Source organism: Anolis carolinensis, unplaced genomic scaffold, assembly GCF_035594765.1.
Source record: "Anolis carolinensis isolate JA03-04 unplaced genomic scaffold, rAnoCar3.1.pri scaffold_13, whole genome shotgun sequence".
NCBI classification, from domain to species: Eukaryota; Metazoa; Chordata; class Lepidosauria; order Squamata; family Dactyloidae; genus Anolis; species Anolis carolinensis.
The window spans coordinates 14,691,192-14,834,338 of NW_026943824.1; the positions used below are offsets into that span (position 1 = coordinate 14,691,192).

Sequence of the window (143,147 nt, forward strand, 5' to 3'; positions counted from 1 at the left end):
ATAATAATAATAATAATAATAATAATAATAATAATAAAGAGGGTTGGAAGAGACCTCTTGAGCCATTTTGTCCAACCCCCTTCTGCCTCTGCGGACCAAAAGCACAAGCAAAGCACCCCTGACAAATGGCCACCCAGCCTTAATAATAATAATAATAATAATAATAATAATGGTTGTAAGAGAAGAAGAGAACCCTTGGGTCATTTAGTCAAACCCCCTTCTGCCCTTGGGCCATGGGGGCCGGATAAATGGCTTCGGTTGGCCGCATCCGGCCCCCGGACCTTAGTTTGGGGACCCCTGATCTAGATGCTATACCCCTATTGATGCCAGAATCCCATTGGCTTTCTTAGCAGCCGCAACACATTGTTGGCTCATGTTTAACTTGTTGTCCACGAGGACTCCAAGGTCTTTTTCGCACACACTGCTGTCGAGCCAGGCATCACCCCCCATTCTGTATCTTTGATTTCCATTGTGGAATATCTTGCATTTGTCCCTGTTGAACTTCATTTTGTGAGTTTTGGCCAATCATCTCTCTAGTCTGTCAAGATCGTTTTGGATTCTGCTCCTGTCTTCTGGAGTGTTGGCTCTCCCTCCCAGTTTGGTGTCGTCTGCAAACTTGATGATCGTGCCTTCTAACCCTTCGTCTAAGTCGTTAATGAAGTTGTTGAACAGAACCGGGCCCAGGACGGAGCACTGCGGCACTCCACTCGTGACTTCTTTCCAAGATGAAGACGACGCATTGGTGAGCAGTCTCTGGATATCTCGCTCCTGTGCCTCGCCTCCTCCTCCTCCTTCCTTTGAGACCAAAACCGCCGCTCCTCTCCTTAGGAGTTCCTCCCGGTGCCTCAGGTTTGGCAAGTTTGGGCACCAGGAGGAAGCCGCGGAGAGGTTTGCGTTGGAGAGGTGACGCCGGTGACGAAGGAGAGCCAGGACGAGCCGGCTCTTCCCAAAGCCTGTGGCAACCCTGGGTTTTTCGGGCCCAAACGCAGGCAGCTTTTCGGTCCAACTGGGCCACCTTGGGCAACCTCAGGGCAAAGGAGTGTGAGGCCTCCGTCACACATGACTCAATTTTTACTCTCGAGATTTCAGGTGAAGGCATAGCAAGGTGAGGCCCAGCTGGCCCAAGGAGGTCGATGGAGGGCCAGGAAATGGGTCAGAAGGGTTACTTGGGTGCTTGCAGTGAGCTCCGTCACCGAATCCTGCTTGAGGCATGCCTTTGTTTTGCTAGGGTAAAGGTAAAGTTTTCCCCTGATGTTAAGTCTAGTCGTGTCCGACTCTGGGGGTTGGTGCTCATCTCCATTTCTACGCCGAAGAGACAGCATTGTCAGTAGACACCTCCAAGGTCATGTGGCCATAGGCATGACTGCACAATCAAAGAACTAAAGAACATTGTCAGCCAACTTGAATACCATTGAATAGCCTTCCAGCATCAAAGGCTGGCTGCTTCATACTTAGGCGACTCCATTGTCGGCCAACTTGAATACCATTGAATAGCCTTGCAGCATCAAAGGCTGGCTGCTTCATACCTAGGGGACTCCATTGTCAACCAACTTGAATACCATTGAATAGCCTTCCAGCATCAAAGGCTGGCTGCTTCATACTTAGGCAACTCCATTGTCGGCCAACTTGAATACCATTGAATAGCCTTGCAGCATCAAAGGCTGGCTGCTTCATACCTAGGGGACTCCATTGTCAACCAAATTGAATACCATTAAATAGCCTTGCAGCATCAAAGCCTGGCTGCTTCATACCTAGGGGACTCCATTGTCGGCTCACTTGAATCCCATTGAATAGCCTTGCAGCATCAAAGCCTGGCTGCTTCATACCTAGGGGACTCCATTGTCGGCAAACTTGAATACCATTGAATAGCCTTGCAGCATCAAAACGTGGCTGCTTCATACTTAGGGGACTCCATTGTCGGCCAACTTGAATACCATTGAATAGCCTTGCAGCATCAAAACGTGGCTGCTTCATACTTAGGGGACTCCATTGTCAACCAAATTGAATACCATTGAATACCCTTGCAGCGTCAAAGGCTGGCTGCTTCATACCTAGGGGACTCCATTGTCAACCAAATTGAATACCATTGAATACCCTTGCAGCGTCAAAGGCTGGCTGCTTCATACCTAGGGGACTCCATTGTCAACCAAATTGAATACCATTGAATAGCCTTGCAGCATCAAAACGTGGCTGCTTCATACTTAGGGGACTCCATTGTTGGCCAACTTGAATACCATTAAATAGCCTTGCAGCATCAAACCCTGGCTGCTTCATACCTAAGGGACTCCATTGTTGGCCAACTTGAATACCATTAAATACCCTTGCAGCGTCAAAGGCTGGCTGCTTCATACCTAGGGGACTCCATTGTCGGCCAACTTGAATACCATTAAATACCCTTGCAGCGTCAAAGGCTGGCTGCTTCATACCTAGGGGACTCCATTGTCAACCAAATTGAATACCATTAAATAGCCTTGCAGCATCAAAGCCTGGCTGCTTCATACCTAGGGGACTCCATTGTTGGCCAACTTGAATACCCTTGCAGCATCAAACACAGCTGCAGGGCTTGTTTGTCCCCAAACATTTGTGGTCATTGAAATTTTAGAACTTGTGTTGTGGAAACAGCATTGTTCTTCCCTTTGACGGAAACATGTTTATCAGGTTTACTGATAGCATTTAAAGAACAATTACTTTCTCGGCTGCTGCGGGATCTCCCCCGCCAACTCCGCTTGAGCTGCTGTGTTTGCTGAAAATATTTGCGCTCCACTTTTACAACACAAAGAACATCCGGGTAAGGACAACATAAACACAGTTGAAACAATTTAAAAACAAATCCGATTAACAAACAACATGAAATGGATACTCTCAATAACATAGCAGGGAAGCATTGCCATAACAGAAGTATTTGGGAACAGAAAGTCAGAGATATTTATCTATTGCCATGCAAATAAAATCCTTGAGGGCACCCATCCAGCCCCACAAAAGAGGAATTCACTGGGGCAAAGGCATGGCTACCGTTCCTTTGTTGCAGCCATTGTCTGGAATTGAAAAGTAGCCTCCAGCTCCAGGGTGGCCATTGAGTTTCTATTGAGGGTGGAGCACAATTCTGGATCCTGCAAAGTCCATTCTATTTGAGTTGCTGTGAGATTTCCAGGCTGTATGGTCATGTTCCAGAAACATTCTCTCCTGATGTTTCACCCGCATCTATGGCAGGCAGCCTCACATCGATACCAGGCAAGATTCTGGAAAAGATCATTAAGGAAGTGGTCTGCAAACACTTAGAAACAAATGCGGTCATTGCTAATAGTCAACACGGATTTACCAAAAACAAGTCATGCCAGACTCATCTGATCTCTTTTTTCGATAGAGTTACGAATTGGGTCGATACAGGGAATGCTGTGGATGTAGCGTACCTGGATTTCAGGAAGGCCTTCGACAAAGTCCCCCACAACCTTCTGTCAAACAAACTAGTAAAATGTGGGCTAGACAAAACTACGGTTAGGTGGATCTGCAATTGGCTAAGCGAACGAACCCAAAGGGTGATTCTCACCAATGCGTCGTCTTCATCATGGAAAGAAGTCACGAGTGGAGTGCCACAAGCAGGGTTCCGTCCTGGGCCCGGTTCTGTTCAACATCTTTATTAACGACTTAGACGAAGGGTCAGAAGGCACGATCATCAAGTTTGCAGACGGGACCAAACTGGGAGGGATAGCTAACACTCCAGAAGACAGGAGCAGAATTCAAAACGATCTTGACAGACTAGAGAGATGGGCCGAAACTGACAAAATGAAGTTCAACAGGGACAAATGCAAGATACTTCACTTCGGCAGAAAAAAATGGACATCAAAGATACAGAATGGGGGACGATGCCTGGCTAGACAGCAGTGTGTGCGAAAAAGACCTTGGAGTCCTTGTGGACAACAAGTTAAACATGAGCCAACAATGTGATGCGGCTGCTAAAAAAGCCAATGGGATTCTGGCCTCATCAATAGGGGAATAGCATCTAGATCCAGGGAAGTCCTGCTCCCCTCTATTCTGCCTTGGTCAGACCACACTTGGAATCACACTGGGTCCAGTTTTGGGCACCACAGTTGAAGGGAGATGGTGACAAGCTGGAAAGCGTCCAGAGGAGGGTGACTAAAATGATCAAAGGTCTGGAGAACAAGCCCTATGAGGAGCGGCTTAAAGAGCTGGGCATGTTTAGCCTGTAAAAGAGAAGGCTAAGAGGAGACATGATAGCTATGTACAAATACGTGAGGGAAAGTCATAGGGAGGAAGGAGCAAGCTTGTTTTCTGCTGCCCTGCAGACTAGGACACGGAACAATGGCTTCAAACTACAGGGAAGGAGATTCCAACTGAACATCAGGAAGAACTTCCTCACTGTGAGAAGGGCTGTTCAGCAGTGGAACTCTCTGCCCCGGACTGTGGTGGAGGCTCCTTCTTTGGAGGCTTTTAAGCAGAGGCTGGATGGCCATCTGTCGGGGGTGCTTTGAATGCGATTTCCTGCTTCTTGGCAGGGGGTTGGACTGGATGGCCCATGAGGTCTCTTCCAACTCTAGGATTCCATGATTAGGCATCCTCAGAGCTATCTGGAGCCCCTGGTGGCGCAGTGCTGGCAGGACTGCTGACTTGAGGGTTGGATTGCTGACCTGAAAGTTGCCGGTTCGCCAACTCGGGGAGAGCGCAGATGAGCTCCCTCTACCAGCTCCAGCTCCCTGTAGGGACATGAGAGAAGCCTCCCACAAGGATGGAAAAAACACCAAAACATCGGGGCGTCTCCTGGGCATTGTCCTTGCAGATAGCCAATTCTCTCATACCAGAAGCGACTTGCAGTTTCTCAAGTCAATCCTGAGATTTAAAAAAAAATCCTCAAAGGTTGTTGAGGTCTGTTGGAGGTTTATATATGAGGTTTATATATCTGTGGAAAGTCCAGGGTGGAAGAAAGAACTCTTTGTGTTGTCGAAGGCTTTCATGGCCAGAACCACATGGTTGTTGTGTGTTTTCTGGGCTGTATGGCCATGTTCCAGAAGCATTCTCTCCTGATGTTTCACCCACATCTATGGTAGGCATCCTCAGAGGTTGTGAGGAACATGGCCATACAGCCCGGAAACACACAACAACTCTTTGTCTGTTGGAGGCAAGTGCGAATGTTTCAATTAATCACCTTGATTAGCATTGAAAAGCCTGGCTGCTTCATGCCTGGGGGAATCGTTTGTTGGGAGGTGTTAGCTGGCCCTGATTATTTCATGTCTGGAATTCTCCTCTTTTCAGAGTGTTGTTCTTTATTGACTGTTCTGATTTTAGAGGGTTTTTTTTAATACAGTAGAGTCTCACTTATCCAACATTCGCTTATCCAATGTTCTGGATTATCCAATGCATTTTTGTAGTCAATGTTTTCAATACATCGTGATATTTTGGTGCTAAATTTGTAAATACAGTAATTACTACGTAGCATTACTGCGTATGGAACTACTTTTTCTGTCAAATTTGTTGTATAACATGATGTTTGGGTGCTTAATTTGTAAAATCATAACCTAATTTGATTTTAATAGGCTTTTCCTTAATCCCTCCTTATTATCCAACATATTTGCTTATCCAACATTCTGCCAGGCCGTTTATGTTGGATAAGTGAGACTCTGCTGTACTTGTAACCACTTGCCTCAGACCAAAATATCCCCATACAACCCTTTGCATGGAGTCCCTTGGCAATTGCAGTTTGTGGGTTATTGGTACGGGAGAAAGGCTGTTTTTCCCATGTTTTCAACTTGGGCTTTTCCAAGAGAGATCCGGTTTGCATTTTGACTTCAGTACTAAGCATTTTTTTCCAGAAACTAAAAGTTATATGGGAATATTAAACAATCAAATGCTTGCTCCAATTGGTGATCCCTGGACAGGTGCCAGTTGGCAGGCTGTTGGGTGACAATTTGCAGCAACTTTCCAAGAATCAAGCTGGCCAATTGCAACATTCATGCCTCAAACAGTCTTTCTCCCACCTGGACATTATTCCACAGATATATAAACCCCACTTGCCTAGTTTCCAACTCAGAACCTCTGAGGATGCCTGCCATAGATGCAGGTGAAATGTCAGGGGAGAATGCTTCTGGAACATGGCCATACAGCTCGGAAAACTCACAGCAACCTAGTGTTGTTATTTTCAATAAAGAGTTATAGCCAATGGGCACAAATATAGTACAGTAGAGTCTCACTTATCCAACATAAACAGGCCAGCAGAATGTTGGATAAGCGAATATGTTGGATAATAAGAAGGGATTAAGGAAAAGCCTATTGAACATCAAATTAGGTTATGATTTTACAAATGAAGCACCAAAACATCATGTTAGACAACAAATTTGGCAGAAATAGAAGTTCAATACGCAGTAATGCTATGTAGTAATTACTGTATTTATGAATTTAGCACCAAAATATCACGATATATTGAATACATTGACTACAAAAATGTGTTGGATAATCCAGAACGTTGGATAAGCAAGTGTTTGGATAAGTGAGACTCTACTGTACATATTTTGGGGGTGGAGCAGGGATGAGATAGCCACAAAGCCGGGATTTCAGCAGGGCTAGTGTAGCCAACCTAGCAGTTCGAAAATATGCAAATGCGAGTAGGTCAATAGGTACCGCTCTGGCGGGAAGGTAAAGGCACTCCGTGCAGTCATGCCAATGGCCACATGACCTTGGAGACGTCTACGGACAATGCCAGCTCTTTGGCTTAGAAATGGAGATGAGCACCAGAGTCGGAAAACCTTTTCCTTTACCTCTCGGGACACCTTCCATCTTCTCCATACCTTCCTTGAATTGTGCCCAGAACTGGACACAGGGATATTATTCCACATGAGGTCTGATCAAAGCAGAAGAGAGCGGGCCATGACTTCCCTCAATCGTGACACTAGACTCCTCTTAATACATAAAAACATCATTTCCACACGTGCCCTACACATTTCGTACACGTGGCCCTAGTTTTGCCTTCCTCCGCCCCTCTGTTGTAAAAACAGTGGCCCAGGGAAGGATGACTGCAGGTGTCCTTTTTGTTCCTGCTGCCCTGAAGCTGGTTCTGGGCGGCCTCTTTCCTTCTTTGTTGTCTTTGGAGGCAGGAGGGACCTCGCCTTGACTCACCCCAACGTGACCCTGTTTGTCGTGTTTTCTAGGTTGCTCTTTCTGGCAAGAGAGCAGGAGATCTTGGACAAAACTGGAGCTTCCCCTCCCAGGAACCCATTTCGAAATCCTGGAAGGTCCCAGATATATTCCCAGTTCTGGCTCTGGTAAGGATGGGCATTGCTTTCCCTCCAGTTGTCTTCTGACCTGGGAATGCTAGCCTGGCTGGAAGTGTCTGGGCAGCATGTTGACCCGGTTAACGCAAGGATTGAGGCGGGAAACCACCTCCTGAGGTCATCGCCCTTGACATCAGCAGCTGGTAGAACTTGCTCCGCATCTTCCTCCATCTCTCGTACTAGGAAAATGAAAAACAGGACTGCTTCCGCCTCCGAAAGCCAAGGAGAGGCTCTGGGACTCCTTCCATCTCCTCATTCTTTGCAAGTGACAAAGAAGGAGGAACAAATGGTGGCTCTATTGGGTCAGAAGGACTCACTCAACTCCTTCCCAACCATTTTTAGGAAGGCATTCCAGAAAAGAGATTGGGAGCCCAGTCCTTGCGTCTGGAGGAACGACATGGTGAGGAGTTAGAAGCCAGTGTTAGAGGAGTTAGAAGACAGCTGAGGCTTGCGTCTGTTTGAGCGCAGAAGCCAGTGTTAGAAGACAACCGAGGCTTGAGTCCGTTTGCGTACAGAAGCCAGTGTTAGGAGTTAGAAGACAGTTGAGGCTTGCGTCTGTTTGAGCGCAAAAGCCAGTGTTAGGAGTAGAAGACAGTTGAGGCTTGCGTCTGTTTGAGCGCAGAAGCCAGTGTTAGAAGACAGCCAAGGCTTGAGTCTGAGTACAGAAGCCAGTGTTAGGAGCTAGAAGACAGTTGAGGCTTGCGTCTGTTTGAGTACAGAAGCCAGTGTTAGGAGCTAGAAAACAGTTGAGGCTTGCGTCTGTTTGAGTACAGAAGCCAGTGTTAGGAGTTAGAAGACAGTTGAGGCTAGAGTCTGTTTGAGTGCAGAAGCCAGTGTTAGGAGCTAGAAGACAGTTGAGGCTTGAGTCTGTTTGAGTGCAGAAGCCAGTGTTAGGAGTTAGAAGACAGTTGAGGTGTGAGTCTGTTTGAGTACAGAAGCCAGTGTTAGGAGTTAGAAGACAGTCGAGGCTTGCGTCTGTTTGAGTACAGAAGCCAGTGTTAGGAGCTAGAAGACAGTTGAGGCTTGAGTCTGTTTGAGTACAGAAGCCAGTTAGGAGTTAGAAGAGAGTTGAGGCTTGAGTCTGTTTGAGTGCAAAAGCCAGTGTTAGGAGCTAGAAGACAGTCGAGGCTTGCGTCTGTTTGTGTACAGAAGCCAGTTAGGAGACAGTCGAGGCTTGCGTCTGTTTGAGTACAGAAGCCAGTATTAGGAGCTAGAAGACAGTCGAGGCTTGCGTCTGTTTGTGTACAGAAGCCAGTGTTAGGAGTTAGGAGACAGTTGAGACTTGAGTCTGTTTGGGTGCAGAAGCCAGTGTTAGGAGCTAGAAGACAGTCGAAGCTTGCGTCTGTTTGAGTACAGAAGCCAGTGTTAGGAGCTAGAAGACAGTCGAGGCTTGCGTCTGTTTGAGTGCAGAAGCCAGTGTTAGGAGCTAGAAGACAGTCGAGGCTTGTGTCTGTTTGAGTGCAAAAGCCAGTGTTAGGAGCTAGAAGACAGTCGAGGCTTGAGTCTGTTTGAGTGCAGAAGCCAGTGAGAGGAGTTAGAAGACAGTTGAGGCTTTAGTCTGTTGGAGTACAGAAGGCAGTGTTAGGAGTTAGAAGACAGTTGAGGCTTGAGTCTGTTTGTGTACAGAAGCCAGTGTTAGGAGTTAGGAGACAGTTGAGGCTTGAGTCTGTTTGAGTGCAGAAGCCAGTGTTAGGAGTTAGGAGACAGTTGAGGCTTGAGTCTGTTTGAGTGCAGAAGGCAGTGTCAGGAGTTAGAAGAGAGTTGAGGATCAGCTTTGAGCATGAGGGAGCCGCCCACCACCCCACCACAGCCCCTCAATGAAGAAGGCGGAAAGTTTCCTGAGAAATGTTTATTCAGTACACCTCTTCACCCCACCTTGGACTTAAGACATTATTTCAGTTATTCCACCTAGAAATAGCAACAACAATGACAAGAAGAAAGGACAGCATGGCTGTTTTGGAAGGAAACAGAGCCTTCTTACTCCACTTGGGTGGGAGTCACAGCAGGGCGGCAAAGAGCCATTCCTCTTACGTGGGAATTTCGAAGTCAAGAAGCGTTCCCTTTCGCTTTCATCCCCCAATTCCCTCCAGAACATCACAGAGACTTTTGAAAGGCAGTGAACGCCCATTTGAGTCCGACTGAAAGGTTCCCGAGAGAGTGATGCTATTTCCTCTACTGGCTGCAAGTCAGGGCAACCCAAGGAGATGCCCATACTCCCTGAGGTCAGCAATGGGATCACTGGGTCCTGACCTCCAAGTTCTCGGCGTAGGCGCCAGAGTGCCGGAGGGTGCTGTAGTTCGGTGGGGGGGTCCGTGGGGCCGGGTTTTCCGGCGGGAGGGGCAGACGCACGGCCGTGTTGAAGGTGGGCAGGTCACCGTCCTCCTCGTTGTCCTCTTCTCGGACGTTGCAGGCCGGGTTGTCGTGGCCCTGGACCCTTGAGCTCCGTCCGGAGACAACTCCTCCCCCCCTCTGCTGCCCTTCCTCCTCCTCCTCTTCCTCATCTTCACCCTTCCGGCCCCGCCACCACTTCTTGGCCTTCTGCCAGTGGCGGCGCAGGATGATGCAGAAGGTGTCGATGAAGAAGACCTCCACAATCTCGATCACGCAGACCACCGAGCAGCTCATCCAGAGGCCCAGCTGGCCACCGAAGTTGGACAGGAGGAGGACCACCTGGCAGGGAAAAGGGCATTTAGTGCGGAGAGGGCATATTGAGACTCAGACCACAGAGATCAGGCAATCCCCTACATTATCCAATTTCCGTAAGGAACGGAAGACCTGGTGGTGTCGGCAGGTTTTTGAGTAATTACATTGGACTACCACCGATTTCTGGGCCTGAATATATTGCACAAGATTTCCCTAGCCTAAAATGATACATTTTAATATATTGGATTTATGGTTCCCGTCCCCTTGATCTGGTCATGTAAGTGTGATTTATTTTTATAATTGTATTATTTTACTTTGTTTAATAATGTGTATTATGTTGTTATGTAATGTTTGTGTTTGCTTTCATGACTGTAAACCGCCATGAGTCCCATCCAGGAGATAGGGTGGTATATAAATAAAGTATTATTATTATTATTACTAGCTGTGCCCGGCCACGCGTTGCTGTGGAGAAGTCTGGTGGTATGGGAAATAAAGTATTGAGGAATTGGTGGTAGTTAAGGTAAAGGGTAAAGGTTTCCCCCTGACATTAAGTCCAGTCATGTCTGACTCTGGGGGTTGGGGCTCATCTCCATTTCTAAGCCGAAGAGCCGGCGAGCAGTACCTATTGATGCACTCACATTTGCATGTTTTTGAACTTCTGGGTTGGCAGAAGCTGGGGCTAACAGTGGGGGCTCTCTCCGCTCCCCCAATTCAAACCTGCGGCCTTTCAGTCCAGAAGTTCTGCAGCTCAGCGCTTTAACACGCTGCGCCACCAGGGGATATTATTTCCTAAAGGTTGTGAATATACAATATTTCTGATTGGTTTTTTTTGTCTGTTGGAGGCAAGTATGAATGCTACAATTAGGCAAAATAATTAGAATGTAATGGCCTTGCTGGATTATATGAGGCCCCTTCTTCACAGCTGGATAAAATGCACACTAAAGTGGATTATATGGCAGTGTGGAGTCAAGATAATCCAGTGCAAAGCAGATAATATAAGATTATAAATGGGTTATATAGCTGTGTGGAAGGGCCTTGAGTCTACACTGCCATATAATCCAGTGCAAATTAGATAATCTGTGGAAGAGGCCTAACTGAGACCTAAGTCTTCCTGTCCCCTGGGCTGAGTCAGTTGCTAGGAGACCAAGTGGGCAGAGATTAGCCCTCTAACTGGCAGCAATTGGATAAAAACAATTATTCCTTTCCCTCTAATTAGGACTTTATTTTTATTTTATTTTTCTTGTATCAATCTAGAGGCGTGATTGATGGGTTGTGTTGTCAAACTTCAAGGTTGGGGGTCCTGTAGTTTTGTTGTTTTGTCAGTCGCCGTGATGCTATCACTCATTTATATATACAGATGATGATGATGATGATGATGATGATGATGATGATGATGATGATGATTATGTGAATATGACCTCTCCAAGGAACAAAGGATTTCAACTCTCCTCCTCGCCCTCCTGCAAGACCAAGAATGGGAGCCAATGTGTCCCTCTCCACTCAGAACTCACATTGTTTGTCGGGTTCTCCTTGATGAACCTCTCATTCAGGTCCTTGTAGAAAACAATAAGGTTTGCCAAGTCCGTCCTGGGGGCGAAACAAAGAATATGGTCAAGGAGAAAGAATGCGGGCAGGGAAACTGAGAAAGAGAGCCCACCTGCCTTTCTTGTGTGGGACTCACTTGTTTAAGGTCTTGTTCTTCATCCTTTGGTCCCAAGAGAGAACGCGGAGCATCCACTCCTTGGGATGAAATAAAATCAGGGTCAGAATGGTCACACTTACTTCGCAAGGCTCCTAATGGTTTATGCGCCAGAAATGCTAAGTATTATGGCTGGGACGCTCACCTCGGAGGCGGTTGAGGGCCACTGGGCCAGGCTGGTGGTGAGTGTCCATTCCTTCAGGCTGCGGAGAGAGGATGCCATTATTTATTTATTTACAGTATTTATATTCCGCCCTTCTTTCTCACCCCGAAGGGGACTCAGGGCGGATTACAATGAACACATATATGGCAACCAACAGACAAACAACATAGAGTATAGACAGACACAGAGGCATTTAACATTTTTCCAGCTTTACGATTACAATGAACACATATATGGCAAACATTCAATGCCAACAGACAAACAACATATATAGACAGACACAGAGGCATTTAACATTTTTTTCCAGCTTCACGATTCCGGCCATAGGGGGAGCTGTTGCTTCACTGTCCACTAGTGCCTGTACTTCCTCATTCCTTTCCTCGTGTTTTGCTGGCAGTTTTAGGATGTTGTAAATTAGTTAAATTAGCCCCCCTGCATAAAGCGTACCTAAATTTCCCTACTTGACAGATGCAACTGTCTTTCAGGGCTGCATAGGTCAACAGCAAGCCAGGCTATTTAATGGTCAGGGGCTTAACCCGACCTGGGCTTCGAACTCATGACCTCTCAGTCAGTAGTGATTTATTGCAGCTGGTTACTAGCCAGCTGCGCCACAGCCCGGCCCCATTAAACAAGGACTAGAGGCTGGAGATCCCGCTGATAAAAGCTGGGATCGGGCCTTACCTGCAGGCTTCCTTGCAGGTCTCCTGGCATCCTAGTTGCTCCTTTACAAACTTCTCATGGAGCTTGTAGTAGCAATACACTGCAGAAGGCAAGGATGGAGGGAGAAGGGTTAAGAAGAGCCGAGGAGAAGTAGACTCCCAGATCATAGAATGGGAGCTAACAGGGACTCACTCCAGTCTGGGTTTTTCTTGTAGTTGCAGAACTGGGCTCCGGCCGGAAGAGGCTGGGCGTATTGGGCACAGCCACAGGTCTTGACCATCAGCTTCTGGAAGCAGGAATGCAGGCAGATCTACAGAGAGAAAGCTGTATAATGTACATTTTTGCTAACCTGTATTCTATGTTATAACGAACACCACACTACTCTACACTCTCACACACGCAAGCACACGTATGTAAGAGGCGAGGGAACACAGTTTGATTTTAGATTTTTAGCTGTCACCAGCCTAAAATGTTTTTAGGATTTTTGTTGTTAAATGTATTTCCCATTCCCTGCCCACACTGTTTCCAACCCTGGCTCTCAAACTGATGTATACTATGAAGCTTTTCCGTGGTATTTAATTGTTGTATTGCTGGAACTACTATGAAGGCTTATTGATAGTAAGATATACTGTAGAGGCTTTTGAAAGTTGAAAAATAGAATAAAAATTATTTTCTGAAAACAGGCAAATGATTACTTCAGAGAGGTACATAAGCGTAAACGGGTACAGAAGTTCTTCAGCTAAACGTAGTTGTATGTTTCAGATTACTTCACTTAGTTTCAATGACTTCCAAACAAACCAGTCTATCTATTGGTCACAAAAACCCTCGCTCTATTTGCTAAGAATAGTCACGAGTTTGACTAACCTAATCTAGGTAGTCCCCTGGGTAGTCTAATCTAGAGTCCTTCTATTAACCAGCCTCTTGAGTTATCTCCCCCAAGAGGTCCAAACTGCCTGACCTATCCTGACCTATCCTCTCCTCTCCAAAACCCAAAACCAAACTCCACTAGAGCTTTTTCCCCCTGCTCTCTAAGACTTGGCTCCTCCCATCTGCTCTGGCCAATCCTAGGAGTCTCTCTAAGCTCCTCCCCTTTTCTAACCACACTCAAGATGACTGCCTGGCATTCCTCTAAAAAATGGAGGACTGCCTCACTCACTGTTGCCCAGGCTTCATTCCTGGCCTAATAGATAAGGTTCACTACATATGTGTATGTTGATTTGCAAGTTTGACAGTACCACTTTGGTGTGGGAGGGGTTATAGACATGTGATTGTACTGAGCATGTTCAGACTCAGGACTCCATTTTGTATTCAGTCTCTGCTATCCACTTCAGTGGAGGTGGATGTGTGTCTGCTTTATACCTCAGTGGAGGTGGAATGCTTATGAATGTCACTTGTTCAAAGAGTTGACTTCTAACAAGGTCATACTTTTCTTGACTAGTGGTTTTCAAAAAGGTAGTCTCCACCTATTCATGGAGATTCACATTTGCCAAATAGATATGACATAATTTCCCCTTTTCTATAAGATTATGATTGTCATTCATTTCCAAAGGGATATGTTCCCAGAGACTGGGCACAGTTATTTCCAAAAGGGAGTCAATAGGTTGCCGGCCACCAAATCTGTAACACCAGTTCGGCCCCTATAGTGACTGGTGCGGCAAGGATCAGGGCCTCTGACCCACCTGCAAAGAGTAGTTCTTGTTGTAGAGGTTATCCACAGGGATGTCTGAGCCGTCCTCCGTGCAGTTGCTGTAGGGCTTGCTGAGCCGCTGAGAGGTGGTCTGGGGGCAGAAGGGTAGAGATCAGCAGGGCGAGGGGTGGACCAGCGTTCTCGTGCCCTCCAACCCAAGGAGAAAACTCAAGGTAACTCACGAAGTGCATCCCGATAGAGGTGGCAGTGCCCGTCTCAATCTCAGTGCCAATGTCCTCGATGAAGGGGTATTCATCCTGGCCGTGGATACCCACCTTTGCCCCCGTGGAGGTCACCAGGAAGGGGTTGTAGTCAGCCTCCTCGATGTGCAGGACTACCTGCAGTCCTGGAGACAGGAGAGAGGAACCGGACAATGGAGGTAAACCAATCAAGCTCTTGCAACATTGGCTTCATCAAAATGCTTATGTGCCACTCTTCTCTGCTATTTAACAGATACACAGACATGGATATTTGTTGTGACTCAGCCTTTGCCTTTGTGTGACTCTGATGAGGATTCTGGAATGCAGTTTCAAGATGATAGGATTCAGGTTCAGGATGAGTTTCAGGATGGGAATTATAGGATTCAGGTGCAGAGTGGTCCTGCTGTGGGAGATGAGGAGCAGGGAGGCTTTCCCATGGGAAGAAATGATGTTGTTAATGATGATGGTTTTCAGGTGCAACATCAGAAATGACGTTAATGATGACGGTTTTCAGGTGCAAGAAGCAGAAAGGGAGAGCAGTTCCCAGCTTGTTTGATAACACTAACGAGCCCTGTGGCCTTGAAAGCGAAAGCAACGAAGCCACATCTTTAGATCGGGCTAGTTGTCTGGAATTTTGGGGGTTGCACAGAAGTCTCAGAATAGCAAATAAAAGGGAGGGCAAAGAGCAAAGAAATGCCTTCATGTTATGCTATTAAAACAGTTTGCTGAGAGAGAAATCTTCGTCAATGCAGTTTCATCAACTTGAATCAAGAACCAAGTCTGCTTTCCTGTATTGTCTTGTAGCCTGGATGTATAGTTTCTGGGACTTTGGCTTTGTTTTAACATTGTTTCATACCTAATGTTTCCAGCCTTGTTTTTGTAACTATCTTTTGGAACCGAACTTGTGCCTTTTATGAACTATCTTCTCCCTATTTCCTAATAAACTACAAAAGACTACTTTTGGTATACAGTCTGGTGTCTTTAGCAAGGTGAAGCTAACCTGAGGTGCGACAATATTCTGCAGGAGTAAACGAAGGGACAGTGATCATTCCCCAGGCCAGGAGTAGAGAGAAAACTGTAGTGTCTCAGAGACCCTCGAGTCATGACCCCGTCGCCATTATGGATCAGACTGAAGAAGATATGGGGTTGGTGCCAATTCTGCCCCCTTCCAGATGTCCCCTGTTGACAGTTTTAGCCCACAGTTAATTACAAAGGCTCTTGAGCCAGAGCCCGGTTCTCCAGAGAGCACTCCTTTTGACCGAAGATTGTTTTGGGAAACATCTCGATCGGAGAAGCAGAATCAGAGAAAAAGCACTAGATTAGCGGAGAGAGCAAGCACTAATTAAGCCAGTTCCCTTGAGAGTTTCCTGGGAGGGTTGTATCTGGCAAGTTGTTGACTTTAGTCCACTTTCCCTTGGGAAAGAGTGTTCAGACCCCTGGCTTGAGGGGAGATTGTAGTCCCATAAAAGTTCTAGGCGCAGACTGACCTTTGCGGTGTTCAACGTGTCAGTTGAGCAATTCACATCGACTCTAGTTTCTGCAGCGCGCTACTCTCGAGTAGACAGGGCGTTGCATCTCGTCTCCCTGCCAAGCCTGGACAGCAATTCAGCTCTATCACGACTAACTTTGCCTTGCCTTATATCCTAGCCTCGGAACTGAAACCTGGAACTCTGTGACAGACCTTGCTATAATCCCCACTCAAACAGCCTAGAAGTTTGAGTGTGTTTCGGTTATCGGATTTAAAACTTTGAACTCTAATACTGGACATCTACTTTCACATTACTGGACTATATTTGACCTTTTCTGAAAGGACTATTGCTGGACTCTATACTCTGCTTATTTTTGTTAGTCTCCTTTATTTCTTTAATCAAGATATTAGATTGTTTATTGGCCTCCGTGTCTGATTCCAGTGCTCACGCTGCCCTGAAGTGTCACAAAAACTAGCATTTGAATACCATCATCTTGTGAAATGCCAGCCATCCAAGCAACCATTTGTCTTTCTGGTGGTGCTCCCCAGCTCCCAGCTTCCTGAGCATGTAAAGAGCGAGCATTTGTCCTGCCCATTGATCCAGTTGGCCCTTACCATTTTCGCTTCCTGCAGTTGACGTTTTGAGGATCACCCCGTCCTTTCCGCTGTTGAAGGTGTAGCAGTTCCCATGCAGCGGGTGATGGAAGGAGGTGAAGTTCCTGCGGAGAAGGAGCCGAGGTTGAATTGGAAGCAAAGCATTGCACTGGGGAAGAGACGTCACAAAGAACTAAACGTATGGACATGTGCTCAGAGACTGGGTACAGTTATTTTCCAAATACACGACCCCATAGTTTCCGATCTAATTGAGGACTGACCTGGCATCGCAAGAAACGCCGTCAAAGGAGCAGCTTAGCAGAAGCTCCTCGGCCGAGTAGCTCATCCTCTCCTTCTCCTCCGGATCAATCTGCGCCATGATGTTCATATAGTGCAGCTTGTACCACTCCTGGATGGCATTGACCCCGGAGCTGAACTTGTAGACGGCACAGTCGGTGTTGTTTTTGGAGTCACACTGGAAAGGAAGGAAGGAAGGAAGGAAGAAAAGATGTCCATCCAGCCTGGGTTAAACACCCTAAATCAGGGGTCCTCAAACATTTTAAGTGGAGAGCCAATTCACAACCCCTCAGGCTGTTAGGGGACCGGACTAGGATGAAATAGTAAAAAATTAGGATTGTACTTGTGTTCCTTCAAGTCATTTCAGACTTAGGCAAACCCTAACATAAGACCATAGGCAAGGAAGGTGACCTCCAGAAGCCATCTAGATGGTCTCATAAGGCCATAGCTAAGAAAAGAGACCTTCAGAGACCATCTAGATAGTCTCATAAGACCATAGGTAAGGAAAGGGACCCCCAAAGGCCATCTAGACGGTCTCATAGGACCATAGGCAAGGAAAGTGACCTCCAAAAGCCATCTAGATGGTCTCATAAGGCCATAGCCAAGAAAAGAGACCTTCAAAGACCATCTAGACGATCTCATAAAACCATAGGTAAGGAAAGGGACCCTCAAAGGCCATCTACACGGTTTCATAAGACCATAGGCAAGGAAAGTGACCTCCAAAAGCCATCTAGGTGGTCTCATAAGGCCATAAGTAAGCAAAGAGACCTCCAAAGACTATCTAGATGATCTCATAAGACCATAGATAGGCAAAGACACCTCCAAAGACCAGGTAGACTTAGGTCAACTCTAAGTCTTAAGTTTAGGACAGGGGCCAGCTCAATGACCTTGGAGGGCCGCATCCGGCCCCCGGACCTTAGTTTGGGGACCCCTGCCCTAAATCATAGAATCATGGAATGTTAGAGCCCTCTAGTCCAACCCTATTCATGTCAAGGAGGAAAAGCTAAATCCAATCCCTCCGACAGATAGCCTGAAAAGTGCCCAAGGAAGTGCCACTGTTGAACATCTCTTCTACTCCTAATGAAAGGAGCTCCTCTTCAGCCACAGCTTCCCTTTCCAGAGCAATGCTGAGCCAAAGAGCAGCAGAAGTAGAACTCAAGCTAAAACTACAAATGCCAATCCGTTCCAGGCTGGGCAGCTTTCTGTGGCCAACTCCCTCTCGACTCAATGTGCCCAACTTTTTCAAACCCAGGACCCCTTGGGCTAGCTATAAAGTATCCAATTGATATTGCTCCTTACCAGCTGGAAGCCCACTTCAGGGTTGTTGACATTCACGATACTGGAGCTCCCCGGGAAGATGCTGGCATCGGCCCGACGCTTGTAGCCGGAGGAAGAGGAGGAGCGGTTTCTGGGCCTGGCCTCGAACTCGTTGGCCATCAGGAGAGGAAAGAGCTTGAGAAAGCCTCCCTTTGCGCTTTCTTCACTTTCTTCGGGGCCCAAGTCGCGCCGCTCCCGGATTGGGCTCCCCGAGAAGTTGTAGAGCAGCTCCAGCGCCATCTCCGTCTCCCTGTCCAGCTCTGACAGGTGCTCTTTGATGGCGCTGTACCTGCGGGAAGGGAAACATAGTGATAACGGACCAGTCTCCACCCAAGACCCAAATGTTTAGGTCGGTCTTCTTCTGAGATGGACAGCTGTTGCCTCCCAGGTGGCTCTGGCTTTTAGCCCAAAACTTAAAGGATCCTCCCAAGATGAGGAGGGGGATAAGAGGTGGAAGGGACCCCAAGGGCCATCCAGTCCAACCCTTTACCAAATAATAATAATAATAATAATAATAATAATAATAATAAATGTTAAAAAACAAAGTATGGATTGTCGGTGTAGCAATCCCAGGTGACAGCAGGACTGAGGAGAAACAACTGGAAAAGCTGACATGATATGAGGATTTAAAGATCGAATTACAAGGACTCTGGCACAAGCCAGTCAAGTTGGCCCCAGTGGTGATCGGCACACTGGGTGCAGTGCCTAAAGACCTTGGCCTCCACTTAAACACAATCGGCGCTGACAAAATCCCCACCTGCCAGCTGCAGAAGGCCACCTTACTGGGATCTGCTCAATTTGCCAATACATCACACAGTCCTAGACTCTTGGGAAGTGTCCGACGTGTGATTCAATACAACAGCCAGCAGAGTGTCTGCTGTGGACTCATCTTGTTGTGTTTCAAATAATAATAATAGGGAACACAACACACCAGACATCACAGTTGTGGAAAAGAAAAAGGTTTGGATCATTGATGTTGCCATCCCAGGTGACAGTCGCATTGACGAAAAACAATAGGAAAAACTCAGCCGCTATCAGGACCTCAAGATTGAACTTCAAAGACTCTGGCAGAAACCAGTGCAGGTGGTCCCGGTGGTGATGGACACACTGGGTGCCGTGCCAAAAGATCTCAGCCGGCATTTGGAAACAATAGACATTGACAAAATTACGATCTGTCAACTGCAAAAGGCCACCCTACTGGGATCTGCATGCATCATCTGAAAGTACATCACACAGTCCTAGACACTTGGGAAGTGTTCGACTTTTGATTTTGTGAAACAAAATCCAGCATATCTATCTTGTTTGCTGTGTCATACAATAATAATAATAATAATAATAATAATAATAATAATAATAATAATAATGATGAACTTTCCATGCAATGCTTTGTTGTGCCAGCTGTCAACTCTAGTTTGCAGTGCGGTTTTCTTGTACTGATTTATTGTCTGCTGTGCTTTGAGGAGTTTCTGATTTTTGACTTCAATCAAAGCATTTGGAAACAATAGACACTGACAAAATTACGACCTTCCAACTGCAAAAGGCCACCTGACTGGATTCTGCATGCATCATCCGAAAATACATCACACAGTCCTAAACGCTTGAGAAGTGTTCGACTTGTGATTTTGTGATACGAAACCCAGCAAATAGATCTTGTTTGCTGTGTCATACTATGTTGTTGTGTCAACAACAACAATAACCCCAGAGGCTATCCAGTCTAATAACAATAACAATGGGTTGCTGTGAGTTTTCCAGGCTGCAGGACAATGTTCCAGAAGTATTTGCTCCTGATGTTTCGCCTGCATCTACGGCAGGCATCCTCAGAGGTTGTGAGGTATGGATCTGCTTTGCCCAGAACGGGACGCATTGCTCCTTGGCTAGAATTTCCTTAAAATTCAGAATAAGGGGTGTGAATCAGGTGCCACTCACTTGTAAGGGTTGATGTTGCAGATGGTGACGGCCGGGAAGGGCAGCTTGTGGAACTGGACGGTGACGGAGACGGAGGCCACGTAGTAGTTCATGACCAACTGGGCGCAGTACCAGAGGATGAGACCTACGGCCACCAGCGTCAGAAGGATCCACAAGGCACGGCGCAGGCGGCCCCGCGAGACCACGATGCGCCGGCAGCCGTGCGTGTTGGTGTTCATGCAGTACCACTGCATCAGCTCCCGCAGCGTGGGTGCTTGGGGCCCCGTCATTGGGAGCGCTTGCTTGATGGTGGCCTTCAGCTTCTCCGCCGGAGCCATGGTCACCGGTGCACAAGAGTCTCTGCTCTTCTGCAGGCGGATCTCTATTCAGGAGCAGAGGGGAAAACAAAGGCATTACAATAGGCGCTTAGTGAACCCCCGCTGGGATGGCTAGGTGACTTGAGAGTCACTATGGAAAACAAGCCTCACACTATGACCCAGGCATGGGACACTGAAGAAGGAGACAGAAGGCCTGATCCAGACAGCTGGCACAACAAAACATTGCATGGAAAGTTCCTTGACAAAATTGAAGGAAAAGCTGATAAGGAGAAGACCTGGCTCTGGCTCACGAATGGGACCCTGAAGAAGGAGACAGAAGGCCTGATCCTTGCAGCCCAGGAGCAAGACATCAGAACAAACGCAATTCAGGCCAAGATCGAAAAATCAGCTGATGACCCAAAATGCAGACTGTGCAAGGAAACCGACGAAACCATTGATCATATCCTCAGCTGCTGTAAGAAAATCGCACATACAGACTACAAACAGAGGCATAACCATGTGGCCCAAATGATTCATTGGAACTTATGCCTCAAGTACCACCTCCCAGCAGCAAAGAACTGGTGGGATCACAAACCTGCAAAAGTCTTGGAAAATGAGCACGCAAAAATACTGTGGGACTTCCGAATCCAGACTGACAAAGTTCTGGAACACAACACACCAGACATCACAGTTGTGGAAAAGAAAAAGGTTTGGATCATTGATGTTGCCATCCCAGGTGACAGTCGCATTGACGAAAAACAACAGGAAAAACTCAGCCGCTATCAGGACCTCAAGATTGAACTTCAAAGACTCTGGCAGAAACCAGTGCAGGTGGTCCCAGTGGTGATGGGCACACTGGGTGCCGTGCCAAAAGATCTCAGCCGGCATTTGGAAACAATAGACGTTGACAAAATCACGATCTGCCAACTGCAAAAGGCCACCCGACTGGGATCTGGAAGCATCATCCGAAAATACATCACACAGTCCTAGACACTTGGGAAGTGTTCGACTTGTGATTTTGTGATATAAAATCCGGCATATCTATCTTGTTTGCTGTGTCATAATAATAATAATAATAATAATAATAATAATAATAATAATAATAATAATAATAATTGTTATCTTTTCCTTAAACCATGACCACACTGGGGATCGGTCAATGCCAGATAAATGTCACTCCTGGTTATTTGAGCGTCACTATCAAACTATACCCCTGACCATATCGTTGTTGTTGTTGTTGTTATTGACTCTCGCTTAAACCATGCTCCCCCCTCCAGACTGTTAAGTAATGATGGATAAATGTTGCTCCTGGTTGTTGTTTGAGAGTACTGGAATCAAAGGGTCCTTCCAGACAAGCCCTATATCCCAGGATCTGATCCCAGGTTTTCTGTTTATCCCAGATTATTAGGCAGTGTGGACTCATATAATCCAGTTTAAAGTAGAAAACCTGGGATCTGATCCTGGGATATAGAGCCTGTCTGGAAGGGCCCATGGAGTTAGAAGAGACCCAAAGGCCCCAGTCTAACCCCCTTCCAGGGAAAGTACAGTCAAAGCCCTCCAGACAGATGCCCATCCAGTCTAGCCTCATAGATGTTAGCAGTCTCATGTAGAAATAGGGCTATATAACTCAGAAGCTCCTAGAATTGGAAAAGAGCCCAAAATGTCATCCAGGAGACTCCCTTTTGCTGGGCAGGAAAAGCACAATCAAAGCCCTCCCAACAGATGGCCATCCAATCCACAACAACAATATCAACAATGAGAAGGCAGCAAAGAAGATTTCCGCCTTCTTCCTTCCGACTCAGGCCATGTAAGCCGCCTGAGTCCCTTTTTGGGAGATGGTGGCAGGATATAAATGAAGTTATTATTGTCCAAGGCTTTCATGTCTGGAATCACTGGGTTGCTGTGAGTTTTCCAGGATGTCTGGCCATGTTCCAGAAGCATTCTCTCCTGACGTTTCGCCCACATCTATGGCAGGCATCCTCAGAAGTTGTGAGGTCTGTTGGAAATTAGGCAAGTGGGGTTTATATAACTGTGGAATAATGTCCAGGGCCGGCCCAAGGTAATTTTCAAGTGTAAGCGAACAGAATTTTGCCCCCCCCCAAAAACCAACCACTGAAAAATAAAAGCGTTGGATAAGCGAAAATGTTGGATAATAAGGAGGGATTAAGGAAAAGCCTAAATAAAGAACAACACTCTGAAAACAGGGGAAATCCAGACAGCAAACAATCAGGGCCAGCTAACACTTCCCAATCAAGGATGCCCCCAGGGAGGAAGCAGCCAGGCTTTGAATCTGCAAGGCCATTAAATGCTAACCAAGCTGGCCAACTGCAACGTCCAATGTGGGAGAGAGAACCCATGCCTGTTGGAGGCAATGTTGCCATTGGCCAGCTTGATTAGCATTGAATGGCCTTGCAGCTTCAAAGCCTGCCTGCTTCCTTCCTGGGGGAAAATCCTTTGTTGGGAGGTGTTAACTGGCCCTGATTGTTTCATGCTGGACCACCCTAACAACCACCGTGTCAGACTTACAAAGAGAAGCCATTGAAACCTACAAGCATGTGGACAATTTCAACAGAAAGGAAGAAAACATGAAAATGAACACAATCTGGCTCCCAGTATTTAAAAACTCTAAAATCGGGACAGTAAGTAAAGAACACCACTCAGAAAACAAGAGAATTCCAGACAGTAAACAATTAGGGCCAATTAACACCTCCCAACAAAGGATTCCCCCAGGCAGAAAGCAGCTAGGCTTTGAAGCTGCAATGCCATTCAATGCTAATCAAGCTGGCCAATGGCCTCAAGCAGATAAGAGTTCTTCTCCCACCCTGGACCAGGGCTGTAGCCAAGGGGGGTGGGGTGGATTAGGGGTTCAACCCCCCTTGAAAAAATTGAAGTTTTTTAAAAAATGGTTTATTCATGAATTTAAACTGATTAACCAAATTCCCATGAGTGTCCACTGAAGTTTATCGATGGGGCCTGATTTCTACATTATTTTGCATTATAGAACTAAAAAAAAAAAAGTTTCCCCCCCCCCCCCCCCCAAAAAAAAAAATCTTTCTGGCTATGGCCCTGCCCTGGACAGATATATAAACCCCACTTGCCAAGTTTCCAACAGATCTCACAACCTCTGAGGATGCCTTCCATAGATGCGAGCGAAACGTCAGGGGAGAATGCTTCTGGAACATGGCCATACAGCCCGGAAAACTCACAGCAACCCTGTGATTCCAGCCATGAAAGCCATTGACAACACAAAGTTGTTACAGTAGAGTAACAACATTCACACTTGCATCCAATAGACAAGAGTTCTTTCTCCCACCCTGAGCATTATTCCACAGATATATAAACCCCACTTGCCAAGTTTCCAACAGACCTCACAACCTCTGAGGATGCCTGCCATAGATGTGGGTGAAACGTCAGGAGAGAATGCTTCTGGAACATGGTTAGACAGCGCAGAAAATTCACAGCCCACAGTTATTATTTATTACAGTAGAGTCTCACTTATCCAAGCTAAACGGGCCAGCAGAAGCTTGGATAAGCCAATATCTTGGATAATTAGGAAAGATTAAGGAAAAGCCTATTAAACATCAAATTAGGTTATGGTTTTACAAATTAAGCACCAAAACATCATGTTATACAACAAATTTGACAGAAAAAGCAGTTCAATGTGCAGTAATGTTGTTATGTTGTACAAATTTAGCACCAAAATATCATGATACAGTAGAGTCTCACTTATCCAAGCCTCGCTTATCCAAGTTTCTGGATTATCCAAGCCATTTTTGTAGTCAATGTTTTCAATACATCGTGATATTTTGGTGCTAAATTCGTAAATAAAGTAATTACAACATAGCATTACTGCGTATTAAACTACTTTTTCTGTCAAATTTGTTGTATAACATGATGTTTTGGTTCTTAATTTGTAAAATCATAGCCTAATTTGATGTTTAATAGGAGTTTCCTTAATCCCTCCTTATTATCCAAGATATTTGCTTATCCAACATTCTGCTGGCCCGTTTATGTTGGATAAGTGAGACTCTACTGTAGTTACAGTAGAGTAACAACATTCACACTTGCATCCAATAGACAAGAGTTCTTTCTCCCACCCTGGGCATTATTCCATAGATACAGTAGAGTCTCACTTATCCAACATAAACGGGCCGGCAGAATGTTGGATAAGCGAATATGTTGGATAATAAGGAGGCATTAAGGAAAAGCCTATTAAACATCAAATTAGGTTATGATTTTACAAATGAAGCACCAAAACATCATGTTAGACAACAAATTTGGCAGAAAACGTAGTTCAATACACAGTAATGCTATGTAATAATTACTGTATTTATGAATTTAGCACCAAAATATCACGCTATATTGAAAACATTGACTCCAAAAATGCGTTGGATAATCCAGAACGTTGGATAAGCGAGTGTTGGATAAGTGAGACTCTACTGTATATAAACCCCACTTGCCAAGTTTCCAACAGACCTCACAACCTCTGAGGATGCCTTCCATAGATGTGGGCGAAACGTCAGGAGAGAATGCTTCTGGAACATGGGGTTGTTGTATGTCTTTCGGGCTGTGTGGCCATGTTCCAGAAGCATTCTCTCCTGACGTTTCGCCCACATCTATGGCAGGCATCCTCAGAGGTTGTGAGGTATATACCTCACAACCTCTGAGGATGCCTGCCATAGATGTGGGCGAAACGTCAGGAGAGAATGCTTCTGGAACATGGCCACACAGCCCGAAAGACATACAACAACCCTGTGATCCCGGCCATGAAAGCCTTCGACAACACTTCTGGAACATGGTTAGACAGCGCAGAAAATTCATAGCCCACAAAGTTATTATTTATTATAATTATTCCTTCTATCTTTCCTAACTTCCTTCTATCTTTCCCTTCCTCCTTCTGCCTTTCCCCCTTCTTTTCTTTCTACCTTCCCTGCTATGTTTCTTCTCCTTCTTGCCTTCCTTCTAGCTATCCTTCTATCCTTCCCTTTCGCCTTCTCTTCTACTTCTCATTCTATCTTTCCTCTCCTTCCTTCAGCATTTCCTTCTATTTTTTTCCATCCCATTCTTCTCGCCCAAGTAAAGGCAGCCTCGACGGGGCTCCCATCCACCTCTTACCTGGCCGAGCTCTGGACTGAAAGAAGAGACAGAGGAGGAGCGAGCAAGGCGGATGCCGCCCCTGCAGATGCGCCGCCTGAGCCCGCCCTGGCCTTGCTCTTCCCTCCGCTTTGGGCTGCGGTCTTGGGCGCCCTCTGCCGCACCTTGTACATGCAATGCGTAGTCCAGGGGTCCTCAAACTTTTTAAGCCGAGGGCCGGTCCACAATCCTTCAGACTGTTGAGGGGCCGGATTATCATTTGAAAAAAAATATACAAACAAATTCCGATGCACACTGCACATGGCTTATTTGTAGTGCAAAAACAACAACAACAACAACAACAACAACAACAACAACAAGAAGAACAATGAAAGAACAATACATTATTTAAAAATAAAAACAATTTTATCCAACATACATTTATCAGGATTTCAATGGGAAGTGTGGTCCTGCTTCTGGCCAATGAGATAGTCAAGTTAATTAGGGTTGTTGTTGTGTGCCTTCAAGTCATTTCAGACTTTGGGCGAGCCTAAGTCTAAAATTAATTAATTTATTATTTATTTATTTACTGCATTTATTTACTACATTTGTATCACACCCTTCTCACCCCAAAGGGGATTCAGAGTGGCTTACAAATTATATGTACATACAATATATTATAGTATTAGCATAGCACAATGTTAGCATTATATATTACTATATTGAACTATACCACTATACTGTAATATTATTAGTAATATTATATGTAATATAGAATATATAATTAATATTTTATATTATATATAAATATTATTATTATTAGTGTTATATTGTATTACATTATAATATTATCAATATTATATGTATATACAATATATTATAAAACTGAGGGCGTGGGCCAGGTAAATGACCTCGGAGGGCCACATCCGGCCCCCGGGCCTTAGTTTGGGGACCCCTGGCGTAGTCCAACCTGGGAAGTCGGCTGAACCATTTGGGTTGAACCTGAGCCAACCATGTCATGCAGCAGCTTAAAAACCCAATGAGATTTTGGCCTGGATCAAAACGAGTCTAGTGTCTAGATCAGGGGTCCCCAAACTAAGGCCCGGGGGCCGGTTGCAGCCCTCCAAGGTCATTTACCTGGCCCCCACCCTCAGTTTTATAATATAATCTTTTTATATCATTTTTAATAATCTATATATATAAAAGAGTGATGGCGTCACGGCAGCGGACAAAACAACAAAAGTAAACACCCCACAACCTCGAAAATTGACATCACAACCCCTCATCCATGCCTCTAGGTTGATACAACAAAAAGAAAAGAAAAATAAAGTCCTAATTAGAGGGAGAGGAATAATTGTTTTTATCCAATTGCTGCCAGTTAGAAGGCTAAGCTCCGCCCACTTGGTCTCCTAGCAACCCACTCAGCCCAGTGTTAATAAAATAATGATAAAAAATAAATACAAATAATACAATAAAAAATTATAAAAAACACTAAAATAATTAATACAATAAAATACTATAACAAAATGACTAAAATAATACAACAAAATAATAAAATATAATAAATAAAAAAGATAAGTGACAATAAAATTAATTTTAAAAAATACAAATAACGTCAAATAAAAATTCCACAACAAGTTTTAACCGATACCACCACCACTTTGCCACAGCAATGCGTGGCCGGGCACAGCTAGTATAATATATTGTACAGTAGAGTCTCGCTTATCCAACGTAAACGGGCCGGCAGAATGTTGGATAAGCAAATATGTTGGATAATAAGGAGGCACTAAAGAAAAGCCTATTAAAATCAAATTAGGTTATGATTTTACAAATTAAACACCAAAACATCATGTTATACAACAAATTTGACAGAAAAAGTAGTTCAATAGGCAGTAATGCTACGTAGTAATTACTGTATTTACGAATTTAGCACCAAAATATCACGATGTATTGAAAACATTGACTACAAAAATGCGTTGGATAATCCAGAACGTTGGATAAGCGAGTGTTGGATAAGTGAGACTCTACTGTATTTACATATAATACTGATAATAATATTATAATGTTATACAATATAATACAAATAATAATACCATATAATAATATTAATTATATATTATATATTACATATAATATTACAGTATAGTAGTATAGTTCAATATAGTAATATATAATGCTAATATTGTGCAATGCTAATAAAATAATATATTCTATGTACATACAGCTGCTCTGAGTCCCCTTCAGGTGAGAAGGGTGGGATATAAATGTAATAAATAAATGTAGTAGATGAAGAAATAAATAATTTTAGACTTAGGCTCGCCCAAAGTCTGAAATGACTTGAAGGCACACAACAACAACAATCCTACTTAACTTGACTATCTTATTGGCCAGAAGCAGCCCCACGCTTCCCATTGAAATCCTGATAGGTTTATGTTGGTTACAGTTGTTTTCATTTTTAAATATAGTATTGTTCTTTCATTGTGTTGTTGTTTTGCACTACAAATAAGACATGTGCAGTGTGCATAGGAATTTGTTCGGTTTTTCCCCCCCAAATGATAATTTGGCCCCTCTACAGTCTGAAAGATTGTGGACCGGCCCTCTGCTTTAAAAGTTTGGGGACCCCTGGTCTAGATCCAGGGAAGTCATTCCGCCTTGGTCAGACCACAACTGGAATCACACAGTATCTTTGCGTGCTCATTCTCCAATACTTTTGCAGGTTTATTTTATTTATTTATTTATTTATTTATTTATTTTTCAAACTTATATGCCGCCACTCCCCTAGGGCTCGGAGCGGCTTACAAGAACCGGCTAAAATCAACAATTTAAAAACATCTTTAAAAACATCCTAAAAGCACCTTTTAAAACATCAACAACAGAACTCAAAAGCCTGTCGAAACAGGTGTGTCTTACATGCCCTGCGGAAGGCCAACAAGTCCCGCAAGGCGGCAAGCTGTTCCACAGAGATGGTGCCACTACTGAAAAGGCTCTGTGTCTAGTTGCAGTTAGGTGCAAAGTCTTAAAACTGGGGACTTCCAGTAGGTCTTGGTCCTCAGAACGGAGGGATCTCTGGGGTTTGTAGGGAGTGAGGCGGTCCCTCAGGTACATCAGCCCTAGACCATGCAAGGCCTTGAAGGTAAGCACCATCACTTTGAAAGTGATCCGGTGCTCAATTGGTAACCAGTGCAGCTGCCGTAAGATTGGTGTTATGTGGCATCTTATCAGGACTCCCGCAAGGAGCCGGGCAGCTGCATTTTGCACCAATTTGAGCTTCCGGATCACCGACACAGGAAGGCCAATGTAAAGGGCGTTACAGTAGTCCAGTCTCGAGATGACCGTAGCCTGGATCACCATAGCCAGGTTGTCCCTAGACAGAGAGGGGCCCAGCCGTCTAGCCTGCCGAAGATGAAAAAAGGCAGTTTTGGTAATGGCGGAGACCTGGGCCTCCATCGTCAATGAAGGGTCCAAGAGGACTCCCAGACTCTTTACTAGTGAAGACGGGCATAGCACTTCGCCATCCAGGGTTGGCAACTGGATATCCCCACTGCCCGGTCGGCCCAGCCATAGGATCTCCGTCTTTGCTGGATTCACCCTCAACCTACTGGAACGTAACCATCCAATAATGGCCTCGAGGCATTGATGAAAACTTTCGGGTACAGACTCCGATCGGCCTTCCATCTTTAACACAAGCTGAGTGTCATCAGCGTATTGATAACACTCGAGCCCGAAATCTCGGACCAGCTGAGCAAGTGGTCGCATATAGATGTTAAACAACAGAGGGGAGAGAATGGCCCCCTGAGGAACCCCACAAAGTAGAGGGGACCTTTCAGAGACCAGGCCTCCCTTCTCCACTCACTGTGGAGGTTTGTGATCCCACCAGTTCTTTACAGCTGGGAGGTGTTACTTGAGGCATAAGTTCCAATGAATCATTTGGGCCACATAGTTGTGCCTCTGTTTGTAGTCTGTCTGTGCAATTTTCTTACAGCAGCTGAGGATATGATCAATGGTTTCGTCAGTTTCCTCGCACAGTCTGCATTTTGGGTCATCAGCTGATTTTTCGATCTTGGCCTTAATTGCCTTTGTCCTGATGTCTTGCTCCTGGGCTGCAAGGATCAGGCCTTCTGTCTCCTTCTTCAGGGTCCCATTCGTGAGCCAGAGCCAGGTCTTCTCCTTATCAGGTTTTCCTTCAACTTTCCATGCAATGTTTTGTTGGGCAGCTGGCCAGCTATAGTTTGTAGTGTGGTTTTCTTGTACTGGTTTTTTGTCTGCTGTACTTTGAGGAGTTTCTGATTTTTGACTTCAATCAAAGCAGGTTCTTCACTTTGCTTGACATCTTCTGCCAGGGCATGTTCTTCTTCTTTGACTGCTTGTTTTACTTGTAAGAGTCCTCTGCCCCCGATCTTCTAGGCAGATATAGCCGGTCAACATCACTGCGAGGGTGCAGGGAATGATGAATGGTCATGAGTTTTCTTGTTTTTCTGTCCAAATTGTCCAGTTCCGCCTGTGTCCAGTTTATATCCTACAATCATGGAATCCTAGAGTTGGAAGAGACCCCAAAGGCCATCCAGTCGAACCCTCTCCATAACTCTTCAACTGGTCTGCGGCAGGTCTTGGCTTGTTCAGTAGACTCTCCCCTACACTTCCATTTGGCGGGAAGACTTAGCATTGAACGGTTGTCTTGTTAAAGTGCGAAGTATGGAACCCTGCGCAGCCCGGGAAGCCTTAGCATTGAACTGTTGTGTTGTTAAAGCCCCAAGTATGGAACCCTGCGCAGACGGGGAAGCCTTAACATTGAACAATTGTGTTGTTAAAGCGCCAAGTATGGAACCCTGCGCAGACGGAGAAGCCTTAGTATTGAACGGTTGTGTTGTTAAAGTGTGAAGTATGGAACCCTGCGCAGACAGGGAAGTCTTAGCATTGAACGGTTGTGTTGTTAAAGCCCCAAGTATGGAACCCTGCGCAGACGGTGGAAGAGTAATAATGAGCACTCGGGGGACTAAATCTAGAACTTTAACTAGTTCTAGGACACAAACACCGTTACTCAACTTGTAGACATGGGAGATATCTATTATCGCGAAACTATAATTTGGAACTTGATGTTATTGCGGATTCAAATTTTGTAATGCTGTAATTTGTAATTACATGTTATAGTGTTGTAATTGATTCCAACTTGACTTCAGCCGAAGGTTTATTGACCGAAATAAAGGCTAATGACTGAATAGTTTAGCAACCAATGCACCAAGCTTCTGATGGCCACCTTTACCCCCAACGTCTCTTCCAAACGCCACAACGTACTTACACAGCGCTCTTTGTACATACAATGAGTAGGCCAACTAGGGAAATCTGCTGAACCATTTGGGTTGAAATCTTAGCTGCCTCATCCCAACCGGTTTACCCTCTGTTAGAATTTCTGGGAGTTGAAGGCCACAACATCCGGGGACCCACAGGTTGAGAACCACTGTTCTAGATGGAACTATGGCAGTTGAATCATGTATCTGTCTTGGCACAAAAAGGCTAGAAAAGGGCAGGAGAAGACCTGTGAGTCTCCAGGTATAGTTGGATTATTGTCTGCTCCAGCAAGGCTAGCCAACAGTGAAGAATGCTGAGAGAGGGGTGTTATTTACTAGACATGTCCAAAAAATCGTTTTGAATCGTATATCGGAATTATTTCGGATTGTTCTCGCTTTTTGATGCGCATTCCGAGACATTGTCTCACAGCACAACCAGCAATGTAATTCGAACCATTGTTGGCCCATTCTCTAATTGTCTCTTAATGTTTCGTCAATTTTTCCTCCCCCCAAATTTTAAAAAAATATATTTTTAAAAATATTTTAAAAATTATTTTGTTTCTGCAACCTACCTTGAATGGGAGCTTATTTGCAAATTTGATGAGGATAGCTCAAGAAATGAGGGCGGGAGAGCCTGTAAAAGTCCCCCCCTCGAGTTCCCCCCCTTTTTTTTTTTGGCAATTGCGCATGCACGTCCGCCATTTTAGAAACATTTAGAATCATTACGAATTTTCGGAAATATCAGAAATTTTTGGGTGAAAAAATCGGAAATACTTTCTATATCGAAGCGCCAGCGCCCCCTACTTTAGAAACGGGAATTGAAATACTTTTTCCATCGATCGGACAAGCCTATTATTGACCCCTCTGGCTGCATGTCAGGGAAATGGCCTGGCACCCAAGGGGAGGCCCTTACTCCTGTCAGTGTGGTTTGTTTATTATAGAGGGAAATGTTAGATCAAATGTTTGCTGTTGGATTGTGCTTCTGTGTTCTGGCAAGCTTTCCAGCAGCAGAGGAGTTAATTGCATGCCAGCCCTGATTGATAGCTTGCAGGGCCAATGGGTCAAGACTTCTGTTTCAACTGCATGGAAGGAACATTCGTCACAGACTGTGGAATGTTGGGAGGATTGTTCTGATAACAGACTCCAGATGTGCTGTGCTTTTCCCTTTGCTGGGAACATGTGTCTGGAGAGTTATGGTGATTGGAGTTGTAAATAGTCTTGTATATAAATAAAGACTAGTACCGCTGGGATCAGCAGATAATTAACGGCTGAGGTGTGGTTTGTCAGTGTTACTGTGCAGAAGTACAAGTGGTCTGACTGATGAGTGGAAGATGAGACTCATCAACAAGTCAGGGCAAAGGTCGGATCTCATCTCTCCCACTGCTCCCGCCCTGACAACTCCTTCCCTCCCAGCAATGGGGATCACTGGGTCCTGACCTCGTAGGCGCCAGAGTGTCGGAAGATGCTGTAGTTCGGTGGAGGGGTCCGCGGGGCCGGGTTTTCTGGCGGGAGGGACAGGCGTATGGACATGTTGAAGGTGGGCAGGTCACTGTCCTCCTCGTTGTTCTCATGGACGTCGAAGGTGGGGTTGTCGTGGCCCTGGACCCTTGAGGTCCGTCCGGAGGCCTCCCCATCATCCTCTCTCTGCTGCCCTTCCTCCTCCTCCTCTTCCTCATCTTCACCCTTCCGGCCCCGCCACCACTTCTTGGCCTTCTGCCAGTGGCGGCGCAGGATGATGCAGAAGGTGTCGATGAAGAAGACCTCCACAATCTCGATGATGCAGACCACTGAGCAGCTCATCCAGAAGCCCAGCTCGCCACCCAAGTTGGATTGGAGGCCGAACACCTGGCAGGGAAAAGGGCATTTATGTTAGCGAGTGTGTATAGCGGAACCAGCAGCGTCCAGTTAACACCATGCGCAAAAGACTCAGACCAGGCAGAGGAATTGAAAGAACAAAGGAACTTTACTTGTTGAGTTGAAGTTAAGTAAACAGTTCAGCAATCGTACAATGTCCTTGTAGTTGCATAGGATCAATAACTAATCAATCAGCATTCAATATATCCAGCATAACATATTTAAACTGCTACTTGATTGTAGCTAGAAAGCCTGTTTTTTCTGTGCTCTCCCTGCAAGCTCAGATTCCCAACTGACAAACCCAGCCATCTGCCAGCAAACCGATACATTGTTTGAGGCGTGGCTCAGCTCCCTTTTTTGCAGAGATCTTTTGCAAGCAACTTTGCAAGGATTTCTTTACACACACACACACATAGCAATTTGGCGCAATAATTTAGTGCGGAGAGGGCATATTGTGACTCAGACCACATGGGAAGATGACCTCTCCAAGAGACAGAAGAATGGTCACCTGCACCTCAACCTTCCTCCTTGTCCTCCTGCCAGGCCAATGTGTCCCCCTCCACTCAGAACTCACATTGTTTTTCAGTTTCTCCGTGATGAACCTCTCATTCAGGTCCTTGTAGAAGACAATGAGGTTTGCCAAGTCCATCCTGGGGACGAAACGGAGAATATGGTCAAGGAGGAAGGAAGGGAAGCCAGATGCGGTCAGGGAAACTGGGAAAGTGAGCCCACCTGCCTTTCTTGTGCGAGACTCACTTGTTTAACGTCTTGTTCTTCATCCTTTGGTCCCAAGAGAGAACGCGGAGCATCCACTCCTTGAGAGGAAATAAAATCACGGTCAGGATGGCTACACTTACTTCGCAAGGCTCCTATTGGTTTATACGCCAGAAATGCCAAGGCGGCTAAGTATTATGGCTGGAACGCTCACCTCGGAGGCGGTCGAGGGCCACTGGGCCAGGCTGGTGGTGAGCGTCCATTCCTTCAGGCTGCGGAGAGAGGACGCCATTATTTATTTATTTACAGTATTTATATTCCGCCCTTCTTTCTCACCCCGAAGGGGACTCAGGGCGGATTACAATGAACACATATATGGCAACCAACATACAGTATAGACAGACACAGAGGCATTTAACATTTTTCCAGCTTTACGATTACAATGAACACATATATGGCAAACATTCAATGCCAACAGACAAACAACATATATAGACAGACACAGAGGCATTTAACATTTTTTTCCAGCTTCACGATTCCGGCCACAGGGGGAGCTGTTGCTTCACCGTCCACTAGTGGCTGTACTTCCTCATTCCTTTCCTCGTGTTTTGCTGGCAGTTTTATGATGTTGTAAATTAGTTAAATGAGCCTCCCGCATAAAGCGTACCTAAATTTCCCTACTTGACAGATGCAACTGTCTTTCGGGGTTGCATAGGTCAACAGCAAGTCGGGCTATTTAATGGTCGGGGGCTTAACCCGACCCAGGCTTCGAACTCATGACCTCTCGGTCAGTAGTGATTTATTGCAGCTGGTTACTAGCCAGCTGCGCCACAGCCCGGCTCCATTAAACAAGGACTAGAGGCTGGAGATCCCGCTGATAAAAGCCTGGGATCGAGCCTTACCTGCAGGCTTCCTTGCAGGTCTCCTGGCATCCTAGTTGCTCCTTCACAAACTTCTCATGGAGCTTGAAGTAGCAATACACTGCAGAAGGCAAGGAGGGAGGGAGAAGGGTTAAGAAGAGTCGAAGCGAAGGAGACCCCCATCATGAAGGCCCAGATCATAGAACGGGAGATAACAGGGACTCACTCCAGTCTGGGTTTTTCTTGTCGTTGCAGAACTGGGCTTCGGCTGGTAGAGGCTGGGCGTATAGGGCACAGCCACAGGTCTTGACCATCAGCTTCTGGAAGCAGGAATGCAGGCAGATCTGCAGAGAGAAAGCAATGGGAGTTTCGGAAATAGCAACCTCTCAAGCCTTTCACTATTTGTTAATGTATATTTTTGCTAAACTACATTCTATGTGTATGTTGATTTGCCAGTTTGACTGTACCTCTTTGGTTTGGGAGGGATTATAGCTATGTGATTGTACTGAGCATGTTCAGACTCAGGACTCCATTTTGTATTCAGTGTTTGTTATCCATTTCAGAGCGCCCAGATGGCGTAATGGACTAAGTGACTTGAAGGTTGGGTTGCTGACCTGAAAGTTGCCAATTTCGAATCCCATCCAGGTGAGGATGAGTTCCATCTATCAGCTCCAGCTCCATGCGGGAACATGAGAGAAGCCTCCCACAAGGATGGTAAAAACATCAAAAACGTTCGGGCGTCCCCTGGGCAACGTCCTTGCAGACGGCCAATTCTCTCACTCCAGAAACAACTCAAGTTGCTCCTGACATGAAAAAAAAATCCACTTCAGGGGAGGTGGATGTGTGTTTGCATAAGACCTCAGTGGAGGTGGATGCATATTGCTATTTAGGGAAATATGACTTATCGACTTCAGTGAGTACAACTATGCCTAAAAACTATGGGCAATTGATTAAGAATAATACCCTGTGTACTCAATACACAGAAGAACTACATCCTATCGTTAACTGAACTTTATTAAGAAATGTGTCTGTATGGTGAATTAATTTGTGAGCAAATAAGATATGTTATTTTTCAAGACTTTATTTTTTATTTCTGAGTGCATATTTTAAACTAAGAGATTCCAAGGCCGTGTATATCTTTTGGGCAATTACAATTACAACTTCAATTGCAACTTTAAAGAAACAACCATCCTCTGCTAACCAAATATATTTTTGTAGTGCCATGTCTTTGTCCTTGCCAGTTCAAAAACATGGTTCTTCAGTTACTTGTGCACCATTACACCAATGGTTCTCAACCTGGGCTCCCCAGATGTTTTTGGAATTCAACTCCCAGAAACCCTAACAACTGGTAAACTGGTCGGGATTTCTGGGAGGTGTAGGCTAAAAACATCTGGGGATCCCAGGCTGAGAACTACCGCATTACATGAATGCTTATGAATATCACTTGTTCAAAGGGTTGACATCTAACAAGGTCATGCTTTTCAAAAAGGTGATCTCCACATGTTCATGGAGAATCACATTTGCCAAATGGATGTGACATCATTTTCCCTTTTCAATAAGATTATGATTGTGTCATGATCTCCAATCTTTGGCATCTCCGGTCGGCTGACAAAGAACAAATGCCAGCCATAAAACGGGCCAGCCATATAATCTCAATTACCCTTTGGTATGTGAGAGCCCCTATATAAATGGGCCAAAGAGAAGGTTCTGGTATTCTGTACAATAAAACCTGTTGGAATCTACCAGCGTGTGTCTTGGTGCTTTTTTCTGGTGGAAGACTGACCCACAGCACAACTGGGAGAAGAGAACCCGACAGATTGCCATTTATTTTCAAAGGGATATGTGCCCAGAGACTGGGTGCAGTTATTTCCAAAAGGGAGTCAATAGGTTGCCAGCCACCAAACCCGCAGCACCAGTTTGGCCTCTATAGAGATGGCCTTGGGAGTGATATGGGGGGGGGGGGGGAATCAGGGCCTCTGTCCCACCTGCAAAGAGTAGCTCTTGTTGTAGAGGTTATCCACTTGGATGTCCGAGCCATCCATGCAATTGCTGTCGGGTTTGCTGAGCCGCTGGGAGGTGGTCTGTGGGCAGAAGGGTAGAGATCAACAGGGCGAGGGTAGGCGCAGTGTTCGTGTGCCCTCCAACCTAAGAAGGAAACTCTACTATCCAGCAATGAGCTCAAAAAATGAGCTCAATTTGACTCTTTCTTCTTGGCAGAGAGGCCCATGGTGTTTGCCACTAGAAGGGGACAGAAAATCAAGGTGACTCACCAAGTGCATCCCGATGGAGGTGGCAGTGCCCGTCTCGATCTCAGTGCCAATGTCCTCGATGAAGGGGTATTCATCTTGGCCATGAATGACCACCTTTGCTCCCGTGGAAGTCACCAGGAAGGGGTTGTAGTCGGCCTCCTCAATGTGTAGGACTACCTGCAGTCCTTGGGACAGGAGAGAGGAACCAGACAATGGAGGTTGCAACTCTGGCTTCATCAAAATGCTTTAATAATAACAATACTTTATTTTTCTATCTTGCCACCATCTCCCTGAAAGGACTCGGGGCCGCTAACACGGGGTGCAGCCCAAACAGAAACAAAGTATAGTAATTTAGAACAATAAACTAAAAACAAAGATACAACAATCAAATAAAATAATCAATTAAAACATAGCATACGATAAAACTCAAGTGCATAGCAGACACTGAATACAAAATGGAGTCCTGAGTCTGAGCATGCTCAATAATAATAATAGTAATAATAATAATAATAATAATAATAATAATAATAATAATAATAAATAAAGCAAGAAAAACAAGAAAACTCATGACCATTCATCATTCACGGCACCCTCGCAGTGATGTTGACCGGCTATATCTGCCTAGAAGATCAGGGGGCAGAGGACTCTTACAAGTAAAACAAGCAGTCAAAGAGGAAGAACATGCCCTGGCAGAATATGGAAAGCAAAGTGAAGAACCTGCTTTGATTGAAGTCAAAAATCAGAAACTCCTCAAAACACAGTAGACAAAGAATCAGTACAAGAAATCAGTACACTACAAACTAGCGCTGACAGCTGGCACAACAAAACATTGCATGGAAAGTTCGTTGACAAAATTGAAGGAAAAGCTGATAAGGAGAAGACCTGGCTCTGGCTCACGAATGGGACCCTGAAGAAGGAGACAGAAGGCCTGATCCTTGCAGCCCAGGAGCAAGACATCAGGACAAAGGCAATTAAGGCCAAGATCAAAAAATCAGCTAATGACCCAAAATGCAGACGGCAAGGAAACTGATGAAACCATTGATCACATCCTCAGCTGCTGTAAGAAAATCGCACAGACAGACTACAAACAGAAGCACAACTATGTGGCCCAAACGATTCATTGGAACTTATGCCTCAAGTACCACCTCCCAGCAGCAAAGAACTGGTAGGATCACAAACCTGCAAAAGTATTGGAAAATGAGCACGCAAAGATACTGTGGGACTTCCGAATCCAGACTGACAAAGTTCTGGAACACAACACACCAGACATCACAGTTGTGGAAAAGGAAAAGGTTTGGATCATTGATGTTGCCGTCCCAGGTGACAGTCGCATTGACGAAAAACAACAGGAAAAACTCAGCCGCTATCAGGACCTCAAGATTGAACTGCAAAGACTCTGGCAGAAACCAGTGCAGGTGGTCCCGGTGGTGACCTTGTTTCATGCCTAATGTTTCCATGGATTTGTTCTTACAGCCTTGTTTTTGCAACTATCATTTGGAACTGAACTTTTGCCTTTTATGAACTATCTTTTCCCTATCTCCTAATAAACTACAAAAGACTACTTTTGGTATACAGTCTGGTGTGTTTAGCAAGGTGAAGCTAACCTGAGGTGCGACAATATTCTGCAGGAATAAACGAAGGAACAATGATCATTTCCCAGGCCAGGAGTAGAGAGAAAACTGGCATCTGAATACCATCATTTTGTGAAATGCCAGCCATCCAAGCAAGCATTTGTCTTTCTGCTGGTGCTCCCCAGCTCCCAGGTTCCTGAGCATGTAAAGAGTGAGCATTTGTCCTGCCCATTGATCCAGTTGGCCCTTACCGTTTTCGCTTCCTGCAGTTGACGTTTTGAGGATCACCCCGTCCTTTCCGCTGTTGAAGGTGTAGCAGTTCCCATGCAGCGGGTGATGGAAGGAGGTGAAGTTCCTGCGGAGAAGGAAGCGAGGTTGACTTCACAAAGTTGAGGTTGAGTCACAAAGCCTCAAGAACTGAACATATTCTTTTGGATCCCTTCTCCAGGAAAGAAAAATAAAGGACTTGGAACACCATTTTCAAAGAGCCATGGAACAAAATGGCAGGATGAGACGCTACAAAATGCTTAGCGTTATGTTGCTATTTATGTGTCGGGGGGGGATTTTTTTTATCCAGCATTGCTGAATAAAAGAAGACTTTTTTCCACTCTGAGTGCATATTTTAATCTAAGAGGTCTTAAGGGAGTGTATATCTTTTGGGCATTTACAACTGCAAAGAAAAAAACCTCCACTGCTAAACAAATATATTTTTTATAGTGACATGTCTTTCTCCTTGGCAGTTCATAGACATGGTTCTTCAGTCTAACAGCTGAGTTACCTGTGTGCCATTACATGTATATTTGTCAATATCACTTCTTCAAAGGGTTGACTTCTAACGAGATCATGCTTTTCCTGACTGGTCATTTTCAAAAGGTGGTCTCCACATATTCATGGAGATTCACATTGGCCAAATGGCAAATTTTCAACAAGGTTACGATTGCCGTTTATTTCCAGAAGGATATGTGTTCAGAGACTGGGTACACCACCCCATGGAGACGAGAGCCGTCTACTAGCCTTTTACGCCTTCCGATCAAATGCAGGACTGACCTGGCGTCACAGGAGTTGCCATCGAAGGAGCAGCTCAGGAGAAGCTCCTCAGCCGAGTAGCTCATCTTCTCCTTCTTTTCCAGGTCGATCTGAGCCATGATGTTCATGAAGTGCAGCTTGTACCACTCCTGGATGGCGTTGACCCCATTGCTGAACGTGTAAACGGAACAGTTGGTGTTGTTTTGGGAGCCACACTGGAAAGGAAGGAAGAAAGAAAGAAAGAAAGAAAGGAAGGGAATGAGGGAAACAAAGAAAGAACTCACCCTGCAGGGATCAGACCACGGGTTCATGGTTTGCCAGAAGGAAGACCCTTGGACCACCAAGAGCAAAAATGGGCAACCCAGACTCTTGGGTGAGGAATCATGGAATGCTAGATTTGGAAGGGACACCCCAAGTCCAACTCCAGTCCAAATCCTTTCTGCTATAAAGGAAAAATACAATCTAAGCCCTCCAGATAGAGGTCCGTCCAGCCTCGGTTAAAAACTCTAAACCAGGGGTCCCCAAACTTTTTAAACAGGGGGCCAGTTCATGATCTTTCGGACCGTTGGAAGGCCGGACTATAGTGGGCCAAGCAATAATAATAATAATGAATAATAATAACAATAATAACAACAATAAAAAGAGGATTGGAAGAGACCCTTTGGGCCATTGAGTCCAATCCCCTTCTGCCTTTGTGCACAAGCAAAGCACCCCTGACAGATGGCCACCCAGCCTCAATGTTAATAATAATAATAATAATAATAATAATAATAATAATAATAATAATAATAATTCTCAATTAAAAGACAAAGTATGGATTGTCGATATTGCAATCCCAGGGTATAGCAAGATTGAAGAGAAACAACTGGAAAAGCTGACACAATATGAGGATTTAAAGATCGAACTGCAAAGACTCTGGCACAAGCCAATCAAGGAAGGTGGTCCCAGTGGTGATGGGCACACTGGCTGCAGTGCCTAAAGACCTTGGCCTGCACTTAAACACAATCGGCACTGACAAAATTGCTATCTGTCAGCTGCAGAAGGCCACCTTACTTGGATCTGCCCGCATTATTCACTGATACATTACATAGTCCTAGACACTTGGGAAGTGTCCGACGTGTGATCCAATACAACAGCCAGCAGAATGTCTGCTGTGGAATCATCTTGTTGCGTTTCAAATAATAATAATAATAATTGACAAAATTACGATCTGCCAACTGCAAAAGGTCACCCGACTGGGATCTGCACACATCATCCGAAAATACATCACACAGTCCTAGACACTTGGGAAGTGTTCGACTTTTGATTTTGTGATACGAAATCCAGCATATCTCTCTTGTTTGCTGTGTCATAATAAAATAAAATAATAATAATAATAATGATAATAATAAGGGTTGTAAGAGAAGAAGAGACCCCTTAGGTCATTTAGCCCAACCCCCTTCTGCCCTTGTGCCGTGGGGCTTCGATGGCTTCGTGGGGATAAATGGCTTCGATGGGCCGCATCCGGCCCCCGGGCCTTAGTTTGGGGACCCTGCTCTAAACCATAGAATCATGGAATTTTAGAGCCCTCTAGTCCAACCCTTTTCATGTCAAGGAGGAAAAGCACAATCCAACAGATAGCCATCCAGCCTCTACTTAAAAGTGCCACTGTTGAACATCTCTTCTACTCCTAATGAAAGGAGCTCCTCTTGAGCCACAGCTTCCCTTTCCAGAGAAATCCTGAGCCAAAGAGCAGCAGAAGTAGAACTCAAGCTAAAACTACAAATGCCAACGCGTTCCAGGCTGGGCAGCTTTCTGTGGCCAGAGCTGCATGAACTCCCTCTCAACTCAATGCTTCCAACTTTTCCAAACTCAGGCCCCCTTGGGCCGGCTATAGGGCGTCCAGATGATATTTCTCCTTACCAGCCGGAAGCCCACTTCGGAGTTGTCGACATTCACAATGCTGGAGCTCCTTGAGAAGTTGCTGGCATCAGCCCGACGCTTGTAACCGGAGGAAGTGGAGGAGTGGTTTCTGGGCCTGGCCTCGAACTCGTTGGCCATCAGGAGGGGAAAGAGCTTGAGAAAGCCTCCCTTCGCGCCTTCTTCACTTTCTTCGGGGCCCAAGTCACGGCGATCCCGGATTGGGCTCCCTGAGATGTTGTACAGCAGCTCCAGCGCCATCTTGGTCTCCCTGTCCAGCTCTGACAGGTGCTCTTTGATGGTGCTGTACCTGCGGGAAGAAGAAGAACATGCCCTGGCAGAATATGTAAAGCAAAGTGAAGAACCTGCTTTGACTGAAGTCAAAAACTCCTCAAAGCACAGCAGACAAAAAGTCAGTACAAGAAAACCGCACTACAAACTAGAACTGACAGCTGGCACAACAAAACATTGCATGGAAAGTTCCTTGACAAAATTGAAGGAAAAGCTGATAAGGAGAAGACCTGGCTCTGGCTCACGAATGGGACCCTGAAGAAAGAGACAGAAGGCCTGATTCTTGCAGCCCAGGAGCAAGACATCAGGACAAAGGCAATTCAGGCCAAGATCAAAAAATCTGCTGATGACCCAAAATGCAGACTGTGCAAGGAAACCGATGAAACCATTGATCATCTCCTCAGCTGCTGTAAGAAAATCGCACAGACAGACTACAAACAGAGGCACAACTATGTGGCCCAAATGATCCATTGGAACTTATGCCTCAAGTACCACCTGCTAGCAGCAAAGAATTGGTGGGATCACAAACCTGCAAAAGTATTGGAAAATGAGCACGCAAAGATACTGTGGGACTTCCGAATCCAGACTGACAAAGTTCTGGAACACAACACACCAGACATCACAGTTGTGGAAAAGAAAAAGGTTTGGATCATTGATGTTGCCATCCCAGGTGACAGTCGCATTGACGAAAAACAACAGGAAAAACTCAGCCGCTATCAGGACCTCAAGATTGAACTTCAAAGACTCTGGCAGAAACCAGTGCAGGTGGTCCCGGTGGTGATGGGCACATTGGGTGCCGTGCCAAAAGATCTCAGCCGGCATTTGGAAACAATAGGCATTGACAAAATTACAATCTGCCAACTGCAAAAGGCCACCCTGCTGGGATCTGCGCTCATCATCCGAAAATACATCACACAGTCCTAGACACTTGGGAAATGTTTGACTTGTGATTTTGTGATATGAAATCCAGCATATCTATCTTGTTTGCTGTGTCATAATAAAATAAAATAAAATAATAATAATAATAATAATAATAATGAGTTGGAAAAGACCCCAAATGCTATTCAGTCTAATAATAATAATAATAATAATAATAATAATAATAATAATAATAATAATAATGAGTTGGAAGAGACCCCAAACTATCTAGTCCAAATCCTTGCCATGTAATAATAATAATAATAATAATAATAATAATAATAATAATAACAACAACAACAACAACAACAACAACAACAACTTGGGAAGTGTTCGACTTGTCATTTTGTGATATGAAATCCAGCATATCTATCTTGTTTGCTGTGTCATAATAAAATAATAATAATAATAATAATAATAATAATAATAATAATAATAGCAACAGCCAGCAGAATATCTGCTGTGGACTCATCTTGTTGTCTTTGAAATAATAGTAATAGTAATAATAATAATAATAATAATAATAATCATCATCATCATCATCATCATATAGAGTTGGAAGAAACTCCAAGGCCAACTAGTCTAACCCGCTTCCGTCAAACAAGAAGACAACAACCAAGCCTTCCTGGCAGATGGCCATCCAGCTCCTGCTTTCAAAACCTTCCTAGAAGAAGACTCCACCAGACTCTCAGGCATTCCATATTCCACAAGAGTTGGAAGAGACCCCCAAAGGCCAGCCAGACTAACAAGGCACAATCAACGCCCTCCTGGCAGATAGCCATCCAGCCTCTGCTCAAAAGACTTCCAGAGAAAGAGATGACACCAGACTTCCAGGGAACAGCTCTTATCATCAAGGAATTTCTTCCTAAGGTTTAGGTGGAATCTCTTTTCCTGGAATCTGAACTCATTGCTCCTTTGTGTCAGTTTCTGGAGCAGAAGGAAACAACTCTGCTCCCTCTTCCTTATGACCATCTTTCTGGTGTTTAAACACGGCTTTCATGTCCCTTTCTCTGGATCATTTCGGTGGCTCTTCTTTGGAAATGACTAGGACGTATCCGTCTCCTTCTGGACCTGCTTTGCCCAGTGTCGGGTTCTTTTCTCCCAGTTGTGCTGTGGGTCAGTCTTCCACCGGAAAAAGCATCTACGCTGGTAGATTCCAACAGATTTCATTGTACCGAATACCAGAACCTTCTCTTTGGCCCACTTATATAGGGGCTGTTGCATACCAGAGGGTAATTGAGGTTTTATGGTTGGAGATCATGACACCCAGAACAGGACACATTGCTCCTTGGCTAGAATCTCCTTAAAGCTCAGAATAAAGGGTGCGAATCAGGTGCCACTCACTTGTAAGGGTTGATGTTGCAGATGGTGACGGCCGGGAAGGGCAGCTTGTGGAACTGGACGGTGACGGAGACGGAGGCCACGTAGTAGTTCATGACCAGCTGGGCGCAGAAGTAGAGGAGGCAGCCCACGGCCACCAGCGTCAGAAGGGTCCACAGAGCGCGGCGCAGATGGCCCCGCGAGACCACCATGCGCCGGAAGCCGTGCATGTTGGTGTTCATGCAGTACCACTGCATCAGCTCCCACAGCGTGGGTGCTTGGGGCCCTGTCATTGGGAGTGCCCGCTTGATGGTGGCCTTCAGCTTCTCCGCCGGAGCCATGGTCACCGGTGCTCAAGGGTCTCTGCTCTTCTGCAGGCGGAGCAGAGGGGGAAACAAAGGCATTACAGTAGGCTAGGTGTCACTCCCGGTGGCTCAAGCAAACAAGAGTTCTATCTCCCACCCTGGACATTCCACAGATATACAAACCTCACTTACAAATGTTGCCATTGGCCAGCATAATTAGTATAATTGACTGGCCTTGCTGCTTCAAAGCTGGTTGTTAGAGCGGTCCAGCATGAAACAATCAAGGCCAGCTAACACCTCCCAACAAAGGATTCCCCCCAGGCAGGAAGCAGCCAGGTCTTGAAGCTGCAAGGCCATTCGATGCTAATCAAGCTGACCAACATTCGCACTTGCCTCTAACAGACAAGAGTTCTTTCTTCCATCCTGGACTTTATTCCACAGGACCTTCCGATGGCCTAGGGCAGGGGTCCCCAAACTAAGGCCCGGGGGCCGGATGCGGCCCTCCAAGGTCATTTACCTGGCCCCCGCCCTCAGTTTTATAATATAATATTTTTGTATTAGTTTTAATAAAATAATATATTGTATATACATATAATATTGATAATAATATTATGTTATACAATATAATACTAATAATAATACCATATAATAATATTAATTATATGTTATATATTACGTATTATATAATAGTATAGTGGTATAGTTCAATATAGTAATATATAATGCTAATATTGTGCTATGCTAATAATATAATATATTGTATGTACATACAGCTGCTCTGAGTCCCCTTCCAGGTGAGAAGGGTGGGATATAAATGTAGTAAATAAATGCAGTAAATAAATAATTAATCCCACCCGGGGAGAGTGCGGATGAGCTCCCTCTATCAGCTCCAGCTCCATGCGGGGACATGAGAGAAGCCTTCCACAAGGATGGTAAAAACATCAAAACATCCGGGCGTCCCCTGGGCAACGTCCTTGCAGACGGCCAATTCTCTCACTCCAGAAGCAACTCCGGTTGCTCCTGACACAGAAAAAAAAAATCCACAGATATATAAACCCCACATGTCTAATTTCCAACAGACCTCCCAACTTCTGAGGATGCCTGCCATAAATGTGGGGGAAACATCAGGACAGAATGCTTCTAGAACATAGCTGTACAGCCCGAAAAACTCACAGCAACCCAGTGATTCTGGCCATGAAAGCCTTTGACAACACAAAGTCTCACTTATCCAAGCTAAACGGGCCGGCAGAACCTTGGATAAGCGAATATCTTGGATAATAAGGAGGGATTAAGGAAAAGCCTATTAAACATCAAATTAGGTTATGATTTTACAAATTAAGCACCAAAACATCATGTTATACAACAAATTTGACAGAAAAAGTAGTTCAATACCCAGTAATGTTATGTTGTAATTACTGTATTTACGAATTTAACAACAAAATATCATGATACAGTAGAGTCCACTTATCCAAGCCTCGCTTATCCAAGTTTCTGGATTATCCAAGCCATTTTTGTAGTCAATGTTTTCAATATATCGTGATATTTTGGTGCTAAATTCGTAAATGCAGTAATTGCAACATAACATTACTGCGTATATTGAACTGCTTTTTCTGTCAAATTTGTTGTATAACATGATGTTTTGGTGCTTAATTTGTAAAATCATAACCTAATTTGATGTTTAATAGGCTTTTCCTTAATCCCTCCTTATTATCCAAGATATTTGTTTATCCAAGCTTCTGCTGGCCCATTTAGCTTGGATAAGTGAGACTCTACTGTATATTGAAAACATTGACTACAAAAATGCCTTGGATAATCCAGAACCTTGGATAAACGAGTCTTGGATAAGCGAGACTCTACTGTATTTATTATTATAATTCCTTCTACTTTTCCTGCTATCTTTCCTAACGTCTTTCTGCCCTTCCTTCTATCGGTCCCTCCCTCCTTCTGCCTTTCCCCCTTCTTTTCTTTCTATCTTCCCTGCTATCTTTCCTTTCCTTCTTGCCTTCTTTCTACATGTCCTTCTATTTATTACTTATTATTATTTATTACAACATTTAAATCCCGCCCTTCTCACCCGAGAGGGGACTCAGGGCGGCTTACAATAAACACACATATAAAAATTATACAGTACACATAAATCAGATTAAAAATTATTAATTTACATCAACATTCATAAAAACATTCTATCCTTCCCTCCATCCTGCCTTTTCCCCTTCTCCTCTACTTCTCCTTCTATCTTTCTGCCCCATCCTTCCAGCCTTCCTTCAACATTTCCATCTATCTTTCCTTCCTCTCTTCTTTTTTTCCTTCCCATTCTTCTTTGCCCAGGTAAAGGCAGCCTCGATGGGGCTCCCATCTGCCTCTTACCTGGCTGAGCTCTGGACTGGGCTTAGAGCAAAGAAGAGACAGAGGTGAGGCAGCTGCCACCCCTGAAGAAGCAGCACCTGAACCCGCCTCCTTTCTTTCTCTTCCCTCCCCTTTGGGCTACAATCTGGGGAACCCTCTGCTTCTCCTGCCCCATCTCAGGATGGGAAAGAGCCGCAGCAGCAGGAGCCGTAGGAAGAGAGCCAGGTTTCAATAGGCTTGGACTAGACCGCTGTTGAGGATCCCTTCCAGCTCTAGGATGGTGTATGATTCTATGGCCGGCATGGGGAAACTTTGGCCCTCCAGTCAGGCCCGTAGCTAGAAAAAAAATTCAGAAGGTGTTGAAACATTTTCCCCAAGATGACTTTTGTGGCCAGTGTCTTCTGATCTGGGACGAGATCTCAACAAGGCCTTGAAATTATCATCATCCTGCAAAGGTTCTTCACAGGTAACATGTCCTGAATCATTGCTCCCTCTTTATGCCAGTTCTTGTCCGGCACAAAGGACAATGCTGCTGCTGTTCAGTCGTTTAGTCGTCTCCGACTCTTCGTGACCTCCTGGACCAGTCCAGGCCAGAGCTCCCTGTCGGCCGTCACCGCCCCCAGTTCCTTCAAGGTCAAGCCAGTTCCTTCAAGGATCCCGTCCATCCATCTTGCCCTTGGTCGGCCTCTCTTCCTTTTTCCTTCCATTTCCCCCAGCATCGTGATCTTCTCCAAGCTTTCCTGTCTCCTCATGATGTGGCCAAAATACTTCATCTTTGCCTCTAGTATCCTTCCCTCCAGTGAGCAGCTGTTGGGCATTATTTCCTGGAGGATGGACTGGTTGGGTCTTCTTGCCAAGGTCCAAGGCACTCTCGGGATTTTCCTTCAAAAACATCTCTCTTCCTTCGCTCTGCCTTCCTTATGGTCCAGCTCTTGCATCCATAGGTCACTATGGGGAAGACCATGGCTTTGACTATGCGGACCTTTGTGGCCAGTGTGATGTTTCTGCTCTTCACTATTTTGTCCAGGTTGGCCATTGCTCTCCTCCCAAGAAGGATTTCCTGGCTGCAGTCTGCATCTGCAGTGATCTTCGCGCCTAGAAATATAAAGTCTGTCACTGCCTCCACGTTTTCTCCCTCTATTTGCCAGTTATCAATAGGTGCAGTTGCCATGATCTTGGTTTTCTTGATGTTTAACTGCAACCCAGCTTTTGCACTTTCTTCTTCCACCTTGGTGATAAGGCTCCTCAGTTCTTCCTCACTTTTGGCCATCAGAGTGGTATCATCTGCAAACCGAAGGTTGTTCATGTTTCTTCCAGAAATTTTAACTCCGGCCTTGGATTCCTCAAGCCCCGCACGTCGCATGATGTGTTCTGCGTACAAGTTGAATCGGGAGGGTGAGAGGATGCAGCCCTGATGTCCGCACTCCTTTCCCAATCTGGAACCAGTCTGTTGTTCCCTGGTCTGTTCTGACTGTGGCTACTTGGTCTTTATACAGATTTCTCAGGAGACAGACAAGGTGACTTGGTGACAATAGTTTCCACAATTGGCAGAAGTTTCTTTCTGTTTTCTTCTACTTTCTTCATTTTATCCACAGGAAATACATATCCTGGCAATGGAATCTGAGGATTTTGCACTAATTGAGCTTTCACTTGGTCATCAGACACGGTCAAGTCCAAAGTGTAAACAATGACAACGATTCTCCTCTTTGCCTCTGTTCTAAGGTTTCTTTGACAGGGCTTGGATTGGATGAACCAGTGGTGGACACCCCAGTTTCCACACTTTCCTCAGTTTTCACCTGCAATCCAGGTCAAATCCCCTTGCCTGCCCACATTTCCACTATGTCAGCTATTGCTGCCATTGCAATGTAAATTTTGGGCTGGATGACCCTTGGGATCTCTCCTAACTCTGGTATTTTTAAAATTGTTTTATTATTATTTTATTATGACACAGCAAACAAGATAGATATGCTGGATTTCGTATCACAAAATCACAAGTCGAACACTTCCCAAGTGTCTAGGACTGTGTGATGTATTTTCGGATGATGCGTGCAGATCCCAGTAGGGTGGCCTTTTGCAGTTGGCAGATTGTAATTTTGTCAATGTCTATTATTATTATTATTATTATTATTATTATTATTATTATTATTGGGTTGTTGTGTGTTTTCCAGGCTGTATGGCCAAGTTCCAGAAGTATTCTCGCCTGACGTTTTGCCCACATCTATGGCAGGCATCCTCAAAGGTTGTGAGGTATATTATTATTATTATTCCTACTACTACTGTCATTTATTCCCCGCTTTATCTCTCCAAAAGGAGACTAAAAGCGGCTTAACATATAAGCTTTAGCACATCATTTAAAATAACATACCAATATGTAAACATTTAAACAGAATTAAATATAAACAATATTAAGAAGTTAATATCATTACACTATATTCAGAGAAGAGATACTACACTTGACCTTAGCCAAAAGATTGAGAAGCAATGATTCTATGATTCTAAAGCCCCATTTCTCCACGAACCTTCTAATGTCTATGAAGTTGGATGGGCATCTGCTGGGAGGGGTTTGATAGTGTCCTCTTGCCCGGCAATATGGGGTTGGACTGGATGGCCCTTGGGAGTAGAGTCTCACTTATCCAACACTCGCTTAACCAAGGTTCTGTATTATCCAAGGCATTTTTGTAGTCAATGTTTTCAATATATCATGATATTTTGGTGCTAAATTCATAAATACAGTAATTACAACATAACATTACTGTATATTGAACTACTTTTTCTGTCAAATTTGTTGTACAACATGATGTTTTGGTGCTTAATTTGTAAAATCATAACCTAATTTGATGTTTAATAGGCTTTTCCTTAATCCGTCCTTATTATCCAAGATATTCGCTTATCCAATGTTCTGCCGGCCCGTTTAGCTTGGATAAGTGAAACTCTACTGTATTATTATATTTACATCATTTTTATCTCTAAAAAGAGACACAAAGTGGCTCAAAGTTTTAAGATGGGTATCATTTTATCCTTAGGTAGCAGTATTCACCTGCTTGGCAAGGACCTTTGGTTATACAGTAGAGTCTCACTTATCCAAGCCTCACTTATCCAAGCTTCTGGATTATCCAAGCCATTTTTGTAGTCAATGTTTTCAATATATTGTGATATTTTGGTGCTCAATTCGTAAATACAGTAATTACAACATAACATTACTGTGTATTGAATTACTTTTTCTGTCAAATTTGTTGTATAACATGATGTTTTGGTGCTTAATTTGTAAACTCATAACCTAATCTGATGTTTAATAGGCTTTTCCTTAATCTCTCCTTATTTTCCAACATATTCGCTTATCCAACGTTCTGCTGGCCCATTTATGTTGGATAAGCGAGACTCTATTGTATCATGATATTTTGGTGCTAAATTCGTAAATACAGTAATTACAACATAACATTACTGCGTATTAAACTACTTTTTCTGTCAAATTTGTTGTATAACATGATGTTTTGGTGCTTAATTTGTAAACTCATAATCTAATTTGATGTTTAGTAGGCTTTTCCTTAATCCGTCCTTATTATCCAAGATATTCGCTTATCCAAGGTTCTTCGGGCCGGTTAAGCTTGGATAAGTGAGACTCTTCTGTACTTCCTATGTGTATAAATATGCATCAGGGACATAATAATAATAATAATAATAATAATAATAATAATAATAATAATAATAACAACAACTTTATTTTTATACCTCGCCCCATCTCCCTGGAGGGACTCGGAGAGGCTAATAATAATAATGCCATGTGACTCTTTTTAATGTCTGAATGGATGGTATTTGTTGGCATAGCCTGCCCTTGTCCAAACTGCAGCTGACCATCGGCTTTCTGCAAATGAAACTGGCTTTGCTTTGGCATCCGCCCGGGATGTTAACAAAACCCAGACAAGGCTCGGAGGGAATGTCTGCAAATCCAGATGAGATCAGTGAATGCCAGCCATTGTTCGCTTGCCTTTGTGTGTCAAGAGTGCGCATGCCGTACATTTGTTTTCAGGCCTTCACAATGGGCCCATCGCTTGTTAATCTCTTCCATGCCGCAAAAGACTTTTGTGTTGCTTTTATTGCAAACCCACTCTCCCGCGGTACCTTTGAGATGTTAATTCCAGCATTGCCGGCATATGCAAATATGCAAATCAGTCTGATAATCTCGCAGTGCCATCTGTTGACAAAAGGCAAGGAGAAGCTGGCTGGTTCTTGTGAAGGCGACGAATTTCAGTATCAAGAAATATGAAGCACTTGTTTCAAATTTACAAATAAAAGCATGCCCAGAGGTCTGCAGTCTTGCCCTGCTGGACTGGGCCAGAGCTTGGAAAAGTTACTTTTTGGAACTAGAGTTTTGGACTTGAACCAAAAATAAGGATTAGTCTGTGTTGTGGTCAGTCTTTGCAAAAATCTCAGCAATGTATTGGTTCGTCGAAGGCTTTCATGGCCGGGATCACAGGGTTGTTGTATGTCTTTCGGGCTGTGTGGCCATGTTCCAGAAGTATTCTCTCCTGACGTTTCGCCCACATCTATGGCAGGCATCCTCAGAGGTTGTGAGGCATCTGAGGATGCCTGCCATAGATGTGGGCGAAACGTCAGGAGAGAATACTTCTGGAACATGGCCACACAGCCTGAAAGACATACAACAACCCAATGTATTGGTTGCTCTGTGGCTCCGAAAAACTATCCAAGGCCAAGCAAAAGTGGGACAGAACTGGGTTTTTCCAACCCAGGAAAAAGAGAAAAACCTCCAAGGGCGGATCTACACTGTAGAATGAATACAGTTCAAAACCACTTTATTGACATAGCTCTAGGAAATCCTGAAATATATACTTCGATGAGATACCAGCTCTCTTTGGCAGAGAAGGCTAAATGTCTTGTCAAACTAGAACTCCAATAATAATGATAATGATAATAATGTACAGTAGAGTCTTATTTATCCAACATTCACTTATCCAGTGTTCTGTACTATCCAACGCAGTCTGCCTTTTAGTAATCAATGTTTTTGTAGTCAATGTTTTTAATACATCATGATATTTTGGTTCTAAATTCATAAATACAGTAATTACTACATAGCATTACTGCGTATTGAACTACTTTTTCTGTCAAATGTGTCGTATAACATGATGTTTTGGTGCTTAATTTGTAAAATCATAACCTAATTTGATGTTTAATAGGCTTTTCCTTAATCTCTCCATATTTTCCAACATATTCGCTTAGCCAACGTTCTGCCGGCCCGTTTACGTTGGATAAGCGAGACTCTACTGTATTGATAACGATAATAATGTACAGTAGAGTCTTATTTATCCAACATTCACTTATCCAGTGTTCTGTACTATCCAACGCAGTCTGCCTTTTAGTAATCAATGTTTTTGTAGTCAATGTTTTCAATACATCGTGATATTTTGGTTCTAAATTCATAAATACAGTAATTACTACATAGCATTACTGCATATTGAACTACTTTTTCTGTCAAATGTGTCGTATAACATGATGTTTTGGTGCTTAATTTGTAAAAACATAAGCTAATTTGATGTTTAATAGGCTTTTCCTTAATCCCTCCTTATTATCCAACGTATTTGCTTATCCAATGTTCTGCCAGCTCATTTATGCTGGATAAGTGAGATTCTACTGTATTACCTATTTCTGCTTACAGCTTGAGATGGAGCACAACATGCATAATAATAATAATAAATACTGTAAATAATAAATAAAATAATACTAATAACAATAACAACATGTATTTATTACCTGCCTTTCCTTGCAGCTCAAGGTAGGGCATAACATGCATACTAATAATAATGGGTTGCTGTGAGTTTTCCGGGCTGTGTGGCCATGTTCCAGAAGCATTCTCTCCTGATGTTTTGCCCACATCTATATCAGGCATCCTCAGAGGTTGTGAGGTCTGTTGGAAACTCAGAAAGCGTCGTTTTTATCCCTGTGGAATGATGTCCAGGGTGGCAGAAGGAACTCTTGTCTGTTGGAGGCAAGTGTGAATGCTGCAACTGACCACCTTGATTAGCATTGACTGGCCGTGCCGTTTCAAAGCCTGGCTGCTTCCTGCCTGGGGGAATCCTTTGTTGGGAGGTGTTAGCTGGCCCTTATTATTTCCTGTCTGGAATTCACTCTTTTTTTGAGTGTTGCTCTTTATTTACTGTCCTGATTTTAGAGTTTTTTTAAATACTGGTAACCAGAGTTTGTTCATTCCCGTTTTCTGAGTGAAAATGAACAAAATCTGGCTACCAGTACAGTAGAGTCTCACTTATCCAACATTCACTTATCCAATGTTCTGGATTATCCAACGCATTTTTGTAGTCAATGTTTTTAATACATCGTGAGATTTTGGTGCTAAATTTATAAATATAGTAATTAGTTACTATGTAGCATTATTGCATATTGAACTACTTTTTCTGCCAAATTTGTTGTATAACATGATGTTTTGGTGCTTAATTTGTAAAATCATAACCTAATTTGATGTTTAATAGGCTTCTTCTTAATCTCTCCTTATTATCCAACATATTCGCTTATCCAACGTTCTGTCGGCCCGTTTATGTTGGATAAGTGAGACTCTACTGTATTAAAAAATTGGGTCTGTTGGAAACTAGGCAAGTGGGGTTTATGTATCTGTGGAATAATGTCCAGGGTGAGAGAAAGAACTCTTGCCTGCAAGTGTGAATGTTGCAATTGGCCTCCTTGATTTGCATTGAATAGCCTGGCAGCTTCAAAGCCTGGCTGTTGTGTTACTCTACTGTGTTCTGTGTCGAAGCTTTTTGAGTCACCTGAGCCCCCGTAGCCCTTCCTGACCTAAAACCGGAGGGAAAGGGCCCACGACCGGCTTTTTCCCGTAACAGTTTACTTCAAAGGAAGTAGAGCCACTGGGAGGCAGCCTTTTTTTCATCGTAGTTCTTGGGCTGCCACCGCCCCTCAGAAAGGAACCGGGGAGGAGGAACGAAGCAGGCCTTTGCCAGGTGTCAAAATGGCGCCCGTTGCCGAGAAATAGCAGGGTTTTGCCCTCACCCAAGATGGCGCCCCCTCCTCTGAGGCGGAGCAGGAAAACACCAGGGCTTTGCCAGGAGCCAAGATGGCACCCGTTGTTAAGCAGTAGCAGAGCGCTGCCCTGACCCAAGATGGCGCGGACGGCTTCCCGGACTCCTCCCTGGGCCCTCCTCTTCTAGGGCCGCCGCCGCCGCCGCCGCTTCAGCCGGAGCAGCCTCAGCGGTGGCGGCGGCTCTTCGGTCTAACGATGACCGGAGGAGAGCCAGGCTTGCGGCCGGACTAGGCCTCAGGATGCGGCTGAAGCGCCGGGTGGTGGCAGCACTACTCGAGGCCTGGTCTGGCTCCGCGAGTAGGCCTCAAATCCAAGATGTCGGGGCGGCTGAGCGGAGCCATGGCGGCGCCGGTCTCCTCGAAGGAGAAGCGCTCCTTCAGCAAAAGGCTGCTGTTCCGGGGCCGGGCGGGCTCCGGGAGCGGCCCTTCTTCCTCCGCGCCTTCCCCTCCGGCGGGGCCTCGTTCTTTAGGCGGCTTCATGAGCCGCGTCCTCAAGACCCTCTCGACGCTTTCGCACCTCGGGCCTAGCGCCGGGGGAGCAGGCAGCGGCCTTTCCTCGTCGCAGCATGGCTTGGGGCGCTGCTTCCAGCCCAGCCCGGAGCCTGAGCCAGCGCCGCCGCCTCCTCCTCCTCCTCCTCCTCCTCCTCCTCCTCCGGAGGCCCCGCTACCACCGCCTCCTCCTCCTGCGCCTCCCCCGCCATCCTCGTCGTCCTCCTCGGCGTCGGCTTCTACGGCAGTCCCCGGCGTTTCGGGCCTCCGCAACCACGGCAACACTTGCTTCATGAACGCCGTCCTGCAGTGCCTCAGCAACACGGAGCTCTTCGCGGAGTATTTGGCGCTCGAGCACTACCGGGCCACGCAGGGAGGAGGGACAGGAGGAGGAGGAGGCCCCGAACCGGAGGAAGCGCCCGTCCCCGAAGAAGAGAGAGGCCCCAGCAGTGGCGGGGAGGTGACCGAGCAGCTGGCGAACCTGGTGCGGGCCCTCTGGACCCTGGAGTACACCCCACAGCACAGCCGGGAGTTCAAGGTGAGTTAGGGCCTTGGAAAGGAGGCCAAGGATGAAACTAACTAGCTAGAACAGGCCTGGGCAAACTTGGGCCCTCCCAAGTGTTTTGGACTTCAACTCCCACCATTCCTCACAGCCTCAGGCCCCTTCCTTTCCCCCCTCAAATATTGAGTGAGATAATTGGGACTGTTTATGGAAAAGAGGATTTATATTTTCAATATTGGGATCAATTAGAGAGAATATGTATAAAATATTTTATAGGAGATATATAACACCTGAGGTATGAGCTAAAATTGATAAATCTCACTGAGGGGAATATTGGAGATGTACATTACAGAAAGTTACCTTCTTCCATGTCTGGTAGACATGTAAGTTGGCACAAACATTTTGGGGAAAGGTGATTAAAGAAACAAATAAAAAGGCTAGGAAAAATCCAGAAATGTTCCTCCTTTATGGTTATTGAAAGAATTAGGAAAGAAGATAAAGAAATCTGTCAATATAGTTTTATTGCAGCGAGAATAATAATAATAACAACAAAATCTTGGAAAGGGGAAAATGAGTTACTTCTAAGGGACTGGAAAGAAAAATTATCAGAGTACAGTAGAGTCTCACTAATCCAAGCTAAACGGGCCGGCAGAAGCTTGGATAAGTGAATATCTTGGATTATAAGGACTGATCAAAGAAAAGCCTATTAAACATCAAATTAGGTTATGATTTTACAAATTAAGCACCAAAACTTCATGTTATACAACAAATTTGACAGAAAAGTAGTTCAATACGCAGTAATGTTATGTTGTAATTACTGTATTTACGAATTTAGCACCAAAATATCACGATATATTGGAAACATTGACTACAAAAATGGCTTGGATTATCCAGAGGCTTGGACAAGCGAGGCTTGGATTAGTGAGACTCTACTGTATATCCAAACGGCTAAGCTCTCCAATGGCACTCGGACAGAAAGAAATGAAGACTTTGCTAGGAAATGGAGGCTTGCATTTGGATATCTAGAAAGGAAGTAAAAATAGACTTTAAAGTAGTCACGAGGGGAATTTATTAATGCAAGATAAGAGTAGAATTTTTTTTTGCAATATTAGTTTCACACTGAGTGGTGTCAGAAGTCATGGTTGGTGGTTCATGGGAGGGGGGTTTGGGGGAATAGCATAGCTGTATTATGTGTACTGATTCTCTTTAGATGTCTTTGCTTACATTCTGTACGTCATTATCACACTTAATAAACACTTTTTTTTAAAAAAAAGGGAGTTGCAAAACTGGGATGCAGTGGACACCCTTTGCCCCTGGGGTGTCAACCTTACTTTCACCGAGGACCATATTGGCCTTAAAGGTTGTAGAAACGTAGCTATATTGTCCCTGTATTGAATGCTTCGCAGGCCACATAAAATGCGGCTGAGGGGGAAAAGGAAGGGGCCTGAGGCTGTTAGGAATGCTGGGAGTTGAAGTCCAAAACACCTGGAGGGGCCCAAGTTTGCCCATGCTTGTTCAATAGCCTTCTTTCTCCACAAATCTAATGTCTAAGGGGAATATAAATACTGTAAATAAATAAATATGAGGTTGGATGGGCATCTGTTGGGAGGGATCAGATTGTGTCTCTCTGCCTGGCAGAATGGGGCTGGACTAAATAATAATAATAATAATAATAATAATAATATAATTTTATTTTTATACCCTGCCCCATCTCTCCAAGGGGACTCAGGGCGGGTTACATGGGGCCAGGGCCAGGCAACAAACAGTCTAAAACTCAACAATAAAAACAAATCATAAACAGATAAAATCACATACAGTCATAGAATTTTTAATTTTTTTTTTTAGTGTCAGGAGCAACCGGAGTTGCTTCTGGAGTGAGAGAATTGGCCGTCTGCAAGGACGTTGCCCAGGGGACGCCCGGATGTTTTTGATGTTTTTTACCATCCTTGTGGGAGGCTTCTCTCATGTCCCCGCATGGAGCTGGAGCTGATAGAGGGAGCTCATCCGCGCTCTCCCCGGGTGGGATTCGAACCTGGCAGCCTTCAGGTCAGCAACCCAACCTTCAAGTCACAAGGCTTTTATTCCCTAGGCCACCGGAGGCTCCAAGTCATAGAATAGTAGAGCTGGAAGAAACCTCATGGGCCATCCAGTCCAACCCCCTGCCAAGCAGCAGGAAATCGCGTTCAAAGCACCCCTGACAGATGGCCAACCAGCCTCTGCTTAAAAGCCTCCAAAGAAGGAGCCTCACTTATTGCTGAGGTTAGGTTCCAGGACCACCCGCAATAAGTGAAAATCCGCGAAGTAGGGATACTATATTTATTTTAATATTTATACATTATTTTAGTAGTAATACACTATTTTAAGTTTTTATCAACCAATTGTGTGTTGATAAATCCCCTCCTTCTCCTCCCGTTGCCACTTGAGCTCTTTTTCTCTCCCTTTGGTTTCTCCTTCCTCCCTTCCTTAGACTGTAAATTGTAATTTTTTATGATTTATAATAGTATTTTAGACTTTATTGAAAAACCGCGAAACAGTGAATCTGCAAAAAGTGAAGCGCGAAGTAGTAAGGGAACACTGTATACCAATAAACAATAAACATACTTTGGTAAAATCCTGGGTTGGCTCCTAAAAGGTGGGCCAGAAAAGTGTGAATAGTGTACAATGCAAATTAGGAGAGAGGTAGGTACCAGGGACTATTATCCCATTAAAGTGCTGGAGAAGGTGTACACCTAGAGACTATGTACGGCTAAGGAGTAAAAATACTATAAAAATAGAATCAACAACAGGGCGATCCCAAACTAAGGAAATCAGTCGCCAAAAGCCTGTTGGAAGAGCCAAGTTTTCAGGCTCTTCCGAAAAATAAGGAGGGTAAATGACCCTTGTGGCTCCTTCCAAATCTGTGATTCTCTCTCTCTCTCTCTCTCTCTCTCTCACACACACACACACGTATATAATATAGCTATGGCTGGATGGCCGTTTGTTGGGAGGGATTGGATGGTGTCCTTCCTGGCAGAAGAATCTTGGACTGGATGACCCTTGGCCATGTTTGGCCATGATCCTTACAATCACTTACCCATTTTCACTTAAGAAATGATAAAAAAAACCTCTGACACCCCTTTTCTTTCTTAAGTGAAAACCCCAAAACAATATACAGCAATCATACAACAAATGATATTACATTTACATAATCTTACATACAAGCATTTAGAACACAAGTATCTGGTCGATTTTTTTCTTTTGCATTTACCAAACCCAAACCAGACATCAAATGATTATGTTTTTCTGCTGAAAGCGGTTTCGTTAATATATCAGCTATATTTTCTTCAGATCTGCAATACTCTAACTTTATCATTCCTTGTTGAATTAGTTGTTTGATATTTTGATATTTTACTGCTATATATTTGGTCCTGTTTTTCCAACTTTCCCTAACTCTGATATTTGTTATTACTATTGTCTGTGCTGTATCTCTCCCAAAGGAGACTAAAAGCGGCTTAACATGAAAGTATTAGCATACCATTTAAAATAACATACTAACATGTAAACATTAAAACATTATATATAAACAGTATTAAGAAGGAAAAGGAAAAGGCTGTGAGGAATGGTGGGAGTTGACGTTCAAAACACCTAGAGGGAGGGCCCCAGTTTGCCCATGCCTGCTTTAGCTTATAAAGCTCTAAACCAGGGGTCCCCAGACTTTTTAAGCAGAGGGCCGGTCCACAATCCTTCAGACTGTTGAGGGGCCGAATTATCATTTGGGAAAAAAAAATGAACAAATTCCTGTTCACGCTGCTCATGTCTTATTTGTAGTGCAAAAACAACAACAACAATGAAAGAACAATACAATATTTAAAAATAAAAACAACGTTTACCAACATAAACCTATCAGGATTTCAATGGGAAGTGTAGGCTTGCTTCTGGCCAATGAAATAGTCAAGTTAATTAGGATTGTTGTTATGTCCTTCCAAGTCATTTCAGACTTTGGGCGAGCCTAAGTCTAAAACTGAGTGCGGGGGGCAAGTAAATGACATTGGAGGGCTGCATCCGGCCCACTGCACTAAACTGTTTGGGCCCAGCCTACTTGAGGGACCACATCTCCTCCGAGCCCACAGGAGCCCTGAGATCATCAGGAGCATCCCTTCTTTCGGTCCCATCACCATCTCAAATGTGATTGGTGGGACCAAGAGGACATGGCTCCTCACCTCTTTTTGTAACCAATGTTTCTATAATAATGAGATTTTAAATCACTTCTGAATTAAAAAAAAACCTTCTTGTGGAACCAGGCCTTTCCTGATGACTTATAATAGACAACAACCAGATAGTTACTGGTAATATACAGGTATCTCTGAATGTTATTTGGACCTGGCAGTGCTGTTATACATTCTAATGAAGATATAGTTCCTAGGTTTTTAGTACAACTGTTTTTATGGATAATCCCAGTGGCCTGAGGTTCAGGGAATTTTAATGGTATATGTTGTAAGTTTTTAATTTGTTATTTATGGTCTGTGTGGGGGCAATTTGTTTAATTGGTTTATGATGTTTTAAATTGAATTTGTATGTTATGTAATGTTTGTTGCTTCTAAAACTACTGTACGCCGCTTTGAGTCCCACTCATGGGAGAAAAGCGATAAAATAAATAAATAATAAAAAGGGACTCCCAGAAGCCCTCACCAGCTTCTTTAGTGGGCAGGGATGCTGGGAGTCAGAGGTCCACACAGCACTTGGAATAATGATAATAATATACTGTAATAATAGCCATGGTATCCTTCTGGGCCGCCTCTCCGGGATGGGATTGGGAGGCACTGTTTTACAGTGGCTCTGATCCTTTCTGGAGGGGCAGACCCAGATGGCGGAGCTGGGGGACACCTTGGCCTGTGGCTTGTGGGGTCCCCCAGGCTGTTTAATACCTACATGAAACTGCTGGGAGAGATCATCCAGAGTTTTGGAGTTTGGTGTCAAATTTATGCCGATGACACCCAACTCTTACTTATTTCCACTGAAAGCCAAGGATGCCACCCTGCCCCTAAACAGGTGCCTGCCATCAGTAATGGACTGCGTGAGGGCCAATAAGTTGAAAGTTAATCCAGACAAAACAGAGGTACTCCTGGTCATTTGGAAGGCAGATCAGAGCTTGGGTTACAGCCTATGTTGGATGGGGTCGCACTCCCCCTGAAGACACAGGTTTGCAGTCTGGGGGTGCTCCTGGATTCATTGCTGACCCTGGAACCTCAGGTGTCGGCGGTGGCCAAGAGCACCTTCGCACAGTTAAAACTTTGGTCGGCAGCTACGCCCATACCTTGAGGCGCCAGATTTGGCCATGGTAGTCCACACCTTAGTCACATCCTGTTTGGACTAATGCAATGCTCTCTATATAGGGTTGTCTTTGAAGATAGTTTGGAAACTTCATCTGGTACAGAGATTGTCAGCCAGGCGACTAACAGGAGCACCATACAGAGAGCAGACAGCTGCGATGTTACGGCAGCTCCACTGGCTAATGGTCTGCTTCCGGGCCAAATTCAAAGTGCTGGTTATTGCCTATAAAGCCCTAAAGGGTTCGGTCCAGGCTATTTAACTAATGTGTGGTTGTCATAGGAGGCCCTGCTCTCAGTCCCACCACCCCCTCCCCCTCTCAAGCATGGTTGGTGGGGAGCAGAGAGGGGGCCTTCTCCATGATCGCTTCCCACCTTTGGAACTCCCTCCCTGAAGAAGTAAAAATGGCCCGCTCTCTCCTCTCCTTTAAAAAACTCTTTAAAACTCATATTTGCACATTAGCTTATGGAGAGGAGGAGAAGTAGAACATCCCAATATGGAAACCCATTGGACACTGGAAATCCACTTTGGTGCTGTTGACTGTGGTATATCATTTTTAGCGTAACATCTCCATCATCATTTTACACTTTTAAGGCACTTTAATTTATTGATATTTGTCATGCTGTAACTGTGGATGATGAGGCCTATTTGTTTTTGAGTACTTATTTGTTTAGTTATTATAAGTTTACTTTGATGTTTATTTTATGTATTATTTGATTACGTATTTGGTTTATTTGTTATTATGGCATTGAATGTTTGCCACTTTTTGTCTGGAAACCACCCTGAGTCCCCCTGGAGAGTTAGGATGGGTTATAAAGAAAGTTATTATTATTATTATTATTATTATTATTATTATTATTATTATTAACTCCCAGAACCCCTCGCCAACTTCTTCAATAGGCAGGGATGCTGGGAGTCAGGGGCCGACACAGCACTTGGAACAATAATAATAATAATAATAATAATAATAATAATAATAATATCCTGCCCCCTCTCCCCAAGGGGACTCAGAGTGGCTTACAACAGAAGAAACCAATATAAAAACAAACACATGGCAATTAGGAATATTAAATCAACAGAGGTAAAACACATCAAATATATAGCCAATAAATAGCAGAAGACAAGTTGAGAATGCATTCACAAATATTAGTTGTAAATGTACAAAACTAAATAATAATAAAGACACGTATCACATTAAAAACATTATAAAACTTGCTTATTGTTGATGTGAGCCATAAAACCTTGATCAGGTGCAGAAGACGACTTTCTCTAGTGCAGGCCTGGGCCAACTTTGTTCTTCCCTCCAGGTGTTTTGGACTCCCAACTCCCAGAATTCCTAACAGCCTACCACTCCCTTTAAACCTCTTAGTTCAAAATTTGCACTCAGAGATAAAAAACAGTCTTCTTTAGTTGAAAAATAACATCTTGTTTACTCATAAATATCTTGTATTAATTCACCATACAGGCACATTTCTTATTAAAATTGAGTTATGGATAAGATGTAGTTCTCTGTATTGAGAGTATCATTATTAATCAATAGTCCATAGTCTTTAAGTGTAGTTGTACTAACAAGGCAATAAGCATACATGCATCCACCTCCACTGAGGTGTAAAGCAAACATAATAAAATGGAGTCCTGAGTCTAAATATGCTCAGTACAACCACATGTCTATAACTCCTCCCACTCCAAAGAGGTACAGTCAAACTGGCAAACCAACATACACATAGAATACAGGTTAGCAAATATGTACATTAGCAAACACATAGTGAAAGGCTTGGGCAGTTGCTATTTCCAACATACTCAAGGACTGACACTTCTTCACTTCAGACAGAAGGGCCTCTGTCTCCGCTCATTTCTAGGGGGAAAGTGCCCATTCAGCATCATCAGTGGGACCGGGAATGTCCTCCATAACTCTAGAAAGGATCCTGCCTTGAAATCAGGAAGAGAGCCAGGTACACTGGGTCACCTGCTGTTTACCAGCGCTGGCCCTTGTTTGTACGCAACCAAAGTCCCCTAGCAGCCTCAAAACCATGCTTTATTCCAGCAGTTCCAGTGCAGCAAGCTTTGCTCACGTTGCAAGTGGGGCTACAACTGTTTTGAACACAAGGTAGCAGTTTCAGTGAACATTGGTCCTTATTCCTTCCCAGAGTGTATTGATACAAATTGGCAACTACTTATTTTTAAAAATTGATTGTTTGTAAGCTGCTCTTCAGACGTTCTGTCTGAGGAGCCACAAAACCTCTAAATAAATAAAGAGCAGCAAATAGCAACCTTTGATGATTTTGGTTTGGGACAGCTCCCCTATGAGGAAAGGAGAAAGTGACTTTTTGGCCTAGAAAAACAGCAACATTTTGGAAGTGTGCACAATGATGCTTCTGATTTCTGAGTTCATTTCCCTTTTGTTTTTCGTGTCAGGAGCGACTTGAGAAACTGCAAGTCGCTTCTGGAGTGAGAGAATTGGCCGTCTGCAAGGACGTTGCCCAGGGGGCGCCCGGATGTTTTGATGTTTTTACCATCCTTGTGGGAGGCTTCTCTGATGTCCCCGCATGGAGCTGGAGCTGATAGAGGGAGCTCATCCACGTTCTCCCTGGGTGGGATTCGAACCTGGCAGCTTTCAGATCAGCAACCCAACCTTCAAGTCACAAGGTTTCCCATTCAAAAGATGACTTAATGAACATTTTTTTAATTACTCTGATTTTATCTGCTTGGATTTTAATGTATTTGTCCATTATTTTATTTTGTGTATTGTTGGAATGTTTAAGTTTATGTTAAATATGTTGTTGTTGTTCGGGCTTGTCCCTGTTGTGAGCCGCCCCGAGTCCCTTCGGGGAGATGGGGCGGGATATAAAAATAAAGTTTATTATTATTATTACTAATCAGTTTCTCAAGTTTGTGATGATGCCGAATGCAGTCTGGCAGCTTAGGCAGATTTGAGTGGGGACTGTTAAGCCAATGATCAGAGGAGCCAGAAGGAGGAACAGGCTTATAGATGAAGGGGCCACATCTAGTGTATGTATCCTGCAGCGGATTAACATGGTTTCTGGTGTGGAGGTGGCTGTCAGGGGTCTTTCCTGTGCCCAGGAGCTGGCTTAAGAGCCTACCTGCTGTAGATGAGAGGCACTGTCACTTGGAAATAGAGATAAGTGTCACCTTCTAGTGCAGGGGTCCCCAAACTAAGGTCCAGGGGCCGGATGCGGCCCTCCAAGGTTATTTACCTGGCCCCCACCCTCATTTATAATATAATATTTTTATATCAGTTTTAATAATATAATATATTATATATACATATGATATTGATAATATTATCATGTTATACAATGTAATACTAATAATAATACCATATAATAATATTAATTACATGTTATATATTACATATAATATTACAGTATAGTGGTATAGTTCAATATAGTAAAATATAATGCTAATATTGTGCTATGCTACTAATATAATATATTGTATGTACATACAGGTGCTCTGAGTTCCCTTCGGGGTGAGAAGGGTGGGATATAAATGTAGTAAATGAATAAATAAATAATTTTAGACTTAGGCTCGCCCACTTGACTTGAAGGCACACAACAACAACAACAACAACAATCCTAATTAACTTGACTATCTCATTGGCCTGATAGGTTTATGTTGGTTAAAATTGTTTTCATTTTAAAATATTTTATTGTTCTTTCATTGTTGTTGTTGTTTTGCACTACAAATAAGACATGTGCAGTGTGCATAGGGATTTGTTCATACAGTAGAGTCTCACTTATCCAAGCCTCACTTATCCAAGTTTCTGGATCATCCAAGCCATTTTTATAGTCAATGTTTTCAATATATCATGATATTTTGGTGCTAAATTTGTAAATACAGTAATTACAACATAACATTACTGCGTATTGAACTGCTTTTTCTGTCAAATTTGTTGTAAAACATGATGTTTTGGTGCTTAATTTGTAAAATCATAACCTAATTTGATGTTTAATAGGCTTTTCCTTAATCCCTCCTTATTATCCAAGATATTCACTTATCCAAGCTTCTGCCGGCCCGTTTAGCTTGGATAAGTGAGACTCTACTTTTTCAAATGATAATTTGGACCCTCAACAGTCTGAAGGATTGTGGACCGGCCCCCTGCTTAAAAAGTTTGAGGACCCCTGTTCTAGTGTAAACATAGGGGATGGATGAATAGATGGAGACTGCAGAGAGAAAGAAAGAGAGAAAGCTGATCTTATTCAGAATAACAACTGTTAGTGACATGTGTTCAGGTTCTCCAGATAGCTGAAAGTACTGGAGTCAAGGAGGGATTAAAAATCACATTCTCTCTGGCTTATTTGTGTTTGCATTTGTGTTAATGTGAACCGAACGACTAATGTGCTTAAGAGCTGGCCCTCAAGTGCATTAACAGCATCTCCTGGAGAATTCCCGAAGGAGGAGTTTTGCACATCTCCATTATCTCCAAGGCTATTATGGGCCTTGGGGGATCTTGGCTGCCTTTTATACATTCCTTGGGAGGGAGGATGCTCGTTATCCAGTCAATAGGCTTACAGTCTACAAAACCATTCTCTCCGTTTATGTCTCTAGTTCAGAGGTGAGTTCATGGCAAGACTCCTCTCTCAGTTGGAACAACCTGACCCTCCCTCCTTTCTGGTCATCTTTATGGGGACAAAGTAGGGGGTTTCTAAGTGCTCAGCTTTCCCTTGCTGATCCTCCGAGCATGCTCTGTATGTGTTTATATCTGAATATATGTGAGAGAGACAGGTTTATCCCTCTCTTCTCTTTAACCCTGACGGATATCTGATTGGGAGATTATATATTGTACCAAGAGGAGGGGGGAAGCGGGAGGCCTTGCTGAGGAAAGTGCATTCAACGGGGTCTTTGGGAGGGTCCATATATCCATCAGGAAATACTGTGTTTCCCTGAAAATAAGACAGTGTCTTATATTAATTTTTGCTCCAAAAGATGTGCTAGGTCTTATTTTCAGGGGATGTCTTATTTTTCCATGAAGAAGAATTCACATGTATTGTTGAACAAAAAAGAACATTTATTATATACTGTACAGTAGTTGTCATCACAAACCAATATAACCAGACAAACTCTGAATCCTATCAAGAATTTCTTGTTACTACCATTATTTCCATGCACAACTGGTATGTACATTTACCAATCCTGCATGCTCTGGTGTTCTGTTTGGCAGGCGCTGGGCATGCTTCCAAACAAAAACGTTGCTAGGTCTTACTTTCGGGGGAGGCCTTATATTTAGCAATTCAGCAAAACTTCTACTAGTAGTTTTACTACTACCTTTGACACCTAATTAGATGTTGGACTAATCCATCTGCCCATTTTATAATAGCCCCCTTTTCTGAGATGTTGCCAATGCTATTTTGCACTTTATTGTCCATTTCTACCGGCACATTCTGTTCTGGATTTTATGAATTAGTCTCCTGTCTTAATATTGTATGTTTTTTGTATGCTTTTTGCTGATTTTAACGATTATTTTATTGCTATTGATGTTTTACTGGTATAATTGTTTTATAGTCGTTCTATTGATATTGATTGTCTTATCGGGCTAGGCCCCATGTAAGCCGCCCCGAGTCCCTTCGGGGAGATGGGGTGGGGTATAAAAATAAAGTTATTATTATAATTATATATTATAGGTCTTATTTTTTGGGGATGTCTTATTTTCAGGGAAACAGGGTATGCATAGCCCTCTCCCCCTCATCGGTAGGTGTATCTACATTTTCCACAATTCTCAAATGTATGGTTACATTCAACTCCTTCCTGTGCCAATAAAAAAAAATCTTAAATCAGATTTTATTCTCAAATTGCAGCTCTATATATTCTCTCCAAATAAATAGTGATTGGGAATGAATTTTGAACCTAATACACCCATAATTTTAGAAAACCGAGTGTGGCTTTCTTATGATGTGCTACTTGTCTTGGTAAGAAGAGATGGTTGTGGAAAACATCTTTGTGGTCATCGTACATTACAGAGCTTGGGATGGTAGGAGTGGAGGAGGATCTCCAACATTTTCAGAAACATTCTTGGCTGCTTTTTCTGTTGTTCAGAAACAGGTTTTGTCTCCAGCTCTGATTCCTCATCCTTGCTTCTGGCATTTCTCTAGTCAAGGGTGTGTTTCTGACTTTTCTGTAGCCAGGCAAGTGTCAAATGCTCTTGTTTGCCGCTCTGTTGAATGAAGGAGCCCTCTTTCCCTGATTTATCCCCCTTGTCAGAATGTGTTCTTTACACACTGGCTGGTTGAAAAGATCCCGTTCTGCTTTTTGCAAGACAAAATGGCTTTCACCTTCCTGTGTCAGCGCTTTCAAGCCCGCCAGATTCTGCCTTGCTCAACACTTTCCTGGCTTTTTCATTTGGATGCAGAGGGGGCCCTAGTGCCTGCCCTGTATTTGTCACCAGTGTGGTAAACTTTTGCCCTTTTGTCCACTGGAGAAGAGGAGAAGCCTGCTTTGGAAACAATTGTATAGATGGGATGAGTTTGACATCTTGGTGCAAAAATCGCCATCCTTTCTACCACTGCTCCTTCTTAGGGCAGATGGCTTTTACAGGCATCTTGTACTCCATTTCTCTTGTAATGTGCTCTCATTTTGATCCTTGTCAACAACAGTATGTGGTCTTTCTTGATCCTTGGGAATAGCCATCCTTGATTTGTTTTCTGGAGGTAAGGAAGGGCCCAGATACCCTGAGGGCATCAGATCCCATCTGATCTTGGAAGCTGAGCAAGATCAGTACATCAATGAATACCAGATGCTGTAGGCTTTATTTCAGGGGAAGGGGCTGATCAAATCACCTCTGAATATTTATTGTCTAAGAAAACCCCATGGAATCCCCATAAGTCTATGGGCAACACACAAAGACCAAGCACTCACTATGTCTTCCAAAAATGACACTTAGGCTGGAAATATAAACTTTTTGGAAATTTTAAAATCATGGGAAAAACCATGTCCTTCAAACTCCTAAAACCATATATATGTGTGTTCTCGTTGCTATTAAAGTTACTGTTTCAAAATTTAATTACTTTAAATTGTTTGCTATTCTAAGAAACTTGGATATAGAGTAGGATACAATCAATACTTCAATAAATAGAATACAATTTTGAACTTTCTTGCTTTGTATGTTGAATCACACATTTGTTTAGTTTCTGTTGTTAAAGGCTTTCATGGCCAGAATCACTGAGTTGCTGTGAGTTTTCCAGGCTGTATGGCCATGTTCCAGAAGCATTCTCTCCTGATGTTTCGCCCACATCTAGGGCAGGCATCCTCAGAGGTGACTTGAAGGTTGGGTTGCTGACCTGAAAGCTGCCAGGTTCAAATCCAACCCGGGGAGAGCGTGGATAAGCTCCCTCTATCAGCTCTAGCTCCATGTGGGGACAAGAGAGAATCCTACCACAAAGAGGGTAAAAACATCAAAACATCCGGGTGTCCCCTGGGCAACATCTTTGCACCAAAAGTGACTTGCAGTTTCTCAAGTCGTTCCTGACATGAAAAAAAAAAAATCCTCAGAGGTTGTGAAGTCTGTTGGAAACTAGGCAAGTGAGATTTATATATCTGTGGAATGTCCAGGGTGAGAGAAAGAGGCAAGTGTGGAGTGGAATATCCAAGGTGGGGGAAAGAGGCAAGTGTTGTAGGCAAGTGTGAACTTTGCCATTGGCCACCTTGACTAGCATTGAATGGCCTTGCAGCTTCAACACCTTCCTCTAGAATTCCACTGGTTTAGTTATATATAAAAGGAAGAAACATATAGAAAAATCCTGGTTGTAGCAATACAGTTTTTGTACCACCAATATTTCAGTATTCATTCCAGGAACCTTGATGACAAAAACACTTCTCCCTTGTAGAGAGGAAATTACTGTGTTCTACTATCCAGTCCCATGCTGAGTGATCGAAATTTGCGGAATGAATGTCTTCAGCCATTCCCCTCCACTCAACACTGATGCAAACAAAGAGAGGCAACCCTTGGCAGCTTGTCTTGTTTGTTGAGCCAGAAGTAGCCTTTCTGCAGGAGATTTAGGCCAAGCCCTTATTTCAGGCGGATGCCCCCTCCCTTTTGCTTTGTGCCTCCTCCTTGTGCTCACAGCTGGCTGCTTCTGGCTGCTCAGCATTTTTCTGCCCAAAGGGATCTTTCTGGGCTGTCTGGTGGCTTGGAAAATCCCTCTGCCGCCTATCTAAATCTCTTCTGCTGACCTACATCAGGGCTTGTTGTTCTACTCTACCTGCTGGAGCGCCCATTCAGGCAGGCTACTCCCATTGATTTTCAGTTGGAAAAAGCCATCTGTCCTTTGGATGAGATGGGGGGCCGGGATTCTTTTTCACCAGGACTGTTTTCAACAAATGATGGGGCTTTGTTTCCTTCCAGCATTTGCAGGTCCCCGCCTTCAAATGGCCTGGTCTCTGCAGGAGTCCTGCTGCAAGCCTCATGAGATTTTATTTTCCGTGTCAGGAGCGACTTGAGAAACTGGAAGTCGCTTCTGGTGTGAGAGAATTGGCTGTCTGCAAGAACGTTGTCCAGGGAATGCCAGATATTTGATGTTTTACCATCCTGTGTGGAGCCCCCGGTGGCGTAGTGGATTAAAGCCTCGTGACTTGAAGGTTGGGTTGCTGACCTGAAGGCTGCCAGGTTCGAATCCCACCCGGGGAGAACGCGGATGAGCTCCCTCTATCAGCTCCAGCTCCATGCGGGGACATGAGAGAAGCCTCCCACAAGGATGGTAAAAACATCAAAACATCAGTGCGTTCCCTGGGCAGTGTCCTTGCAGACAGCCAATTCTCTCACTCCAGAAGCGACTCAAGTTGCTCCTGACACACACAAAAAATCCATCCTGTGAGGCTTCTCCCATGTCCCCGCATGGGGAGCTAGAGCTGACAGACGGCAGCTCCATCCTGCTCCCCGGATTCGATCCGTTGACCTTTTGATCAACAGTCCTGCCGGCAGAAGGGTTTAACCCAGGGGTCCCCAAACTAAGGCCCGGGGGCCGGATGCGGCCCTCCAAGGTTATTTACCTGGCCCCCGCCCTCAGTTTTAGACTTAGGCTTGCCCAAAGTCTGAAATGACTTGAAGGCACACAACATGTTGGTTAAAATTGTTTTTATTTTTAAATATTGTATTGTTCATTCATTTACTAATATTGTGCTATGGTAATAATATAATATATTGTTTATACATATAATATGGATAATAATAATACTGTAATACAATATAATATTTATTTATTTATTACAGTATTTCTAGCCCGCCCTTCTCACCCAGTAGGGGACTCAGGGCGGCTAATAATAATAATACAATGTAATAATTTTGTATAATATAATAATATTAAGTATATATTATATATTAAATGTAATATTACTACTAATAATATGGTATAGTGGTATAGTACAATATAGTAATATATAATGCTAATTTTGTGCTATGCTAATAATATAATATATTGTGTATACATACAACTTGTAAGCCGCTCTGAGTCCCCTTTGGGGTGAGAGAGGGTGGAGTATAAATGTAGCAAATAAATAAATTATTGTCGGGTTTTTTTCCCCTCAAATGATAATTTGGCCCCTCAATAATCTGAGGGACCATGAACTGGCCCTGCACTTTAAAAGTTTGAGGACCCCTGGTTTAACCCATTGGGCCACCGGGGGCTTAATGGGATGTTGAGTCAGTGACAGATTTACTTTCTTCTTCCTCTTCCTCCTCACCCTTGCTTGTGATTGCTTGCCTTCGAAGGGGTTTGAGCTGTGGCTCTTTCCTGAGTCAGGCAAATACTATTGTTCTGGCCTGGCATTAGGTCATTTGGGCATATTGAGTTAGGCAAGGAAGCTTTTCCTGCAGGGGCTCAGCATGGAGATAATTGCGCTGGCTGAGGAGGCAGCCCAAATTTGTGGCGAGAGGCGATGCTGTCCCGTTGCTCTCCAAATGGAAGGAGGCCAGTAAAGCCAGTGAGCAGCAGCCAAAGCAAAGTCTTCCCGGCCAGTGATTTCAGCTGGACTGAATGGCCTGAGGGCTCTTTGCTAATGAGCCGCATGGTCCCAAAAGGGATCTGGGCTGCAGCTGATAAACTGGCAGCCCTTGCTCTTTGTGCCACACGCCATGGATCCCTGGCTCAAATCAGGGGACTAGCTTGTTCATAGGGTGAAACAAGGAAGCATTCCTTTTCATAGCAGCATTTGTTTGGTCTCAGTGAGGCAGCAACCAAGGTGTAAACCAGGCATGGGCAAACTTTGACCCTCCAGGTGTTTTGGACTTCAAATTCCACAATTCCTAACAGCTTCAGGCCCTTTCCTTTCCCCCCTCAGCCGCTTAAGCGGCTGAGGGGGGAAAGGAAGGGGCCTGAAGCTGTTAGGAATTGTGGAAGTTGAAGTCCAAAACACCTAAAGCAGGGGTCCCCAAACTTTTTAAGTGGCCCCTCAGACTGTTGAGGGGCCGAATTATCATTTGAAAAAAAATACAAACAAATTCCTATGCACACTGCATGTGTCTTATTTGTAGTGCAAAAAAACCTCAACAATTATTTATTTATTCATTTATTTATTTACTACATTGATACCCCACCCTCTCTCACCCCGAAGGGGACTAAGAGCGGCTTACAAGTTGTATGTACATACAATATATTATATTATTAGCATAACACAATATTAGCATTATATATTACTATACCATTGTACTGTAATATTATTAGTAATATTACATTTAATATATAATATGCAATTAATATTATTATATTACACAATATTATTATATTGTATTATTATTAGCCACCCTGAGTCCCCTATTGGGTGAGAAGGGAGGGGTAGAAATACTGTAATAAATAAATAAATAAATAAATATTATAGTATATTGTATTATATTATAAGATTATTATCAATATTATATGTATACACAATATATTATATTATTCGGATTGCACAGTATTAGTAAATTAAAGAACAATACACTATTTATAAATAAGAACTATTTTAACCAACATACTGTGTAAAATCAGGATTTCAATGGGAAGTGTGGGCCTGCTTCTGGCCAATGAAATAGTCAAACTAAGTAGGATTGTTGTTGTTGTGTCTTCAAGTCATTTCAGACTTTGGGCGAGCCTAAGTCTAAAACTGAGGGCGGGGGCCAAGTCAATAACCTTGGAGGGCCGCATCCGGCCCCGGGCCTTAGTTTGGGGACCCCTGACCTAAAGGGTCAATGTTTGCTCATGCCTGGTCTAAACTCACAATTCAAACCTTTGCGGCTTTTTTAAAATACTCATCAAGGAAATCTTTCCACTTGGGCGGCGAAGGCTTTGTCCCATGAATAGCAGTAAGGAATTTGGTCTCAACATGGCAGATGATTGATTAAATAGTCATTCAAGGAGAAATAAACAGAAGTCCAACCTCTGAGGAAATGTGTGCCTGTCTTTCTATCTGGAGAGCCACTTTGGGGGACCTGGTATCTTTGAGATTGATGATATTAACCCCTTAGAAGCTGGCAGGGGGTATCTGCTGAGGACTAGGGGAAATGTCTTGAAAGGAGATAGGAGATTAAGGTGAGATAACAGGGATATTCTTCACACAGGGCATCAGTACTCTATTGGATTTGCTGCTGGCCTGATGCAGCGATAGATACCAGTTTTAGAAAAAGAGAGGGACGCAGGGTTCTGTGTGGCTGATAGCCGTCATGGCTGTTTTGCTCCTTGCATAGAGAGAGAGCCATGAGCAAAGCCTTCTGAATTCATGGTGTTTCGTTTTTTATCTCCGTTGCTGTTGATGTTTATCTCCAGGGCTTTACAACTCTGTCTGCTGCAGGTGAGCAGCCATTTAATTCAATCAACCCAGAGAAACAGGCCCCAGCAGTAAGTCATGGGAAGAAGGGAAGTGTTTTAAAGGTACTCGATTTGCAGGATGGCAAAATGAAATGGGAATAGGTTTGTTGCCGGGATGGCAATTGCTTCACACCGAAAGAGAAGAGAGATTCATCACTGCCTGGTGTTTCCCTCCTATAAAAACAGCAGGCACCTTTTCTGGGGCTACAGACAGAATTACAGTGCTTCATTCTAGCTTCGTTCTGTCCATTCTTTGCCCCCGGATTCCAGGAACAAGTTCTTGCCTGACTTTGGCGACTTCCTGAGTCTTATTTGTATAGTTTTCATCTCGGTTCTCCTTGGGATAAACAAAGAGAACAACACATGTGAGGAAATTTACAGATATGCTACCCACTATGGTGATTCTGCCTACAGGGAAGTGTTTAGATACTAGAAAGTCTTTCCCCCAAATCTGAGTCATTGGTGGACAGGTCTTGTGGCCTGCAGAACAGGAGGAACCTGCTCAGTAGAGGCCCAATAAGGATGGGAGAGAGATCAGGATATTGATAAACATGCCTCAAAAAGAGAATAATGGCTATCCCTTCCCCAGAAAGAGGACAAGGATTAAAATCTAGTAAACAATAGGGAAAATCACCAGAGTTGTTTTTGAGCCCATTTTCATGTCAGCATTTTCTATGGAGGCACCAACAGTGCCTTCTGGGGATCAGGGCCATTTATCTCCATGTCATGGTGAATGTTGACATTGTTCCTTTGAGGTATAGAGGTTTAGAGGTGAGCAGCCAGCTGCAGCCAGCTGAGACCAATCACTCTGACCAAGAGGTCATGAGTTCGAGGCCAGCTCGGAGCCTGCGTTTGTCTTTGTCTTTGTTCTATGTCAAGGCATTGAATGTTTGCCTTATATGTGTAATGTGATCTGCCCTGAGTCCCCTTCAGGGTGAGAAGGGCGGAATATAAATACTGTAAATAAATAAATAAATAAATTATGATCCACTCTGTGGTTTTCTTTCTCTTCCAGCTCTCTTTTGCTGTATCACTTTCGGGACTTGGGCCTCTCTGCCCTTTCTTTTCCTCATAGCCTCTCTTGCAATGCAGGACCCTTCCTGTAGTGTCCCCAATAGACCCATGGCAGTAAACTGGGAGTTCTTTGCTACTGGTGTGAAGCTGAAAGAAGCCAGCATGGGCTTCATTGGAAGCCTCTCGCATATGTTGTGCATGGTGGGCCAAAGGGTTTGCAATGGCTGGGACTTTGAATGGGGAGAAGGCCAGTGTGCCACTCTCTATAAGTGAACTTGTGAACTCTCCAAAGACTCTGGTTAGCTGGATGTTATATCAATGGCAGCTAGTCCTAGTTTGCTTAGAGATCCATTGGCTAGACTTTAAGCATATAGCAAGGACCATGCAACAGAGATAAATCTTGTGCCCAGCTTAAGCATTGTTGAAGTAGAAAAAGCAGAAAATCTTGTGGTCTCTTAAAGGTGTATCTGATGCATTCATGCCAAAATAAAACACCCTCCCCAGCAGCATACGGCAGATACCAACTCTCCTAGGCTTCAGGAAAGCCTTAAAGACATGGTTGCGCACACAAGCTTTTAATGAATGAGAACATGACCAAGACTCATGTTGAGGATTCTGGATGAATAGATTTTACTCTTGGATATGTTAAAATTTTTATATAACATGATTTTCTTTTGTAATTGTATCTGCTTTTATATGAATTGTTGTTTTGTACACTGTTTTTAGGCATTGAATTTTTGCCTATTTATTGTAAACCACCTTGTATGCAAATAAATAAATAAATAATTGTCTCAATCTAGAGCAGTGGGTCTCAACCTGGGTTCCCCAGATGTTTTTAACCTACAACTCTCAGAAATCCCAGCTGTTAGGATTTCTGGGAGTTGAAGGCCAAAAACATCTGGGGACCGCAGGTTGAGAACCACTGATCTGTTTATTTACAGCATTTATACCCCACTCTTCTCACCCAAGGGGACTCAGGGTTAGAGAGTATTTGGAGGGTGGGGGGCATATACCTGGGTCCAGTGCCCCAACTCATCTCCTGTGCTCTCTCTCTCTCTCTCTCTGCAGAGCATTGTTTCCAAGAATGCCATGCAGTACCGAGGGAGCTCTCAACATGATGCGCAGGAATTCCTGCTCTGGCTCCTGGACCGAGTCCATGAGGATCTCAACAATCTTGTGAAGAACAATGGCAGACCTTCTCTCAAGGTAAGGCATGCTTCTTTCTCATTTTCACTGAAGGAAGGCAAGGCTCACAAAGCTCTGGTGCTGCTGTGAACGTCAGGGACGAGGGTGTTGGGGGTCCATCCCGAGACCTTTCAGGCCCTAAAACAAAGTTGCATCCCCCAGAGCTGCCCTGGATGTTCCCTGGGTGGCATTCAGACGAAAAACTACTCTTTGGTGGGGGCAAAGTTCCTCTGCATGTATGTATATGCTTGGAACATGTTTTTTTTTGGCTGAGTATAGACACAACTGAACTTAATGTCAAGGGAAAACCTTTACCTTAAGTATGGTTTAGGTGCAGCCATGAGACTGGATGGCTGGTTTCTCAGCTGCTCTTCTATGTGCTTAGCTCTGCCTCTCCTGCAACAGGAAGCAACAGGTGTGACAGTGATCCAGAGCACACTTGGAGCTCCCCGCTGACAAAATGGTTTTCTATTCCAGCCGCCAGTGGAGGAAGACATCTTGATTGAGGGGACGGTGTTCCCCATCAACTGCACTTTTGTCCAGGAACTCTTTCAGGCCCAGTACAGGTATGGCGTGTGTCCCTTGGAATGAGCTCTTCGGAGGGGAAGCAACTGGGATCTGAATCTCACAGATTCTGATCGTGAGGGAATCTCTTGCTGCTAGGATGAAGTCTGCGCTCATTCTCACCACATGGGAAGGGGGCTGCCGTGCCTTGCCTTAAATAAAGATTTCTGTTTCTGCCTTTGCTAGGTCATCTCTGACGTGCCCCCATTGCCAGAAGCAGAGCAACACCTTTGACCCCTTCCTGTGCATCTCCCTGCCGATCCCACTGCCTCACACGCGGTATGTATGTGTCCAGGGAAATGCATAGGGCAGGTATGGCAGAGGAGCAAGGTAAATGGGTGGGAGTTCAATCCAGATAAGGATGTTAATTCATGCTATTAGTATTATTATGTCATATTGGATTATTTTATTCTGTTTTCATTTCAATGTTTAATTCTTTTGTTACAAGTTTACTGTTATTATTTGTTAATGTGGGATTTGTGTATTGATAGTGCTTAAATGTAATTTGTATCTTGGTTTGTATTGCATACTGATTGCATCATCCAGAGTGTACTATAGTCTGTAAAGAGTTAATTACTGAGAAGCTGTGATGACCTTGATGTGTGGCTGGAACTGGGGAGTGTCCAGACACAAGTGTTTGTGCATTACTGATTACATCAGTTCAGTTCTGCTGTCTGCCTAGAGAAGTCAAGTGCTGTGTTTGTCTGCAAGTCTGTTTGTCTCGTACAGTAAAACTTTGCATATAGTTTTACCAGCGTCTCTGGGTGTCACTTCATTCTGCGTTCCAATAATTCCATCCAACTGCTGCTGCGCTGCTATTACTCTGACATTATTGTGTATTATTCTGTATTTTGATGTGTTTGCATTTATTTAGGACATTGAATGTTTGTCTTCTTCTGAATGTAAACCACTCTGAGTCCCTTAGAGGAGAGAGGACAGTCTAGAAATGAAGTTGTTGTTGTTGTTGTTGTTGTTGTTGTTGTTATGGCTCTGTGGGCCTTGTAGGAGGAGGGGGCAGGAGCTTCCCTTTCTTCCATGTCTCCTTTGGTTGGTCTTTTAGGGACAACTGTCCTGTGAGAAGAGTGCAGGGTCTCCTGAGCACTGCTCTAGCCTCTCAAACAATGTCCCTTTGCTCCCCTCCTACAGGCCGCTGTATGTGACGGTGGTCTACCGAGGGAAGTGCTCCCACTGCATGCGCATCGGGGTGGCTGTGCCTTTGTCTGGGACGGTGGCCAGGCTGAGGGAAGCTGTGTCCCGAGAAACCAAAATCCCCACCAAACAGGTAATCAGCGGGGTCATGTCAGGAGGTGGAAGGAAAGGCTTCATGCCAGAGATTGTTAGGATGCAAATAAAAAGCCAAGTAGACAAGATCATGATGCTCTTATACATATTTTTGGTGGCAGCTGTACAGAGGTTGCCATCTCTCAAGGAAAGGCAAGGTGGGAATAACAGCAACTCTCCCATAAGACAAAGGACTTTCTTAGCTTAAAAAGGGAACATGGAATGTGAACAATTTCAACAGTAAGGAGGAAACCATGAAAATGAACAAAATCTGGCTACTAGTATTCAAAAACTCTAAAATTAGTACAGTAAATACTGTACTGATTTTACTGTACTGGCTCGGGCTGTGGCGCAGGCTGAGAGCAGCTGCAATGAATCACTGCAATGAATCACTCTGACCAGGAGGTCATGAGTTCGAGGCCCGCTCGGAGCCTATGTTTGTTTGTCTTTGTTCTATGTTAAAAGGCATTGAATGTTTGCCTATATGTGTAATGTGATCCGCCCTGAGTCCCCTTTGGGGTGAGAAGGGCGGAATATAAATGCTGCAAATAATAAATAAATAAATAAATAAAGAACAATACTCAGAAAACAAGAGAATTCCAGACAGAAAACAACAGGGCCAGCTAACACCTCCTAACAAAGGATTCTCTTAGGCAGTAAACAGTCCTTGAAACTGCAAGGCCATTAAATGCTAATCAAGGTGGCCAATTACTATATTAATACTTGCCTCAAACAGACAAGAGTTGTTTCTCCCACCCTGGACTTTCCATAGATATATAAACCCCACTTGCCTAGTTTTCAACAGATTTCACAACCTCTGAGGATGCTTGCCATAGATGTGGGCGAAAGGTCAGGAGAGAATGCTTATAGAACATGGCCAGACAGCCTGGAAAACTCACAGCAACCCAACATGGAATTCTGGGGGACCAACTGGGACCTGGGCTAGATCAGGTGCTGGATCTGCCCTGGCGGTGTTGCTGTTTCCAAATTCTGGGACAGTATCATCAGGAGATAGACCTTGGTTGGATGACTCACAGGGCATCTATGTGTGTTGCATCTAATCTCATCAGTGCCTATATGGTGCATAGTGTTGTGCTTGGGCATCACAGCGAGGCCCATTGGCCCCTCTGACTCTCTCCCTGGTCTTCCCCAGATTGTGCTCACGGAGATGTACTACGACGGCTTCCACCGCTCCTTCTCCGACTTGGATGACCTTGACACGGTGCAAGAAAGCGACTGCATCTTCGCCTTCGAGACCCCTGAGATCTTCCGGCCAGAGGGCATCCTGAGCCAGAGAGGTAGTGTTATTGTGTATGGTAGGAGAGGCCTTTTGTCCGCCCCGCAAATCCCTGAGATGGTCACTTGTTTGTTTGCACTGACCGCAAAGTCTCTTTTCCCTTTTCTAGGAATCCACGTGAACAGTAACCTGAACCACTTGAAATATGGCCTCGACCCTCAGAGGGCCTCTCTCTATAGCCAGGGAAGCCTGGAGAACTCCAACACAAGGGCAGTGGCTGCGGTGGCAAGCGACAAGCTTGTGGTATTGGTGTGTAACAGAGCATGTACCGGACAGCAGGGGAAGAGGTAAGCACTCTCTCCACAGCATGACTTTCATCCTATTATACTTTGGGAGGGTTTCAGGAAGGTGCTTTGATTTTATAGAGTCATAGAGGTCGGAGGGACCTCGTGACTTTCTGCTTTTTAGTCTATATATATAAAAGAGTAATAGAATCCCGGCGACCAACAAAACAGCAAAACTAAACACCCCACAACCTCGAAAATTGACAGCACAACCTCTAGGTTGATAAAACAAAAAGAAAAGAAAAATAAAGTCTTAATTAGAGGGAGAGGAATAATTGTTTTTATCCAATTGCTGCCAGTTAGAAGGCTAAGCTCCGCCCACTTGGTCTCCTAGCAACCCAATCAGCCCAGGGGACAGGCAGAGTTAGGTCTGACTTAGGCCTCTTCCACACTGCCTATAAAATACTGATCATCAGATTTGAACTGGGTTATATGGCAGTGTAGACTCAAGGCCCTTCCACACAGCTATATAACCCATTTATAATCTCATATTATCTGCTTTGAACTGCATTATCTTGACTCCACACTGCCATAGAATCCACCTCAGTGTGCATTTTATCCAGCTGTGTACAAGGGGCCTCATATAATCCAGTTCTAAGCAGATAATATAAGATTATAAATATACAGTAGAGTCTCACTTATCCAACATAAACAGGCTGGCAGAACGTCAAAAACATGCAAATGAGAGTAGATGAATAGGTACTGCTCCGGTGGGAAGGTAACGGTGCTCCATGCAGTCATGCTGGCCACATGACCGAGGTGTCTATGGACAATGCCAGCTCTTCAGCTTAGAAATGGAGATGAGCACCAACTCCCAAAGTCAGACATGACTGAACTTAATGTCAGGGGAAAACCTTTACCCTTTACCTTAACTACCACCAATTCCTCATTACTTTATTTCCCATACCACCATACTTCGCCACAGCAACGTGTGGCTGGGCATAGCTAGTGTTTTATAAAAAGCAGTTTCTTAACAGATCAGCAGCTAAATCACAAGCTTGTTCAGAAATGCATTCCTGTTCCAATAATGAGTGGAGACTCTTAGTGGAGTCTCTAAATCAATATGGTTGTCTCATACTTATACGTTTTATGTCGTTATATAATTTTGTTTGTCCACATTTTGCTTAATTTACTTATGTTATGTTACATGTGGAGTTATTCTGGATTATTTTGCCGCTACGTGTTTGTTTTTATTAAGGCATTGAATGTTTGTCTTTTTGTATGTTGGAATCTGCCCTGGGTCCTCCTGGGGAGATAGGGCGAAATATAAATAAAATATTATTATCATTATCATCACCATCATCATCATCATCATCATCATTATTATTGACACAATGACATTGTATGACACAGCCAACAAGAAAGATATGCGGGATTTCGTATCACAAAATCACAAGTCGAACACTTCCCAAGTGTCTAGGACTGTATTATTATTATTATTATTATTATTATTATTATTATTATTATTATTATTATTATTATTATTATATTATGACACAGCCAACAAGAAAGATATGCGGGATTTCGTATCACAAAATCACATGTCGAACACTTCCCAAGTGTCTAGGACTGTGTGATGTATTTTCGGATGATGCGTGCAGATCCCAGCAGGGTGGCCTTTTGCAGTTGGCAGATCGTAATTTTGTCAATGTCTATTGTTTCCAAATGCCGGCTGAGATCTTTTGGCACAGCACCCAATGTGCCAATCATCATCATCATCATCATCATCATCATCATCATTTAATTACTTATTAATCGCCCTCCATCCAAGATGCTCTAGGCGATTTACAAGATAAAATTGTAAAGGATAAAAATACATACATACAAATATTTATAAAATTAACATAGATTAAAAGCTCTAGTAAAGAGCTAGGTCACCACCGGGACCGCCTGTACTGGTTTCTGCCAGAGTCTTTGCAGTTCAGTTTTGAGGTCCTGATAGCGACTGAGTTTTTCCTGTTGTTTTTCATCAATGCGACTGTCACCTGGGATGGCAACATCAATGATCCAAACCTTTTTCTTTTCCACAACTGTGATGTCTGGTATGTTGTGTTCCAGAACTTTGTCAGTCTGGATTCGGAAGTCCCACAGTATCTTTGCGTTCTCATTTTCCAATACATTTGCAGGTTTGTGATCCCACCAGTTCTTTACTGCTGGGAGGTGGTACTTGAGGCATAAGTTCCAATGAATCATTTGGGCCACGTTGTTGTTGTTGTTGTTATATAGACCCCTTCTACACTTCCTTATAATCCAGATTATCAAAGCAGATAATCTGGATTTTATATGGCAGTGTAGAAGGGGCCTATGATGCGCCTGGCTCAGTGTCAATGAGTTTAGCATCTCTTTGGTGCGAAGTAAGGATCTTGATGGTTCAAAATGCGTGCCTTAATGATGAAGATTCTCTGGTTCAGATTTGAATCCAGTACAAAGAAGGAGCTTCCTCCCTTCCTCCTCCTTTCTGATGCTCTTGGCGAGAGAAGCACTGCCTCCTTCCTCTTCTCCATTAGCGCCCTGGTGCTGGCACTGTTTGGCCAGGAGCCCAGGGCCCAGATTCCGGGAAAGGCCTTGTCTCGTTGCTGGCAATGGAAGGCCAGAGGTGCCTCCTCCCTCCACCCCATGTGCTGCAAACACAGCCTCACTTTGTCAGGGAGATGTGGGAAATCAGTCAACATCCTTGAGAAGGAGCAAAGTCGAGATCGTGGCCACTCAGCGTTAGTGGTCATTTCTAGAAAAGGCTTGGGTGAGAAGGCCAATTTGCAGATGGTATAGAGATGTTGTCTTGAAAGTCAGAAATCATGATAGAAAGCAGGCTTGGATGCAGAGCTGAAAATAGCAAGCAGAGATCAATGATATTTCCTGCACTTAGACTCAGAATTAAGGATGGGGAATAATGTTAACAATAGCAAATGCATATTATTAACATGGCATGCTTCTGAAATCAATAATAATAATAATAATAATAATCACCATCATCATCTTCATCATCATAATTTTGGAGCACAATACTCCTCACGATCGTCTTAAAAAAAACTATGGATTGTTGATGTTGCAATCCCAGGGGACAGCAGGATTGATGAGAAACAACCGGAAAAGCTGACACGATATGAGGATTTAAAGATCAAATTGCAAAGACTCTGGCACAAGCCAGTCAAGGTGGTCCCAGTGGTGATCGGCACACTGGGTGCAGTGCCTAAAGACCTTGGCCTGCACTTAAACACAATTGGCACTGACAAAATCCCCACCTGCCAGCTGCAAAAGGCCACCTTACTGGGATCTGCACGCGTTATTTGCCGATCCATCACACAGTCCTAGACACTTGGGAAGTGTTCAGCGTGTGATCCAATACAACAGCCAGCAGAGTGTCTGCTGTGGATTCATCTTGTTCTGTTTCAAATAATAATAATAGTTTTCATATGTGTTGTCGAAGACTTTCATGGCCGGAACCACAGGGTTGTTGTGTGTTTTCCGGGCTGTATGGCCATGTTCCAGAAGTATTATCTCCTGACGTTTCGCCCATATCTATGGCAGACATCCTCAGAGGTTGTGAGGTATATGGGAAAACTAAGAAAGGAAGGTTTATATATCTGTGGAAGGTGGGAGAAAGAACTCTTGTGAGTTGGAGGCCAGTGTGAATGTTGTAATTAATCACCTTGACTAGGATTGAATAGGCTAGCAAGCTTCATCTCCTGGCTTCTTCCTGCCTAAGAAACCTTCCTTGCTTAGTTTCTCCATATACCTCACAACCTCTGAGGATGTCTGCCATAGATGTGGGCGAAACTTCAGGAAATAATACTTCTGGGACATGGCCATACAGCCCGGAAAACACACAATAACCCAATAGTATTCATATTATTAAGGAGCCCCTGTGGCGAAGTGCATTAAAGCGCTGAGCTGCTGAATTTGGAGACCGAAAGGTCCCAGGTTCAAATCCCGGGAGCGGCTTGAGCGCCCGCTGTTAACTCCAGCTCCTGCCAACCTAGCAGTTCAAAAACATCCAAATGTGAGTAGATAAATAGGTACCGCTCCAGCGGGAAGGTAATGGCGCTCCATGCAGTCATGCTGGCCACATGACCTTGGAGGTGTCTACGGACAACGCCGGCTCTTCGGCTTAGAAATGGAGATGAGCACCAACCCCCAGAGTCAGATAAGACTGGACTTAACGTCAGGGGAAACCTTTACCTTTTATTCATATTATTAACATGGCGTTTTTCTTAAATTGTAATAATATAAATATTATTAACAAGACATGTTTCTTAAATATTATTTAATATTTGTTAATATTATTAACAAGATATGTTTCTTAAATTGTAATAATAATAATATATTATTATTGTTATTAACATGGCATGTTTTTAAAATTGTATTGGCACCAACATGAGATGTGGTAATGCTGAATGCACCGGGACTTACTGCTTAGTAATGCATTAGTGGTAATGCTGAATGCACTGGGACTTGCTGCTTAGAAGGCCTGAATTGGCCCTTCAGATTCAGAATATTGGAAAACTGTCCCAAAAACTCCCCACATTGTTCCCAGCTCGGACTTTGCTCTTCTTGGGTTACTTAGGAAGGAGGCCCTGTCTCTCCTTGGCTTGGGTTGACGGTGGGCCAGTGCTTTTTGGTCCTTGATAGGTCCTTTTCTCTGCAGGTTTGGACAGCCCTTTGTTCTGCATGTTGAGAAGACAATCCCATGGGACCTCCTCCAGAAGGAGATCTTGGAGAAGATGCAGTACTTCCTGCGGCCCTCCGCCTGCCTTCAGGTAAGAAAGAGGCAGTCTGGGTGGGGCTCCTCAATACAGCTGTCTTCTCTTTCATGCGGGGAATGTGGATGTAATGCCCTGTCCTCAGGAGGTATACATCTCCCTTTTCTACTCCCAAATGGCTGCATAAAGTGCTTTACTTTTAAACAATTAACCCAGCACCATTCCAAAATCACAGCCGGGTAATATCTTTATCTGGACCAAAGAAATGGGCAGAAAATTAAGACCAAGGTGTTGAGATCTCCCTTATCTTCATAAATAAACTGGCTTGGATATCTGGGAGTTGTAGGCCAAAACACCGGGGACTCACAGGTTGAGGACCACTGCTTCAGAGGGTTAAATATGGTTGTCTTGTCACCTTGCCTGAAAAGAAATACACCATATGTAATTCCTTCAGATTTCCTCTGGGCTTAGTTTCCAGTTCCATTTCCACCTTGGTTGCAAATGTCCAGTTTGTGAATTACAAGTTTTACTCAGTGCACTTTGCCCAGTCCATTGTATGATTTTATTGCTGTGTTTTATCATGTGTTTTATAATGACTGTGATTTTATTTTATGCCTTTTAATTTTTTTGTATTTGATACCACTGTATGCTGGTTTTATATCTGTGAGCCGCCCTGAGTCCCTCTGGGGAGATGGTGGCGGGGTATAAAAAATAAAATTATTATTATTATTATTATTATTATTATTATTATTATTATTATTATTATTATTAGTCCAGTTGTGATGGAGCAGGGAAAGCCACACATAAAATTGCTGATGCTTTGTGCATAGAAGGACTGCAGAGGAGCCAAAGAGGATGAGATCCTAAACAGTTCATTCATTTGTTGTTTGTGAGCTTTGCAGATTGCATTCTGTTCATCTTTGTGTGTGAGAGAGGCATACATATCATGTCTTAGATTCACCAAAGGACATGCGTGAGGCTTGGAGTCCATTGCGTGGAGTCCCCAAAGAAGCCATGGATAGAAACCTGTCTCTTGCTTCCAGGATCTCTTGCTGAGTGTCTCTTCTTCCCATCCATTCCTTGCAGGTGTGTCCCTTCAGCCTGCGGGTGGTCAGTGCGGTGGGCATCACTTACCTGCTGCCTCAGGAAGAGCGGCCTCTCTGCCACTTGATGGTGGAACGGTGAGCACAGGTTCCCTTTGGGGCGAGGCCTGGGACTGCCTTCAGAGGGGTAGGAGCTCATCTATCCGTCTCTTCTTTCTTGGCTCTGCTTTGTGTTCCTTGAAACGAAGTAAATAAAAGGAGTCTGGCCATCGCTCTCTCAAACTGCCTCTGAAGTCTGACCCTGGCTCCTCTTTATGATCCACTGCCCACAGTGGTCTGAGGTCTTCATCCACAGTGGTCTGAGGTCTTCATCCACAGTGGTCTGAGGTCTTCATCCACAGTGGTCTGAGGTCTTCATCCACAGTGGTCTGAGATCTTCATCCACAGTGGTCTGAAGTCTTCATCCACAGTGGTCTGAGGTCTTCATCCACAGTGGTCTGAGATCTTCATCCACAGTGGTCTGAGGTCTTCATCCACAGTGGTCTGAGGTCTTCATCCACAGTGGTTTGAGGTCTCCATCCACAGTGGGGTTCCTACCCAAATGTGTATATTCAGGGACAACAATATCCAAAACTGTAAAATAGCAGAGCATTTATTGGGCTGACTAAAAGGCACAAAATGCATCACGTGAAGCTTCACTGGCTTCTTCATCAGGCATAATTATTGAAGCCCACATTTTGCCTTAAGTGTTACTTCGGTTGTCAGTTGAGGAGGTCCAGGGGCATCTCAGTGCAGGCAGGGATTATTTTTCTTTTGTGGGAACAAAGGTAGAAATCAACATAGTATTTGGCCAAGAAGGAAAATAGCTTCTGTCTATATTGGGGTCCAGTAGAGGTGTCGCTGTTCTGTAGGTGTTGTATTTTGTACCACAGAGTGGTGAGAGGTGGAATGAGAGAGAATTGTGGAATTTCCTGTGGGGTCTTTTGGGTGCCATTTGGTGACCTGAACATTTCTCCCCACAGAGCTCTGAAGTCCTGTGGCCAAGGCGGGACCCCTCACGTGAAGCTGGTGGTCGAGTGGGACAAAGAGACAAAAGACTAGTAAGTTCCCTGATCATCTGAGAATGATGACAGGGGTGAGGGGGGACGGGACGAGGGGCTACTAGCAAATCCTTTGGGGCAGCAGCAGGTTTGTGCTCAAAGCCTCCTTTGCCAGTTTGCCTTGGCCTCACTTTCCTGAAGGATTGCCAAAAGGGTCTGGAGGGTGAACGTTGCTGCCTCCCAGCTTGGGAGCTGGATGCCAAGCAAGAGCAGTTTAGCAGAATAATAATAATAAAGAACCAGCATTGATGGAAGTCAACAGTAGAAAACTGCGTAAAGTGCAAAAGACAAAAACTGAATACCGTAAAAATACAATGCAGAGCAGAAGACAAAACTGCCAAAAGAAGGCTCTCCATGAAAAAATTGAGAGCAAAATTGACAAGGAAAAAAACATGGATGTGGCTCACAAATTGAACTTTGTGTGTAGGTGTATGCCCTCAAGTCCCCAGTCAATGTATGGCGGCCACATGGATTTCTTAGGGCTTTCTTTGGCAATGGACACTTAGTGGTGGGTTGTCTTCCTCTGGGATTCCATGGTGGTTTTATAGGGCCCGCAGTGCCTCCTTCCCTCTCTTTCTTACAGCCTATTTGTGAGCACGGAAGAGGAGTACATCCCGGATGCGGAGAGCGTGCGCCAGCAGAGGGAGCTCCATCACCAGCCACAGACTTGCACTTTGTCCCAGTGTTTCCAGCTCTACACCAAAGAGGAACAGGTGAGAAATGCGAGGCTCATTGTCACCCCCCCCCCCCCCCAGTATTTCTTAAACGGGCCGTGAGGCTTTCCCACAAAACAAAATGCAGTGTCATCAGTTATTTAGTGGGATGAAAGGGTCAACTAGTTATGCAGACTCTTTCTCACCCCTTGAAACTGGACTGGTAAGTGGTGTATGGAGTTGACGGTAAAGCTGAAGGTACCACCTTAGCAGAAGGAAAGTTCAAACTGCTGGTATTCAGGTTCTACTTCTTTAAAGTATATGTTTTTATTTTTAAGTGTTCTTTCAGATTTTGCCATTTTTCCTTAAATAGAAGAGAAGTATGTGCTGTTCTGGTTATGTTATTAATTTAATGAAAAAAAAGTTGTGTGAGTGGGCTTATTAACAAAATGCCTTCCCCATAAACGTATAACAGAGTAACTTATTAGCAGCAGCGTGACCCAGCAGCAACAGCCAAAAGTGATAAAAAGAACAAAAACACACAGACCAATGTTATCTCTTCCTTTGGAGGCTTTTCTTTATAGCAAAATAATATTATTTATTTATTTACAGCATTTATATTCTGCCCTTCTCACCCCGAAGGGGACTCAGGGCGGATCATATTACACATATAGGCAAACATTCAATGCCTTTTAACATAGAACAAAGACAAGACAAACATAGGCTCCGAGCGGGCCTCGAACTCATGACCTCCTGGTCAGAGTGATTCATTGCAGCTGGTTGCAGCTGGCTTGCTCTCCAGCCTGCGCCACAGCAACCATATTTTGTAAATATGGTTGCATTATTTACAAAAACATTGTTTCCATAACACAAATAAATTTCTTTATACTTCCTTCTTTGCTTCCACGCTGAGCTTCTTTCTCATGCAGATAAACAGCTTAACTCTCACAGAGCCTCCTCTCACAACGAACTTACACAAGAGCTTCACATAGTAGCTTTTACACTGGAGCTTCACACACGAGACCTTCAACCTGGGGCTTCTCTCACCAAAGCTTTTCACACCAGGCCTTCTCACACTTCTCAGGACGACACTAGCTTATTAACTCCTCAGGACGAAACTAGCTTTGAAACGTAAAAAGGAAAGTATGGTATATAATGTGTGGGTACTACGTTGGTAATGTATTATCTTCTATATAAACATCTTTTAATGGCACTTGTTATACAAGCTGTAAAAGAAGGGGATTATGGTGTCGTATTAACAACAATCTAAACTGGATTTGACTAGAAACAGTGATAGATCATAGCCCTCTGGAATCTCTTACATTTACTAATAGTATATATTGCAATGAATACTTTACTTTAGGTATCCACTACCTATATTCTCTTTCACTACGTTAGTATAGTTCTTAACATAAAGGAATACACTTAGCAACACTTACAAAGGTATTGTGGAAAAACTATTCCTATTTATAGTTTAAGTGTCAGTTATGTCAAATAGAAATCAAAACCAGATAAAGTCTTATTGTTGAGGGTTGTTGTATGTCTTTCGGGCTGTGTGGCCATGTTCCAGAAGTATTCTCTCCTGACGTTTCGCCCACATCTATGGCAGGCATCCTCAGAGGTTGTGATGTGGGCGAAATGTCAGGAGAGAATACTTCTGGAACATGGCCACACAGCCCGAAAAACATACAACAACCCTGTGATCCTGGCCATGAAAGCCTTCGACAACACATCTTATTGTTGACTTAATAACAATCAGAATTGCTGTTGCAGCGTTAAATCGAGGTAAATAAACAGTTCTTAACATGCATATGTACATGAAACTAGCTTTGACCCATTAACTCTTATCAGGCTTTGGCCTGCTCATGCTCCTCAGGGCGACACTAGCTTATTTAACCCTTTCAGTGCTTGACTCACATTTTTTGTGATTAAAAATACCTAGTTTTTAATATTTTTGATAAAAAATTCTATGTGAAGCTTCTGTGTATGTGTGTATGTATATTTGTATGTATGTGTGTGCCTTGTGCCTGAGAGCACCACCCTCTTTGCCCCCAGCTTGCTCCGGATGACGCCTGGCGCTGCCCACACTGCAAGCAGCTTCAGCAGGGAAGCATTACGCTGAGCTTGTGGACTTTGCCGGATGTCCTCATCATCCACCTGAAGCGCTTCCGGCAGGTGAGGGAGGCCTAGCGGGGCAGGAAACGGGACTTGGTGAAGCCCCTGGCATTGCCATTGGTTACAGCATGTGCTTCCTCCCCTGCTCCGCACAGGAAGGCGAGAGGAGGATGAAGCTGCAGAACATGGTGCGCTTCCCGTTGTCGGGCCTGGACATGACGCCACACGTGGTCAAGCGGAGCCAGAGCTCCTGGAGCCTGCCTTCCCACTGGTCCCCCTGGCGACGGCCCTATGGCTTGGGCAGGGACCCTGAGGACTTTGTCTACGACCTCTATGCTGTCTGCAATCACCACGGCACCATGCAGGGCGGGCACTACACAGGTAACCACCGAGATGGACTCTTCTCAATGGAGGATGGGTGTGTGCATGTGTGTGTGCTGTTTTGCAGGGAACCTTGTTTCTGAGCCCTTGTCTTCCCCTTCCAGCATACTGCAAGAACTCCATTGATGGTCTCTGGTACTGCTTTGATGACAGCGAGGTTCAGCAGCTGGCGGAGAACGAGGTCTGCAAGCAGACGGCCTACATCCTTTTCTACCAGAGGCGCACTGCCATCCCCTCCTGGTCGGCCAACAGCTCCGTGGCAGGTGAGGGTTTCCCTGGTTGGAAGGCCTGGGGATATCCCCCTAAATAGACAGAAGTGAATTCCCAGCTCTCTTCGAACCCTGTTGAATTTTCCTGAGCCTTTTGTCACTTTCTTCAGGGCCTTTTCACTCCTAGTCACTTACATGGAGCTTCTCAGGAGCCTTTGCTGACTTCTCTGCCAATGCTCAACTTTAGGCTTTGTTCCTCCTAGTGGGGACTTTTGTTTATGTTTTTATTTTGTTTTCTGATTTTTATTATTATTATGTTAATTATTTTAATTATTATTCTTTTTTGTGGAGACTTATAATTTTCTTGCAGGCTCATGTTTATCACTGATGACTGAGCTCAGCGAAACACACTATTTAATTATATTATGTTTATTATGTTCATTGAACTTCAATTATGGATTATTTTTATTTAGTTTTATAAGTTTATTTTGGGATTGTTTTCCACTGTTTTGATTTGATTTATCATTGTCTGTTTTCGGCATTGAATCTTAGCCGTTTTGTTACTTTTATTGGAAACTACATTGAGTCTCCTCGGGGAGATAGGGCGGGGTACACATAAATTATTATTATTGTTGTTTTTGTTGTTATTATTATTTTATTATGACACAGCAAACAAGATAGATATGCTGGATTTCGTATCACAAAATCTCAAGTCGAACACTTCCCAGTGTCTAGGACTGTGTGATGTATTTTCGGATGATGCGCGCAGATCCCAGTCAGGTGGCCTTTTGCAGTTGGCAGATCGTAATTTTGTCAATGTCTATTGTTTCCAAATGCCGGCTGAGATCTTTTGGCACGGCACCCAATGTACTGATCACCACCGGGACCACCTGCACTGGTTTCTGCCAGCGTCTTTGCAGTTCAATCTTGAGGTCCTGATAGCGGCTGAGTTTTTCCTGTTGTTTTTCGTCAATGCGACTGTCACCTGGGATGGCAACATCAATGATCCAAACCTTCTTTTTTCCTCTTCTTCTTCTTCTTCTTCTTCTTCTTCTTCTTCTTCTTCTTATTATTATTATTATTATTATTATTATTATTATTATTATTATTTGCCAATTCAGATCTTGCTGCTGTTGGCTAACTCAATGCTTCTTAAGCTGCCCAATATGTAGGGTCAACATCTTTGCCCCTTTTGCCAGGGATCAGTATTTGTGACCCTTGGCTAAAATGGTGTCTTTCTTTCCTGGAGGCAAGAATGATCTTGTCACACAGTGGAATATGGTAAGAACTGTAAGGAGAGCAGGAGCATTTATTTTCTTGGCCTTGGACAGGGCGAGGACACTGTTTCCCATAGCAAAGGAAATAGGCCACAACACTTGAGAGGAAGTATCTGCATATCTTATGAATACATAGAACTGAGTTCCCATCCAAGTTACTGCAAAAGTATCTTTTAGGTAAAATGTTGCTCAGATGACCGGCTGGTGCAGATCTCACCCTTGGTCCATTGCCTAGACAGGTTTCCTTTTTGTGTTGTCGAAGGCTTTCGTGGCCGGAATCACTGGGTTGCTGTGAGTTTTCCAGACTGTATGGCCATGTTCCAGAAGCATTCTTTCCTGATGTTTCGCCTGCATCTATGGCAGGCATCCTCACATCCTCACAACCTCTGAGAATGCCTGCTGTAGATGTGGGCGAAATGTTAGGAGAGAATGCTTCTGGAACAGGGCCATACAGCCAGGAAAACGCATAGCAGCCCAGATCTCCTTTTCCCTCTCTCTCTTCCTCTTTCAAAATCACGGTCTGGGAGCAGAAGTCTGTTCTCTGCCTTGGTGTTTCATGTATACTCTGAGACTGTCACTGATGAATTCTCTCCTTCACCCTGGTTTCCCTCCTCTTTCTGCCTCATACCTTAGTGAGCTTCTCTCGCCCCAAACCTTCCCCAATAGATCCCCTTATAATGGCATGCAACTGGCTTGTGGTTGTTGCCTCTGTGTATGTGTGCCACTGCTAAATGTCCCAAGGCTCAGAAGGACCCTGATGTCCACAGCTAGTGGTGCCCTTGGTCCCTGTAGCCTCTTCCTCCAGCACAACCCCCTGCCCTCCCGCCTAACCCTCACCCCTTTGGCACCCGCTGTAGCCTGACCCCAGTGCCCTTCTTCTTCTCCTTCCTACGCAGGATCCACAAGCTCCTCCTTGTGCGAGCACTGGGTCAGCCGGCTCCCCGGGAGCAAGCAGCCCAGCATCGCCTCGGCCGCCTCCTCCCGACGCACCTCCCTGGCCTCCCTCTCGGAGTCTGTGGAGCTGATGGGGGAGAGGAGCGAAGATGACGGTAAGGAGGAGGGGATGAGTGGGGGAGATGGTGTGATTGAGCCTGGTCTGTGTGAAGGTGGGGGTTCTTGGCACGGGAAAGCAGGAGTCAGGACACAGAGATGGCAGCCTCCTCAGCCCCTTGGGACGAGGGAAGCAGTGAGAGGCCTCAGCCAGTCCTTTCTTGTCATCACTGGCTCCTCCTTTGTTGCTCTTCATTTCTCATAGACCGTATCTGTTCTCAGTGATGGTCAGTGCAAGTGCTCCCTTAATCATGGGCCTCACTTCTGGGTTATTCTATGCCAAGTGGTCTAAAATTTAAAAAGGTTCTCACCATCATATTCTCCAACTTTGTTCAAATTTTAGCTGTAGCGCCAGTCAGGTGTTATTTATTTATTTATTTATTTATTAGACTTGTATACCGCTACTCCCAATTTGGCTTGGAGCGGTTTACGGAAATAGATTAAAACAATACAATTAGCTTTAAAATAACAATAAGAACAGACATAGCCTCGAGTTTTTCACCCATCGAAAGCTTGTCGGAAAAGAAAGGTTTTGCAGGCTTTCCGAAAGGCAAGTAGGTCTCGGATAGTTCGATAGTTCGGATAGTTAACTTAGTTAAACTAAGTTTCCCAAAATTTGAGGTCTCTACCTGCAGTAGTTGCTGATCTAGATGCCCTTATCCAAAGGGTAGTCAGTCAGCAAGTGGACAACATTTAAGAAAATGACATTTTTGGGGTCTAATAAAATTGAAACTCAATGTATAAGAATGGCTAGGAAATTGAAATCATGTATAGTTTTTTTCCTGCTGATTTCGATGAAATTAATTTTAACATTATGGGTGCAAAAGCCAGATAAATAAGCTGACTCAAAAGTGTGCATCAAAATGTGTTGCGACAAATTTTGACCAATATTCAGACTGCAACAATTTCCATGCAAACAAAAATACGGACTTGAAATGTGGACCAAGCATTATTCTTGTGCATGACATAATAAGGCCAAATTTGCAACTACCCAGCATCTATAACTGCCCTGCAGGATCTCTTCAAATTGGGCACTTTTGGCACAAATGGTAACATCTACCAAAGTTCAAAGCCAATGATTAAATAAGCATCTACCTGAATATGTTTGTGAATAGTATCATCTGAAAGAGAAAATGTTGCTCTTCAAAACTAATATGTTTTTGTTTTGCAATACAACCATTAAGTATCTATTTACTCAGGTCAAAGTATGTTATATATCACATTGAAACCAGCATCCCCATTGCCATAGGGACCACTGTTGGGAATCATCCTGGACTACTCAAGTCTAAATGTACAGTAGAGTCTCACTTATCCAACATAAACGGGCCGGCAGAACGTTGGATAAGTGAATATGTTGGATAATGAGGGATTAAGGAAAAGCCTATTAAACATCAAATTAGGTTATGATGTTACAAATTAAGCATCAAAACATTATGTTATACAACAAATTTGACAGAAAAAGTAGTTCAATACGCAGTAATGCTATGTAGTACTGTATTTACGAATTTAGCACCAAAATATCACGATGTATTGAAAACATTGACTACAAAAATGCGTTGGATAATCCAGAACGTTGGATAAGCGAGTGTTGGATAAGTGGGGCTCTACTGTAGTTAGATAGATGATAGAATTAGATTGAGGGAATCCTTTCCCTGTTTCCAAAGCATGCCTAGACAGGCTTTACAGTGTTTCACTCTATCCTGTGTAGTCACATCCCTTACTTTGAAGTCAGTAGAAATGTGAATCTTTAGGGACACTAACTTCCCATTGGTCAGAATGTCTTTTATGGCCCCAATAAACTGGACCATGAGGTTGGAACCATTTTGGTTCAGTCTTCTCCCTTTATTCTTCAAGCTAACAACACGTCCTGCCATTTCTCCTGGCAAGATGTAACTATTTAGATGTTTGTTATTTTTCCTTTCTTATTTTTCCTTAGAAACCAGTCTAGAGTAGACTAGACAGCTCCCAAGCCTTTCTATCTACAATGTTCTTTTTACCTGAATAAATACTTTTTTAACTTTTATTGAGACTCTGCAGTCCATTGCAATCGTAAATGGTCAAAGGCCTCTCTTTGCTCGCCCTGTGTAAGTAACTGCTGCATTTGAAAGCTTTGCTTTTGCTACTCTGCTGATTTTTGGTGGAATCTCCCCCAGAGAGGGTTAAATTGAGTCTTACCCGCTCAGAGATTACCACAACAGCCACGCCTGATAGCCATGCAATAACTGGCAGGGCCATGAGGGTGTGTAAAGCATAATGCATAAATGCACAAATTATAACACATTTTGACCTGAGTAAAATTGAACAAAATTGGAAACATGATGGTGGGAAGGTTTAGACCATTCAGCATTGAATGACCAATAACAATAAGCATTAAAAGCAACACCCTCCCATTAAAATAACAATCAAGGGCTTAGCAACATAAGAAGGCCTGTTGGTGCTTTCTTGATTTTTCTAAGCTTAGTATAGGTCTTTTTCATACAGACCTCAAAGTGTTCAGTGTATATTCCCAAGCAGCATGTTGCTCTGAGGGAAAAGAGGGAGGAATGCATGTTTTGCCTCTGTATGCAGTGTGTGTTCCTGCCCCATCCCAACCTTTCCCTTCCGTTCTGCAGGTGGCTTCTCCACACGGCCCTTTGTGAGGAGTGTCCAGCGCCAGAGCTGCTCCTCCCGCTCCTCGGTGACCAGCCCTTTGGCCGTGAGCGAGAACGGCATCCGCCCCTCCTGGTCACTCTCAGCCAAGCTGCAGATGCGCTCCCACTCGCCCTCGCGCTTCCCAGGGGACTCTCCAGTCCACGGCTCGGCCTCCACTTTGGAGCGCATCGGGGAGTCCGTGGGCCACAAGGTCTCCACCTCCTGCTTTGGCAGCCTGAGGAGCCTCTCTGGGAGCCACCTAGAGCCCAGCGGCAGCAGCGGAGGGGGCCACCGGGAGCACCGGACTCTTGGTCGCGCTCCCCTGGCGGTCATGGAGGGCGTCTTCCGAGACGAGCCTCCGGTGCGCAAAGCGAGTGCGGACTCCCACGGCAAGGCTGAGAGGAACGGCTCCGCCTTGGACCCCTTTGACAACAACAATCAGATCGCCTTTGTTGACCAGAGCGATTCTGTCGAAAGCTCTCCTGTCAAGGAGGGGAGGAGCTTCCCTTCTGCAAAGCCAGAGGAGACCCCACCAAAGGCCGCTCCCTCCAAACGCGCCTCAGAGCCAGAAAAGAGCTCCAGGAAAGTGAGGCCGACTTCGTCTGGACAGGACTCCCAGAAGCCGCGCCAGTCAAACTCCTCGCCCCCGCCTCCCTCTAAAGCTTTGCGCGCCCGGAACAGGCCAGATTCCTCCCGGACGAGCGGACGGCACAGCTCCTCTGCCTCAGGGCAGGCCCGGAAGGAGTCCAAGGCCCACGACGGAAATACCGGACCCTCTTCGCAGCAGCAGAGGCAGAAGTCTTTTTCTTCCTCCTCGGCCTCAAGAAGGAATTCGGGTTCTTCGACACGGGGCCACGCTCCCTCCACCAAGGGCAGGACTTCCGACCGCAGCCTCAGCCGGGAGGGCTCCAAGCTCAGCCTGGCCTCGGACAAGGCCAGCGCCAACACTGGCTCTCCACGGATCGGCCAGTCACGTGGCGGCGGCAGCAGTGAGGGCCGGACGCCGGACGGGAGGCAGGTGCGCAGCTCCTCTATGGCCAGCCTCCGTTCGCCTACTGCTGGGCCCCGCTCCAGCCTCAAGAGGGACAGCAAGTCGGACGAGAAGGGACTCTCCTTCTTCAAGTCGGCCCTGCGCCAGAAGGAGACCCGCCGCTCGGCTGACCTGGGCAAAACCACGCTTCTCTCCAAGAAGGCGGCGGCGGCAGCAGGGAAGAATCTCCCCGAGGAGAAAGCAGAGAAGCGAGGGGCCCATCCGGCGTCCGATCGCCCCAATGCCAGCACCGCCGGGCCCAAGGAGGCTTCGCCCGCCAAACACGCGCTGCTCCTGAACCACCACCGGAAATCCAAGTCTTCCCCGCTGGAGGCCACTTCCACGTCGCCCAGCCCTCGCAAGCCCCCCGCCAGCACTCCTGCCTCCGCACGGCCCCCCGCCAAGGCTCAGTGAGCCCCCAACCTCTCAATCAGGCATGGGCAAACCTTGGCCCTCCCTCCAGGTGTTTTGGACTTCAACTCCCACAGTTTTCCTCCTCCTCGGACTGGATGGCCGGTGAGGTCTCTTCCAACTCTATGATTCTATGTTTCTATGATTCTAATTCCTAACAGCCTCAGGTATTGGACAAATTGGAAAATAACCGCACCCAGTCTCTAGGCACATATCCTTTTGGCAATTGTGAATCTCCATGAATATGTGGAGACTACTCTTTGAAAACCACTAGTCAAGAAGAGCATGACCTTGTTAAAAGTCAACTCTTTGAACAAGTTATATTCACATGCATTCATGTAATGGCACACAGGTAACTCAGCTGTTAAACTGAAGAGCCATTTATTTATTTATTTATTATTTACAGCATTTATATTCTGCCCATCTCACCCCGAAGGAGACTCAGGGCGGATCACATTACACATATAGGCAAACATTCAATGCCTTTTAACATAGAACAAAGACAAACAAACATAGGCTCCGAGCCGGGCCTCGAACTCATGACCTCCTGGTCAGAGTGATTCATTGCAGTGATTGATTACAGCTGCTCTCCAGCCTGCGCCACAGCCCGAGCCATGTCTTTGAACTGCCAAGGGCCAAGGGCACTACAAAAATATATTTGGTTAGCTGAGGATGGTTGTTTCTTTGAAGTTGAAATTGCAGTTGCATTTGCCCAAAACATATACACCCCTTTAAAAATCTTTTAGTTTAAAATATACACTCAGAGATAAAAAAACAAAGTCTTCTTTGAAAAATAACATATCTTGTTTACTCATAAACATCTTGTATTAATTCGCTGTGAAGGCACATTTCTTATTGGAGTTCAGATACAGAATAATAATAATAATATAATAATAATAACTTTATTTTTGTATGCCGCCACCATCTCCCCAAAGGGACTTGGGACAAGCCCACAGATAGGATATAGCTTCTCTGTGTGTGTGTGTTTTTTCGTGTCAGGAGCGACTTGAGAAACTGCAAGTTGCTTCTGGTGTGAGAGAATTGGCCGTCTGCAAGGACATTGCCTAGGGGACACCTGAATGTTTTGATGTTTTTACCATCCTTGTGGGAGACTTCTCTCCTGTCCCCGCATGGAGCTGGAGCTGATAGAGGGAGCTCATCCGCGCTCTCCCTGGGTTGGATTTGAACCTGCCAGCCTTCAGGTCAGCAAGCCAACCTTCATGTCACAAGGCTTTAACCCACTACGCCATCGGGGGCTCCCTGTTGAGTACACAGGGTATTATTCTTAATCAACAGTCCATAGTCTTTAAGTATACTTGTACTCACTGAAATCCATAAGCATACTTCTATATTGAAGTCCAAACAGCAAAGTACATGCATCCACCTCCACTGAGGTCTGGTGCAAATGTGAATACAAAATGGAGCCTTGAGCCTGAACATGCTCAGTACGATCACATGTCTATAACCCTCCCACACATGGAATACAAATATACACGTTAACAAATAAATACAGTAGAGTCTCACTTATCCAACATAAACGGGCCGGCAGAATGTTGGATAAGCGAATATGTTGGATAATAAGGAGGCATTAAGGAAAAGCCTATTAAACATCAAATTAGGTTATGATTTTACAAATGAAGCACCAAAACATCATGTTAGACAACAAATTTGGCAGAAAAAGTAGTTCAATACGCAGTAATGCTATGTAGTAATTACTGTATGTATGAATTTAGCACCAAAATATTACGATATATTGAAAACATTGACTACAAAAATGCCTTGGATAATCCAGAATGTTGGATAAGCGAGTGTTGGATAAGTGAGACTCTACTGTAATTTAGCACCAAAATATCATGATATATTGAAAACATTGACTATAAAAATGGCTTGGATTATCCAGAACGTTGGATAAGCGAGTGTTGGATAAGTGAGACTCTATTGTACTTATACTCACAAAAATCCATAAGCATACTTCTATATTGAAGTCCAAAACAGTCTCTGCATCCAAGCCCAACGGATTATATATCCACACAATCAAACATCCACGTTTTTAAATGCAAATGTGAATACAAAATGGAGCCTTGAGCCTGAACATGAACATGTTCAGTACGATCACATGTCTATAACCCTCCCACACATGGAATACAAATATACACGTTAACAAATAAATAGTGAGAGGCTTGGGAGTTTGCTATTTCCAACATAGGCTATTTCCAACATAGGCCTCTTCCTTAAGCGGCTGAGGAGCAAAAGGAAAGGACCTGAGGCTGTTAGGAATTGTGGGAGTTGTAGTCCAAAACACCTCCACTGAGGTCTGATGCAAATGTGAATACAAAATGGAGCCTTGAGCCTGAACATGTTCAGTACGATCACATGTCTATAACCCTCCCACACATGGAATACAAATATACACGTTAACAAATAAATAGTGAGAGGCTTGGGAGTCTGCTATTTCCAACATAGGCCCCTTCCTTAAGCGGCTGAGGAGCAAAAGGAAAGGACCTGAGGCTGTTAGGAATTGTGGGAGTTGTAGTCCAAAACACCTGGAGGGCCAAAGTGTGCCCATGCCTGCCCTAAATGCTGATGCCAATTCCGCTGCCGGGCTGGTTCCACAAACACCCCCTTGGGCTTTGCATCCTCTGTGTTGTCTTTGGCTCATGTGCCTCACCTGTCGGAAGACTAGTGTCCAAGCGCCTTCTGACTCCGCCATCATACCAAATACCTACAGGGCAACCTCCCCTGCAGCTGGCTCTTGTTATTGTGGGAGGAGGTAGGGAGGGGGGCCTGCCACCAAAGGACACAACACCCCCCCCCCCCTTTTTGGCCCCTGCTGCTTCTCCGCTAACCCTGTGCCACTCTGTACAGAAGCAGCCCTTTGAGGGAACCAAGCCCTTTTGCTTCGAGCGAGCGTCACCCTGGGCCTGCGCTGCTGCTACTGCTGCGTGGCCTTTGTCTTTGGTGCCCCCCCCCCCCTTTGCCCCATGTCCCCAACCTCCCCAGTCTCCCCAGTCTCCCTGCTTCTTAAAGGGCAATATCTCAACGCTAATGTTGTTTCTCAGGTAAACGCTCAGCCGGAACTGGAGGGAACGGAAGACGCTGGGAAAAAAAAGGTGCATTCTCTCTCATAGAGGGGTGTCGTCTGTCTTTTGGGGTTTTCCTCTTTTTCATTCCAGCAGAATTTGTGTTGTTTTTTTTCTTTTTCTATTCTTTTATTGCCTCATCTGTTCTATACTTTAGTGTTGCACTGAGGGAGGGAAGGGGAGGGTGAACAGCCAATAAATTGGGGGTCAGGAGGTGGGGAGGGGACCATTGAGGCCGAAGTGAGCCTGTCTTTGTGTTTCTCTTGCAGCCTGGATCCTCAACACAAAGTTGCCCAAATCTCCTGTCCTCCATTGTGGGTCTTTCCAGGCCAAGCCGGGCTGTGTTCTTCCTTGGGGCGGGTGGGGGGAGCTTTTCTATTTTTGTTGTGGGTCCTAGCAGGAACTAGGCTTCTCAGAGTCTCTTTTCCTCGTTCTTTCTTGCTCATCCTCATCCACTTCTGCCTTTATTTTGCGTGACTTTGGCAGCAAAGGGTCTGCTTTTTTAAGGTTAGCGCCCGTCATCCCTGAACTCACTGTGGGAGGTGCATGTCCTCCTCCTCCCCAGACCTGTCTGGACACTTTGGGCCAAGGTTTGCTCTCCTTCTTTCCTTCCTTTGCTCTTGCTACTTGCCTGCCTTTGTTGGGTCTGTGGAGGGAATCCTCCAACCTTCTCTGCTTTGTCCTTTCTGTGGACGTTGTGCTTCATCCCAAGGCATGGAAGAACCTGTTTTTGCCTCGCTCTTCTTTCTTAGGCGGCTCTAGGTGGAAGGATCCAGTCATCAGGATCCTTAACCCACAGGCAACTCTGTGGCCCATCCTCCTGAGAATCTTGACATATACGAGGGCTATGCAGAAAGTAGATTACGTTTTGGATTTAAAAATGAACAAAGTATGGGAGAAAACATTTACCATATGCAGTTGAAAGCCACACCCAAATACCACTTCTCAACATAGTCGCCATTCAAATCTAGGTACTTCTCATAGCGATGAATGAGCTTGGCAACTCCTTCCCCACCAAACTCTGCCGCTTGCCTCCTCAACCAGCCAGTCACCCCTTCCCTCAGCTGTGCATCGTTGCCAAAACGCTGCATTGAGGACGCAAGCGGCAGAGTTTTGTGGGGAAAGAGTTGCCAAGCTCATTCATCGCTATGATAAGTGCCTAGATTTGAATGGCGACTGTATTGAGAAGTGGTATTTGGGTGTAGCTTTCAACTACATATCAACTACATATGGTAAATGTTTTCTCCTATACTTTGTTCATTTTTAATTCCAAAACGTAATCTACTTTCTGGATAGCCCTCGTATATACCTTTAAGAGTTTGTATGCGGAGAGGAAGCCTAAGTCCCCAGATCCCGTTTGGGAAGCTGAGAGCAGCCTGCCAACAAACACCGCAGACCATATTTCGGAGAAAGGAACAAACTTAACCACCTTTGAGCATTCCTTCCCTAAGAAAACCCTAAGGAAAAGACCCCTGTGGTTGCTATGAAGGCCCTACGAAGGTGCCACTCAGTGTGAGTGTGAGTGTTACCTGTGGCAAGGAAACACCTTGCTTTAGCCTGAGTCTTTCTGATGCCATTGCATTGGATCGGGGGCTCAGTTAGTGGATCTTTGGCTCCCTACCCTTGCTTGTTGGCCACAGTTGGGCTCCTACGCATGGCCAGCCATAGCCCCTCTCCTACAAAAGATACACTGGAAGCCAGCATGTGTGGCTCTGCCATATACCCCCCTCCCACTCTTCTCCATCCCAGCGCATGCCCATGTTAACTATGCAAGCATCTCTCGCAAGGCCAGAGGAGGCGGAGGGCTGTCATGGGATCTCCACTCCATCCCAGTTGCTTCTCGCTTCGGTCCTTTGGAAGGATTTGTGCAGGAACTCCCAAATCGTGATGCAGCTCCTTGTTTACTTCTAAAGGGTGGCAATCCATTTGCCTCTTCTTCTGATGCATTTCTCTTGTGCGGCTTTTCCTTTCTGGAAATGTGAGACTTGTTTCTTTGGGCAGCAAAGAAGGGGATGTCGAAGAGATAAGCAAACACTATAAAGTTTCAAAACATACAAAGAGATGTGTATATTAGAGCATCTTGCAAAAGCCACAGAAATAGTCAGGCCTCTCTGAGTATAGAGCTATCTTCTTTCTATGTCGAAAAGATAAGCAAATACTATAAAGTTTCAAAACATAAATTGCACTATGTAATTTAGAGCATCATGTACATACAATATTACCTGAGAGTTAACAACAATAATGAAAAATAATAAGTACAGTCAACTGTTGTAATCCACAGTAGTATCTTACAGACTGTAATGTTTAAAGGAAACTGTAATTATTAAGGCTTAAATGTAGACTAAAGTCAAAACATATCAAATAGTCTCCACTATTTAAACACCAATTGGATTAGGCAACCAACATAATACAGTAGAGTCTCACTTATCCAACATAAATGGGCCAGCAGAACGTTGGATAAGCGAATATGTTGGATAATGAGAGATTAAGGAGAAGCCTATTAAACACCAAATTAGGTTATGATTTTACAAATTAAGCACCAAAACATCATGTTATACAACAAATTTGACAGAAAAAATAGTTCAATACGCAGTAATGCTATGTAGTAATTACTGTATTTATGAATTTAGCACCAAAATATCACGATGTATTGAAAACATTGACTACAAAAATGCGCTGGATAATCCAGAACGTTGGATAAGCGAGGCTTGGATAAGTGAGACTCTACTGTACTATAAAGTTTCAAAACATAAATTGCACTATATAATTTAGAGCATCATGTACATACAATATTACCTGATAGTTAACAACAATAATGAAAAATAATAAGTACAGTCAACTGTTGTAATCCACAGTAGTATCTTACAGACTGTAATGTTTAAAGGAAACTAATTATTAAGGCTTAAATGTGGACTAAAGTCAAAACATATCAAATAGTCTCCACTATTTAAACACCAATTGGATTAGGCAACCAACAGAATATAAACAGAATATAAACACATTCAACCTTTGCAAAATAATATTGGTTTATATATCTTTTAAGACTTCACAGGTATTGAAAAGCTTATTCTAGAAAAAACCTTGACCCAAAAGTTCTTTTGATTCTTTGAGATACTGTGTTGATGACATCAAATTACAGTCTATTGGAAGTTTGTTCCCCAGACTTGGGATCTTACTCTTGAGAAACTGAACCTACTTCCAATAGACTGTAATTTGATGTCATCAACACAGGATCTCAAAAGAACTTTTGATCAAGGTTTTTTCTAGAATAAGCTTTTCAATACCTGTGAAGTCTTAAAAGATATATAAACCAATATTATTTTGTAAAAGTTGAATGTTTTTATATTATGTTTATATTATGTTAGTTGCCTAATCCAATTTGATATGTTTTGACTTTAGTCCACATTTAAGCCTTAATAATTACAGTTTCCTTTAAACATTACAGTCTGTAAGATACTACTGTGGATTACAACAGTTGACTGTACTTATTATTTTTCATTATTGTTGTTAACTCTCAGGTAATATTGTATGTACATGATGCTCTAAATTACATAGTGCAATTTATGTTTTGAAACTATAGTATTTGCTTATCTTTTTGACATAGAAGAAGGGGCCGGGCTGTGGGGCAGCTGGCTAGTAACCAGCTGCTATAAATCACTACTGACCGAGAGGTCATGAGTTCGAAGCCCAGGTCGGGTTAAGCCTCCGACCATTAATAGCCCCGGCTTGCTGTTGACCTATGCAGCCCCGAAAGACAGTTGCATCTGTGAATTAGGGAAATTTAGGGATGCTTTATGCGGGAGGCTAATTTACAACACCATAAAACTGCCAGCAAAACAAGAGGAAAGGAATGAGGAAGTACAGCCACTACTGGACGGTGAAGCAACAGCTCCCCCTGTGGCCGGAATCGTGAAGCTGGAAAACTGTTAAAAATGCCTCTGAGTCTGTCTAATGTATGTTATTTGTCTGTTGGCATTGAATGTTTGCCATATAGGTGTTCATTGTAATCCGCCCTGAGTCCCCTTCGGGGTGAGAAAGAAGGGCGGAATATAAATACTGTAAATAAAACAGCTCATACTCAGAGAGGCCTGACTATTTCTGTGGCCTTTGCAAGATGCTCTAATATACACATCTCTTTGTATGTTTTGAACCTTTATAGTGTTTGCTTATCTCTTCGACCTTGTCTAGTATAGACATTTGTGTGTATTTATTAGCAAAGAAGGGGAGCCTGTTTGGCTTCTGTCCTGAAAAAAGGTCTTGGTCCTCTTCTTCTGAGGAGGAGGCCCATGGTGAGCCTTGGGTTGCCAAATGCTTCAGAGCCACCAGAAGATGGGGGCCTTTCCTTTCCAAGCATTTCCATCATTGGCGGCCCCGGTGCCTTTGCTTTTCTGCTCCGAAAGGCGCTCTTATCCATAAAGGCCACTGAGATAGTGGAAGTCCCACATTACGATCCTTAATGAAATAAGTGGGAGTTGCGTTTTAACGGAATCGTGGGCGACAATATGGGAACCTGAGGCACTTAGGCCCCTGATTTTGAGTGCCGAGAGTTTTGTCATGGGTTCAGGGGTTCATTTTGGGTCGGCTGCTTACCAGCGGTGCCTCACCTTTGGCTAAAACTTCATTCCCGGCCCCTTTTTGAACCTGAGCCTGAAGCACTGGATCATCCACCGCTCTGCTCTGCTGCTGGGGAGGAGCCGCACGTTTTTCTCAAAAAACCCCGTTTCTTCCGCCTTGCCTTCCCCTCCTTCGCGCTCCCTTTGATATCGCTATTTCAGTGTTTTTTAATTCTATACAATATTCTTGGAGGGAGCCCCCCCCCCCTCCATCTCTCTCTCTCTCTTTGGGGTGGATCCATTGTACCATATAAGAGGGCCGTTTTAACTTATTCCACGAGGGCAAGTGCATGAGACTGTGTCAATGCCTTTTATTTATTTGTATGCACTTTTAATATGCAGAATTTATATTTTTATGTTTTAAAAAAAGAAATCTTTTCCTTTCAGAAAGAGGAGTTTGGATACAAGGTATGGGATGATTACCAGTGGAAAAATGTAATAAAGTACAATAAATTTATTACAAGTCAACCAGTGCCTGTGAGTGAGTTTCCTCCCGCTGCCATTTGACCAGTCTGGCCCTTGACCCTGCCTTCATTGAAAAGTACAGTCCTTGTCCCCAATACAGTAGAGTCTCACTTATCCAAGCCTCGCTTATCCAAGCCTCTGGATAATCCAAGCCATTTTTGTAGTCAATGTTTTCAATATATCATGATATTTTGGTGCTAAATTCGTAAATACAGTAATTACAACATAACACTATTGCATACTAGCTGTGCCCGGCCACGCGTTGCTGTGGCAAAGTGGTGGTGGTATTGGTTAAAAATTGTTGTGTAATTTTTATTTGACATTTGCAATTTTTTATTTTATTGTAAGTTATATTTTAATTATTATATTTTATTATTTTCTTGTATTATTTTTAGTTATTTTCTGTTATTATAGTATTTTATTGTATTAATTTTTAGTGTTTTTTATTATTTTTATTGGGTTGCTAGGAGACCAAGTTGGAATAGCTTAGCCTTCTAACTGGCAGCAATTGGATAAAAGCAGTTATTCCTCTCTCTCTAATTAGGACTTTGTTTTTCTTTTCTTTTTGTTGTATCAACCTAGAGGCGTGGATGATGGGTTGTGTTGTCAAATTTCGAGGTTGGGGGGCCTGTAGTTTTGTTGTTTTGTGGGTCGCCGTGATGCCATCACTCTTTTATATATATAGATTGAACTACTTTTTCTGTCAAATGTGTTGTATAACATGATGTTTTGGTGCTTAATTTGTAAAATCATAACCTAATTGGATGTTTAATAGGCTTTTCCTTAATCCCTCCTTATTATCCAAGATATTCGCTTATTCAAGCTCCTGCTGGCCCGTTTAGCTTGGATAACTGAGACTCTACTGTATATGTATTCTCCAATTTAGAGCTTGGGGGTGAGTCCATAATCATTCTTCCAGAGGGGTCCCTCCACACTATTATTATTATTATTATTATTATTATTATTATTATTATTATTATTATTTTGTTGTATGACACAGCAAACAAGATAGATATGCTGGATTTCGTATCACAAAATCACAAGTCGAACACTTCCCAAGTGTCTAGGACTGTGTGATGTATTTTCGGATGATGCGCACAGATCCCAGTCGGGTGGCCTTTTGCAGTTGACAGATTGTAATGTGAAGTATATTGGAAACTAGGAAAGTTTATGTATCTGTGGAAAGGCCAGGTTGAGAGAGAAAGAACCTTCTGTTTGAGGCAAGTGTGAATGTTGGAATTGATCACCTTGATTAGCATTTAATGGCTTTGCAGATTCAAAGCCAGGCTGCTTCCTGCCTGAGGGAATCCTTTGTTGGGTTTTGTTAGCTGGCTCACAGTGATTCCGGCCATGAAAGCCTTCAACAAATTATTATTATTATTATTATTATTATTATTATTATTATTATTATTATTATTATTTATTCCCCTTTGATTTCACCTAAATGCAAAGAAGAACTTCCTGAGTATAACGTTTCTCTTCCTGAGTGGAGTCCCCTTCTCTTGAGATTTCTAGGCAGAGGTTGGATGGCCATCTGTTTGGAGGGATCGGATTGTATCCTTCCTGGCAGAAGGTGGCCAGTAGTATGTCCTATTATTTTTGCAACTCTCCTAATAGAAAGGGACTGCCTTCCTTTTTGTTGTTGTATCATTGCGTTAGAAAGGTCCTCTTGCAAATATGTGTGAACTGAGGCTGGTGTTCTGACATTTGCTCCCTCTTTCCTTCCTTCCTTCCTTCCTTCCTTCCTTCCTTCCTTCCTTCCTTTTCCTTGGCATCCAATGCAATATGGACCCAAGCCCCCCCCCCCCCCCCTTCTCTCTTTTATCCATTGTATAAAACAGCCGTGACGGATGTCATATTAAAGTGCAAGGCCATCATTTATTTATAGGCGATTGGATTACAGCTATATTAATCCTGCCTCGGGCCAGACCAAATTAGAGCTAATATAGTTTTATTGTTTGTTACAGCGGCCAATATTTTTCCAATTTTGGTGGGTTTTTATGGCTGCCGGAGCAGGAAGGAGGGTGTGGGGCACAGATGGGTCTTGCATTGGCACCAGTATCTTCTATTGCTGTGTGCAAAATATTTCCTCACGGGGGATCGGTTTCAGTCCTTGATTCATGTTTGGGCAATGCTGTGTTTGGTGGTCCCATGTATGTACAGTAGAGTCTCACTAATCCAAGCCTCGCTTATCCAAGCCTCTGGATAATCCAAGCCATTTTTGTAGTCAATGTTTCCAATATATCGTGATATTTTGGTGCTAAATTCATTAATACAGTAATTACAACATAACATTACTGTGTATTGAACTACTTTTTCTGTCAAATTTGTTGTATAACATGAAGTTTTGGTGCTTAATTTGTAAAATCATAACCTAATTTGATGTTTAATAGGCTTTTCCTTGATCAGTCCTTATAATCCAAGATATTCGCTTATCCAAGCTTCTGCCGGCCCGTTTAGCTTGGATTAGTGAGACTCTACTGTATTTGGTGGTTCTGGGAATGACTTCTTCTAGGGCAGGGATGGGAATAGCACAGACCTTCTCCAAATAGGGCTGGAGCAAGCCATGGGCGAGGAATGCTAGAGGATGCGGATTTGTCGCATTTTGCAAGCCATGATTCCCACTTCAAGGGGTGATTGAGTTCCCAGCGTGTTAAAGCGCTGAGCTGCTGAACTTGCAGACCAAAAAGTCACAGGTTCGAATCCGGGGAGCGGAGTGAGCACCCACTGTTAGCCCCAGCTTCTGCCAACCTAGCAGTTTGAAAACATGCAAATGTGAGTAGATCACTACTTTTGCATTTTGGACTCCGTTTGCAGCAATAAAAGTAAAATGAGAAACAAGTGGGATGAGAAGGGAGAAACTGGGACTGTTTGAAAACTGCTCAAAGAGCAGGACAGCAGAGTATTAATTGGGACTGTAGGAGGTAAATATTAAATAACATTGAGTGCCGGTGAGTGCATGCATGCTAGGAGCTTCACTGATGGATGGATGGATTGATTGATTGATTGACTGAATGATGTGTTGGTTTATTGACTGATTGACAGGATGGTTCCTTGAGATTGATTGACAGGATGGTTTTAGGGTCAGGCTTTAGCACAGCAAGTTAAACCACCAGCTGCAGTAAATCTTGGTGGTTGTACAGTAGAGTCTCACTTATCCAACATAAACGGGCCAGCAGAACGTTGGATAAGCGAATATGTTGGATAATAAGGAGAGATTAAGGAGAAACCTATTAAACATCAAAGTAGGTTATGATTTTACAAATTAAGCACCAAAACATCATGTTATACAAGAAATTTGACAAAAAGTAGTTCAATATGCAGTAATGCTATGTAGTAATTACTGTATTTATGAATTTAGCACCGAAATATCACGATGTATTGAAAACATTGACTACAAAAAATGCGTTGGATAATCCAGAATGTTGGATAAGCGAGTGTTGGATAAGTGAGACTCTACTGTATGTTTTCCGGGCTGTATGGCCATGTTCTAGAAGTATTCTCTCCTGACGTTTCGCCCACATCTATGGCAGGCATCCTCAGAGGTTGTGAGGTCAGTCAAAAGGTTGATAGTTCAAAGCCCGGGTCAGGGTGAGCTCCTGGTCTTTAGCCCAGCTTTTGTCTACCTAGCGGTTTGGAAGCATAATGTAAGTAGATAAATAGGTACTGCTAAAAAGTGGGGAGGTATTTTAAGGCACCCATAAAGAAATGCCAAAGATTCCAGTGGTGTAGCGGGTTAAACCACTGAGCTGCTAAACCTGCTGACCGAAAGGTCTGCGGTTCAAATCTGGGGAGCAGGGTGAGCTCCAGCTGTTAGCCCCAGCTTCTGCCATCCTAGGTAAAGGTAAAGGTTTCCCCTGACGTTAAGTCCAGTCATGTCTGACTCTGGGGGTTGGTGCTCATCTCCATTTCTAAGCCGAAGTGCTGGCGTTGTCCATAGACACCTCCAAGGTCATGTGGCCATAGGCATGACTGCATGGAGCGCTGTTACCTTCCCGCCGGAGCGGTACCTATTGATCTACTATTGCATGTTTTCGAACTGCTAGGTTGGCAGGAGCTGGGGCTGACAGTGAGTGCTCATTCCGCTCCTGGGATTTGAACCTGGGACCTTTTGGTCCGCAAGCTCAGCAGCTCAGCGATTTAACACACTGTGCCACCAGGGGCCCCCAAGTAGCTAAATTGGTACCGCTAAAAAGTGGGGAGGTATTTTAAGGCACCCATAAAGAAATGCCGGGCTGTGGCGCAGGCTGGTGAGCAGCTGCTGCAATAAATCACTCTGACCATGAGGTCATGAGTTCGAGGCCAGCCCATGGCGGGGTGAGCACCCGTCAATTAAAAATAAAAAATAGCCCCTGCTCGTTGCTGACCTAGCAACCCGAAAGATAGTTGCATCTATCAAGTAGGAAATAAGGTACCACTTGTAAAAAGTGGGGAGGCAAGTTTAACTAATTTACCACGTTGGAATGAGGAAGTGAGGAAGTGCCGTCTGAGTGGATGATGAAGCAGCTGCTCCCCGCGTGGTCAGAATCAAACATCCCCTCAGGAGAAAGTTAAATTGCCTCTGCGTCTGTCTCTGTCTCGGTTCGATGTGTTTATGGGCATTGAATGTTTGCCCTATATGTATATAGTGTGATCCGCCCTGAGTCCCCTTCGGGGTGAGAAGGGCGGAATATAAATACTGTAAATAAATAAATGCCAGAGATTCCAGTGGTGCATCGGGTTAAACCACTGAGCTGCTAAACCTGCTGACCGAAAAGTCTGCGGTTCAAATCTGGGGAGCAGGGTGAGTGCCGGCTATTAGCCCCAGCTTCTGCCATCCTAGTAGTTTGAAGACATGCAAATGTGAGTAGATCAATAGGTACTGCTCTGGCGGGAAGGTAACAGCATTCCATGCAGTCACGACCTTGGAGGTGTCTACAGACAACGTCGGCTCTTCGGCTTAGAAAAGGAGATGAGCACCAACCCCCAGAGTCAGAAACCACTGGACTTAATGTTGTGAAAACCTTTACCTTTACTCTGGGTGCCCATAGTGATGAATTGGATGGTTGTTTCTTTTCCCTTCTACCCATCCATCACTTTTGGTGGGCTCTTCTTCTTGGGCAGGGGTCCCCAAACTTTTAAAGCAGAGGGCCGGTCCACAATCTTTCAGACTGTAGAGGGGCCAAATTATCATTTGGGGGGAAAAACCGAACAAATTCCTATGCACACTGCACATGTCTTATTTGTAGTGCAAAACAACAACACAATGAAAGAACAATACTATATTTAAAAATGAAAACAACTGTAACCAACATAAACCTATCATGATTTCAATGGGAAGCGTGGGGCTGCTTCTGGCCAATAAGATAGTCAAGTTAAGTAGGATTGTTGTTGTGTGCCTTCAAGTCATTTCAGACTTTGGGCGAGCCTAAGTCTAAAATTATTTATTTCTTCATCTACTACATTTATTTATTACATTTATATCCCACCCTTCTCACCTGAAGGGGACTCAGAGCAGCTGTATGTACATAGAATATATTATTTTATTAGCATTGCACAATATTAGCATTATATATTACTATATTGAACTATACTACTATACTGTAATATTATATGTAATACTAGCTGTGCCCGGCCACGCTTTGCTGTGGCAAAGTGGTGGTGGTATTGGTTAAAAATTGTTGTGTAATTTTTATTTGATGTCATTTGTATTTTTAAATTATTTTTATTGTAAGTTATCTTTTTATTTATTATATTTTATTATTTTCTTGTATTATTTTTAGTTATTTTCTGTTATAGTATTTTATTGTATTAATTTTTTTAGTGTTTTTAATTATTTTTAGTGTTTTTTATTATTTTTTTATTGGGTTGCTAGGAGACCAAGTTGGAGGAGCTTAGCCTTCTAACTGGCAGCAATTGGACAAAAACAATTATTCCTCTCCCTCAAATTAGGACTTTATTTTTCTTTTCTTTTTGTTGTATCAACCTAGAGGCGTGGATGATGGGTTGTGTTGTCAAATTTCGAGGTTGGGGGGCTTGTAGTTTTGTTGTTTTGTTGGTCGCCGTGATGCCATCACTCTTTTATATATATAGATATAATATATAATTAATATTATTATATGGTATTGTTATTTGTATTATATTGTATAACATTATAATATTATTATCAGTATTATATGTAAATACAATATATTATATTATTAAAAATGATATAAAAAGATTATATTATAAAACTGAGGGTGGGGGCCAGGTAAATGACCTTGGAGGGCCGCATCCGGCCCCCGGGCCTTAGTTTGGGGACCCCTGTTCTTGGGTGTCTTCCCAAAGTGCTGTAGTTGTGCCCTCCTGGGGTTGGACTAGATGTCCCCTCGGGCTCTTTCTGGAAGAAAGGGAGCGATGCCTCCCTCTCTGTGATCCAGAGCACGCAGGCCAGGCGGGTGCCCATCCATTACCTGTCGTTTGGGCTGCCACAGGCCTCTTAAATCTTGGCCTAATTAGCAGCCCTCTTTCTTCTCCTCGGCACTTTCTTTCCTCCCGGCTGGGGATCGATCCCTCCTCCTCTGGAGGCTGAGCAGCAAGTGTTGACAATTAATGGGAACACGGCACTCCCTCCTTCCTCCCCTCTGAGCCAAAGTGGCACCTTCGGATGAATGTGCTGCTGCCTCCGTAATGGGATTTCGGGAGAGGCTTCCCTGACGGAGGGAGTTGGGGGGCCAGGGACTTCTCCATGACAGAGATGGATGCAGGCCGTAGGCATCAAGGATTGATCAAGGGCTGCAAAGCCATGGCACTACAAAGCAGAGGGTGATGCTTTGTTTACACACAGGCACAGCTCTTGTGTCGCTTTTGTGCAGCTATTTATTATCTGTTTATTTACCGTATTTATATTCCGCCCTGCTCACCCCAAAAGGGGACGCAGGGCGGATCACAATCTATATATATAAAAGAGTGATGGCATCACGGCAGCGGACAAAACAACAAAAGTAAACACCCCACAACTTCGAAAATTGACAGCATAACCCCTTATCCATGCCTCTAGGTTGATACAACAAAAAGAAAAGAAAAATGAAGTCCTAATTAGAGGGAGAGGAATACTTGTTTTTATCCAATTGCTGCCAGTTAGAAGGCTAAGCTCTGCTCACTTGGTCTCCTAGCAACCCACTCAGCCCAGGGGACCCTAACCCTTAACTACCACCAATTCCTCAGTACTTTATTTCCCATACCACCACACTTCGCCACAGCAACGCGTGGCCGGGCACAGCTAGTCTATATATATAAAAGAGTGATGGCATCAGGGCAGTGGACAAAACAACAAAACTACAGGCCCCCCAACCTCGAAATTTGACAACACAACCCATCATCCACGGCTCTAGGTTGATACAACAAAAAGAAAAGAAAAATAAAGTCCCAATTACAGGGAGAGGAATAATAGTTTTTATCCAATTGCTGTCAGTTACAAGGCTAAGTTCCACCCACTTGGTCTCCTAGCAACCCACTCAGCCCAGGGGACAGGCACAAGAGTTTGGAGAGACCCCTAAGGGCCATCCAGCCCAACCCTTTCTACTATGCAGCAGGACACAATCCAAGCATTCACAACACATGGACAACGTATAAATACTATACAATACTACACAGGGACATAGACCCCCTCTACCCTCACCACTTTCACAGTACACAAACAACCAAATGCATACTAAACATAAAAACAACCATAGAACAGACATTCAATACCACCACTACCTCAACCATTTCTCACCAACACCACCAGACAAGGCCACAGCAACGCGTGGCCGGGCACAGCTAGTCTCTATCTATATATATAAAAGAGTGATGGCATCACGGCGACTCACAAAACAACAAAACTACAGGCCCCCCAACCTCGAAATTTGACAACACAACCCATCATCCACGCCTCTAGGTTGATACAACAAAAAGAAAAGAAAAATAAAGTCCTAATTAGAGAGAGAGGAATAATTGCTTTTATCCAATTGCTGCCAGTTAGAAGGCTAAGCTCCTCCAACTTGGTCTCCTAGCAACCCAATAAAAAATAATAAAAAAAACACTAAAAAATTAATACAATAAAATACTATAATAACAGAAAATAACTAAAAATAATACAAGAAGATAATAAAATATAATAAATAAAAATATAACTTACAATAAAATTAATTTAAAAAATGCAAATAAAGTCAAATAAAAATTACACAACAATTTTTAACCAATACCACCACCACTTTGCCACAGCAACGCGTGGCCGGGCACAGCTAGTGTACATATACATGGCAAACATTCAATGCCATTAGACATACAACACACACAGACAGAGATACAGAGGCTATTTAACATTTTCTGGCTCGATTCTGGCCACGGGAGGAGCTGCCGCTTCATCATCCATTGTGACACTGAGGCCTTGATGGAGTACTTCCTCATTCTTCTGGCACCCACGCACTTGGACATTTTTAGTAAAGGTAAAGGTTTTTCCCTGACGCTGTCCAGTCATGTCTGACTCTGGGGGTTGGTGCTCATCTCCATTTCTAAGCCAAAGAGCCGGCGTTGTCCGTAGACACCTCCAAGGTCATGTGGCCATAGGCATGACTGCATGGAGCGCCGTTACCTTCCTGCCGGAGCGGTACCTATTGATCTACTCACGTTTGCATGTTTTCGAACTGCTAGATTGGCAGGAGCTGAAGCTAACAGCGGTGGCGAAGTGTGTTAAAGCACTGAGCTGCTGAACTTGCAGACCGAAAGGTCCCAGGATCAAATCCTAGGAGCGGAGTGAGCGCCCGCTGATAGCTCCAGCTTCTGCCAACCTAACAGTTTGAAAACATGCCAATGTGAGTAGATCAATAGGTATCATTCCAGCGGGAAGGTAACGGCGCTCCATGCAGTCATGCTGGCCACATGACCTTGGAGGTGTCTATGGACAACGCCGGCGCTTCAGCTTAGAAATGGAGATGAGCACCAACCCCCAGAGTCAGTCACGACTGGACTTAACATCAGGGGAAAACCTTTACCTTTACCTTAGACATGCAACACACATAGAGACACAGAGGCTATTTAACATTTTCTGGCTCGATTCCTGCCACAGGAGGAGCTGCTGCTTCATCATCCACTGTGTCGCCGAGTCCTTGATGGAGTACTTCCTCATTCTTCCGGCACCCACGCTGCTGGACATTTTTATGGTGACGCAAATTAGTTAAATTAGCCTCCCTGCATAAGTCGTCCCTAAATTTCCTACTTGATGTATGCAACTGTCTTTTGGGTTGCTTAGGTAAGCAATGAGCTGGGGCTATTTAATGGCCAGGCACTCAATCCGACCTGGGCTTCACCGTCTGCGCAGAGTTCTGTACTTCACACTTTAACAACACAACCGTCCAATGCTAAGGCTTCCCCGTCTGCGCAGAGTTCCATACTTCACACTTTAACAACACAACTGTCCAATGCTAAGGCTTCCCCGTCTGCGCAGGGTTCCATACTTCGCACTTTAACAACACAACCGTTCAATGCTAAGGCTTCCCCGTCTGCGCAGGGTTCCATACTTCTTACTTTAACAACACAACTGTTCAATGCTAAGGCTTCCCCATCTACGCAGGGTTCCATACTTTGCACTTTAACAACACAACTGTTCAATGCTAAGGCTTCCCCATCTGCGCAGGATTCCATACTTTGCACTTTAACAACACAACTGTTCAATGCTAAGGCTTCCCCATCTGCGCAGGATTCCATACTTTGCACTTTAACAACACAACTGTTCAATGCTAAGGCTTCCCCATCTGCGCAGGATTCCATACTTTGCACTTTAACAACACAACTGTTCAATGCTAAGGCTTCCCCATCTGCGCAGGATTCCATACTTTGCACTTTAACAACACAACTGTTCAATGCTAAGGCTTCCCCATCTGCGCAGGATTCCATACTTTGCACTTTAACAACACAACTGTTCAATGCTAAGGCTTCCCCATCTACGCAGGGTTCCATACTTTGCACTTTAACAACACAACCGTTCAATGCTAAGGCTTCCCCATCTGCGCAGGGTCCCATACTTCGCACTTTAACAACACAACCGTTCAATGCTAAGGCTTCCCCATCTGCGCAGGGTCCCATACTTCGCACTTTAACAACACAACCGTTCAATGCTAAGGCTTCCCCGTCTACGCAGGGTTCCATACTTTGCACTTTAACAACACAACCGTTCAATGCTAAGGCTTCCCCATCTACGCAGTTCCATACTTCGCACTTTAACAACACAACCGTTCAATGCTAAGGCTTCCCCATCTGCGCAGGGTCCCATACTTCGCACTTTAACAACACAACCGTTCAATGCTAAGGCTTCCCCATCTACGCAGGGTTCCATACTTTGCACTTTAACAACACAACTGTTCAATGCTAAGGCTTCCCCATCTACGCAGGGTCCCATACTTCGCACTTTAACAACACAACCGTTCAATGCTAAGGCTTCCCCATCTACGCAGGGTTCCATACTTTGCACTTTAACAACACAACCGCTCAATGCTAAGGCTTGCCTCCAAATGGAAGTGTAGAGGAGAGTCTACTGAACAAGTCAGTACATGCTGCATACCAGTTGAAGAGTTGTGAAGGTGGAGACATTACTTTTCATTCAACCCTCGCATTTATTTATTTATTTATTTATTTATTTATTTATTTATTTATTTATTTATTTATTTACAGTATTTATATTCCACCCTTCTCACCCTGAAGGGGACTCAGGGCAGATCACATTATGTACCTATAGGGCAAACATTCAATGCCCATAAAAACATCGAACCGAGACAGAAACCGCAGACAGACAGACGCAGAGGCAATTTAACCTTCTCCTGAGGGGATGTTCGATTCTGGCCACAGGGGGGAGCAGCTGCTTCATCATCCACTCTGATGGCCCTTCCTCATTCCAACGTTGTAAATTAGTTAAACTTGCCTCCCCACTTTTATAAGTGGTACCTTCTTTCCTACTTGATAGATGCAACTATCTTTCGGGTTGCTAGGTCAGCAACGAGCAGGGGCTATATATATTTTTTATTTTTAATTGATGGGTGCTCACCCCGCCACGGGCTGGCCTCGAACTCATGACCTCATGGTCAGAGTGATTTATTGCAGCAGCTGTTTACCAGCCTGCGCCACAGCCCGGCCCCTGATTCCTCCAGGCCGTATGCAGTGTCTGCTTTTAAAGGAGTGTATCTTCTTGTCCTCTGCCAAAGAGCTTCAGCATTTTGAAAGCTCTCTCAATGTAAGGCTCAGTGACATCTTGGTGCCTTTGGGTGAGGGCCTCAGTCACTTGCATCTCTTCTTGGCGGTCTCCCGTTCTCTTGCGTGGAGTGCATTGGATCCTCCTCCAAGCTGTTTCTCTTCCTTCTGACAAATGCCCCGCCAAGGCCCTCCTGACGTCCCCATTTTGCATCCCTCCTCCTCTTCTTCCCTCGCGAGAGACGGAAGGCACTCCCTTTGCCAGCTCTGGAGCGGAGCCTTGTCGGCCTCATCACTTTTTAATGCACTGCAGTCCTTCTGGCTTATAGAATATTGATGGGCCCCGTTCTTATTTATCAAACAAGGCGGCTGGGGCAGGGAGCCCTCCTTTCGCAGGGAAGAGCAGGCAGTGCCCTGGGCTTCCCCGCATTTGGAAGGAAGGAAGGAAGGAAGATAGGGGTTGTTTTGGGGCTGGTCACCCACAACTGTGACCTGGGCATTAGGCATGTCCGATCAATAAAAAAAACATTTCAAGTCTCGTTTCTAAAGTAGGGGGCGCTGGCCCTTCGATATAGAAAGTATTTCCGATTTTTTCACCCAAAAATTTCGGATATTTCCGAAAATTCGTAATGATTCTAAATGTTTCTAAAGTGGCGGACGCGCATGCACAACCCCCCCCCCCCAAAAAAAGGAACCCGAGGGGGGGGACAGACTTTTACAGGGTTCTCCCGCCCTCATTTCTTGAGCTATCCTCATCAAATTTGCAATGCCCTTGCAAGTTGTGCAAAGATACTTTGAAAACTAGAAATTCCCTTGCTATATTTGTAAGCAAGAAGGACACTGGAAATCAGTGGTGTCTCTGGCTATGTAATCCCACAAGCCTCAACCCAATGCCTTCAATTAGAAATGGACCGAGCAATGCCCTGGCAAGGAGTGCAAAGATACTTTGAAAACTAGAAATTCCCTTGCTAAGAGAAAGAGCCAGCAACTAAACCCTTTGCGTCCATCGTGGAAGCTTCTGATTGGCCAGGGAGCGGCAGCCATGTTAGGCTGCGCTAAGCTCCCATTCAAGGTAGGTTGCAGAAACAAAAACAATTTTTAAAATGTATTTTTTAAAAATTTTGGGGGGGAAAAAATTAAAAGAACATTAAGAAACAATTAGAGAATGGGCCAACAATGTTTCGAATTACATTGCTGGTTGCACTGTGAGACAATGTCTCAGAATGCGTATCAAAAAGCTAGAAAAATCTGAAATAATTCCGATATACGATTCAAAACGATTTTTTGGACATGTCTACTGGGCATGCAGTTCACTCTGGGTTATGTTCCCATTCGAGGCAGTGTTGCATAGCACAATCTGTGCAAAAGGCCACATGCAAGGATTTTTCATTGCCAAAGCCGATCCTGGCATTCTGGGCCAAGTTCTATCAAAATAACATACGTTGGGGTCACACTTGAATGAGAAAGCAGGCCTTGGGGGTCCAAATGGGTCTGCTAGATGGATCCCACCTCATGCTGTCTCTGGTCACGAGCGGATGGGATCCTCCAAGAGTAGGGATTATTTATTAAGGCCAAAGGAGAAAGGGAGATGGCAGATGTTTTGAGAAGTCAAAAATCAGAAACTCCTCAAAACACAGCAGACAAAAAACCAGTACAAGAAAACCACACTACAAACTAGAGCTGACAGCTGGCACAACAAAACATTGCATGGAAAGTTCCTTGACAAAATTGAAGGAAAAGCTGATAAGGAGAAGACCTGGCTCTGGCTCACGAATGGGACCCTGAAGAAGGAGACACAAGGCCTGATCCTTGCAGCCCAGGAGCAAGACATCAGGACAAAGGCAATTCAGGCCAAGATCGAAAAATCAGCTGATGACCCAAAATGCAGACTGTGCAAGGAAACCGACGAAACCATTGATCATATCCTCAGCTGCTGTAAGAAAATTGCACAGACAGACTACAAACAGAGGCACAACTATGTGGCCCAAATGATCCATTGGAACTTATGCCTCAAGAACCACCTCCCAGCAGGAAAGAACTGGTGGGATCACAACCTGCAAAAGTATTGGAAAATGAGCACGCAAAGATACTATGGGACTTCCGAATCCAGACTGACAAAGTTCTGGAACACAACACACCAGACATCACAGTTGTGGAAAAGAAAAAGGTTTGGATCATTGATGTTGCCATCCCAGGTGACAGTCGCATTGACGAAAAACAAGGGGAGGCCTTATATTTAGCAATTCTGCAAAACCTCTACTAGTTCTTATTTTCTGGGGATGTCTTATTTTAGGGGAAACGGGGTAGTTAAATTAGCCTCCCCACATAAAGCGGTACCTAGATATCCTTCTCGACAGATGCAACTATCTTTTGGGTTTCTTAGGTAAACAACGAGCTAGGATATTTAATGGTCTGGTGCTAGATCCAACCCGGACTGGTTCGAACTCATGACCTCTTGGTCAGTAGTGATTTATTGCAGCTGGCTGCTAACCAGCTTCGCCACAGCCTGGCCCTAATGTTTTGGTTGAATCTCTTTTACTGCAGTTTGAATCCATGGCTTCATTGTGTTTATTTATTTATTTATTGACAGTATTTATATTCCGCCCTTCTTTCTCACCCCGAAGGGGACTCAGGGCGGATTACAATGAACACATATATGGCAAACATTCAATGCCAACAGACAAACAACATTCAGTTTTAAACAGACACAGAGGCATTTTAACATCTTTCCAGATTCACGATTCCAGCCACAGGGGAGCTGTTGCTTCACCGTCCATTGGTGGCTGTTCTTCCTCATTCTTTTCCTCGTGAGCAGTTTTATGGTGTTGTAGATTAGCTAAATTAGCCTCCCGCATAAAGCGTACCTAAATTTTCCCTACTTGACAGATGCAACTGTCTTTCGGGGCTGCTAGGTCAACAGCAAGCCGGGGCTATTTTTTTTTTAATGGTCGGAGGCTTAACCCGACCCGGGCTTCGAACTCATGACCTCTCGGTCAGTAGTGATTTATAGCAGCTGGTTACTAGCCAGCTGCGCCACAGCCCGGCCCCTGTGTTCCAGTCTCTGGGGCAGGATATCATCATTGCTTGCACCTCAACGCCCACTTTTTGCAGAAATGCTTTTTTGGGGAGGGCCCGGAGGCGCAGGTGAAGCTCCATGGATCTCGCCCACTTCCAGACGAAAACCCGCATTTGGACTTATTGCTTTCCCCGCTGGAAATTTGATTACATTTCTCCGGCGCCGTAAATCTGCCTCTTTCCCCCGTGAAGTTATTATTAAAGCCGCTCTTGGGTTTGTTTGGTGGTGGCTGCCGGATTGGGGAGGGGGCCACCATACGTAAAATTTCAATCCCGGCCCCGACATCCCGAGAAGTTAAAAAGCAATTACATCCAGAGTGTGCTTTGCCTCGGGACAAAATGAATCAGCCAAGAAGGGCTCCTCCTCGCAGACGCAGCCGAGATGAAGGGCCGGAGCCACGGCGCGCACATTACGCCGAGCATCAAGGGTCAATTAAAGCAGGGCTTAATCTGTTTTATTTTTAATATTTGCGCTTGCATCTCCATCTCATCCCAAGTGAGCGGAATAAGCCTCCACTTTTATTCCTTCCCTGAGTAATAAATCAGACACTTGAGTCTGTTGCTGAAACATTCTCTGCCTGGAAGCCTTCATTCATCTCTCCGAAACAAGGCTTGAGGGGGACCTCCCTCTCCATGTGTATATCTTGCTGACTTAATCTATCTATATAAAAATGTAATGTACGTTTGTAGGACTGAGTAAACAACAAAACCACCGAACCGAATCACACCAAATTTGGCCACAAAAGACATAGTCATCCCATCTATGTCTTGCAAACAAAACAACCTAGAAAAATAAAGTCCAAATTTGTCAAGACCCAGGCTGCAGAGCACCAATAACCATGCGCAGAGACCAGAATCTATCTAATATCTTTATTAAGGAAATATATAAAGTCAATAAAAATAAGTGTAAAATATAGTTCAGAAGTAGACCTTTCAGGAAAGGTCAGACATAGTCCAGGGAAACAATGTCCAATATGAGATATTAAAGACCAAAGCTGTAATCCAATAACCGAAACACACACTTTGCCAAGCAAAGTGAGGGGAGATGACAAAGGTTCTTTAATCCATGGAACTTGATGCAAGGCTGGAGAAATAACTAGATTCTTGGCAAGCAAGGCTTGATTCAAGGTAACAAGAAGCGAGGAGCAAAAACAGGGTCCGTGGCGAAATCCGTGGCCAGGTCCGGGGAACAAGGCAGGGCTGGAACGCGAACGAGGTCCTGGAACTGGAGTAGCGTAGTCCACACACAATCTACTCCCGAAGCTGACGAATTGACTCCGCAAGGAATCCTTTGTGGCCAACATCTATATAGGATCTTGTTTTCCCGCCAAAGCACACTTTCTCTGGGGAACAAGAACCGAAACCTATACTGTCCAGATGCAGGACTCCTTAAACTTTCCCAAGGGAAACAGACTTAATCATCTAATTGTCTGGCAGCTATCCTGGCGCTTCGGCGAGTCGCCTCCCTAGCGTGTCTATCTTGATTATAATAAAGGCGGCGAGAAAATGGGGGAGATTTCGGCTCAAAGCTTGTTTGGCTGTCTTCTTGTGGGCAAACATCCTGCAGCTGCAAGGGCTCCAATTCTGGCAGAAACGGTGGGAAACCCAAATTTTCCTCTTCATCTGTCACAACAGTACTAGGAACGGGACTACATGGCCCATGAGACATCACAAAATTAGAGGACGAGGAAGAGCCGTTTTCAACCCTGGCTGCCGGTCAGAAGGGTAGGCCCTGCCCCCTTTAGGCCACAATGGCAACCTCCTCGGCCACAATGGCACTGGGGGACAGCAACACATGGTCGGGCACAGCTAGTAAGGTAAAGGTTTCCCCTGACGTTAAGTCCAGTTGTGTCTGACTCTGGGGGTTGGTGCTCATCTCCATTTCTAAGCCGAAGAGCCGGCGTTGTCTGTAGACACCTCCAAGGTCATGTGGCTGGCATGACTGCATGGAGCGCCGTTACCTTCCCGCTGGAGTGGTACCTATTGATCTACTCACATTTGCATGTTTTCGAACTGCTAGGTTGGCAGGAGCTGGAGCTAACAGTGGGTGCTCAAGCCGCTCCCAGGATTTGAACCTGGGACCTTTCGGTCTGCAAGTTCAGCAGCTCAGCGCTTTAACGCACTTCGCCACTGTGGCTCAACTCTGCCATCCTAGCAGTTCGAAAAGATGCCAATGTGAGTAGATCAATAGGTACCGCTCCGGCGGGAAGGTAACGGCGCTCCATGCAGTCATGCCAGTGGCCACATGACCTTGGAGGTGTCTACGGACAACGCCGGCTCTTCGGCTTAGAAACGGAGATGAGAGTTGGACACAATTAGACTTCATGTCAAGGGAAAACCTTTCCCTAAGGAAATGCCGGCGATTATTATTTTATAATATTTTATAATAATTATAATAAATGTCTTTGTATAAACAGCATTGAATGTTTGCCGCATAAGGATGTTCTGTGATCCACCCAAAATCCTAATAAATAAATTGATTGGTTGACAAGCTGGTTGATTGATCAATGGGTTGGTTCATTGGTTGACTGACAGTCTACTTCATTAATTGGTTGACAAGCTAGTTCATTGATTGATTGATTGACAGGCTGGCTGATTTGGTGGCCTTTCTCTCCCTGCTGCTTGCCCACCTGCCTCCGGCATGCCCTCTAGGCGCTGGTTGCCAACTTGGAGTCCTGCTTGCCCAGCACTTGGCCTGAGTCCTGCATCATTAGTTATGCCACACACTTGGCTGCCACTGCCTCTGCTAATGGCTGCCTGGAGGTCATTCAGTAATAAGGAGGGAGAAAAGGGTGATCGGTTTATTAAAAAAACCCAGCTAGGCAGTAATTTGCTGGCATTAATTCTATGCTCGCCGTGGGAACGTGAGGTGACTTGTGTTTGAGAGGGATACAGGGAGATCTGGGATTGTAATTTTGTCAATGCCTATTGTTTCCAAATGCCGGCTGAGATCTTTTGGCACGGCACCCAATGTGCCCATCACCACTGGGACCACCTGCACTGGTTTCTGTCAGAGTCTTTGAAGTTCAATCTTGAGGTCCTGATAGCGGCTGAGTTTTTCCTGTTGTTTTTCATCAATGCGACTGTCACCTGGGATGGCAACATCAATGATCCAAACCTTTTTCTTTTCCACAACTGTGATGTCTGGTGTGTTGTGTTCCAGAACTTTGTCAGTCTGGATTCAGAAGTCCCACAGTATCTTTGCATGTTCATTTTCCAAGACTTTTGCAGGTTTGTGATCCCACCAGTTCTTTGCTGCTGGGAGGTGGTACTTGAGGCATAAGTTCTAATGAATCATTTGGGCCACGTAGTTGTGCCTCTGCTTGTAGTCTGTCTGTGCGATTTTCTTACAGCAGCTGAGGATATGATCAATGGTTTCGTCGGTTTCCTTGCACAGTCTGCATTTTGGATCATCAGCTGATTTTTCGATCTCGGCCTGAATTGCCTTTGTTCTGATGTCTTGCTCCTGGGCTGCAAGGATCAGGCCTTCTGTCTCCTCCTTCAGGGTCCCATTCGTGAGCCAGAGCCAGGTCTTCTCTTTATCAGCTTTTCCTTCAATTTTGTCAAGGAATTTTCCATGCAATATTTCGTTGTGCCAGTTGTCAGCTCTAGTTTGTAGTGCGGTTTTCTTGTACTGGCTTTTTGTCTGCTGTGCTTTGAGGAGTTTCTGATTTTTGACTTCAATCAAAGCAGGTTCTTCACTTTGCTTTCCATATTCTGCCAGGGCATGTTCTTCTTCTTTGACTGCTTGTTTTACTTGTAAGAGTCCTCTGCCCCCTGATCTTCTAGGCAGATCCATGCAGTCATGACCTTGAAGGTGTCTATGGACAATGCCGGCTCTTTGGCTTAGAAATGGAGATGAGCACTAACCCCCTAGACTTAATGTCACGGAAAAACATTTATCTTTATGCTCTTCATCCATAGAGCACAAGGGATTCTCCAAGGGCTACTTCTGGACATTTTGCATCCCATTGCCTCTGGGACAATAGGTGACTATAGCAGGCTATTGGGATGAATGGTGTAGGCTTCCAAGGACTGTCAGAAAAGGCTAATGTGCACCTTCAATAGCCGTGGGACTCTACTTCTTATCGATTCCTAATAATGGAGGATGTGTCTCTGTGTGTATATATATATAAATGTGTGTGTGTCGCTCTAAGCAGCCTTTCTGCGGCGAAGCTAAATCCAGCCCAGCGCAGAGTGGATTTGCACTGCTTCCGGGGCCGGCCTCCCGGACTTATGCGGCTTTCTTAGCAGGCATTTCATCTATTAATGCTCCGCTCTTGGGCATCCTTTCCCTTTCTTTTTAAATTCAATCTGTACTGGATAAAGAGGCCTGGATCCTCTAGTTCTTGAAAGGAAGGGTTGTAAGAGGGCAAAGCTTTTCTTTGTCAGAGGCAACGAGCGGAGGTGACGCAACATGCCCAGTTATTAACCTGGCTGCCTATTTGAAGCTTCCGAACAGTCTTCAAAGTCAATCCCACGTAGAGCGCATTGTAGTAGTCTATCCTAGATGTAAGGAGAGCATGGACCACTGTGGCCACATCTGACTTCCCAAGATACGGGCGCAACTGGTGCTCATCCATTGGGATTTGCTCTGCTATAATGTTATGCTAAAAACGAAAGCTAAACTGCTCCAAATGGATTCGTTTGTCTCTGGTCAAACGGCTGGGCCTTTCCACACAGATTTATCATTTACATATATAACACCTTCTTCTATTTCTTGCTGTCACTCACCTTATTGGTACCCCATTTCCCTCCAAATCATCAAATCGTAGAGTTGGAAGGGACTCCCAGGAATCATTTAGTCCAACCTCCTTCTGTCATGAACGAGGACACAATCAAGGCGGACTGGGCTGTGAAGCAGCTGCAATAAATCAATACTGACCAAGAGGTCATGAGTTCGAAGCCAGCCCGGGTGGGAGTGAGCTCCTGACTATTAATAGTCTAGCTTGCTGTTAACCTATGCAGCCTGAAAGACAGTTGCATCTGTCAAGTAGGAAATTTAGGTACTGCTTTATGTGGGGAGGCTAATTTAACTAATTTACGACATCATAAAAATGCCAGCGAGCCCCCGGTGGCGCAGTGTGTAAAGCGCTGAGCTGCTGAACTTGCAGACTGAAAGGTCGCAGGTTCAAATCCGGGGAGCAGAGTGAGCACCCGCTGTTAGCCCCAGCTTCTGCCAACCTAGCAGTTTGAAAACATGCAAATGGGAGTAGATCAATAGGAAGGAAGGTAACGGCGTTTCATGCAGTCATGCCTATGGCCACATGACCTTGGAGGTGTCTACGGACAACGCCAGCTCTTCGGCTTAGAAATGGAGATGAGCACCAACCCCCAGAGTCGGACATGGATGGACTTAACATCAGGAGAAACCTTTACCTTTTTAAAAACTGCCAGAAGCGTGTGGAAAGGAATGAGGAAGTACTCCATCAAGGACTAGGTGTCACAAGTGGACGATGAAGCGGCAGCTTCCCCTGTGGCCGGAATTGAGCATCATCTCATGAAGCTGGAAGCTGGAAAACATTAAATTGCCTCTGTGTCTGTCTATATGTAGTAAAGGTAAAGGTTTTCCCCTGACGTTAAGTCTAATCATGACCGACTCTGGGGGTTGGTGCTCATCACCATTTCTAAGCCCAAGAGCCGGCGTTGTCCGTAGACACCTCCAAGGTCATGTGGCTGGCATGACTGCATGGAGCGCCGTTACCTTCCCGCCAGAGCAGTACCTATTGATCTACTCACACTCTGGGGGTTGGTGCTCATCTCCATGTCTAAGCTGAAGAGCCGGCGTTGTCCGTAGACACCTCCAAGGTCATGTGGCTGGCATGACTGCATGGAGAGCTGTTACCTTCCCGCCGGAGCAGTACCTATTGATCTACTCACACTCTGGGGGTTGGTGCTCATCTCCATGTCTAAGCCGAAGAGCCGGCATTGTCCGTAGACACCTCCAAGGTCATGTGGCTGGTATGACTGCATGGAGAGCTGTTACCTTCCCGCCGGAGCGGTACCTATTGATCTACTCACATTGGCATGCTTTCGAACTGCTAGGTTGGCAGGAGCTGGGGCTAACAGCGGGTGCTCATTCCGCTCCTGGGATTTGAACCTGGGACCTTTCGTTCTGCAAGTTCAGCAGCTCAGCGCTTTAACACACTGCGCCACCACTATAGTCTGTCTAATAGTGGCATTGAATGTTTGCCATGTACATGTGCATTGTAATCCGCCCTGAGTCCCCTTCGGGGTGAGAAAGAAGGGTGGAATATAAATACTGCAAATAAATAAATAAATAAAACCTTCTCAACAGATGGTCATCCAGCTTCAAAACCTCCAGTGAGGGAGACTCTGCCAAAATCTAGGATTCAAGGCAGCTTCCAACATTTAAAAAGTGTTAAGATCTTTGAAAAAGCATGCAAAGAGCCATGGTTAAACCGTGCTTAAGATCAAAACCCTTGGAACCAGATCTGTGCCCATTGGGGTCACCACGAATGAGAAAGGACCACGGCACGTTTTCATGCCTGTGAGTCACGAATCAGAGCACAGCCTTTGCTGGATGGATCCAAGGCTTCCCCGTGGAATCCGCTCCAAAGAGAGGGAATTTTTTTTGGGGGGGGTCTTCTAAATGGGCCTCACCCCCCTCTTCATTTCACTTTCAAAGAAGTGCAACTTCTGCATGTTTTACCTTCAAAGAACCCTATTAAAATATCATAAATAAAAGATGGCTCCTGACTTCTCTGCCCTTAAATGAACTGAGCTGTTTTCTCTCTCTCCTCCGCCTCCAAACATTCAGGCTTCCAGTGGGACCAGTTAAACACTCTCCATTTTGCCCAGTTTGGGTGCATCCAAATCCCAACAGACTGCAAGAAAAGGAAGACCTGAGATGCTGGAAAGGCAAGGAGATGCTGAGATGGAGGATTCTGGGAGTTGTAGTCCAGAAAAGTAACTTGTTTGGATGAAGGAGCCAAGAGTGACAAGCTTTGGGATTCAGGGTGCATTTAGTCAAATGTTCCACCTAAACCTTGCCAAAAATGAGGGATTTGTGCCTGTCTTTTCTCTGTGTTGCCTCCGGCTTTTTCTCCCATCCCTTCCAGCTCAGAACACATAAAAAAAGCCGAACCAAAAAGGTAAAAGAGATACAGACAAAAATAGATCAAAAACACGCACCGCTACAAACGGCTGCCATGTTAAAAAGCAATTAAACAAACTGTACCATCGCAATGTCGGTGACTTAAAGAAGTAATTGAAAAACACATTAAAAAAAGAGAGAGAGAGAGAGAAAGAGCGGCGCTAATCCGTACAGGGGAACGAAGCAAACTGCCTGCAAAAGGCAATAAAAACAATAAAGCCCCATCATCCCAATGAGGCCGAGGAGAAGGAGCAGAGGAAGCTAAGCAGTTGATGGAAACAGAGGATCCAAACTTGTTGTTGGTGGTTTATTTTGGAAAGAATATTGTTGGGATCATACATTCAAAGTCACTCCCAGGATACCAAGCTAAAGAGATATCAAACTGTATTAATTTTACAAGAGTCCTTTTTTGGGCACTAAATGGGCTGCAATGGAGTCCTTTTTGGGGGCACAGAATGGTCTACAATTGAGTCCTTTTTGGGTATGGAATGGGCCAAAATTGAGTCCTTTTTTGGGCACAGAATGGGCCACAGTGGATTTCTTTTTTGGGCACAGAATGGGCCATAATGTAGTCCTTTTTGGGGCACAGAATAGGCCACAATGGAATAACTTTTGGGGCACAAAATGGGTCACAATAGATTTCTTTTTTGGGCACTAAATGGGCCACGATGGATTTCTTTTTTGGGCACTAAAAGGGCCAAAATTGAGTCCTTTTTTGGGCACAGAATGGGCCACAGTGGAGCCTTTTTGGGCACAGAAAGAGCCACAATGGAGTCTTTTTTGGGGCATGGAATGGGCCACAACTGACTTCTTTTTGGGCACAGAATGGGCCACAATGAAGTCCTTTTTTGGGCACAAAATGGGTCACAATGGAGTCCTTTTTGGGCACAAAATGGGCCACAATGGAATCCTTTTTTGGGCACAAAATGGGCCACAATGGAGTCCTTTTTTGGGCACAAAATGGGCCACAATGGAATACTTTTTTGGGCACAAAATGGGCCACAATGGAGTCCTTTTTTGGCCCAGAATGGGCCACAATGGATTTGTTTTTTGGGCACATAATGGGTTACAATGGATTTCCTTTTTAGGCACAGAATGGGCCAAAATTGAGTCCTTTTTTGGGCACAGAATGGGCCACAATAGAGTCCTTTTTTGGGGCATGGAATGAGCTACAATGGATTTCTTTTTTGAGCACACAATGGATCAAAATGGAGTCCTTTTTTGGGCACTAAATGGGCCACAGTGGAGTCTTTTTTGGGCACAGAAAGAGCCACAATTGAATCCTTTTTTTGGGCACAGAAAAAGCCACAATGGAATCCTTTTTTTTGGGCACAGAAAGAGCCACAATGGAGTCCTTTTTTGGGCACAGAAAGGGCCACGATCTTCCCCTCTGGAGATATTTCAGCCTTTTCTGTAGCTTTCTTGAGGCCAAGAGGAGCAGAAGGGGCATAGTTTCAACATCCTTTCCTCCACCCAAAATAAAACACCTCATTTATAAATTAGACCCGAAAATCGAGCCAAACTGGCAGGGGCTCTTCAAAGCTCTCGCGCCGGTTATGAATTAAAGATCACGGAGCAGATCATTAGCTGCTTTCAGGTTTTTCTCTCTAACAAGGAATTGGGCATCAATTATTTTTAATGCCGGTGTTTCTTTTTTTAAAAAAGCTCTTCTCTGTTCTTGACGCCTCTCAAGGCCTTTGCCAAGGCAAGGAAGGAGGGCCAGGCAGCAACAATTTGGGGGTCTGTATCTCCCTTGGGGTCCAAGCCTGAACTCTAAAGGGGTTTTCCAAGGAGGGATGGGGTTCAGGACCTTGGAGAGGCCCCTTTAAACTTGACAGGTTGGCGTTTCAACTCTCCGAGGAAGAGACGGACATGGCACCAAAAAAGAATAATCCAATGGTCAATAGACAGCAAATCTTATGACTGGTGCCACAGTGTGTTAATGCGCTGAGCTGCTGAACTTGCGGACCAAAAGGTCCCAGGTTCAAATCCCGGGAGCGGAATAAGTGTCTGCTGTTAGCCCCAGCTTCTGCCAACCTAGCAGTTCGAAAACATGCAAATGTGAGTAGATCAATAGGTACCGCTCTGGCGGGAAGGTAACGGCGCTCCATGCAGTCATGCCAGCCACATGACCTTGGAGGTGTCTACGGACAACGCCGGCTCTTCAGCTTAGAAATGGAGATGAGCACCAACCCCCAGAGTCGGTCACGACTAGACTTAACGTCAGGGGAAAACCTTAACCTTTTTTACCTTATGACTGAAGGATATGGAGAAGATGGGTTTAAGATATATATATATATATATATCTTGGACATTTTGTAATGGTATCTGTTTTATATGAACTGTTGTTTTGTAGATTGTTTTATATGAATTGTTGTTTTTACATTGTTTTTAGGCATTGGATTTTTGCCTATTTACTGTAAGCCACTTTGAGTCTCCTCGGAGAGAAAGACGGGGAAAAAGTGATGCAAATAAATAAATAATAAATATATAAGGATATAAGGGATATTGGAAGATGGATATAGGAGTTGTTTTGAATATCTCCTGCCCCTATGATCCCATGGTCTCCAGATACACAGTCACCTCCTCGATCTCTAGTTGCTTCCAGACTTTGTCTTTCTTTCCCTTTGGATTTTAGTCTCCACATGCAGGGCCTTGCATGGCGCCCCTGTCTTGCCTTCTTTTTGGAGTTTTCTATGTTATTCCGCAATGGGATTTCCCACTTGCGTGTCTTGCGCAAAGGGCAGGAGCAAAAGGGGATGCTTTCGGTGCCGATGGTGCTAAAACGGAGAGCATTTCCAAGCACTCCCCCCCGGAAGCCATGGGATTTGATTTCGCCCAGCAAACACTGGATTTGTGTTAACTATTCATGGGCTGCCCCCGAAACCAGGCTTTCAGAGAAGCTTTCAATGGGAAGATAAAATCCTATTAAAAATGCATGCCTCCAAACAGTCCAGGAGTAAGAGAGACAACAGTGGGACCCACTCTCTCTGTGTTTGTGCCCAAGTCCCCTCTCCCCTTGCAAGGGATGAAAAGAGGCACATCAGGCCAAAGGGACGGCTGCAGCGGCTAATCCGAACAGGGCAATCCACCCACCCTGCGGTGCTGGCCTCTCTCTTTCGCTTCAGGACTTCCTGCCCTTCCATTGGCAAAGAAAAACCTTCTTTAAAACTCCACGATATTTTTGCAATTTTTCAAGGAAGGTCTCTGGATGCGGGATGTGCTGCTCAGTGCTCTCTCCCTTGCATTGCTTTTAAACTGTGTCCTATTGTTTTTAATGGTGCGGAAAGTTATTGACCGTTTCGTTTCATTTTAATGTCCCAACCATTTCGGCTGTAATGTTTAAGCGGCATCACTTTTGTTTTTAAATGGCAAAGTCCCAGTTTAGAAGAAAATGGGGGGGGGGGGGGGAGAGCGCAAGATCATCACCATCATCATCACCATCATCATGATGGTGATGATAGGATGATGGTGATGACAACAATGACTGTGATGATGGGGTGATGGTATGATGATGATGACTATGATGATGATGATGGTGCTGATGATGATTGTGACGATGATAATGACTGTGATGTTGATAGGATAATGATGACGACGACAACAATGACGATTATGATTGTGATGATGCTGATGGTGATGAAGATAATGGTGATGACAATGATTATGGTGATGAGGATTGTGATAATGATAATAACTGTGATGATGATGATGATGATAGGATGATGATGATGACGACAATTATGACTGTGATGATGGCTGTGATGCTGCTGCTGATGGTGATGAAATTATGGTGATGACAGTGATGACAATGTTGATGGTGATGAGGATGGTGCTGATGATGACTGTGACAATGATGACTGTGAAGATGATGATGATAGGATGATGATTATGACAACAACAACCATTGTGACTGTGATGATGACTGTGATGATGCTGATGGTGATGAAGATCATGGTGATGACAATGATGACAATGGTGATGACAATGAGGATGGTGATGAGGATGGTGCTGATGATAGTGATGATGATAACTGTGATGATGATGATGACGACAACAATAACGATTATGATTGTGATGTTGATAGTGATGAAGATTATGGTGATGACAATAATGACTATGGTGATGACAATGAGGATGGTGATGAGGATGGTGCTGATGATAGTGATGACGACGATAACGATGATGATGATGACAATGATGACAATAACAACGATTATGACTGTGATGATGATGGTGATGAAGATTATGGTGATGACAATGATGATGGTGATGAGGATTATGGTGATGACAATGATAATGGTGATGACGATGAGTGTAAGATGGTGACAGCGATGATGATGATGATTGTGATGATGACGATGACTGTGATGATGACTGTGATGATACTGATGGTGAAGATTATGGTGATGACAATGAGGATGGTGATGAGGATGGTGCTGATGATAGTGATGATGATAACTGTGATGATGATGATGATGATGACGACAATAACAACGATTATAACTGTGATGATGATGGTGATGAAGATTATGGTGATGACGATGACTATGGTGATGACAATGATGATGGTGATGACAATGATAATGGTGATGACGATGAGTGTAAGATGGTGACAGTGATGATGATGATAATGATGATAGTGATGATGATGATGTCTGTGATGATGATGGTGCTGATGATGACGATGACTGTGATGATGACTGTGATGATACTGATGGTGAAGATTATGGTGATGACAATGATGACAATGGTGATGACAGTGATGATGGTGATGAGGATGGTGCTGATGATAGTGATGATGATAACTGTGATGATGATGATGATGACGACAACAACGATTATGACAGTGATGATGATAGTGATGAAGATTATGGTGATGACAATGATGACTATGGTGATGACAATGACGATGGTGATGAGGATTATGGTGATGACAATGATAATGGTGATGACGATGAGTGTGAGATGGTGACAGCGATGATGTTGATAATGATGATTGTGATGATGATCATGTCTGTGATGATGATGATTGTGACGATGCCGATGACTGTGATGATGACTGTGATGATACTGATGGTGAAGATTATGGTGATGACAATGAGGATGGTGATGAGGATGGTGCTGATGATAGTGATGATGATAACTGTGGTGATGATGATGATGATGATGATGACGACAATAACAATGATTATGACTGTGATGATGATAGTGATGAAGATTATGGTGATGACAATGATAATGGTGATGACAATGAGTGTGAGATGGTGACAGCGATGATGATGATGATAATGATGATAGTGATGATGATGATGTCTGTGATGATGATGATGGTGCTAATGATGATTGTGACGATGAAGATGACTGTGATGATGACTGTGATGATGCTGATAGTGAAGATTATAGTGATGACAATGATGACAATAAGGATGGTGATGAGGATGGTGCTGCTGATGATTGTGATGATGGTGATGACAACAATGACGATTATGATGTGATGATGATGATGAAGATGATGGTGATGACAATGACGATGTGACGGGGATGGTGATGGCAATGAGGGTGATAATGGTGACAGTGATGCTGATTCTGATAATGATGATAGTGATGATGATGATGTCAATTATGATGGTGATGACGATAATGATTATGGTGGTGATAGTGATGATGATGATGCACCATCTTCATCACTCCGCAGTCTTTTCAGGTTTGCAGCTGATGGCAGCATGAATCCGGAGTTTTCCGCATCTTGGCAGCAGGAGGGAGGGAGGGGGGGAGGGAGGAGGCCCTAATTGGATCCGTTTGCTAATTAACTGTCAGGCAGGAAGGGTGCGAGATGCTCACATCAAGTTTACGGCAGGGCTGTTTATCTGTGTTGCTATTTTTCTATCCGTGGAAGGCTTCAAGATTTGCAATCTCACCTTTGGGGCCACAGTTTGAAACTGAAGCCTTGGTTGCCCAATGGGGGGGGGGGGGGAAACACTCTGCTCATGCTCAGGAACCTTGGTCCTGAGTCTCGCATGCACTGAGGCCCTGATCCTTTAACTCTGCAAAGGATCTTAATGCTTTTGGGAAGGATCACTCCCTTCTCATGCCTTCCCGTAGCATCAAATTCCGGCAGTTTTACTATTTTTTAATTGTTTTGGCTTATGCTGCTAATTGATGCTTTCGGACAGGAGGAGATGGCTGTCACTTAAGGATGTGTTTTGCTTCTGATGCAAAACAATTATCCTCGGGGCGGTTGCTTCCCTCCTCTTCGCTTCGGCATAATTGACTGCAAGGGAAAAGGGACCCGGCAAGGGAGGCAGGAGTGGCTCGCCGTTTATGCTTGCGCCTAGTTAACAAGGGCTTAAGGAGGGATAATGCCACCCACTTTGCACTGGAGCTGCATCCAATATGATTAACTGTATAAGTGTTTCCCTTTACTTAACAATAGAGGAGGAGGAGGATCACATGGCCCCGTGCCGGCGCATGGCGCCTCATGCCTTTCTCTTGCAGCTATGGAATATCTTTGGCTGCATGTACAGTGTAGAATTAATGCACTTGAACTATCCTGTCTCAATGCTAATGTAGTACCAGGAACCATAGGTAAAAGTTTCATTATATTAAGTCCAGTAGTGTCCGACTCTGGGGGTTGGTGCTCATCTCCATTTCTAAGCCAAAGAGCCGGTGTTGTCTGTAGACACCTCCAAAGTCTTGTGGTTGGCATGACTGCATGGAGCGCCGTTACCTTCCCGCCGGAGCAGTACCTGTTGATCTACTCACACTTGAATGTCCGTAGACACCTCCAAGGTCATGTGGCCAGCATGGAGCGCCGTTACCTTCCCGCCGGAGCAGTACCTATTTATCTACTCACATTTGAATGTCCTTAGACACCTCCAAGGTCATGTGGCCAGCATGGAGCATCGCTACCTTCCCGCCGGAGCAGTACCTATTGATCTACCCACATTTGAATGTCCGTAGACACCTCCAAGATTATGTGGCCAGCATAGAGCACTGTTACCTTCCTGCCAGAGCAGTACCTATTGATCTACTCACATTTGAATGTCCGTAGACATCTCCAAGGTCATGTGGCCAGCATGGAGCATCGTTACCTTCCCGCCGGAGCAGTACCTATTGATCTACTCACATTTGAATGTCCGTAGACACCTCCAAGGTCATGTGGCCAGCATGACCGCATGAAGCACCGTTACCTTCCCGCCGGAGCAGTACCTATTTATCTACTCACATTTGAATGTCCGTAGACACCTCCAAGGTCATGTGGCCAGCATGTAGCATCGTTACCTTCCCGCCGGAGCAGTACCTATCGATCTACTCACATTTGCATGTTTTCGAACTGCTAGGTTGGCAGAAGCTGGGGCTAACAGCGGGTGCTCACTTTGCTCCCCGGATTCAAACCTTTCGGTCTGCAAGTTCAGCGGCTCAGCGTTTTAATATGCTGCGCCACCGGGGGCTCCCGAACCATAGAGCTTGTAAAACTACAACTTCCAGGAGTCTATAGAAGGAGTCTATTTCAGGAGTCCCCGAATCCCCTTGGGGAGATGGTGACGGGGTATAAATAAAGTATTATTATTATTATTATTATTATTATTATTGTATGACACAGCAAACAAGATAGATATGCTGGATTTCGTTTCACAAAATCACAAGTCGAACACTTCCCAAGTGTCTAGGGCTGTGTGATGTATATTATTATTATTATTATTATTATTATTATTATTGTATGACACAGCAAACAAGATAGATATGCTGGATTTCGTTTCACAAAATCACAAGTCAAACACTTCCCAAGTGTCTAGGACTGTGTGATGTATTATTGTTATTATTATTATTATTATTATTATTATTATTATTATTATTATTATTTATTGTATAACACAGCAAACAAGATAGATATGCTGGATTTCGTGTCACAAAATCACAAGTCAAACACTTCCCAAGTTTCTAGGACTGTGTTGTTGTTGTTGTTGTTGTTGTTGTTGTTATTTGAATCACAGCAGTCCACAGCAGACACCTTGGGGGCTGTTGAATTGGATCACACACTGTTGTTATTATTATTATTATTATTATTATTATTATTATTATTATTATTATTATTATTACATTAAGCCAAGTGGTGTCAAACTACATTAATTCTACAGCGATACAACACTTTTTAAAGTTCATGTATATCCCATGTCACCCCCCCCAAAAAAAACAATCTATATATATAAAAGAGTGATGGCATCACGGCAGCGGACAAAACAACAAAAGTAAACACCCCACAACCTCGAAAATTGACAGCACAACCCCTCATCCATGCCTCTAGGTTGATACAACAAAAAGAAAAGAAAAATAAAGTCCTAATTAGAGGGAGAGGAATAATTGTTTTTATCCAATAGCTGCCAGTTAAAAGGCTAAGCTCTGCCCACTTGGTCTCCTAGCAACCCACTCAGCCCAGGGGACCCTTTCCCTTAACTACCACCAATTCCTCAATACTTTATTTCCCATACCACCATACTTCGCCACAGCAACGCGTGGCCGGGCACAGCTAGTTTATTTATAAAAGAAAATGAATTATAATTCAAACTACCTAAAACAAAGGCCTTATGATCCCCAGAAAACGATTCTGGGAGCTGTCATCCCCCCAAAAAGGGGAACTTCTCGGCTCCGGTCAATGCTCGAGCCCCGTTTTGCTAATGGCTTGTCAGTCCCAATCCCCTTGATTAATTTACAGGAGGAAAATGAAATGAGATGTTCCCCAGATGAATGGCCGCCGAGTGCCTCGGAGAGTAATGAAGGCCCCGCGTATAAATCAATAGCTAATCTGGGAGGAGAAATATGGGGAAAGCCAAGCGGCACCAACAGGACAATTTAATGCTTCGGCAGAACCCGACCAAAGAGGCCTTGACAGCCTCGTGAAACCAAGCTTTGTGAGTCTCTCCTGCTTTCGTTCTTATTCTCGTCTCCATCTACATTGCAGGATGCATGCCGTTCGAGGCCACTTGGTCAGAGAAGTCAGAAAACTACAACTCCCAGGATTTCACATCACTGGAATGCAATATATTGCCTCGGAGTCTAGTGGAGCTTTAATCTCTGGATGTTTTTCAGCATAGTCTGTTAGGAAGGTTTGAATTGTGTGTTCTTATATGGCAGAAGGTGCGTGTTAAAACACTGAGCTGCTGACTTGCGCCGGTTTGAATCGGGGGGAGTGGAGTGAGCACCTGCTGTTAGCTCCAGCTTCTGCCAACCTAGCAGTTCGAAAACATGCAAATATGAGTATATCAATAGGTACTGCTCCGGCAGGAAGGTAATGTCACTCCATGCAGTCATGCTGGCCACATGACCTTGGAGGTGTCTATGGATAACACCAGCTCTTCGGCTTAGAAATGGAGATGGGCACCAACCCCCAGAGTCGACACCAATGGACCTGAATGTCAGGGGAAAACATTATTATTATTATTACTGTATTTACTCGAGTACAAGCCCAGTTTTTCAGCCCTTTTTTAGGGCTAAAAAATCTCCCCTCGGCTTATACTCGAGTGAGGGTCCTGGCCGGCATATATTCAGGTCAGCTTATACTTGAGTATATAGGTATTCAGAGTTGGACAGTCTTATCTTATTAAAGTCTTATTGTTATCTTAAATTACAGTGTTATATATATAAAAAAAACATTTAACCTACTGATGCCTCAAATAATGCAATTTTATTACTATCTTTTTTTTTTGAAATTGACTTGTAGCTGCTGCATTTCCCACCCTCGTCTTATACTCGAGTCAATAAGTTTTCCCAGTTTTTCTGGTAAAATTAGTTGCCTTGGCTTATATTCGGGTCGGCTTATACTTGAGTATATATGGTATTATTATTATTGACACAACAACATTGTATGACCCAGCAAACAAGACAGATATGCTGGATTTCGTATCACAAAATCACAAGTTGAACACTTCCCATTTGTGATTTTGTGATACGAAATCCTGCATATCTGTCTTGTTTGCTGTGTCATACAATGTTGTTGTGTTAATAATAATAATAATAATAATAATAATAATAATAATAATAATAATAATGTTTTCCCCTGACATTCAAGTCCATTCATGTCCGACTCTGGGGGTTGGTGCTCATCTCCATTTCTAAGCCTAAGAGCTGTTGTTGCTGTTGTTATTATTATTATTTTATTATGACACAGCAAACAAGATAGATATGCTGGATTTCGTATCACAAAATCACAAGTCGAACACTCCCCAAGTGTCTAGGACTGTGTGATGTATTTTCGGATGATGCGTGCAGATCCCAGTAAGGTGGCCTTTTGCAGTTGGCAGATCGTGATTTTGTTTTTTGGCACGGCACCCAATGTGCCGATCACCACCGGGACCACCTGCACTGGTTTCTGCCAGAGTCTTTGAAGTTCAATCTTGAGGTCCTGAGAGCGGCTGAGTTTTTCCTGTTGTTTTTCGTCAATGCGACTGTTACCTGGGATGGCGACATCAATGATCCAAACCTTTTTCTTTTCCACAACTGTGATGTCTGGTGTGTTGTGCTCCAGAACTTTGTCAGTCTGGATTCGGAAGTCCCACAGTATCTTTGCGTGTTCATTTTCCAATACTTTTGCAGGTTTGTGATCCCACCAGTTCTTTGCTGCCGGGAGGTGGTACTTGAGGCATAAGTTCCAATGGATCATTTGGGCCACATAGTTGTGCCTCTGTTTGTAGTCTGTCTGTGCAATTTTCTTACAGCAGCTGAGGATATGATCCATGGTTTCATCGGTTTCCTTGCAGAGTCTGCATTTTGGGTCATCAGCTGATTTTTCGATCTTGGCCTGAATTGCCTTTGTCCTGATGTCTTGCTCCTGGGCTGCAAGGATCAGGCCTTCTGTCTCCTTCCTTCTTCAGGGTCCCATTTGTGAGCCAGAGCCAGGCCTTCTCCTTATCAGCTTTTCCTTCAATTTTGTCAAGGAACTTTCCATGCAATGTTTTGTTGTGCCAGCTGCCAGCTTGTCACGACCCAGGCGGCAGTGGCACCAATAACCATACACAGAGGCCAGAATCTAACTAATATCTTTATTGAAGGAATATATAAAGTTAATAAAAACAAGTATAGAAAATAGTCCAGAATTAGACCCTTCAGGAAAGGTCAGAAATAGTCCAAAAAAGCAATGTCCAATAAGAAATATTAAGGTCCAAAGTTGTAATCCAATAACCGAAACACTCACTTTGCCAAGCAAAGTGAGGGGAGATGACAAGGTCCTTAGTCCATAAAACTTGAGCGTGGCTAGGAAATAACTTGATACTTGAAACAAGGCTTGAACGTGGAACAAGGTAACTAAGAACAAGAACAAGGTCCGTGGAATAACTTGGTAAAATCCGTGAAACAAGGCAAGGATTAGTCCTGGGAAACAAGGCAAAGTACGTAGGTAAACAAAGGCTGGGAAGCAAGGCGAAGGCTGGGTAGCAAGGCAAGGCTTGAGCTGAAGCGAGGCTTGAATCGGAGCGCGCTGTCCAGACACAACTCGCTCCGTAGGCTGACGAATTGACTCCGCGAAGTTGCTACGCGGGCAAAACACCTATATAGAGTCCAACTTTCTCACCAAAGCGGTTCTCTGGGAATCAGAAACGAAAGCTAAACTCTGAGACCAGATGTTAAACTCCTTAAAGATTCTCACGAGAACCAATGTTAATTGGCAACATTCTTAGCTGCTATCCTCGCACTCCTGCGCGAAGCTGAATCCAAACTTCTCTGTTGTTTACAAAACTCCCGGCGCAAGAACACGGGAGAAGTAGGCTCTGGGGTTGTTTGACATACTTCTGGGGCACAACTTTCTTGCAGGTGCAAGGTTTCCAGATCTGCCTGGGAAGGATCTGGCTGAGAGGAATCCAGTTCAGACTGGGAAGGTAAAAAACCCAAGTTTTCATCTTCATCAGGGATTACAATGTCCTGAGCAGGACTACAAGGCCCATGGTTCATCACACTATCCCCCTCCTCAGGGCCCCTCCCAAACTGGGGTCCTCTCCCCGAGGCGCGAGGTCGCGGTTTGGTGGGATAGGTCAGATGGAAGCGACGGGTTAGATCAGGAGCATGGACTGTGGAGGCGTCTTCCCAAGAGCGTTCCTCAGGCCCAAAACCCACCCAGTCAATGAGATATTGTAGGCGGCGGCGATGAAAGCGAGAATCCAAAATGTCCTCAACCTCGAACTCCTCCTCCCCATTCATCAAAACAGGAGGGGGGGCCGGTTGGTCTGTATCAGGACGCACACCATCCGCCGGAAGGAGCAGGGAACGGTGAAACACTGGGTGAATGCGCATTGAACGCGGAAGTTGGAGTTTGAAAGTCACGGGGTTTAATTGCGCCACCACTGGATAGGGGCCAATGAAGCGGGCATCTAACTTCCGGCATGGGCGGTGGGAGGGCAGAAAGCGAGTGGACAGGAAAACCCGATCTCCTACCTTGATTTCGGGGCCCGGCTGGCGGTGTTTGTCAGCGTGGCGTTTATAGTCCTCCTTGGCTTGGTCCAGTTGCTGGAGCAAAAGTTGTTGCACCGCTGTGAGTTCCTGCAGCCAATCCTCTGCTGCGGGAACTTCTGAAGTTTCAATGACAGGGGGAAAGAAACGTGGATGGAAACCGTAGTTTGCAAAGAACGGCGTTTCTTTTGTAGAAGCTTGAACTCCATTATTGTAGGCAAACTCAGACAGTGGTAACAGAGAAGCCCAATTGTCCTGTTGGTAGTTTACATAACAGCGAAGATACTGCTCCAAAGTGGCATTGGTGCGCTCCGTTTGCCCATCTGTTTGGGGATGATGAGCTGAAGATAAGCGAGAGTCTATGCCCAGTAGTTTTTGTAGTGCCTCCCAAAAACGAGAGGTGAATTGAGATCCACGGTCTGTGACTAAACTCTTGGGCAATCCATGTAGTCTGAAAACATGCTGAAGAAATAGATCCGCAGTTTCTTTGGCCGTGGGGAGGCCTTCGCAGGGAATGAAATGGGCTAACTTGGTGAATAGGTCCACCACCACTAAGATCGTGGTGAATCCACAGGAAGGTGGTAGGTCAGTGATGAAATCCGCGGAAATTATTTCCCATGGGCGAGATGGGGTAGGAAGGGGGTGCAAAAGCCCTGAGGGCTTCTCCCTTCGTATCTTGGAGCGCTGGCATACTGGGCAGGTGTTGACATATTTTTCCACATCCTTGCGGATCTTGGGCCACCAAAAATCTCTTAGGATCAAATGCATGGTTTTAAATAGTCCGAAGTGTCCTGCTGGTTTGCAGTCATGACACAGACGAAGCGCTTTTTCCCTGCCCGGTCCGGGTGGGATATAAACATGATTTCTATAGCAGAGCAGCCCATCTTTAAGCGAAAAGGGAAAATGCAGACCTTGGCGAAGTTGGTCCTGCGCCCAGGCATCTGCTTGCTGACTAGCCCTGATTTCTTGAGCACAGATGGGTCCTGGAGTAGGGGAAGTTGAACCAATGGGACTGGATTTGGTGTTCCCCACTGTGAGCGTGGCAAAGTTCTCAGGTTGTAGCAGTTGGGATTCAAAGGTCTCCTTGCGTCCTGCAGCGTATTCCGGTTTACGTGACAGGGCGTCTGCTTGCTTGGTTTGAGCTGGGGTCACATAATGGATCTGGAAGTTGAAACGTTCAAAGAATAAAGCCCAACGTTGCTGCCTCTGATTTAGTTTGCGGGCAGTTCTTAGATGTTCTAGATTACGATGATCAGTGTGGACTTCAATGGGGAATTTGGCCCCTTCTAGCCAATGTCTCCAAGTTTCAAAGGCTGCCTTTATGGCCAGTAGTTCTTTTTCCCAAATGGTGTAATTCCTCTCTGGTGTGGTTAGTTGACGAGAATAAAAGGCACAGGGGTGGAGGTGATCTCCCACCGGTTGTAAGAGTACAGCCCCAATTGCCACATCAGAGGCGTCCGCTTGCACCACAAAAGGGGTTCCAGGATTTGGGTGCTGTAGAATTGGCTGGGAGGTGAATAGTTTCTTCAGTTGCTGGAACCCTTTCTCTGCTTGATCAGTCCAGCGGAAAGGCTGCTTTCCACGGATGCAGCTAGTGATGGGGTCGGACCAGCGGGCAAAATCTGGAATGAACTTGCGGTAGTAGTTCGCGAACCCCAAGAAACGCTGCACCTCTTTCTTGTTAGTTGGCGCCCGCCATTCCAATACTGCTGAAACTTTGGCTGGATCCATGGAAAGCCCTAGAGGCGAGATGCGGTAGCCAAGGAAATCTACCTCTTGTAGATCAAAAGCGCATTTTTCTAGCTTGGCATAAAGTCCATGATCCCGCAGTCGTTGCAACACCATTTTGACGTGGTTCTCATGTTCTGATTGTGATCTGGAAAACACCAAAAAATCGTCCAGGTAGATTATCAAGAATCTGTCTAGATAGTCCTGAAAAATATCGTTGACAAAATGCTGGAACGTTGCGGGAGCTCCGCATAAACCGAAATTCATAACTCGGGACTCGAATAATCCGAATTTAGTCTGGAAGGCGGTCTTCCACTCGTCCCCTTCTCTGATGCGAACTAGATTATAAGCCCCCCGAAGATCCAGCTTGGTGTAGACCTTGGCTCCTCGAAGTCGGTCCAGTAGATCCGAGATTAAGGGCAGGGGATAGCTGTTCCGCTTGGTGATATTGTTCAATGCTCTGTAGTCCACCACCAAGCGTAATTCCCCTGACTTCTTCTTCACAAACATCACTGGGGAGGCGGCTGGGGATTGAGAGGGTCTGATGAACCCCTTGCGAAGGTTTGTCTCTAAGAATTCCCTGAGAGCTTCTTGCTCTGGTTCAGTCAGGGAGTAGAGATGCCCTCGCGGGATCGGGGCCCCCTCCACCAAGTCAATGGCACAGTCATAAGGTCTATGTGGGGGTAATTTTTCGGCTTCTTTCTCATTGAATACATCCCAATACTCGGAGTACTTCTTTGGCAAGGTGATGATGGGCTCGGAGTCTGTGGCATGGCATACCTTGGCTACGAGGCAATGGTTTTGGCAGTACGGTGAAGCAAACTGCAGTTCTCTGTTGGACCAGGAGATGTTAGGGTCGTGGAGTGTCAGCCATGGAATTCCCAAAATCACAGGGAAATGGGGAACCTCGGTAACAAAGAAGGAAATCTCTTCCATATGTTCCCTTATCCACATCCTGGTGGGTTCCGACCACTGGCTTACGGGGCCCGTCTTGAGGGGACGGCCGTCTATGGCTTGCACCACACGGGCATTCTTGAAATCATGATATTGTAATCCCAGAGAGTCGGCATACTCTCTATCGATGAAATTGTTGGTAGCTCCAGAGTCTATCATGGCGTGGATCATGACGGGTCCCCTTTTTGCTGACCATAATGTGACCACGAGAAGGAACAGGACCCCGGTTGGCGGCTCTTGGATGGATTTTTTGACCGGGTTGGCGAGCCTCTCTACACCCGGTCGTTGGCTTCCCCCGCCGGCTGTGTGCCAGTCGGCTCAGACGCCTTCGACTCCGTGGAGGACGCCGCCGCAAGACGGGCGGCAGGCTTCCCTTTGGCTGGGCACTCTCTGGCGAAGTGGCCCCCGTTCCCGCAGTACCAGCAGAGGTTCAAGCGTTGACGACGGGCCTTCTCGGCGGCATCTAGTCTGGGACGCACATTGCCCAACTGCATCGGCACCTCCTCGCCTCCTCTGGGGTATGGGGTTGGCGGCGGGGGTCTCCACACCGGACGTGGCTGAACACTGGCGGGAGCGGGGGGTTTTGCCCCGGCTCTAACGCCCTGGCCTCGAACCCATTGTTTCCTGTTGGCAATCATGACTTCAGCCCGTAAACATTGATCAATGAGTGCCTCGAGGGAATGGGGAGGATCCACCTTGGAGATTTCTTCCAGCATTTCAATGTTGAGACCCTCCCGAAATTGTCCTCTGAGGGCTACATCGTTCCAGCCGGTGTTGTGGGCCAGCACGCGGAACTCGGCTATGTACTGAGACATGGGTCTGTCTCCTTGAAGGAGGCGCCGGAGTTTGTGACCGGCTGCCTCCAAATTGTCCTCGATTCCCCAGGTCTCCTTAAGGTGATCCAAGAAGCGTTGTGCTGAACTTAGGTGGGGGGAGGCTTGATCAAACAGGGCCGTCGCCCAGCTAGCCGCTGGTCCGTCTAGAAGACTGTAGACCCACGCCACCTTGATGTCTTCTTGGGGAAACTCGGCATCACGGGCCTCTAGATAAGCTTGACATTGGCGGCGGAAAACATGAACCTTAGCAGCTTCTCCAGAAAACTTGGTAGGCAACGCCATGGCCGGGAGGCGAACTCCGCGCTCCCTCAACCCTTTTATTTCTCCATCCTGCGCGTTGAGTCTGTCACGGATGCGGTCCACTTCGTCCTTGCTGATGGTGTAGCTGAGCGGCTGTCCAGCCGGCGCGGCTCCGGTAGACATCCTGGCCTCGGTTAGTTGGTGCTTATGGGTGGCGGAGTCAAACTGTCACGACCCAGGCGGCAGTGGCACCAATAACCATACACAGAGGCCAGAATCTAACTAATATCTTTATTGAAGGAATATATAAAGTTAATAAAAACAAGTATAGAAAATAGTCCAGAATTAGACCCTTCAGGAAAGGTCAGAAATAGTCCAAAAAAGCAATGTCCAATAAGAAATATTAAGGTCCAAAGTTGTAATCCAATAACCGAAACACTCACTTTGCCAAGCAAAGTGAGGGGAGATGACAAGGTCCTTAGTCCATAAAACTTGAGCGTGGCTAGGAAATAACTCGATACTTGAAACAAGGCTTGAACGTGGAACAAGGTAACTAAGAACAAGAACAAGGTCCGTGGAATAACTTGGTAAAATCCGTGAAACAAGGCAAGGATTAGTCCTGGGAAACAAGGCAAAGTACGTAGGTAAACAAAGGCTGGGAAGCAAGGCGAAGGCTGGGTAGCAAGGCAAGGCTTGAGCTGAAGCGAGGCTTGAATCGGAGCGCGCTGTCCAGACACAACTCGCTCCGTAGGCTGACGAATTGACTCCGCGAAGTTGCTACGCGGGCAAAACACCTATATAGAGTCCAACTTTCTCACCAAAGCGGTTCTCTGGGAATCAGAAACGAAAGCTAAACTCTGAGACCAGATGTTAAACTCCTTAAAGATTCTCACGAGAACCAATGTTAATTGGCAACATTCTTAGCTGCTATCCTCGCACTCCTGCGCGAAGCTGAATCCAAACTTCTCTGTTGTTTACAAAACTCCCGGCGCAAGAACACGGGAGAAGTAGGCTCTGGGGTTGTTTGACATACTTCTGGGGCACAACTTTCTTGCAGGTGCAAGGTTTCCAGATCTGCCTGGGAAGGATCTGGCTGAGAGGAATCCAGTTCAGACTGGGAAGGTAAAAAACCCAAGTTTTCATCTTCATCAGGGATTACAATGTCCTGAGCAGGACTACAAGGCCCATGGTTCATCACACAGCTCTAGTTTGTAGTGCGGTTTTCTTATACTGATTCTTTGTCTGCTGTGTTTTGTGGAGTTTCTGATTTTTGACTTCAATCAAAGCAGGTTCTTCCCTTTGCTTTACATATTCTGCCAGGGCATGTTCTTCTTCTTTGACTGCTTGTTTGACTTGTAAGAGTCCTCTGCCCCCTGATCTTCTAGGCAGATATAGCCGGTCAACATCACTGCGAGGGTGCAGTGAATGATGAATGGTCATGAGTTTTCTTGTTTTTCTGTCCAAATTGTCCAGTTCCATCTGTGTCCAGTTTATGATGCCAGCAGTATATCTTATGACAGGTATGGCCCAGGTGTTTATGGCCGTGATGCTGTTGCCTCCATTGAGCTTGCTTTTGAGAATTTTTCTGACCCTTTCTGTGTATTCTTTGCTGACCACAGTCTTCACATGTTCATGCTTGATGTTGTCCAGCTGTAATATGCCCAGATATTTATAGGCCTCTGGCTGATGACACTTTATTGTTTGGCCATTGGGCATATTTATGCCCTCACTTTCAATGATTTTTCCCTTCTTCAATGCCACTGTCGAACATTTGTCCAAACCAAACTCCATGCTGATATCAGTGCTAAAAATTCGGACAGTGTTGGTCAGAGACTGGATTTCAGTTTCCGTTTTCCCATACAGCATCATCATCATCATCATCATCATCATCATCATCATCATCATCATCATTATTATTATTTGATACACAACAAGATGAGTACACAGCAAACAAGAACACTATGTCGGCTGTTGTATTGAATCACACACCAGACACTTTCCAAGTGTCTAGGGCAGGGGTCCCCAAACTAAGGCCCGGGGGCCCGATGCGGCCCTCCAAGGTCATTTACCTGGCCCCCACCCTCAGTTTTATAATATAATATTTTTGTATTAGTTTTAATAATATAATATATTGTATATACATATAATATTGATAATAATATTATGTTATACAATATAATACTAATAATAATACCATATAATAATATTAATTATATGTTATATGTTACATAACATATAATAGTATAGTGGTATAGTTCACTATAGTAATATATAATGCTAATATTGTGCTATGCTAATAATATAATATATTGTATGTACCTGCTCTGAGTCCCCTTCGGGGTGAGAAGGGTGGGATATAAATGTAGTAAATAAATGCAGTAAATAATTAATTAATTTTAGACTTAGGCTTGGTCTGAAATGACTTGAAGTCACACAACAACAACAATCCTAATTAACTTGACTATTTCATTGACCAGAAGCAGACCTACACTTTCCATTGAAATCCTGATAGGTTTATGTTGGTTAAAATTGTTTTCATTTTTAAATATTGTATTGTTATTTCTTTGTTGTTGTTGTTGTTGTTTCACTACAAATAAGACATGTGCAGTATGCATAGGAATTTGTATTTTTTTTTTCAAATGATAATTCGGCCCCTCAACATTCTGAAGGATTGTGGACTGGCCCTCTGCTTTAAAAGTTTGAGGACCCCTGGTCTAGGGCTTCAAATGCCCCATTCATTGCCTTATGCAACTCTTGCCCAAATGTGCACAGACTCCTAAATGCAGTTTCCGTGCCCCGTGCCCATCCACATGCGTGTATGCTAGGGCCAGGCGTGCTGCTGCTTTGATCCGAGCGTGGGCCTTCTTCTGATGCTTGCTTGCTTTGAGGCTCGGCGGTTCTGGCCTAGATCTGCCAGCCGGGATTTGTGCTCCTTTAAAGCCCTGTCAAAAGGAGGCGTGTGCAGATGGAGCTGCCCCGTCATCCTGGCCCAATATTCCTCCTTCAAATCCCTTGCTTTTGGACCCAAAAGCATCCTCTTTCAAGAGCAAAGGAGCAGCAGTCACTGGGAGAATGCAGTGGCAGCACTGGTTTTCTTTGGAGCACTTACTCAAGCATTCAGTTAAGTCTCCCAGTGGGTCACAGTTGGCATGGCCCACCTTCTGCTTTGCTGAGGTTGCCCAGTCCAACCCTCTTCTGCCGGGCAGGAAGACACCATCCAAACCCTCCCGACAGATGGCCATCTAGTTAAAAAAACCACCAAAGGAAGAGGTTCTACCATATTCCAAATCCTAGAGTTGGAAAGGGATCACTCCTTCATGCTAGGGTTGGAAGGGTCCACCCCAAGGGCCACCCAGTCTAACCTCCTTCATCCAAGCAGGAAGGCACCATGCAAGCCCTCCCAACAGATGGCCATCCAATGAAGAATCAGGGCTGAAGAATGCTAGGGTTGGAACGAACCACCCCAAGGGCCATCCTGCCCAACCCTATTCTGCCAGGCAGGAAGGCACCATGCAAGCCCTCCCAACAGATGGCCATCCAATGAATCAAAGCTGAAGAATGTTAGAGTTGGAAGGAACCACCCCAAGGGCCACCCAGTTCAACCTCTTTCCTCCAAGCAGGAAGGCACCATGAAAACTCTCCCAACAGATGGCCATCTAATGAAGAATCAGGACTGTAGAATGCTTGAGTTGGAAGGAACCACCCCAAGGGCCACCCAGTCCAACCTCCTTCATCCGAGCAGGAAGGCACCATGCAAGCCCTCCCAACAGATGGCCATCCAATGAATCAAAGCTGAAGAATGTTAGAGTTGGAAGGAACCACCCCAAGGGCCACCCAGTTCAACCTCTTTCCTCCAAGCAGGAAGGCACCATGAAAACTCTCCCAACAGATGGCCATCTAATGAAGAATCAGGACTGTAGAATGCTTGAGTTGGAAGGAACCACCCCAAGGGCCACCCAGTCCAACCTCCTTCATCCGAGCAGGAAGGCACCATGCAAGCCCTCCCAACAGATGGCCATCCAATGAATCAAAGCTGAAGAATGTTAGAGTTGGAAGGAACCACCCCAAGGGCCACCCAGTTCAACCTCTTTCCTCCAAGCAG

The 143,147-nt window shown here is 44.5% G+C and overlaps 3 protein-coding genes and 1 pseudogene across 3 annotated transcripts; 1 reads left to right on the top strand and 3 right to left on the bottom strand.

The window, feature by feature from the left end:
- Positions 1–8,349: 8,349 nt before the first annotated feature.
- On the bottom strand, positions 8,350–25,432 carry LOC103282494 (amiloride-sensitive sodium channel subunit gamma). Its single transcript, XM_062964319.1, has 13 exons — positions 25,346–25,432; positions 19,935–20,295; positions 17,991–18,297; positions 16,676–16,869; positions 16,416–16,519; positions 14,315–14,478; positions 14,125–14,223; positions 12,638–12,755; positions 12,467–12,545; positions 11,768–11,825; positions 11,605–11,663; positions 11,435–11,510; positions 8,350–9,950 (listed from the first exon to the last, which is right to left on the bottom strand). The coding sequence occupies exons 2-13, from the start codon at positions 20,249–20,251 to the stop codon at positions 9,516–9,518; spliced, it is 2,010 nt and encodes a 669-aa protein (XP_062820389.1). The 5' UTR covers positions 20,252–20,295; positions 25,346–25,432; the 3' UTR covers positions 8,350–9,515.
- A 5,043-nt stretch (positions 25,433–30,475) lies between these two features.
- On the bottom strand, positions 30,476–43,898 carry LOC134294171 (amiloride-sensitive sodium channel subunit gamma-like). Its single transcript, XM_062964320.1, has 12 exons — positions 43,315–43,898; positions 40,765–41,071; positions 38,884–39,077; positions 38,088–38,191; positions 36,287–36,450; positions 36,002–36,097; positions 34,243–34,360; positions 34,059–34,137; positions 33,371–33,428; positions 33,199–33,257; positions 33,017–33,092; positions 30,476–32,433 (listed from the first exon to the last, which is right to left on the bottom strand). The coding sequence occupies exons 1-12, from the start codon at positions 43,629–43,631 to the stop codon at positions 32,011–32,013; spliced, it is 1,995 nt and encodes a 664-aa protein (XP_062820390.1). The 5' UTR covers positions 43,632–43,898; the 3' UTR covers positions 30,476–32,010.
- Positions 43,899–53,122: 9,224 nt separating this feature from the next.
- Positions 53,123–95,051, top strand: usp31 (ubiquitin specific peptidase 31). The gene is made up of 16 exons (XM_003229451.4): positions 53,123–54,030; positions 73,176–73,313; positions 73,770–73,858; positions 74,043–74,135; positions 75,003–75,138; positions 76,291–76,435; positions 76,544–76,721; positions 81,364–81,475; positions 82,505–82,599; positions 83,484–83,561; positions 84,145–84,274; positions 86,270–86,389; positions 86,485–86,710; positions 86,815–86,973; positions 89,093–89,245; positions 91,859–95,051. Exons 1-16 carry the CDS (start codon positions 53,320–53,322, stop codon positions 93,319–93,321), a joined length of 4,026 nt encoding a protein of 1,341 aa, XP_003229499.3. The 5' UTR covers positions 53,123–53,319; the 3' UTR covers positions 93,322–95,051.
- Positions 95,052–127,520: 32,469 nt separating this feature from the next.
- Positions 127,521–128,577, bottom strand: LOC134294168 (cyclic AMP-responsive element-binding protein 5-like; annotated as a pseudogene).
- Between the last annotated feature and the right edge of the window lie 14,570 nt (positions 128,578–143,147).

Excerpts from the sequence above, each read along its gene's own strand:
- usp31 (XM_003229451.4), top strand. The coding sequence starts at position 53,320 with ATGTCGGGGCGGCTGAGCGGAGCCATGGCGGCGCCGGTCTCCTCGAAG. Across the intron at positions 86,390-86,484 it reads ACCTGAAGCGCTTCCGGCAG|GAAGGCGAGAGGAGGATGAA; the intron begins GTGAGGGAGGCC and ends TGCTCCGCACAG. Across the intron at positions 89,246-91,858 it reads GGAGAGGAGCGAAGATGACG|GTGGCTTCTCCACACGGCCC; the intron begins GTAAGGAGGAGG and ends TCCGTTCTGCAG.
- LOC134294171 (XM_062964320.1), bottom strand. The coding sequence starts at position 43,631 with ATGGCTCCGGCGGAGAAGCTGAAGGCCACCATCAAGCGGGCACTCCCA. Across the intron at positions 36,451-38,087 it reads AACTGCAGGAAGCGAAAACG|GACTGCAGGTAGTCCTACAC; the intron begins GTAAGGGCCAAC and ends TCCTGTCCCAAG. Across the intron at positions 36,098-36,286 it reads CCTCCATCGGGATGCACTTG|ACCACCTCCCAGCGGCTCAG; the intron begins GTGAGTCACCTT and ends TTCTGCCCACAG.
- LOC103282494 (XM_062964319.1), bottom strand. The coding sequence starts at position 20,251 with ATGGCTCCGGCGGAGAAGCTGAAGGCCACCATCAAGCAAGCGCTCCCA. Across the intron at positions 12,756-14,124 it reads ACAAGAACTACTCTTTGCAG|ATCTGCCTGCATTCCTGCTT; the intron begins GTGGGTCAGAGG and ends TTCTCTCTGTAG. Across the intron at positions 9,951-11,434 it reads AGGAGAACCCGACAAACAAT|GTGGTCCTCCTCCTGTCCAA; the intron begins GTGAGTTCTGAG and ends TTTCCCTGCCAG.